The following is a 144,179-nucleotide window of genomic DNA, read 5'->3' on the forward strand; positions in this document are numbered from 1 at the left end:
GGGGTTGGATGGGGTAGGGGTGGGGATTGGGGTGGGGATGGGTGTAGGGATTGGGGTGTGGGTGGGGATTGGGGTGGGGGTAGATTGGGGTGAGGGTGGGGATTGGGATGGGTGTAGGGATTGGGGTGGGGGTGGGGATTGGGGTAGATTGGGGTGGGGATGGGGGTGGATTGGGGTTGGGGTGGATTGGGTTGGGGGTGGGGATTGGGGTGGGGGTAGATTGGGTGAGGGTGGGGATTGGGATGGGGTTGGGAAGAGGATGATGGGAATGAAGAGCCTGGTCATGATGAAGGAAGGTGGTGTAGGTCTCAGTCAGGGAACTGGGGTTTCTGGGTGACAGGGGAGAACATGATGAGGCCACATCAGACCAGCCATGACCTTACTGAACAGAATGGGCTGAGAGGACCGAATAGTCTCCTTCTGGTTCTAAATCCTTTGATCTCAAAATGATGGTAGCTGAAGGTGAACTCAATACACCTTGGATGTTTAGATATTTTCTAATTGACCGGTTTGTGCTATCATGACACACCCTCTGGAGCAGATGGGATTTGAACTCAGTCCTCCTAATCCAGATGCAAGGACACTACCACCATGCTACAAGAGCCCTAGAGCATGCAATTTCATCATAAGCAATTCCTACATTAATATTCAATTCTGACAATGTGTGACAGTGCACCTTATAGAGGTTTATAAAATCACGAGGGGCATGGATAGGATAAATAGACAAAGTCTTTTCCCTGGGGTGGGGCAGAACTAGAGGGCATAGGTTTAGATTGAGAGGGGAAAGATATAAAAGAGCCCTAAGGGGCAACTTTTTCACACAGAGGGTGGTACGGGTATGGAATGAGCTGCCAGAGGGAGTGGTGGAGGCTGGTACAATTGCAACATTTAAGAGGCATTAGGATGGGTATATGAATAGGAAGGGTTTGGAGGGATATGGGCCGGGTGCTGGCAGGTAGGACTAGATTAACTTGAGAAATGTGGTTGATGTGGGCGAGTTGGCTGGAAGGGCCTGCTTCCGGGTTGTATGACGATCTTCGCTGAGCTGTCGGCCTTACCCCTGGACACATCCATCAGGGAAGCTGGGGCAGGGGACGGGGGGACGGGGGAGGGGGTTGAGGGGGTGGTATTGGAGCAAAACTTCAGCGGCGAGCCTTGCTGCGTCTCCTGGGCAGGGAGTCACGGCGTGAGCTGTGGGGGGCCCATTCGGAGGGTGGGAGAGGTAGTGGGCTGCTCGCAAGCCGGGAGCCCATGTATCGCACCCCGATTGTGTCAGCACCCTCCCGCACCGAGCTGTCCGACTGTGAGGCTTTCGGGCTGTGGCTTCTCCTAGCCTGCACCAGGTCCTGTAGCCGGGCGTGGATCCTCTCCTCCGGAACTGACAAGCTGCTTGTGTTGAATCCCAGAGCTCTCGCCACAGCCTCACGGAAATCCACCAACTGCAAGGACAAATGGTGACATCAGCATGGGTCAAAATCCTGGAATCCCCTCCCTGAAGGTGGGGGGGTCGACCCACAGGACATGGGACTGCAGCAATTCCAGAAGGCAGCACAGCCCCACCTTCTCAAGGGGCACCTCCTGTGCAGCTGTAACTCTGTACACCTCACTCTGTCTAAGCACTCTGTGATCTGTCTGTCCTTGTTTGCTGTCATCTGCCTGTACTGCTCACAAAACAAAACTTCTCACTGTACTCAGGTACATGGGACACTGAGAATAACCTAACTCTCAATGCCAGCAAAACCAAGGAACTCATTATTGACTTTCGGTGGGGTGTTACTCATGCTCCCCCCCCCCCCCCCCCCCATACATTAACAGCACAGAGGTGGAACGAGTGGAGAGTGTCAAGCTCCTGGGAGTGGTCATCTACGACAAGCTTTCTTGGACTCTTCATGTGGACACACTGGTTACAAAGGCCCAACAACGTCTCTTCTTCTTCAGGCAGCTGAGGAAATTTGGCATGACGGTGAATACCCTTGCCAACTTTTATAGGTGCGCCATTGAGAGCATTCTGTCTGGATGTATCACTACCTGGTATGGCAACTGGACCATTCAAGATCGGAGACGGTTACAGAGAGCGGTGAACTCGGCCCGGACAATCACGAAGGCCAACCTCCCGTCTATAGAATCCATCTACCAGGCCCACTGTCAAGGAAAGGCCACCAGCATTCTCAAAGATCCATCCCACCCTGGCAATGTTTTTCCACAACCTCTACCATCGGGGAGAAGGTACAGAAGCCTGAACACACACACCAGCCGGTTTCGGAACAGTTTCTACCCCACTGTTGTTAGATACTGAATGGACTCACAAACTCTTAACATTCTCCTGTCCCTGTGTTTTTGTTTTTGCAGTTGTTTACCTATTATTTACTATCTATGTTACTTAACTCTGGGATCTGCCTGGATTGCTCTCAAGACAAAGCTTCTCACTGTGCCTCGACACATGGGACAATACATTCTACTCAATTCAATTCATTCAATAAATCAAATCAAATCAAATCAATGAGGGATGGGTGATAAACATTGGCCCAGCCAGTGATGCCCACATCCCAGGAGTCAATAAGAAAAAATGTGACACTCTGCCAACCCAAACAAATCCACCACCAAACAATCCCCCGTGAGGGGATTTTGGGAAAAGGAGCTGTAAGGGGTCAGGGAGCACCTTAAAGGGGGAAGTGGGGATGGAGAGGCAGAGGGAGACAAGGGAGGGGCTTAAAATCGAGGGGTAGGATTTTAAAACAGTGGCCTTTCTCAGTGAGGGAGGAGTGCCCAGGTAAATGAGAGGTGCTGCATGTCCAGACACAGACAGGACAGCTCTGAGCGAGGGTCACTCGAGCTGAGATGCCAAGCTGCCCTTTGTTGAGGGTGGTGAATGTTTGTACTCTGACTGGCTCTCCTGTGCTCAATTCTGGCAATGGTTCGGTCATCTTGTCAAAAGAAATTTGACTTTTAACTGTTCCATCTTGGCTTTCATTCAGTGCTGCTAATAATTCTTTTTTTTTATAAACCCCCACACTCCCGCCTAACTGCGGTCGTGCTTATTTTTTCCCCAGCACCCATGGTGTGTGTGTGTGTGTGTGTGTGTGTGTGTGTGTGTGTGTGTGTGTGTAGGTGTGTGTGCGTGCACGCGCAGGTGTGAGACACAGTGAGAGACTGCTAATAATTCTGGTTTCGCCAGCTTGTTTGCTATTGGATGAGTAGTTTGGACGCACTGATTTCTCTCCACAGATACTGCCAGACCTGCTGAGTTTCTCCAGCATTTCCTGCTTTTGTTGCAGTGGAGTTTTGGATGATTTGGAGTTTCTGGTGGGAATGAGATTGCCCATGGCAGCATTACACAGAAGCTCCCCCCCCCCCCTCCCTCCCATGTTGCTGTCTCACCTGTCTCTCTCTCTGTGCGACCTCGTGTAGTACTCTCTTTGTGGAGCGCAGTTCATTGCTCAGAGCTGTAAGTGTGTTCTGGGTCTGCTCTTTCTTCTCCCACGCTCCGTGTTCCACCTGATCCAACTCCGACTTCAGGCTCACCACCTTCTGAGCTGCTTTCTCCTTGATCGTCTCCATTTTCTCCAGGGATTGACTCAACCACTCGATCGTCTGACCCTGTTCTCTGGTCTTTGCCTATGGGAAGATTACCAGTTGAAATTATTAATTTGAATATTCCACCTCACCCCCTCCCAACTTTGGGACACGGAGTTAACCGCATGTGTGCGAGCGTGTGTGTGAGTGTGTGTGTATGTGAGTGTGTCAGAGTGTGTCTCTGTGTGTGGGTGTGTGTCTGTGTGTATGTGAGTGTGTGTGTCAGTATGTGTGTATCAGTGTGTGTGTGGGTGTGTGTGTGTGTGAGTGTGTGTGAGTCTGTGTGTAAGCGCGTGTGTGTGTGTGTGTGTAAGTGTGTGTGTGTGAGCGTGTGTGTCAATGTGTGTCAGTGTATGTGTGGGGGACGTGTGTGAAAGAGAGTGTGTGTGTGCGTGTCTGTGTGTGCGTGGGGGTGTGTGTGTGTGCGTGTGAGAGAGTGTGTGTAAGTGTGTGTGTCAGTGTGTGTGTCAGTTTGTCTCTGTGTGTGTGTGAGTATGAGTGTGTGTCTGTGTGTACGTGAGTGTGTGTGTCTGTGTATGTGGGGTGTGTGTGGGGGTGTAAGTATGTGATTAGGTGTGTGTGTGTGTCAGTATGTGTCTCTGTGTGTGTCTGTGTGCGTGTGGGGGGTGTGTAAGTGTGTGTGGGGGGTATGTGTCAGTGTGTGTGTGTGTCAGTGTGTGTCAGTGTGTGTGGGAGGGATGTGTGTGAAAGAGAGTGTGTGTAAGTGCGTGTGTTTATGTCTGTGTGTGTGTCTGTGTGTGTGCGTGTGTGTGAGAGAGTGTGTGTAAGTGTGTGTGTGTCTGTGTGTGTCAGTGTGTCTCTGTGTTTGTGTCTCTGTGTGTGTGAGTATGAGTGTGTGTGTGTGTACGTGAGTGTGTGTATCTGTGTGTGTATGTGGGGTGTGTGTGGGGGGTGTAAGTGTGTGATTAGGTATGTGTGTGTGTCAGTGTGTGTCTCTGTATGTGTCTGTGTGTGGGGAGTGTGTAAGCATGTGTGTGTTTGTGTGTGAGTGTGTGTATGTGTGTGTCAATGTGTGTGTGGGGGGATTTGTGTAAGTGTGGATGTCGGTGTGTGTGTGTGTTTGTGTTTGAGTGTGTGTCTGTGTGTGAGTATATGTGTGCGTGTGTGTGTGTGAGTGTGTGTGTATGTGTATGTGTGTCTGTGTGTGTATGTGTGTCTGTCTGTGTGTGTGCCTGTGAGTGTGTATGGGTGTGTGAGTGTATGTGAGTGTGAGTGTGTGAGTCAGTGTGTGTGCGTGTGTCAGTGTATGTATGTGTGTGTGTGTATGTGTGTCTGTGTGTAAGTGTCTGTGTGTGTGAGTATGTATGTGTGTGAGTGTGTGTGTGTATGTGTATGTGTGTGTGTATGTGTCTGTGTGCGCGCATGTATGTGTCTATGTGTGTGTCTGTGTGTATGTCTGTGTGTATGTGTGTGTCTGTGTCTGTGTGTATGTCTGTGTGTGTGTTTGTGTTTATGTGTGTGTGTGTGTCTGTGTGTGTGAGTGTGTGTGTGTCTGTGTGTGAGTGTATGTGTGTGTGTGACTGTGTGTATATGTGTGTGTGTGTCTGTGTGTGTGTTTGTGTGTGTGTGTCTGTGTGTGTGTCTGTGTGTCTGTGTGAGTGTGTGTCAGTGTGTGTGTATGTGAGTGTGTTTGTGTGTCAGTGTGTGTGAGAGTGTGTCTGTGTGTGTCTGTGTGTGTGTATGTGAGTGTGTTTGTGTGTCAGTGTGTGTGAGAGTGTGTCTGTGTGTGTCTGTGTGTGTGTGTGCCTGTGTGCGTGTGTGTGTATGTGAGTGTGTTTGTGTGTCAGTGTGTGTGTGTGTCTGTGTCTGTGTGTGTGAGAGAGTGTGTCTGTGTGTGTGTGTGTCTGTGTGTGTGTGTGAGAGTGTGTCTGTGTGTGTGTGTCTTTGTGTGTGTGTGTGTGTGTGTGAGAGTGTGTCTGTGTGTGTGTGTGTGTGTGTATGTGAGTGTGTGTGTGTGTGTGTGTGTGTGTGTGTGAGAGTGTGTCTGTGTGTGTGTTTCTGTGTCTGTGTGTGTGTGAGTGAGTGGAGCTGCCTGTTACTGTGATGGAGTATCTTCCACTGGATAAGATTGAGGTAACAGCTGCTCTAATCAGGTGCGAAGTCAACTTTGGTTGAGAGTGGTGAACGCTTATACTCTGGCTGGTTCTCTACTGCCCAACTCTGGCAATGGTTTGGTCATCTTGTCAAAATGAAATTGGACTTTTGGCTGTTGCACCTTGATTTTCATTCAGACACCGAGTGTTAGTTCCACAGCTTGCTCAATATTTGATGAGTAGTGTGGTCACAGTGTGACATTACCTTTGTACTTGACCATTCTCCACACCTGCCGTAGGTATGTTTCCCCACTTGAGGATTACCTGTATACAGCTGTGATGGATTCATCCGATTTCTTTATGATTCATAGAATAGAATCCTGACAGCATGAAACCAGGCCATTAGGTCCGTCAGATCCATACCAACTCTCCAAAGATCATCCCACCCAGACTCACCTATCCCTCTAATCTACATTTCCCATGACCAATTGACCTACACTGCACATCCCTGAACATTATGGCCAATTTCTCATGGCTAACCCACTCTAACCTGCGTATCCCTGAATACCAATGGCAATTTCCCATGGCCAATTCACCTATGGTGCACATCTTTGGACTGTGGGGGGAAGCCCACGCAGACACGGGGAGAATGTGCAAACTCCACACAGACAGTTGCCTGAAGCTGGAATCGAACCCGGGCCCCTGGTGCTGCTGTGTGACAGTGCTAACCATTGAGCCATTTTGGTGGTTTTCACTGTCATTTCATCTTTCCCATTTGACTGGGGATAATGATGTGAGGTGTTGAATTGCCCAATTCTCTTCACTGGTGAATTGCTGCCTATCACAATGTCAGAAATTCTGCAGAAGCTGATCTGTGCCTTTAGATATTTGACAATGTCAGTGGGTTGTTGCTGTACACGCTGGTGCCCCTCCCATGGTCAGACTCATAAAACTTCAGCAAACTCAAATTGCAGCTTCATCCATGACTGTGTCCACCATATTGTGTCTCTCGAGCTTGTTCAGCTTGGCCTTTATGACAGGCCTAATTCCATCCATTCTAGATTCACCTGTTGCTTCCCTATGTCTTTGAAGCAACATCCTTTCCACTGTTTCTTGGTGTCATCAGCCGTGTCTGTTCTGTCCTTATCTGAATGACTGATGAAAATTACAGAAAGTTGAGGATCCACTATAGACTCCAATGAGTCTCCATGCATCACATCCTGCCAAACCCATAAAGACCCAGTTACACACACACACTCTGTTTTCAAACAGCTGGCCAATCTTCTATCCATGTGATTACATTACTCCTTAATGCATGTGTTTTGTATTTTCCATTATAACCTTTGACTGAATCAAATCCTTCTGGCTATCTGAGTTTTGTAGATGTACAGAGTTCCCTTCAGAACACTATTCATTAAAGGAAGACCATTACATTTGTTAAATACGATTTCCCTGTGACAAAGTCATGCTGACCCTTTCTGACTACGCTGAGCTTTTCAAAGTGCCCAGCTATAACTATTTTATTAAAGATTTTCCTGATGACACACAGTAAGCTAACTGGCCTGTAGTTTTGATTTGGAGATTCCGGTGTTGGACTGGGGTGGACAAAGTTAAAAATCACACGACACCAGGTTATAGTCCAACAGGTTTAATTGGAAGCACACTAGCTCCTTCTTTAGGTGATAGTCCACCTGATGAAGGAGCGTCGCTCCGAAAGCTAGCGCACTTCCAATTAGGCCTATAGTTTGTTTTGATTTCTAACCTCCTGGACTGAGAGTTATATTCACTATCTTCCAGTCCGATGGAACCTTTCCTGAATCTGGAAAGTTTTGTAAAATTAACACCAATGCATCTCCCACCTGTTTGGCTGGTTTTAAGACCCAAGGATGGGGTCTCCCTGGACCCAGAAACCTGTCAGGTCCCAGCTCCATCAGTTTGCTCACTCCCACTTCCCTGGTGATTGTAATTCCTCTGAGTTCCTCTTTGCCTCCTCCAGCTCCTGATTTACAGCTATTACTGAAATGGTTTGTGTCTTCCCACAGTGAAGAGAGAAGCAAACTATTGGTTCATTTCATTCCCCATTTCCTTATTATCTGATATTAAGCACCAGCTCTCCCTCTCTAGAGGACCAACACCCACCTTACTTACACTTTTGCTTTTTAAATACCTGTAGAAATTCTATCTGTTTTTAAATGCTTCTAGCCAGCTTTCTCTCATACTCCCATTTTCTCCTCCTGGTTAACCTTGCAATCATTCTTTGCCATTCGTTATATTCTGACTAATTATCTGACCTGCCACTCTCCTTGCACAGTATTGTCCTTTTGCCTTATACTTATTGACTTCTGTAGTTAATCACAGATTGTGGTTGAAAGGTCCTTCAGAACCTTTTTTTATAGTATTCTGAAATATTCCTTGAGGTATCAGCTGCAGTGTATCTATTGATCCATCCCCCAGCCTAATGTGTCTGCCCACTGCAGCTCCCTCAGCTTTCATTACCCCCTGTAGCCCTTATTTAGATGGAAAACACTTGTCAGAGACCCAATCTTCTCCCTTTCAAAATGAGTATAAAATTCAAACACATTGTGATCACTGCTACCCAGCGGTGGTGCCTTTATACTCTTACCCTCTTAAATTGCACTGTACCTGGTCTGCTCACTCATTTATATCATCACCATCACCATCTTCAGCTATATCATCATCTTCATCACCAACATCACCATCTTCATCACCAACACCATCATCACCAACACCATCATCACCAACACCATCATCACCAACACCATCATCACCATCATCATCACCAACACCATCATCACCATCATCACCAACACCATCATCACCAACACCATCATCACCATCATCATCACCAACACCATCATCACCAACACCATCATCACCAACACCATCATCACCATCATCATCACCAACACCATCATCACCAACACCATCATCACCATCATCACCAACACCATCATCAACACCATCATCACCAACACCATCATCACCATCATCATCATCACCATCATCATCATCACCAACACCATCATCACCAACACCATCATCACCAACACCATCATCACCATCATCATCACCAACACCATCATCACCAACACCATCATCACCAACACCATCATCACCAACACCATCATCACCATCATCATCACCAACACCATCATCACCAACACCATCATCACCAACACCATCATCACCAACACCAACATCACCATCTTCATCACCACCACCATCATCACCAACACCATCATCACCAACACCATCATCACCAACACCATCATCACCAACACCAACATCACCATCTTCATCACCACCACCATCATCACCAACACCATCATCACCAACACCATCATCACCAACACCATCATCACCAACACCAACATCACCATCTTCATCACCACCACCATCATCATCAACACCATCATCACCAACACCATCATCACCAACACCATCATCACCAACACCATCATAACCATCATCATCACCAACACCATCATCACCAACACCATCATCACCAACACCATCATCACCAACACCATCATCACCAACACCATCATCACCAACACCATCTTCAGCTATATCATCATCATCATCACCAACATCACCATCTTCATCACCAACACCATCATCACCAACACCATCATCACCAACACCATCATCACCAACACCATCATCACCAACACCACCATCATCAACATCAGCACCACTATCTTCATCACCATCATCATTGTCACCATCAGCATCATCTCCATCTACATATCCATTATTATCAGCATCATCATTACCACATTAATCATCACCAACATCAGCACCATCATCATCATCACCATCACCATTATCACCACCATCATGAGAGCCATCATCATCGTCGTCACCATCATCATCTGCACCCTCATTATAACATCATAAGCACCGTCATCATCACCAGCATCATCATCACCATCACCATTATCACCACCATCAGCATAATCATTATCACACTCATCATCACTATCATCATCATCACAATGATTATCATCACCATCAGCAATAGCACCATCATTACCATCATCAGCACCATCATCAGCACCATCATCATCACCATTATTATCAGCACCGACATTATCATCAGCACCATCATCATCACCACCATCATCACCACCACCATCATCATCATTATCACCATCACCATCACCACCATTATCATCACCATCATCAGCACCACCATCTACACCACCATCTTCATCACCATCATCACCATCATCAGCACCATTATCATCACCATCAACATTACCATCATCTGCACCACCATCATCACCATCATCATCAGCACCATCATCAGCACCACCATCATCAGAACCATCATCATCACCATCATCACCATCTTTACCACCATCATTACCACCATCATCACCACCATCATCATCACCACCATCCTCATCAACATCATCACCACCACCATCACCATCATCTCGACCAACATCACCATCATCTCGACCAACATCACCATCATCTCGACCAACATCACCATCATCTCGACCATCATCATCACCACCATCCTCATCAACATCATCAGCACCACCATCATTACCATCATCACCACCATCATCACCATCACCATCATCACCACCACCATCACCATCATCACCATCATCACCACCATCATCAACACCATTAGCAACACCATCATCAACATCATCACGAACATCATCACCATCATCTCGACCAACATCACCATCATCTCGACCATCATCATCACCACCATCATCATCAACATCATCAGCACCACCATCATTACCATCATCACCACCAACATCACCATCATCACCATCACCATCACCATCATCACCACCATCATCACCACCAACATCACCATCATCTCGACCATCATCATCACCACCATCACCATCACCATCATCACCACCATCATCATCACCATCATCACCATCATCTCAACCATCATCACCATCATCACCACCATCATAATCACCACCGTCATCACCGTCATCATTACCATCATCTCAACCATCATCACCATCATCTTGATCATCACCACCGCCATCATTACCATCAGTAGCAGCACCATCATCACCATCATCATCAACATCATCACCATCATCTTGACCATCACCATCACCACCACCATCAACGTCACCATCATCATCACCATCATCATCAACATCATCACCATCATCTTGACCATCACCATCACCACCACCATCAACGTCACCATCATCATCACCATCATCATCAACATCATCACCATCATCTTGACCATCACCATCACCACCACCATCATCTCGACCATCATCATCACCACCAACATCATCAACATCATCAGCACCACCATCATTACCATCATCACCACCACCATCACCATCATCACCACCATCATCACCATCATCACCATCACCATCATCACCACCATCAGCACCACCATCATCACCATCACCATCATCACCACCATCAGCACCACCATCATCACCATCATCTCGACAATCATCATCACCACCATCATCATCAACATCATCAGCACCACCATCATTACCATCGTCACCACCACCATCACCATCATCACCACCATCATCACCATCATCACCATCACCATCATCACCACCATCAGCACCACCATCATCACCATCACCATCATCACCACCATCAGCACCACCATCATCACCATCATCTCGACAATCATCATCACCACCATCATCATCAACATCATCAGCACCACCATCATTACCATCATCACCAACACCATCACCATCATCACCATCATCATCACCATCATCACCATCATCATCACCATCATCTCAACCATCATCACCATCATCACCACCATCATAATCACCACTGTCATCACCGTCATCATTACCTTCATCTAAACCATCATCACCATCATCTTGATCATCACCACCATCAGCAGCAGCACCATCATCACCATCATCATCAACATCATCACCATCATCTTGACCATCACCATCACCACCACCATCAACGCCACCATCATCATCACCATCATCATCAACATCATCACAACCACCATTATCATCATCATCACCACCATCATCACCATCATCACGAACATCATCACCATCATCTCGACCAACATCACCATCATCTCGACCATCATCATCACCACCAACATCATCAACATCATCAGCACCACCATCATTACCATCATCACCACAACCATCACCATCATCACCACCATCATCAACACCATTAGCAACATCATCATCACCATCATCATCACCAACATCACGACCATCATAAACATCATCTCGACCATCATCACCACCACCATCATCATCTTCACCACCATCATCACCATCAACAGCATCACTGTCATCACCATCATTATCACCATCATCACCACCATCATCAGCGCCACCATCATCACCATCATCAACACCATTACTGCCAACACCATCATCACCATCATCTCGACCATCATCACCACCATCATCACCACCAACATCGCCACCATCATCAGCACCATCATCAACACCAACATCGCCACCATCATCAGCGCCACCATCACCACCATCATCACCACCAACATCGCCACCATCATCAGCACCACCATCACCACCATCATCACCACCAACATCGCCACTATCATCAGCACCATCATCATCACCATCATCAGCACCACCATCAGCACCACCATCACCATCATCATCACCAACATCATCACCACCATCAGCACCATAATCACCACTGTCATCACCGTCATCATTACCATCATCACAACCATCATCACCATCATCACCATCAACAGCACCACCATTATCACCATCATCTTGATCATCACCATCACCACCACCATCAACATCACCATCATCATCAGTACCATCATCAGTACCATCATCATCACCATCGTCACCAACATCATCACCACCATTAGCACCATCATCAGTACAATCATCAGCACCATCATCACCACCATCATCACCAACATCATCACCACCATCAACATCATCATCAGTATCATCATCACCACCATCATCAACATCGTTAACACCACCATCACCACCATCGTCAACACCATCATCATCACTACCATCATCAACAGCACCACCATCATCACCATCATTATCACCATCACCACCACCATCATCATCACCATCATCACCACCACCATCATCACCATCACCACCACCATCATCATCACCACCATCATCACCCCCATCAGCACCATCAGCACCACCACCATAATCACCATAATTACCACTATCATCACCACCATCGTCACCATCATCATCATCACAATCATCACCACCATCAGCACCACCATCATCACCATCATCAACACCATTACCAACACCAAATTCATCACCATCATCACGAACATCATCACCACCACCAGAATCACCACCATTCACACCATCATCACCATCACCATCAACAGCATCACTGACATCACTATCATTATCACCATCATCACCACCATCATCATCACGATCATCAGCACCACCATCAGCACCGTCATCAGCACCAGCACCATAATCACCATCATCACCACTATCATCACCACCACCATCATCACCACCATCAGCACCGTCATCAGCACCATCATCATCACCAACATCATCACCACCATCACCATCAGCACCACCACCATAATCACCATCATCACCACCATCATCACCACCATCATTATCACCACCATCATCACCACCATCATCATCACCATCATCAACACCATTAGCACCACCATCATCACCACCGTCATCACCGTCATCATCACCATCATCACGACCATCATCACCATCATCTCGATCATCACCACCGCCATCATCACCATCATTACCACCATAATCATCACCACCATCATCACCATCAACAGCACCACCATCATCACCATCACCATCATCACCATCATCATCATCACCATCATCAACATCATCATCATCATCACCACCACCATCACCATCATCATCATCATCACCACCATCATCACGAACATTATCACCATCATCTCGACCAACATCACCATCACCACCACCATCAACATCATCACCATCATCACCACCATCATCATCACCATCATCATCACCATCATCACGAACATCATCACCATCATCTCGACCATCATCATCACCACCACCATCATCAACATCATTAGCACCACCATCATTACCATCGTCACCACCACCATCACCATCATCACCATCATATCAACCATCATCACCATCATCACCACCATCATCATCACCACCATCAGCACCATCATCAACACCATTAGCACCACCATCATCACCATAATCACCACCATCATCACCGTCATAATTACCATCATCACAACCATCATCACCATCATCTTGATCATCACCACCATCATCATCAGCACCATCATCACCATCAACAGCACCACCATCATCACCATCATCATCACCACCACCATCAACGTCACCATCATCATCACCATCATCATCAACATGATCACAATCACCATCATCACCATCATCACGAACATCATCACCATCATCTCGACCAACATCACCATAATCTCGACCATCATCATCAACCTCATCAGCACCACCATCATTACCATCATCACCACCACCATCACCATCATCACCACCAACATCACCATCATCTCGACCAACATCACCATCATCTCGACCGTCATCAGCACCACCATCATCATCAACATCATCAGCACCACCATCATTATCATCATCACCACTACCATCGCCATCATCACCACCATCATCATCACCATCATCACGAACATCATCACCATCATCTCGACCATCATCATCTTCACCACCATCATCACCATCAACAGCATCACTGTCATCACCATCATTATCTCCATCATCACCACCATCATCAGCGCCACCATCATCACCATCATCAACACCATTACTGCCAACACCATCATCACCATCATTATCACCATCATCACCACCATCATCACCATCATCACCACCATCATCACCACCAACATCAGCACCACCATCACCACCATCATCACCACCAACATCGCCACTATCATCATCACCATCATCACCACCATCATCACCACCAACATCGCCACCAACATCAGCACCGTCATCAGCACCGTCATCAGCACCGTCATCATCACCATCATCACCAACATCATCACCACCATCACCATCAGCACCACCACCATAATCACCATCATCACCACCATCATCACCACCATCATGATCACCACCATCATCACCACCATCATCAACACCATTAGCATCACCACCGTCATCACCGTCATCATCACCATCATCACGACCATCATCACCATCATCTCGATCATCACCACCACCATCATCACCATCATCACCACCATCATCATCACCACCATCATGATCACCACCATCATCACCACCATCATTATCACCACCATCAGCACCATCATCAACACCATTAGCACCACCACCATCACCACCACCATCACCATCATCAGCACCATTATCACCATCATCACCATCATCACGAACATCATCACCATCATCTCGACCAACATCACCATCACCACCACCATCAACATCATCATCATCATCACCATCATCATCAACATCATCACCACCACCATCATCACCATCATCTCAACCATCATCACCATCATCACCACCACCATCATCACCATCATCTCAACCATCATCACCATCATCACCACCATCATCATCACCACCATCAGCACCATCAACACCATTAGCACCACCATCATCACCATAATCACCACTGTCATCACCGTCATCATTACCATCATCACCACCATCATCAGCAGCACCATCATCACCATCAACAGCACCACCATCATCTTGATCATCACCATCACCACCACCATCAACATCACCATCATCATCAGTACCATCATCAGTACCATCATCATCACCATCGTCACCAACATCATCACCACCATCAGCACCATCATCACCATCATCATAATCACCACCATCATCACCGTCATCATTACCATCATCTCAACCATCATCACCATCATCTTGATCATCACCACCATCATCAGCAGCACCATCATCACCATCAACAGCACCACCATCATCTTGATCATCACCATCACCACCACCATCAACATCACCATCATCATCAGTACCATCATCAGTACCATCATCATCACCATCGTCACCAACATCATCACCACCATCAGCACCATCATCACCATCATCATAATCACCACCATCATCACCGTCATCATTACCATCATCTCAACCATCATCACCATCATCTTGATCATCACCACCATCAGCAGCAGCACCATCATCACCATCATCTCAACCATCATCACCATCATCTTGATCATCACCACCATCAACGTCACCATCATCATCACCATCATCATCAACATCATCACCATCATCATCAACATCATCACCATCATCATCACCATCATCACGAACATCATCACCATCATCTTGATCATCACCACCATCAACGTCACCATCATCATCACCATCATCATCAACATCATCACCATCATCATCACCATCATCACGAACATCATCACCATCATCTCGACCAACATCACCATCATCTCGACCATCATCATCACCACCAACATCATCAACATCATCAGCACCACCATCATTACCATCATCACCACCACCATCACCATCATCAGCACCATCATCACCACCAACATCACCATCATCTCGACCAACATCACCATCATCTCGACCATCATCATCACCACCATCATCATCAACATCATCAGCACCACCATCATTACCATCATCACCACCACCATCACCATCATCACCACCATCATAAACATCATCTCGACCATCTTCACCACCATCATCACCATCATCAGCGCCACCATCATCACCATCATCAACACCATCATCACTACCATCATCACCACCAACATCGCCACCATCATCAGCACCACCATCACCACCATCATCACCACCAACATCGCCACCATCATCAGCACCACCATCAACACCATCATCACCACCAACATCGCCACTATCATCAGCACCATCATCATCACCAACATCATCACCGCCATCACCATCAGCACCACCACCATAATCACCATCATCACCACCATCATCACCACCATCATTATCACCACCATCAGCACCATCATCAACACCATTAGCACCACCACCATCACCACCGTCATCACCGTCATCATCACCATCATCACGACCATCATCACTATCATCTCGATCATCACCACCACCATCATCACCATCATTACCACCACCATCATCACCACCATCATTAGCACCACCATCATCAACACCATTAGCACCACCACCATCACCACCACCATCACCATCATCAGCACCATTATCACCATCATCACCACCATCAGCACCACCATCAGCACCATCATCACGAACATCATCACCACCATCAGCACCACCAACATCACCATCATCTCGACCATCATCATCACCACCACCATCATCAACATCATTAGCACCATCATCACCATCATCATCACGAACATCATCACCATCATATCAACCATCATCACCATCATCACCACCATCAGCACCATCATCAACACCATTAGCACCACCATCATCACTATAATCACCACCGTCATCACCGTCATAATTACCATCATCACAACCATCATCACCATCATCTTGATCATCACCACCATCATCATCAGCACCATCATCACCACCATTATCATCAGCACCATCATCACCATCATCACCACCATCATCATCAGCACCATCATCACCATCAACAGCACCACCATCATCACCATCATCACCACCATCATCATCAGCACCATCATCACCATCAACAGCACCACCATCATCACCATCATCTTGTCCATCACCATCACCACCACCATCAACGTCACCATCATCATCACCATCATCATCATCATCATCACCATCATCATCACCATCATCACGAACATCATCACCATCATCTCGACCAACATCACCATCACCACCACCATCAACATCACCATCATCATCAACATCATCACCACCACCATCACCATCATCACGAACATCATCCCCATAATCTCGACCAACATCACCATCACCACCACCATCAACATCACCATCATCATCAACATCATCACCACCACCATCATCACGAACATCATCACCATCATCTCGACCAACATCACCATCATCTCGACCTTCATCATCACCACCATCCTCATCAACATCATCAGCACCACCATCATTACCATCATCACCACCAACATCACCATCATCTCGACCAACATCACCATCATCTCGACCATCATCATCACCACCATCATCATCAACATCATCAGCACCACCATCATTACCATCATCACCACCAACATCAACACCATTAGCAACACCATCATCATCACCAACATCACGACCATCATAAACATCATCTCGACCATCATCACCACCACCATCATCACCATCATCACCACCATCATCATCTTCACCACCATCATCACCTTCATCACCATCATCACCATCAACAGCATCACTGTCATCACCATCATTATCACCATCATCACCACCATCATCAGCGCCACCATCATCACCATCATCAACACCATCATCACGACCATCATCACCATCATCTCAACCATCATCACCACCAACATCAGCACCACCATCAGCACCACCATCACCATCATCATCACCAACATCATCACCACCATCAGCACAGTCATCAGCACCAGCACCATAATCACCATCATCACCACCATCATCATCACCAACATCATCACCATCATCAACACCATTAGCATCACCATCCTCACGACCATCATCACCATCATCTCAATCATCACCACCGCCAAAATCACCATCATTACCACCATCATCATCACCACCATCATCACCATCATCATCATCACCATCATCAACATCATCACTGTCATCATCACCATCATCGATATCATCACAAACATCATCACCATCATCTCAACCATCATCACCACCATCAGCACCATCATCAACACCATTAGCACCACCATCATCACCATAATCACCACCGCCATCACCGTCATCATTACCATCATCACAACCATCATCATCACCGCCATCATTACCATCATCACCACCATCATCAGCAGCACAATCATCACCATCAACAGCACCACCATCATCGTCCATCATCTTGATCATCACCATCACCACCACCATCAACATCACCATCATCATCACCATCATCACCACCATCATCACCATCATCATCACCATCATCACGAACATCATCACCATCATCTCGACCAACATCACCATCATCTCGACCATTATCATCAGCACCATCATCATCAACATCATCAGCACCACCATCATTACCATCATCACCACAACCATCACCATCATCACCATCACCATCAACACCATTAGCAACACCATCATCACCATCATCATCACCATCATCATCACCAACATCACGACCATCATAAACATCATCGCGACCATCATCACCACCACCATCATCACCATCATCACCACCATCATCATCCCCACCATCATTACCAACATCATCACCACCATCACCATCAGCACCACCACCATAATCACCATCATCACCACCATCATCACCACCATCACCACCATCAGCACCATCATCAACACCATTAGCACCACCATCATCATCATAATCACCATCATCACCACCGTCATCACCGTCATCATCACCATCATCACGACCATCATTACCACCATCATCATCACCACCATCATCACCATCAACAGCACCACCATCATCACCATCATCTTGACCATCACCATCATCACCATCATCATCATCACCATCATCAACATCATCACCACCACCATCACCATCATCAGCACCATCATCACCATCATCGCCATCATCACGAACATCATCACCATCATCTCAACCATCATCACCACCATCAGCACCATCATCAACACCATTAGAACCACCATCATCACCATAATCACCACCGTCATCACCGTCATCATTACCATCATCACAACCATCATCACCATCATCTCGATCATCACCACCGCCATCATTACCATCATCACCACCATCATCACCATCACCATCACCACCACCATCAACATCACCACCATCACCACCACCATCATCACCATCATCACCACCATCATCACCATCATCACCATCATCACCACCATCATCACGAACATCATCACCATCATCTCGACCAACATCACCATCACCACCACCATCAACATCACCATCATCATCACCACCACCATCAACATCACCATCATCATCACCATCATCATCAACATCATCACCACCACCATCATCACCATCATCATCACCATCATCATCAACATCATCACCACCACCATCATCACCATCATCACCACTATCATCACCATCATCATCACCATCATCACGAACATCATCACCATTATCTCGACCAACATCACCATCATCTCGACCAACATCACCATCATCTCGACCATCATCATCACCACCATCATCATCAACATCATCAGCACCACCATCATTACCATCATCACCACCACCATCACCAACATCACGACCATCATAAACATCATCTCGACCATCATCGCCACCAACATCACCATCATCTCGACCATCATCACCATCAGCACCACCATTACCACTATCATCATCATCACCACCATCATCACCACCATCATCACCATCATCAGCACCATCATCAACACCATCATCACCAACGTCATCACCACCATCATCACCATCATCACCACCACCATCACCATCATCAGCACCATCACCATCACCACCATCAGCACCACCACCATCATCATCACTATCATTACCACCATCATCACCACCATCACCACCAGCATCATCACCATAATCAACACCATTACCACCACGACCATCATCACCATTATCAGCACCATCACCACCATCATCAACACCACCATCACCATCATCAGCACCATCAGCACCACCATTATCGCCATAACCATCATCACCATCATCACCACCGTCATCACCACCATCACCACCATCAGCACCATCAACACCATTAACACCACCATCATTACCATAATCACCACCATCATCACCGTCATCATTACCATCATCACAACCATCATCACCATCATCTCGATCATCACCACCGCCTTCATTGCCATCACCACCACCATCAGCACCATCATCACCACCATCATCACCACCACCATCACCATCATCACCATCATCAACATCACGACCATCATAAACATCATCTTTACCAACATCACCACCACCATCATCACCATCATCACCACCATCATCACCATCATCTCGACCATCATCACCATGAGCACCACCATCATCAGCACCACCATTACCACCATCATCACCATCATCACCAACATCACCATCAACATCATCACCATCACCATCATCATCACCATCTTCATCACCATCATCATCACCACCACCATCACCACCATCAGCACCACCACCATCATCAACACCATTACCACCACCATCATCATCACCATCATCATCACCACCATCATCACCATCAACAGCACCACCATCATCACCACTATCACCACCAGCATCATCACCATAATCAACACCATTACCACCACGGCCATCATCACTACCATCATCACCATTATCAGCACCATCACCACCACCATCAGCACCACCATCATCATCACCATCAGCATCGTCATCAGCAAAATCATCAACACCATCATCACCATCAGCATCACTGCCATCATCACCACCATCACCACCATCATCACTATCATCACCATCATCACCATCATCATCGCCATCACCAGCACCACCATCGTCACCAACATCAGCACCATCACCTCCACCATCATCAGCACCATCATCTCCATCATCAACACCATCATCACCATTATCACCACCACCATCGTCACCATCATCATCATCAACACTATTACCACCATTACCACCATTATCATCACCATCATCACCACCACCATCACAACCATCAACATCACCATCATCATGACCATCATCACCATCATCATCCCATTCATCACCACCATCATCATCACCACCAACAACATCACCATCATCATCACCATCATCATCACCAACATCATCACCACCATCAGCACCGTCATCAGCACCATCATCATCACCACCATCATCACCATCAACAGCACCACCATCACGAACATCATCACCATCATCTCGACCATCACCATCATCACCATCATCATCACCATCATCACCAACATCAGCACCATCATCAACACCATCACCATCATCACCACCACCATCACCATCACCACCATAATCAACACCATCACCATCACCACCATCATCACCACCAGTACCACCATCATCATCACCAACATCACCACCAACATCATCGCCATTATCACCATGATCAGCACCACCATCACCACCATCATCATTACCATCATCACCACCATCAGCACCATCATTACCACCATCACCATCACCGTCATCACCACCATCATCAACACCATTAGCACCACCATCATCACCAACATCACGACCATCATCAACATCGTCTCGACCATCATCAGCACCATCATCATCACCATCATCATCACCATCATAACCACCACCATCATCATGACCACCATCACCATCATCATCACTACCATTATCATCAGCAGCACCATCATCACCACCAACATCACCACCACCATCAACACCATCATCATTACATCATCACCATCATCATCAATATCATCAGCCCCATCATCAGCACCATCACATCACCATCAACACCTTCATAACTACCACCATCATCATCACCACCATCAGCACCATCATCACCACCATCATCATCACCACCATCAGCACCATCATCATCACCATCATCATCACCATCATCAGCACCACCATCATCACCACCACCATTGTCACCATCACCATCATCAACACCATTACCACCATTACCATCACCATCTTCACCACCACCACCATCAACATCACCATCATCACCATCATCATCAGCACCATCACCTCCACCATCATCAGCACCACCATCATCACCACCACCATTGTCACCATCACCATCATCAACACCATTACCACCATTACCATCACCATCTTCACCACCACCACCATCAACATCACCATCATCACCATCATCATCAGCACCATCACCTCCACCATCATCAGCACCACCATCATCACCACCACCATTGTCACCATCACCATCATCAACACCATTACCACCATTACCATCACCATCTTCACCACCACCACCATCAACATCACCATCATCACCATCATCATCAGCACCATCATCACCACCATCATCAGCACCACCATCGTCACCAACATCAGCACCGTCACCTCCACCATCACCTCCACCATCATCAGCACCATCATCTCCATCATCAACACCATCATCACCAGCACTATCGTCACCATCATCATCATCAACACCATTACCACCATTACCACCATCACAACCATCAACATCACCATCATCATGACCATCATCACCATCATCATCCCGATCATCACCACCGTCATCATCACCACCAACAACATCACCATTTTCATCACCTCACCACCATCATCATCACCACCATCATCATCACCATCATCACCACCATCATCCTCACCATCATCACCATCATCACCATCAGCTGCACTATCATCATCACCATCATCAGTACCACCATCGTCACCAACATCAGCACCATCACCTCCACCATCATCATCACCACCATCATCACCACCATCACCATCAACATCACCATAATCATCAGCACCATCATCACCACCATCATCAGCACCACCATCATCACCAACATCATCACCATCAGCATCACTGCCATCATCATCACCATCAGCATCACTGCCATCATCACCACCATCATCACCATCATCACCACCATCAGCACCACCATCATCAACACCGTTAACACCACCATCATCATTACCATCATCACCACCATCAGCACCACCATCAGCACCATCACCACCACCATCATCACCACCACCATCACCACCATCATCACCACCATCATCACCATCATCACCACCATCATCAGCACCATCACCACCATCATCACCACCATCATCATCACCACCATCATCACCATCATCAGCACCACCATCATCACCATCATCATCACGAACATCATCACCATCATCACCACCACCATCACCACAATCATCATTACCATCAACACCATCACCACCACCACCACCATCACCACCATCAGCACCACCATCACCACCATCATCATTACCATCATCACCACCATCAGCACCGTTATCGCCACCATCACCACCATCATCACCAGCACCATCATCACCATCATCATCACCATCATCATCTCCATTATCACCACCAACATCAAAACCTTCATCACCACCACCATCATCAGCACCATCACCATCATCACGAACATCATCACCATCATCTCGACCATCATCACCATCATCACCACAATCATCATCACCATCATCAACACCACTATCATCACCATCATCAACACCATCAACACCAACATTAGCACCATCATCAACACCACTATCATCACCATCATCAACACCATCACCACCACCATCACCACCACTACCACCACCACCATAATCAACACCATCACCATCATCACCACCAATACCACCATCATCATCACCAACATCACCACCATTATCATCATCATCACCACCATCATCACCAACATCAGCACCATCATCAACACCATCACCACCACCATCATCACCACCACCACCATCATAATCAACACCATCACCACCATCATCACCACCAATACCACCATCATCATCACCATCACCACTATTATCACCATCCTCACCACCACCATCACCACCATCACCACCATCATCATCACCATCATCATCTCCATTATCACCACCAACATCAAAACCATCATCACCACCACCATCATCAGCACCATCACGAACATCAACACCATCATCTCGACCATCATCACCAACATCACCATCATAATCAACACCATCACCACCATCATCACCACCAATACCACCATCATCATCACCATCACCACTATTATCACCATCCTCACCACCACCATCACCACCATCACCACCATCATCATCACCATCATCATCTCCATTATCACCACCAACATCAAAACCATCATCACCACCATCATCACCATCATCATCACCACCATCATCACCACCATCATCACCATCATCACCACCATCATCACTATCATCATCACCACCATCAGCACCACCATCATCACCATCATCGCCACCATCATCACCATCATCACCACCATCATCACCATCATCATCACCACCATCAGCACCACCATCATCAACACCATTAACACCACCATCATCATTACCATCATCACCACCATCAGCACCACCATCAGCACCACCATCATCACCACCATCATCAGCACCATCACCACCACCACCACCACCATCATCATCATCACCATCAGCACCACCATCATCACCATCATCACTATCATCATCACCATCATCAGCACCATCATCATCACCATCATCATCACGAACATCATCACCATCATCACCACCACCATCACCACAATCATCATTACCATCAACACCATCACCACCACCACCACCATCACCACCATCATCACCGCCAATACCACCATCATCATCCATATCACCACCATTATCACCATCATCATCACCACCATCATCACCATCATCACCACCATCATCACTATCATCACCACCATCATCATTACCATCATCACCACCATCAGCACCGTCATCGCCACCATCACCACCATCATCATCTCCATTATCACCACCAACATCAAAACCTTCATCACCACCACCATCATCAGCACCATCACCATCATCACGAACATCATCACCATCATCTCGACCATCATCACCATCATCACCACCACCATCACCACAATCATCATCACCATCATCAACACCACTATCATCACAATCATCATCACCATCATCAACACCACTATCATCACCATCATCAGCACCATCATCACCAACATTAGCACCATCATCAACACCATCACCACCACCATCACCACCACTACCACCACCACCATAATCAACACCATCACCATCATCACCATCATCACCACCAATACCACCATCATCACTAACATCACCACCATCATCACCAACATCAGCACCATCATCAACACCATCACCACCACCATCATCACCACCACCACCATCATAATCAACACCATCACCACCATCATCACCACCAATACCACCATCATCATCACCATCACCACTATTATCACCACCCTCACCACCACCATCACCACCATCACCACCATCATCATCACCATCATCATCACCATTATCACCACCAACATCAAAACCATCATCACCACCACCATCATCAGCACCATCACCATCAACATCACCATCATCTCGACCATCATCACCATCATCACCACCACCATCACCACAATCATCATCACCATCATCAACACCATCATCAACACCATCACCACCACCATCATCACCACCACCATCACCACCATAATCAACACCATCACCATCACCACCATCATCACCACCAATACCACCATCATCATCACCAACATCACCACCAACATCATCACCTTTATCACCATCATCAGCACCACCATCATCACCATGATCATCACCATCACCATCACCACAACCATCACCATCATCAACACCAACATCTTCATCACCATCATCACCATCATCAGCACCATCATCACCACCATCATCAGCACCACCAACACCATCATTACCATCATCACAATCATCACCACCATCATCACCACCATCTTCATCACCATCATTACCATCATCAGCACCATCATCATGACCATCATCACCACCATCATCAGCATCACCACCACCATCATCACCATTATTAACACCAACATCATGACCATCATTGCCACCATCATCACCACCATCAGTACCGTCATCATGACCATCATCACCACCATCATCACCACCATCACCACCATCATCATCACCATCATCATCTCCATTATCACCACCAACATCAAAACCATCATCACCATCATCAGCACCACCACCATCAACCACAATCATCATCACCATCATCAACACCACTATCATCACCATCATCAGCACCATCATCACCAACATCAGCACCATTATCACCATCATCAGCACCACCATCACCACCATCATCATTACCATCATCACCAACATCAGCACCATCATCAACACCATCACCACCACCATCATCACCACCACCATAATCAACACCATCACCACCACCATTATCACCATCATCAGCACCATCATCAACACCATCACCACCACCATCATCACCACCACCATAATCAACACCATCACCACCATCATCACCACCACCATTATCACCATCATCAGCACCACCATCACCACCATCATCATTACCATCATCATCTCCATTATCACCACCAACATCAAAACCATCATCACCAACACCATCATCAGCACCATCACCATCAACATCACCATCATCACCATCAACATCACCATCATCACGAACAGCAACACCATCATCTCGACCATCATCACCATCATCACCACCACCATCACCACAATCATCATCACCATCATCAACACCATCACCACCACCAGCATCACCACCACCATCACCACCATAATCAACACCATCACCATCACCACCATCATCACCACCATCATCACCACCAATACCACCATCATCATCACCAACATCATCACCATTATCACCATCATCAGCACCACCATCATCACCATCATCACCACCAACATCTTCATCACCATCATCAGCACCACCAACACCATCACCATCATTATCACCATCTTCATCACCATCATCATTACCATCATCACCACCATCATCAGCATCATCACCACCATCAACACCATCACCACCACCATCATCACTATTATTAACACCAACATCATGACCATCATTGTCACCATCATCACCACCATCAGTACCGTCATCATCACCACCATCACCACCATCATCATCATCACCATCATCACCACCATCATCATCATCACCATCCTCACCACCACCATCATCGCCACCATCACCACCATCATCATCACCATCATCATCACCATCCTCACCACCACCATCATCACCATCATCATCACCATCATCAGCACCATCATCATCACCATCATCATCACCATCATCACCACCATCATCATCATCACCATCCTCACCACCACCATCATCACCATCATCATCACCATCATCACCATCATCACCACCATCATCATCATCACCATCCTCACCACCATCATCATCACCATCATCATCACCATCATCGCCACCATCACCACCATCACCACCATCATCATCACCACCATCACCATCATCATGAACATCATCACCATCATCTCGACCATTATCACCATCATCACCACCACCATCACCACAATCATCATCACCATCATCAACACCACTATCATCACCATCATCAGCACCATCAACACCAACATCAGCACCATCACCACCACCATCATCACCATCACCATCACCAACACCATTACCACCACCATTACTATCACCATTTTCACCATCATTACCATCTTCACAACCACCATAACCACCATCAACATCACCATCATCATCATCACCACCACCATCACCATCATCATCAGCACCATCAGCACCACCATCATCAACACCGTTAACACCTCCATCATCACCATCATCAACACCATCATCATCACTACCATCATCACCATCATCACTACCATCATCGTCACCATCATCAGCACCATCAACACCACAATCACCACCACCATCATCACCACCATCATCACCACCATCGTCACCATCATCATCATCACCATCATCAGCACCATCAGCACCACCATCATCACCATTACCAACACCACCATCATCACCATCATCATCACTATCATCACGAACATCATCACCATTATCACCACCACCATAATCACCATCATCCCCACCATCATCATCATCACCACCATCATCACCATCAACAGCATCACTGTCATCACCATCATTATCACCATCACCACCACCATCATCATCACCATCATCAGCATCATCACCACCAACATCACCACCATCATCAGCACCATCATCTTCACCATCAATAGCTCCACCATCATCACCATCACCACCACCATCATCATCACCATCATCACCACCATCATCACCACCAACATCGCCACCATCATCAGCACCATCATCTTCACCATCAATAGCTCCACCATCATCACCATCATCACCACCATCAACACCACCAACATCATCATCACCATCAGCACCATCATCACCACCATAATCACCACCATCATCACAACTATCATCATCACCATCATTGCCACCATCATCACCACCATCATCACCATCATCGCCACCATCATCGCCACCATCAGAACCATCAGCAGCAGCACCACGATCATCACCGCCATCACCACCATCATCATCACCATCATCACCAACATCATCATCACCATCATCACCACCATCAGCACCATCGGCACCACCACCATAATCACCACCATCATCACCATCATCACCACCATCATCATCACCATCATCACCATAATCACCACTAACATCTCCTCCATCATCACCATCAACACCATCACCATCATTGCCACCATCATCACCATCATCATCACCATCATCACCATTTTGACCATCACCACCATCATCATCACCACCATCAGCACCACCATCATCAACACCGTTAACACCACCATCATCACCACCATCATCACCACCATCACCACCACCATCACCACCATCACCACCACCATCACCATCATCATCACCATCACCATCATCATCACCAGGATACTAATTAGGAATGATCAGCCATGATGATATTGAATGGCGGTGCAGGCTCGAAGGGCAGAATGGCTTACTCCTGCATCTATTGTCTATTGTCTATTGTCTATCATCACCATCATCATCACCATCATCAGCACCATCATCATCACCATCATCATCACGAACATCATCACCACCACCATCACCACCACCATCACCACAATCATCATTACCATCATCACCAACATCAGCACCATCATCAACACCATCACCACCACCACCACCATCACCACCATCACCACCACCAATACCACCATCATCATCACCATCACCACCATTATCACCATCATCAGCACCACCATCACCACCATCATCAACACCATCATCACCATCATCACCACCATCATCATCATCACCATCATCAACACCATCATCACCATCATCATCACCATCATCATCTCCATTATCACCACCAACATCAAAACCATCATCACCACCACCATCATCAGCACCATCACCATCATCACGAACATCATCACCATCATCACCACCACCATCACCACAATCATCATCACCATCATCAACACCACTATCATCACCATCATCAGCACCATCATCACCAACATTAGCACCATCATCAACACCATCACCACCACCATCACCACCACTACCACCACCACCATAATCAACACCATCACCATCATCACCACCAATACCACCATCATCATCACCAACATCACCACCATTATCACCATCATCACCACCATCATCATTACCATCATCACCAACATCAGCACCATCATCAACACCATCACCACCACCATCATCACCACCACCACCATCATAATCAACACCATCACCACCGTCATCACCACCAATACCACCATCATCATCACCATCACCACTATTATCACCATCCTCACCACCATCACCACCATCATCATCACCATCAACATCACCATCATCACGGACATCATCACCATCATCTCGACCATCATCACCACCACCATCACCACAATCATCATCACCATCATCAACACCATCACCACCACCATCATCACCACCACCATCACCACCATAATCAACACCATCACCATCACCACCATCATCACCACCAATACCACCATCATCATCACCAACATCACCACCAACATCATCACCATTATCACCATCATCAGCAGCACCATCATCATTTTCACCATCACCACAATCATCACCATCATCATCACCAACATCTTCATCACCATCATCAGGCACCATCATCACCACCATCATCAGCACCACCAACACCATCATCATCACCATCATTATCACCATCATCACCACCATCTTCATCACCATCATGACCATCATCACCACCATCAACACCATCACCACCACCATCATCACCATTATTAACACCAACATCATGACCATCATTGCCACCATCATCACCAACATCAGTACCGTCATCATCACTACCATCACCACCATCATCATCATCATCATCACCATCATCATCACCATCATCATCTCCATTATCACCACCAACATCAAAACCATCATCACCATCATCAGCACCACCACCATCAACCACAATCATCATCACCATCATCAACAACACTATCATCACTATCATCAGCACCATCATCACCAACATCAGCACCATCATCAACACCATCACCACCACCATCATCACCACCACCATAATCAACACCATCACCATCGCCACAATCATCACCACCAATACCACCATAATCATCACCAACATCACCACCATTATCACCATCATCAGCACCACCATCACCACCATCATCATTACCATCATCACCAACATCAGCACCATCATCAACACCATCCTCACCACCACCATCATCACCATCATCATCACCATCATCGCCACCATCACCACCATCATCATCACCATTATCATCACCATCATCATCACCATCATCGCCACCATCACCACCATCATCATCACCATTATCACCACCAACATCAAAGCCATCATCACCACCACCATCATCACCATCATCACCACCATCACCATCATCACGAACATCATCACCATCATCTCGACCATTATCACCATCATCACCACCACCATCACCACAATCATCATCACCATCATCAACACCACTATCATCACCATCATCAGCACCATCAACACCAACATCAGCACCATCACCACCACCATCATCACCATCATCAACACCATTACCACCACCATTACTATCACCATTGTCACCATCATCACCATCTTCACAACCACCATAACCACCATCAGCACCACCATCAGCACCATCACCACCACCATCACCATCATCATCAGCACCATCATCAACACCATCATCACCACCATCACCACCATCACCATCACCACCATCAGCATCACCACCATCATCACCACCATCATCACCACCATCTTCATCACCATCATTACCATCATCACCACCATCATCAGCATCATCACCACCATCAACACCATCACCACCACCATCATCACTATTATTAACACCAACATCATGACCATCATTGTCACCATCATCACCACCATCAGTACCGTCATCATCACCACCATCACCACCATCAGTACCGTCATCATCACCACCATCACCACCATCATCATCATCACCATCATCACCGCCATCATCATCATCACCACCAACATCAAAACCATCATCACCATCATCAGCACCACCACCATCAACCACAATCATCATCACCATCATCAACAACACTATCATCACTATCATCAGCACCATCATCACCAACATCAGCACCATCATCAACACCATCACCACCACCATCATCACCACCACCATAATCAACACCATCACCATCGCCACAATCATCACCACCAATACCACCATAATCATCACCAACATCACCACCATTATCACCATCATCAGCACCACCATCACCACCATCATCATTACCATCATCACCAACATCAGCACCATCATCAACACCATCACCACCACCATCATCACCACCACCATAATCAACACCATCACCACCATCATCATCACCATCATCACCATCACCACCATTATCACCATCATCAGCACCACCATCACCACCATCATCAACACCATCATCACCATCATCATTACCATCATCATCACCACCACCATCATCAGCACCATCATCACCATCAACATCACCATCATCACCATCATCTCGACCATCATCACCATCATCACCACCACCATCACCACAATCATCATCACCATCATCAACACCATCACCACCACCATCATCACCACTACCATCACCACCATAATCAACACCATCACCATCACCACCATCATCATCACCAATACCACCATCATCATCACCAACATCACCACCAACATCATCACCATTATCACCATCATCAGCACCACCATCATCACCATCATGACCATCATCACCACCATCAACACCATCACCACCACCATCATCACCATTATTAACACCAACATCATGACCATCATTGCCACCATCATCACCAACATCAGTACCGTCATCATCACCACCATCACCACCATCATCATCATCATCATCACCATCATCATCACCATCATCATCTCCATTATCACCACCAACATCAAAACCATCATCACCATCATCAGCACCACCACCATCAACCACAATCATCATCACCATCATCAACAACACTATCATCACTATCATCAGCACCATCATCACCAACATCAGCACCATCATCAACACCATCACCACCACCATCATCACCACCACCATAATCAACACCATCACCATCGCCACAATCATCACCACCAATACCACCATAATCATCACCAACATCACCACCATTATCACCATCATCAGCACCACCATCACCACCATCATCATTACCATCATCACCAACATCAGCACCATCATCAACACCATCACCACCACCATCATCACCACCACCATAATCAACACCATCACCACCATCATCATCACCATCACCACCATTATCACCATCATCAGCACCACCATCACCACCATCATCAACACCATCATCACCATCATCATTACCATCATCATCACCACCACCATCATCAGCACCATCATCACCATCAACATCACCATCATCACCATCATCTCGACCATCATCACCATCATCACCACCACCATCACCACAATCATCATCACCATCATCAACACCATCACCACCACCATCATCACCACTACCATCACCACCATAATCAACACCATCACCATCACCACCATCATCATCACCAATACCACCATCATCATCACCAACATCACCACCAACATCATCACCATTATCACCATCATCAGCACCACCATCATCACCATCATTATCACCATCACCATCACCACTATCATCACCATCATCATCACCAACATCATCACCATTATCACCATCATCAGCACCACCATCATCACCATCATTATCACCATCATCATCACCAACATCTTCATCACCATCATCACCATCATCAGCACCACCAACACCATCATCATCACCATCATTATCACCATCATCACCATCACCACCACCATCACCACCATTATCACCATCATCACCACCACCATCACCACAATCATCATCACCATCATCAACACCACTATCATCACCATCATTAGCACCATCAACACCAACATCAGCACCATCACCACCACCATCATCACCATCATCAACACCATTACCACCACCATTACTATCACCATTGTCACCATCATCACCATCTTCACAACCACCATAACCACCATCAGCACCACCATCAGCACCATCACCACCACCATCACCATCATCATCAGCACCATCATCAACACCATCATCACCACCGTCACCACCATCACCATCACCACCATCAGCATCACCACCATCATCACCACCATCATCACCACCATCTTCATCACCATCATTACCATCATCACCACCATCATCAGCATCATCACCACCATCAACACCATCACCACCACCATCATCACTATTATTAACACCAACATCATGACCATCATTGTCACCATCATCACCACCATCAGTACCGTCATCATCACCACCATCACCACCATCATCATCATCACCATCCTCACCACCACCATCATCACCATCCTCACCACCACCATCATCACCATCATCATCACCATCATCGCCACCATCACCACCATCATCATCACCATTATCATCACCATCATCATCACCATCATCGCCACCATCACCACCATCATCATCACCATTATCACCACCAACATCAAAGCCATCATCACCACCACCATCATCACCATCATCACCACCATCACCATCATCACGAACATCATCACCATCATCTCGACCATTATCACCATCATCACCACCACCATCACCACAATCATCATCACCATCATCAACACCACTATCATCACCATCATCAGCACCATCAACTCCAACATCAGCACCATCACCACCACCATCATCACCATCATCAACACCATTACCACCACCATTACTATCACCATTGTCACCATCATCACCATCTTCACAACCACCATAACCACCATCAGCACCACCATCAGCACCATCACCACCACCATCACCATCATCATCAGCACCATCATCAACACCATCATCACCACCGTCACCACCATCACCATCACCACCATCAGCATCACCACCATCATCACCACCATCATCACCACCATCTTCATCACCATCATTACCATCATCACCACCATCATCAGCATCATCACCACCATCAACACCATCACCACCACCATCATCACTATTATTAACACCAACATCATGACCATCATTGTCACCATCATCACCACCATCAGTACCGTCATCATCACCACCATCACCACCATCATCATCATCACCATCCTCACCACCACCATCATCACCATCCTCACCACCACCATCATCACCATCATCATCACCATCATCGCCACCATCACCACCATCATCATCACCATTATCATCACCATCATCATCACCATCATCGCCACCATCACCACCATCATCATCACCATTATCACCACCAACATCAAAGCCATCATCACCACCACCATCATCACCATCATCACCACCATCACCATCATCACGAACATCATCACCATCATCTCGACCATTATCACCATCATCACCACCACCATCACCACAATCATCATCACCATCATCAACACCACTATCATCACCATCATCAGCACCATCAACACCAACATCAGCACCATCACCACCACCATCATCACCATCATCAACACCATTACCACCACCATTACTATCACCATTGTCACCATCATCACCATCTTCACAACCACCATAACCACCATCAGCACCACCATCAGCACCATCACCACCACCATCACCATCATCATCAGCACCATCATCAACACCATCATCACCACCATCACCACCATCACCATCACCACCATCAGCATCACCACCATCATCACCACCATCATCACCACCATCTTCATCACCATCATTACCATCATCACCACCATCATCAGCATCATCACCACCATCAACACCATCACCACCACCATCATCACTATTATTAACACCAACATCATGACCATCATTGTCACCATCATCACCACCATCAGTACCGTCATCATCACCACCATCACCACCATCAGTACCGTCATCATCACCACCATCACCACCATCATCATCATCACCATCATCACCGCCATCATCATCATCACCACCAACATCAAAACCATCATCACCATCATCAGCACCACCACCATCAACCACAATCATCATCACCATCATCAACAACACTATCATCACTATCATCAGCACCATCATCACCAACATCAGCACCATCATCAACACCATCACCACCACCATCATCACCACCACCATAATCAACACCATCACCATCGCCACAATCATCACCACCAATACCACCATAATCATCACCAACATCACCACCATTATCACCATCATCAGCACCACCATCACCACCATCATCATTACCATCATCACCAACATCAGCACCATCATCAACACCATCACCACCACCATCATCACCACCACCATAATCAACACCATCACCACCATCATCATCACCATCACCACCATTATCACCATCATCAGCACCACCATCACCACCATCATCAACACCATCATCACCATCATCATTACCATCATCATCACCACCACCATCATCAGCACCATCATCACCATCAACATCACCATCATCACCATCATCTCGACCATCATCACCATCATCACCACCACCATCACCACAATCATCATCACCATCATCAACACCATCACCACCACCATCATCACCACTACCATCACCACCATAATCAACACCATCACCATCACCACCATCATCATCACCAATACCACCATCATCACCACCAACATCACCACCAACATCATCACCATTATCACCATCATCAGCACCACCATCATCACCATCATTATCACCATCACCATCACCACTATCATCACCATCATCATCACCAACATCATCACCATTATCACCATCATCAGCACCACCATCATCACCATCATTATCACCATCATCATCACCAACATCTTCATCACCATCATCACCATCATCAGCACCACCAACACCATCATCATCACCATCATTATCACCATCATCACCATCACCACCACCATCACCACCATTATCACCATCATCACCACCACCATCACCACAATCATCATCACCATCATCAACACCACTATCATCACCATCATTAGCACCATCAACACCAACATCAGCACCATCACCACCACCATCATCACCATCATCAACACCATTACCACCACCATTACTATCACCATTGTCACCATCATCACCATCTTCACAACCACCATAACCACCATCAGCACCACCATCAGCACCATCACCACCACCATCACCATCATCATCAGCACCATCATCAACACCATCATCACCACCGTCACCACCATCACCATCACCACCATCAGCATCACCACCATCATCACCACCATCATCACCACCATCTTCATCACCATCATTACCATCATCACCACCATCATCAGCATCATCACCACCATCAACACCATCACCACCACCATCATCACTATTATTAACACCAACATCATGACCATCATTGTCACCATCATCACCACCATCAGTACCGTCATCATCACCATCCTCACCACCACCATCATCACCATCCTCACCACCACCATCATCACCATCATCATCACCATCATCGCCACCATCACCACCATCATCATCACCATTATCATCACCATCATCATCACCATCATCGCCACCATCACCACCATCATCATCACCATTATCACCACCAACATCAAAGCCATCATCACCACCACCATCATCACCATCATCACCACCATCACCATCATCACGAACATCATCACCATCATCTCGACCATTATCACCATCATCACCACCACCATCACCACAATCATCATCACCATCATCAACACCACTATCATCACCATCATCAGCACCATCAACACCAACATCAGCACCATCACCACCACCATCATCACCATCATCAACACCATTACCACCACCATTACTATCACCATTGTCACCATCATCACCATCTTCACAACCACCATAACCATCATCAGCACCATCATCATCACCATCATCGCCACCATCACCACCATCATCATCACCACCATCACCATCACCACCATCATCATCATCACCACCATCATCATCATCACCATCATCACCACCATCATCATCACCATCATCATCACCATCATCATCGCCACCATCACCACCATCATCATCACCATTATCATCACCATCAACATCACCATCATCACGAACATCATCACCATCATCTCGACCATTATCACCATCATCACCACCACCATCACCACAATTATCATCACCATCATCAACACCACTATCATCACCATCATCAGCACCATCAACACCAACATCAGCACCATCACCACCACCATCATCACCATCATCAACACCATTACCACCACCATTACTATCACCATTACTATCACCATTGTCACCATCATCACCATCTTCACAACCACCATCAACATCACCATCATCACCATCACCACCACCATCACCATCATCATCAGCACCATCATCAGCACCACCATCATCACCATCATCATCACCACCATCAGCACCGTCATCAGCACAATCATCAACACCATCATCACCACCATCATCACCATCAGCATCACCACCATCATAACCAACATCATCACCACTATCACCACCATCATCAGTATCATTCACCACCATCAGCACTACCATCATCAACACCGTTAACACCACCATCGCCACCATCATCACCATCATCAACACCATCATCATCACTACCATCATCACCATCAACAGCACCACCATCATCACTATCATTATCACCATCATCACTACCATCATCATCACCATCATCAGCACCATCAACACCACCACAATCACCACCACCATCATGATCACCATCAGCACCACCACCATAATCACCATCATTACCACCATCAACACCACCACAATCACCACCACCATCATGATCACCATCATCACCACCACCATCATCACCCCCATCATCACCATCAGCACCACCCCCATCATCACCATCATTACCACCATCACCACCACCATAATCACCATCATCCCCACCATCATCATCATCATCACCACCATCATCACCATCAACAGCATCACTGTCATCACCATCATTATCACCATCATTATCACCATCATCACCACCATCATCAGCACCATCATCGCCACCATCATCGCCACCAACATCGCCACCATCAGCACCACCATCATCATCACCACCATCAGCACCATCATCACCACCATCATCTCGACCATCATCACCACCACCATCACCACAATCATCATCACCATCATCAACACCATCACCACCACCATCATCACCACCACCATCACCACCATAATCAACACCATCACCATCACCACCATCATCACCACCAATACCACCATCATCATCACCAACATCACCACCAACATCATCACCATTATCACCATCATCAGCAGCACCATCATCATTTTCACCATCACCACAATCATCACCATCATCATCACCAACATCTTCATCACCATCATCAGGCACCATCATCACCACCATCATCAGCACCACCAACACCATCATCATCACCATCATTATCACCATCATCACCACCATCTTCATCACCATCATGACCATCATCACCACCATCAACACCATCACCACCACCATCATCACCATTATTAACACCAACATCATGACCATCATTGCCACCATCATCACCAACATCAGTACCGTCATCATCACCACCATCACCACCATCATCATCATCATCATCACCATCATCATCACCATCATCATCTCCATTATCACCACCAACATCAAAACCATCATCACCATCATCAGCACCACCACCATCAACCACAATCATCATCACCATCATCAACAACACTATCATCACTATCATCAGCACCATCATCACCAACATCAGCACCATCATCAACACCATCACCACCACCATCATCACCACCACCATAATCAACACCATCACCATCGCCACAATCATCACCACCAATACCACCATAATCATCACCAACATCACCACCATTATCACCATCATCAGCACCACCATCACCACCATCATCATTACCATCATCACCAACATCAGCACCATCATCAACACCATCACCACCACCATCATCACCACCACCATAATCAACACCATCACCACCATCATCATCACCATCACCACCATTATCACCATCATCAGCACCACCATCACCACCATCATCAACACCATCATCACCATCATCATTACCATCATCATCACCACCACCATCATCAGCACCATCATCACCATCAACATCACCATCATCACCATCATCTCGACCATCATCACCATCATCACCACCACCATCACCACAATCATCATCACCATCATCAACACCATCACCACCACCATCATCACCACTACCATCACCACCATAATCAACACCATCACCATCACCACCATCATCATCACCAATACCACCATCATCATCACCAACATCACCACCAACATCATCACCATTATCACCATCATCAGCACCACCATCATCACCATCATTATCACCATCACCATCACCACTATCATCACCATCATCATCACCAACATCATCACCATTATCACCATCATCAGCACCACCATCATCACCATCATTATCACCATCATCATCACCAACATCTTCATCACCATCATCACCATCATCAGCACCACCAACACCATCATCATCACCATCATTATCACCATCATCACCATCACCACCACCATCACCACCATTATCACCATCATCACCACCACCATCACCACAATCATCATCACCATCATCAACACCACTATCATCACCATCATCAGCACCATCAACACCAACATCAGCACCATCACCACCACCATCATCACCATCATCAACACCATTACCACCACCATTACTATCACCATTGTCACCATCATCACCATCTTCACAACCACCATAACCACCATCAGCACCACCATCAGCACCATCACCACCACCATCACCATCATCATCAGCACCATCATCAACACCATCATCACCACCATCACCACCATCACCATCACCACCATCAGCATCACCACCATCATCACCACCATCATCACCACCATCTTCATCAGCATCATTACCATCATCACCACCATCATCAGCATCATCACCACCATCAACACCATCACCACCACCATCATCACTATTATTAACACCAACATCATGACCATCATTGTCACCATCATCACCACCATCAGTACCGTCATCATCACCACCATCACCACCATCATCATCATCACCATCCTCACCACCACCATCATCACCATCCTCACCACCACCATCATCACCATCATCATCACCATCATCGCCACCATCACCACCATCATCATCACCATTATCATCACCATCATCATCACCATCATCGCCACCATCACCACCATCATCATCACCATTATCACCACCAACATCAAAGCCATCATCACCACCACCATCATCACCATCATCACCACCATCACCATCATCACGAACATCATCACCATCATCTCGACCATTATCACCATCATCACCACCACCATCACCACAATCATCATCACCATCATCAACACCACTATCATCACCATCATCAGCACCATCAACACCAACATCAGCACCATCACCACCACCATCACCATCATCAACACCATTACCACCACCATTACTATCACCATTGTCACCATCATCACCATCTTCACAACCACCATAACCACCATCAGCACCACCATCAGCACCATCACCACCACCATCACCATCATCATCAGCACCATCATCAACACCATCATCACCACCATCACCACCATCACCATCACCACCATCAGCATCACCACCATCATCACCACCATCATCACCACCATCTTCATCACCATCATTACCATCATCACCACCATCATCAGCATCATCACCACCATCAACACCATCACCACCACCATCATCACTATTATTAACACCAACATCATGACCATCATTGTCACCATCATCACCACCATCAGTACCGTCATCATCACCACCATCACCACCATCAGTACCGTCATCATCACCACCATCACCACCATCATCATCATCACCATCATCACCGCCATCATCATCATCACCATCCTCACCACCACCATCATCACCATCATCATCACCATCATCAGCACCATCATCATCACCATCATCATCACCATCCTCACCACCACCATCATCGCCACCATCATCACCATCATCATCACCATCATCACCACCATCTTCATCACCATCATTACCATCATCACCACCATCATCAGCATCATCACCACCATCAACACCATCACCACCACCATCATCACTATTATTAACACCAACATCATGACCATCATTGTCACCATCATCACCACCATCAGTACCGTCATCATCACCACCATCACCACCATCATCATCATCACCATCATCACCACCATCATCATCATCACCATCCTCACCACCACCATCATCACCATCATCATCACCATCATCAGCACCATCATCATCACCATCATCATCACCATCCTCACCACCACCATCATCGCCACCATCACCACCATCATCATCACCACCATCACCATCACCACCACCATCATCACCACCATCACCACCATCATCATCATCACCATCATCACCACCATCATCATCACCATCATCATCACCATCATCAGCACCATCATCATCACCATCATCGCCACCATCACCACCATCATCATCACCACCATCACCATCACCACCATCATCATCATCACCACCATCACCACCATCATCATCATCACCATCATCACCACCATCATCATCACCATCATCATCACCATCATCATCGCCACCATCACCACCATCATCATCACCATTATCATCACCATCAACATCACCATCATCACGAACATCATCACCATCATCTCGACCATTATCACCATCATCACCACCACCATCACCACAATCATCATCACCATCATCAACACCACTATCATCACCATCATCAGCACCATCAACACCAACATCAGCACCATCACCACCACCATCATCACCATCATCAACACCATTACCACCACCATTACTATCACCATTGTCACCATCATCACCATCTTCACAACCACCATAACCACCATCAGCATCACCATCAGCACCATCACCACCACCATCACCATCATCATCAGCACCATCATCACCATCAACATCACCATCATCACCATCATCACCATCATCACCATCATCTCGACCATCATCACCATCATCACCACCACCATCACCACAATCATCATCACCATCATCAACACCATCACCACCACCATCATCACCACTACCATCACCACCATAATCAACACCATCACCATCACCACCATCATCATCACCAATACCACCAACATCACCACCAACATCATCACCATTATCACCATCATCAGCACCACCATCATCACCATCATTATCACCATCACCATCACCACTATCATCACCATCATCATCACCAACATCATCACCATTATCACCATCATCAGCACCACCATCATCACCATCATTATCACCATCATCATCACCAACATCTTCATCACCATCATCACCATCATCAGCACCACCAACACCATCATCATCACCATCATTATCACCATCATCACCATCACCACCACCATCACCACCATCATCACCACCATCATCACCACCATCTTCATCACCATCATTACCATCATCACCACCATCATCACCATCAACACCATCACCACCACCATCATCACTATTATTAACACCAACATCATGACCATCATTGTCACCATCATCACCACCATCAGTACCGTCATCATCACCACCATCACCACCATCATCATCATCACCATCCTCACCACCACCATCATCACCATCATCATCACCATCATCGCCACCATCACCACCATCATCATCACCATTATCATCACCATCATCATCACCATCATCGCCACCATCACCACCATCATCATCACCATTATCACCACCAACATCAAAGCCATCATCACCACCACCATCATCACCATCATCACCACCATCACCATCATCACGAACATCATCACCATCATCTCGACCATTATCACCATCATCACCACCACCATCACCACAATCATCATCACCATCATCAACACCACTATCATCACCATCATCAGCACCATCAACACCAACATCAGCACCATCACCACCACCATCATCACCATCATCAACACCATTACCACCACCATTACTATCACCATTGTCACCATCATCACCATCTTCACAACCACCATAACCACCATCAGCACCACCATCAGCACCATCACCACCACCATCACCATCATCATCAGCACCATCATCAACACCATCATCACCACCATCACCACCATCAGCATCACCACCATCATCACCACCATCATCACCACCATCTTCATCACCATTATTACCATCATCACCACCATCATCAGCATCATCACCACCATCAACACCATCACCACCACCATCATCACTATTATTACCACCAACATCATGACCATCATTGTCACCATCATCACCACCATCAGTACCGTCATCATCACCACCATCACCACCATCATCATCATCACCATCATCACCACCATCATCATCATCACCATCCTCACCACCACCATCATCACCATCATCATCACCATCATCAGCACCATCATCATCACCACCATCATCATCACCACCATCACCACCATCAGCATCATCACCACCATCAACACCATCACCACCACCATCATCACTATTATTAACACCAACATCATGACCATCATTGTCACCATCATCACCACCATCAGTACCGTCATCATCACCACCATCACCACCATCATCATCATCACCATCATCACCACCATCATCATCATCACCATCCTCACCACCACCATCATCACCATCATCATCACCATCATCAGCACCATCATCATCACCACCATCATCATCACCACCATCACCACCATCATCATCATCACCATCCTCACCACCATCATCATCACCATCATCATCACCATCATCATCACCATCATCAGCACCATCATCATCACCATCATCGCCACCATCACCACCATCATCATCACCATTATCATCACCATCATCAGCACCATCATCATCACCATCATCGCCACCATCACCACCATCATCATCACCATTATCACCACCAACATCAAAGCCATCATCACCACCACCATCATCACCATCATCACCACCATCACCATCATCACCACCAATACCACCATCATCATCACCAACATCACCACCATTATCACCATCATCACCTACATCATCATTACCATCATCAACAACATCAGCACCATCATCAACACCATCACTACCACCATCATCACCACCACCACCATCATAGTCAACACCATCACCACCGTCATCACCACCAATACCACCATCATCATCACCATCACCACTATTATCACCATCATCAGCACCACCATCACCACCATCATCATCACCATCATCAACACCACTATCATCACCATCATCAGCACCATCACCACAATCATCATCACCATCATCAACACCACTATCATCACCATCATCAGCACCATCAACACCAACATCAGCACCATCACCACCACCATCATCACCATCACCATCATCAACACCATTACCACCACCATTACTATCACCATTGTCACCATCATCACCATCTTCACAACCACCATAACCACCATCAGCACCACCATCAGCACCATCACCACCACCATCACCATCATCATCAGCACCATCATCAGCACCATCATCAACACCATCATCACCACCATCATCACCATCAGCATCACCACCATCATCACCAACATCATCACCACCATCAGCACCACAATCATCAACACCGTTAACACCTCCATCATCACCATCATCAACACCATCATCATCACCATCATCAGCACCATCATCACCATCAACAGCACTGCCATCATCACCATCATTATCACCATCATCACTACCATCATCGTCACCATCATCAGCACCATCAACAACACCACCATCATCACCATCAGCACCCCCACCATAAGCACCATCATCACCACCATCATCACCACCATCGTCACCATCATCATCATCACCATCATCAGCACCATCAGCACCACCATCATCACCATTACCAACACCACCATCATCACCATCATTATCACCATCATCACTACCATCATCGTCACCATCATCAGCACCATCAACAACACCACCATCATCACCATCAGCACCCCCACCATAATCACCATCATCCCCACCATCATCATCATCATCACCACCACCATCATCACCATCAACAGCACCACTGTCATCACCATCATTATCACCATCATCACCACCATCATCATCACCATCACCACCACCATCTTCATCACCATCATCAGCATCATCACCACCAACATCGCCACCATCATCAGCACCATCATCTTCACCATCAATAGCTCCACCATCATCACCATCATCACCACCATCAACACCACCAACATCATCACCACCATCATCACCACCATCATCACAACTATCATCATCACCATCATCGCCACCATCAGAACCATCAGCAGCAGCACCACCATCATCATCACCATCATCACCAACATCATCATCACCATCATCACCACCATCAGCACCATCGGCACCACTACCATAATCACCACCACCATCACCATCATCACCACCATCATCACCATCATCTCAACCATCATCAGCATCATCACCACCATCAGCAGCAGCACCATCATCACCACCATCATCACCACCATCATCACCATAATCACCACTAACATCTCCTCCATCATCACCATCAACACCATCACCATCATTGCCACCATCATCACCATCGTCACCATCACCATCACCACCATCATCAACACCATTACCACCACCATCACCATCACCACAAGCATTGCCATCATCACCACCATCATCACCATCATCATCACCATCATCACCATTTCGACCATCACCACCATCATCATCACCACCAACATCACCATCAACAGCACCATCATCATCACCATCATTATCACCATCATCATCACCATCATCACTATCAGCATCACCACCATCAGCACCACCATCATCAATACCGTTAACATCATCAGCACCACCATCATCACCAACATCATCACCATCATCTCCATCATCATCACCATCATCACCACCATCACCACCACCATCGTCACCATCACCATCATCAACACCATTACCACCACCATTACTATCACCATTACTATCACCATTGTCACCATCATCACCATCTTCACAACCACCATCAACATCACCATCATCACCATCACCACCACCATCACCATCATCATCAGCACCATCATCAGCACCACCATCATCACCATCATCATCACCACCATCAGCACCGTCATCAGCACAATCATCAACACCATCATCACCACCATCATCACCATCAGCATCACCACCATCATAACCAACATCATCACCACTATCACCACCATCATCAGTATCATTCACCACCATCAGCACTACCACCATCAACACCGTTAACACCACCATCGCCACCATCATCACCATCATCAACACCATCATCATCACTACCATCATCACCATCAACAGCACCACCATCATCACTATCATTATCACCATCATCACTACCATCATCATCACCATCATCAGCACCATCAACACCACCACAATCACCACCACCATCATGATCACCATCAGCACCACCACCATAATCACCATCATTACCACCATCAACACCACCACAATCACCACCACCATCATGATCACCATCATCACCACCACCATCATCACCCCCATCATCACCATCAGCACCACCCCCATCATCACCATCATTACCACCATCACCACCACCATAATCACCATCATCCCCACCATCATCATCATCATCACCACCATCATCACCATCAACAGCATCACTGTCATCACCATCATTATCACCATCATTATCACCATCATCACCACCATCATCAGCACCATCATCAGCACCATCATCGCCACCATCATCGCCACCAACATCGCCACCATCAGCACCACCATCATCATCACCACCATCAGCACCATCATCACCACCATCATCTCGACCATCATCACCACCACCATCACCACAATCATCATCACCATCATCAACACCATCACCACCACCATCATCACCACCACCATCACCACCATAATCAACACCATCACCATCACCACCATCATCACCACCAATACCACCATCATCATCACCAACATCACCACCAACATCATCACCATTATCACCATCATCAGCAGCACCATCATCATTTTCACCATCACCACAATCATCACCATCATCATCACCAACATCTTCATCACCATCATCAGGCACCATCATCACCACCATCATCAGCACCACCAACACCATCATCATCACCATCATTATCACCATCATCACCACCATCTTCATCACCATCATGACCATCATCACCACCATCAACACCATCACCACCACCATCATCACCATTATTAACACCAACATCATGACCATCATTGCCACCATCATCACCAACATCAGTACCGTCATCATCACCACCATCACCACCATCATCATCATCATCATCACCATCATCATCACCATCATCATCTCCATTATCACCACCAACATCAAAACCATCATCACCATCATCAGCACCACCACCATCAACCACAATCATCATCACCATCATCAACAACACTATCATCACTATCATCAGCACCATCATCACCAACATCAGCACCATCATCAACACCATCACCACCACCATCATCACCACCACCATAATCAACACCATCACCATCGCCACAATCATCACCACCAATACCACCATAATCATCACCAACATCACCACCATTATCACCATCATCAGCACCACCATCACCACCATCATCATTACCATCATCACCAACATCAGCACCATCATCAACACCATCACCACCACCATCATCACCACCACCATAATCAACACCATCACCACCATCATCATCACCATCACCACCATTATCACCATCATCAGCACCACCATCACCACCATCATCAACACCATCATCACCATCATCATTACCATCATCATCACCACCACCATCATCAGCACCATCATCACCATCAACATCACCATCATCACCATCATCTCGACCATCATCACCATCATCACCACCACCATCACCACAATCATCATCACCATCATCAACACCATCACCACCACCATCATCACCACTACCATCACCACCATAATCAACACCATCACCATCACCACCATCATCATCACCAATACCACCATCATCATCACCAACATCACCACCAACATCATCACCATTATCACCATCATCAGCACCACCATCATCACCATCATTATCACCATCACCATCACCACTATCATCACCATCATCATCACCAACATCATCACCATTATCACCATCATCAGCACCACCATCATCACCATCATTATCACCATCATCATCACCAACATCTTCATCACCATCATCAGCACCACCAACACCATCATCATCACCATCATTATCACCATCATCACCATCACCACCACCATCACCACCATTATCACCATCATCACCACCACCATCACCACAATCATCATCACCATCATCAACACCACTATCATCACCATCATCAGCACCATCAACACCAACATCAGCACCATCACCACCACCATCATCACCATCATCAACACCATTACCACCACCATTACTATCACCATTGTCACCATCATCACCATCTTCACAACCACCATAACCACCATCAGTACCACCATCAGCACCATCACCACCACCATCACCATCATCATCAGCACCATCATCAACACCATCATCACCACCATCACCACCATCACCATCACCACCATCAGCATCACCACCATCATCACCACCATCATCACCACCATCTTCATCACCATCATTACCATCATCACCACCATCATCAGCATCATCACCACCATCAACACCATCACCACCACCATCATCACTATTATTAACACCAACATCATGACCATCATTGTCACCATCATCACCACCATCAGTACCGTCATCATCACCACCATCACCACCATCATCATCATCACCATCCTCACCACCACCATCATCACCATCCTCACCACCACCATCATCACCATCATCATCACCATCATCGCCACCATCACCACCATCATCATCACCATTATCATCACCATCATCATCACCATCATCGCCACCATCACCACCATCATCATCACCATTATCACCACCAACATCAAAGCCATCATCACCACCACCATCATCACCATCATCACCACCATCACCATCATCACGAACATCATCACCATCATCTCGACCATTATCACCATCATCACCACCACCATCACCACAATCATCATCACCATCATCAACACCACTATCATCACCATCATCAGCACCATCAACACCAACATCAGCACCATCACCACCACCATCACCATCATCAACACCATTACCACCACCATTACTATCACCATTGTCACCATCATCACCATCTTCACAACCACCATAACCACCATCAGCACCACCATCAGCACCATCACCACCACCATCACCATCATCATCAGCACCATCATCAACACCATCATCATCAGCACCATCATCAACACCATCATCACCACCATCACCACCATCACCATCACCACCATCAGCATCACCACCATCATCACCACCATCATCACCACCATCTTCTTCACCATCATTACCATCATCACCACCATCATCAGCATCATCACCACCATCAACACCATCACCACCACCATCATCACTATTATTAACACCAACATCATGACCATCATTGTCACCATCATCACCACCATCAGTACCGTCATCATCACCACCATCACCACCATCAGTACCGTCATCATCACCACCATCACCACCATCATCATCATCACCATCATCACCGCCATCATCATCATCACCATCCTCACCACCACCATCATCACCATCATCATCACCATCATCAGCACCATCATCATCACCATCATCATCACCATCCTCACCACCACCATCATCGCCACCATCATCACCATCATCATCACCATCATCACCACCATCTTCATCACCATCATTACCATCATCACCACCATCATCAGCATCATCACCACCATCAACACCATCACCACCACCATCATCACTATTATTAACACCAACATCATGACCATCATTGTCACCATCATCACCACCATCAGTACCGTCATCATCACCACCATCACCACCATCATCATCATCACCATCATCACCACCATCATCATCATCACCATCCTCACCACCACCATCATCACCATCATCATCACCATCATCAGCACCATCATCATCACCATCATCATCACCATCCTCACCACCACCATCATCGCCACCATCACCACCATCATCATCACCACCATCACCATCACCACCACCATCATCACCACCATCACCACCATCATCATCATCACCATCATCACCACCATCATCATCACCATCATCATCACCATCATCAGCACCATCATCATCACCATCATCGCCACCATCACCACCATCATCATCACCACCATCACCATCACCACCATCATCATCATCACCACCATCACCACCATCATCATCATCACCATCATCACCACCATCATCATCACCATCATCATCACCATCATCATCGCCACCATCACCACCATCATCATCACCATTATCATCACCATCAACATCACCATCATCACGAACATCATCACCATCATCTCGACCATTATCACCATCATCACCACCACCATCACCACAATCATCATCACCATCATCAACACCACTATCATCACCATCATCAGCACCATCAACACCAACATCAGCACCATCACCACCACCATCATCACCATCATCAACACCATTACCACCACCATTACTATCACCATTGTCACCATCATCACCATCTTCACAACCACCATAACCACCATCAGCATCACCATCAGCACCATCACCACCACCATCACCATCATCATCAGCACCATCATCACCATCATCATTACCATCATCATCACCACCACCATCATCAGCACCATCATCACCATCAACATCACCATCATCACCATCATCACCATCATCTCGACCATCATCACCATCATCACCACCACCATCACCACAATCATCATCACCATCATCAACACCATCACCACCACCATCATCACCACTACCATCACCACCATAATCAACACCATCACCATCACCACCATCATCATCACCAATACCACCATCATCATCACCAACATCACCACCAACATCATCACCATTATCACCATCATCAGCACCACCATCATCACCATCATTATCACCATCACCATCACCACTATCATCACCATCATCATCACCAACATCATCACCATTATCACCATCATCAGCACCACCATCATCACCATCATTATCACCATCATCATCACCAACATCTTCATCACCATCATCACCATCATCAGCACCACCAACACCATCATCATCACCATCATTATCACCATCATCACCATCACCACCACCATCACCACCATCATCACCACCATCATCACCACCATCTTCATCACCATCATTACCATCATCACCACCATCATCACCATCAACACCATCACCACCACCATCATCACTATTATTAACACCAACATCATGACCATCATTGTCACCATCATCACCACCATCAGTACCGTCATCATCACCACCATCACCACCATCATCATCATCACCATCCTCACCACCACCATCATCACCATCATCATCACCATCATCGCCACCATCACCACCATCATCATCACCATTATCATCACCATCATCATCACCATCATCGCCACCATCACCACCATCATCATCACCATTATCACCACCAACATCAAAGCCATCATCACCACCACCATCATCACCATCATCACCACCATCACCATCATCACGAACATCATCACCATCATCTCGACCATTATCACCATCATCACCACCACCATCACCACAATCATCATCACCATCATCAACACCACTATCATCACCATCATCAGCACCATCAACACCAACATCAGCACCATCACCACCACCATCATCACCATCATCAACACCATTACCACCACCATTACTATCACCATTGTCACCATCATCACCATCTTCACAACCACCATAACCACCATCAGCACCACCATCAGCACCATCACCACCACCATCACCATCATCATCAGCACCATCATCAACACCATCATCACCACCATCACCACCATCAGCATCACCACCATCATCACCACCATCATCACCACCATCTTCATCACCATCATTACCATCATCACCACCATCATCAGCATCATCACCACCATCAACACCATCACCACCACCATCATCACTATTATTAACACCAACATCATGACCATCATTGTCACCATCATCACCACCATCAGTACCGTCATCATCACCACCATCACCACCATCATCATCATCACCATCATCACCACCATCCTCACCACCACCATCATCACCATCATCATCACCATCATCAGCACCATCATCATCACCACCATCATCATCACCACCATCACCACCATCAGCATCATCACCACCATCAACACCATCACCACCACCATCATCACTATTATTAACACCAACATCATGACCATCATTGTCACCATCATCACCACCATCAGTACCGTCATCATCACCACCATCACCACCATCATCATCATCACCATCATCACCACCATCATCATCATCACCATCCTCACCACCACCATCATCACCATCATCATCACCATCATCAGCACCATCATCATCACCACCATCACCACCATCATCATCATCACCATCCTCACCACCATCATCATCACCATCATCATCACCATCATCATCACCATCATCAGCACCATCATCATCACCATCATCGCCACCATCACCACCATCATCATCACCATTATCATCACCATCATCAGCACCATCATCATCACCATCATCGCCACCATCACCACCATCATCATCACCATTATCACCACCAACATCAAAGCCATCATCACCACCACCATCATCACCATCATCACCACCATCACCATCATCACCACCAATACCACCATCATCATCACCAACATCACCACCATTATCACCATCATCACCTACATCATCATTACCATCATCAACAACATCAGCACCATCATCAACACCATCACTACCACCATCATCACCACCACCACCATCATAATCAACACCATCACCACCGTCATCACCACCAATACCACCATCATCATCACCATCACCACTATTATCACCATCATCAGCACCACCATCACCACCATCATCATCACCATCATCAACACCACTATCATCACCATCATCAGCACCATCACCACAATCATCATCACCATCATCAACACCACTATCATCACCATCATCAGCACCATCAACACCAACATCAGCACCATCACCACCACCATCATCACCATCACCATCATCAACACCATTACCACCACCATTACTATCACCATTGTCACCATCATCACCATCTTCACAACCACCATAACCACCATCAGCACCACCATCAGCACCATCACCACCACCATCACCATCATCATCAGCACCATCATCAGCACCATCATCAACACCATCATCACCACCATCATCACCATCAGCATCACCACCATCATCACCAACATCATCACCACCATCAGCACCACAATCATCAACACCGTTAACACCTCCATCATCACCATCATCAACACCATCATCATCACCATCATCAGCACCATCATCACCATCAACAGCACTGCCATCATCACCATCATTATCACCATCATCACTACCATCATCGTCACCATCATCAGCACCATCAACAACACCACCATCATCACCATCAGCACCCCCACCATAAGCACCATCATCACCACCATCATCACCACCATCGTCACCATCATCATCATCACCATCATCAGCACCATCAGCACCACCATCATCACCATTACCAACACCACCATCATCACCATCATTATCACCATCATCACTACCATCATCGTCACCATCATCAGCACCATCAACAACACCACCATCATCACCATCAGCACCCCCACCATAATCACCATCATCCCCACCATCATCATCATCATCACCACCACCATCATCACCATCAACAGCACCACTGTCATCACCATCATTATCACCATCATCACCACCATCATCATCACCATCACCACCACCATCTTCATCACCATCATCAGCATCATCACCACCAACATCGCCACCATCATCAGCACCATCATCTTCACCATCAATAGCTCCACCATCATCACCATCATCACCACCATCAACACCACCAACATCATCACCACCATCATCACCACCATCATCACAACTATCATCATCACCATCATCGCCACCATCAGAACCATCAGCAGCAGCACCACCATCATCATCACCATCATCACCAACATCATCATCACCATCATCACCACCATCAGCACCATCGGCACCACCACCATAATCACCACCACCATCACCATCATCACCACCATCATCACCATCATCTCAACCATCATCAGCATCATCACCACCATCAGCAGCAGCACCATCATCACCACCATCATCACCACCATCATCACCATAATCACCACTAACATCTCCTCCATCATCACCATCAACACCATCACCATCATTGCCACCATCATCACCATCGTCACCATCACCATCACCACCATCATCAACACCATTACCACCACCATCACCATCACCACAAGCATTGCCATCATCACCACCATCATCACCATCATCATCACCATCATCACCATTTCGACCATCACCACCATCATCATCACCACCAACATCACCATCAACAGCACCATCATCATCACCATCATTATCACCATCATCATCACCATCATCACTATCAGCATCACCACCATCAGCACCACCATCATCAATACCGTTAACATCATCAGCACCACCATCATCACCAACATCATCACCATCATCTCCATCATCATCACCATCATCACCACCATCACCACCACCATCGTCACCATCACCATCATCAACACCATTACCACCACCATTACTATCACCATTACTATCACCATTGTCACCATCATCACCATCTTCACAACCACCATCAACATCACCATCATCACCATCACCACCACCATCACCATCATCATCAGCACCATCATCAGCACCACCATCATCACCATCATCATCACCACCATCAGCACCGTCATCAGCACAATCATCAACACCATCATCACCACCATCATCACCATCAGCATCACCACCATCATAACCAACATCATCACCACTATCACCACCATCATCAGTATCATTCACCACCATCAGCACTACCATCATCAACACCGTTAACACCACCATCGCCACCATCATCACCATCATCAACACCATCATCATCACTACCATCATCACCATCAACAGCACCACCATCATCACTATCATTATCACCATCATCACTACCATCATCATCACCATCATCAGCACCATCAACACCACCACAATCACCACCACCATCATGATCACCATCAGCACCACCACCATAATCACCATCATTACCACCATCAACACCACCACAATCACCACCACCATCATGATCACCATCATCACCACCACCATCATCACCCCCATCATCACCATCAGCACCACCCCCATCATCACCATCATTACCACCATCACCACCACCATAATCACCATCATCCCCACCATCATCATCATCATCACCACCATCATCACCATCAACAGCATCACTGTCATCATCATCATTATCACCATCATTATCACCATCATCACCACCATCATCAGCACCATCATCACCACCATCATCGCCACCATCATCGCCACCAACATCGCCACCATCAGCACCACCATCATCATCACCACCATCAGCACCATCATCACCACCATCATCGCGACCATTATCGCCACCATCATCAGCACCATCATCATCACCATCATCATCACCACCATCAGCACCATCATCACCACCATAATCACCACCATCATCACCACCATCATCACAACCATCATCATCACCATCATTGCCACCATCATCACCACCATCAGCACCATCACCATCATCATCACCATCAACACCAACATCATCACCATCATCAGCACCGCCATCAGCACCATCATCATCAACATCATCACCACCATCATCACCATCAGCACCACCACCATAATCACCACTATAATCACCATCATGACCAGCACCATCAGCATCACCATCATCACCACCACCATCATCACCATCGTCATCATCCTCACGCTCATTGTCACCATCATCACCACCATCAACACCATCATCGCCACCATCAGCACCATCATCATCAGCACCACGATCATCACCGCCATCACCTCCATCATCATCACCATCAACACCAACATCATCACCATCATCAGCAACGCCATCAGCACCATCATCACCCCCATCATCACCATCAGCACCACCACCATAATCACCATCATTACCAACATCATCACCACCATCATCACCATCATCGCGAACATCATCACCATCATCACCACCACCATCATCATCATCACCACCATCATCACCATCAACAGCATCACTGTCATCACCACCATCATCACCATCATCACGAACATCATCACCATCATCACCACCACCATCATCATCATCACCACCATCATCACCATCAACAGCATCACTGTCATCACCATCATTATCACCATCATCACCACCATCCTCAGCACCATCATCACCACCATCATCGCCACCAACATTGCCACCATTATCGCGACCATTATCGCCACCATCATCAGCACCATCATCATCACCATCATCAGCACCACCATCATCGCCACCATCAGCACCACGATCATCACCGCCATCACCTCCATCATCATCACCATCATCACCATCAACACCAACATCATCACCATCATCAGCACCACCATCACCATCATCATCACCATCATCACCAACATCATCACCACCATCATCACCATCAGCACCACCACCATAATCACCATCATCACCACCATCATGACCAGCACCATCAGCATCATCACAACCATCATTGCCACCATCATCGCCACCATCAGCATCATCATCATCACCACCATCAGCACCATCATCGTCAGCACCACCATCATCAACACCATTACCACCACCATCACCATCACACCATCATCACCATCAACATCACTATCATCAGGACCATCATCACCGTCATCACCACCACCATTATCACCACCATCATCACCACCACCATCACCACCATTATCAGCACCACCACCATCACCATCATCAGCAGCATCACCACCACCATCATCAGCACCACCATCATCATCATAATCATCACCACTATCATCACCGTCATCACCATCATCACCACCATCAGCACCTTCATCACCACCACCATCATCACCATCATCGCAACCATCATCAGCATTATCACCACCATCATCAGCACCACCATCTTCACCACCATCATCAGCACCACCATCAGCATCACCATCATCACGATCATCACCACCATCATCTTAAACATCATCACCACCATCATCACCATCAACAGCATCACTGTCATCACCATCATCATCACCATCATCACCACCATCATCGTCACCATCATCACCACCACCATCATTGCCATCATCAGCACCATCATCGTAACCATCACCACCATCATCACTACCATCATCACTATCATCACCACGATCATCACCATCATTACCACCATCATCATCACCATTGTCACCACCATCATCACCATCATCAGCATCATCACCACCATCATCATCACCATCATCATCACCATCATCAGCATCATCACCACCATCATCATCACCATCACTATCATCACCATCGTCACCACCACCACCATCATCACCACCATCACCACCATCATCATCACCATCACTATCATCACCATCGTCACCACCACCACCATCATCACCACCATCACCACCATCATCATCACCATCACTATCATCACCACCATCATCACCAGCACCATCATCACCACCATCACCACCATCATTGTCACCATCATCGCCACCATCAGCACCATCATCATCACCATCATCACCAACATCATCACCACCATCAGCACCGCCATCAGCACCATCATCATCACCATCATCACCATCAGCACCACCACCATAATCACCACCATAATCGCCACCATCATCACCATCATCACAACCACCATCATCATCACCATCATTGCCACCATCATCGCAACCATCAGCACCACCATCATCAACACCATTACCACCAGCATCACCATCACCACCATTATCAGCACCACCACCATCACCATCATCAGCACCATCACCACCACCATCATCATCACCACCATCATCACCGTCATCATCACCTTCAGCACCTTCATCACCACCATCATCACCACCATCATCAGCACCAACCATCTGCATCACCATCATCACAATCATCACCACCATCATCTTAAACATCATCACCGTCATCACCACAATCATCATCACCATCATCACCACAACCATCATCACCATGATCACCACCATCATCCCGACCATCATCACCATTATCACCACCAACACCATCACCATCATTGCCATCATCAGCACCATCATCAGCACCATCATCGTAACAATCACCACCATTATCACCACCATCATTGCCACCATCACCACCATCATCACCATCATCAACACCATTACCACCACCATCGCCATCATCATCACCATCATCACCATCTCGACCATCACCATCACCACCATTATCACCATCAACAGCACCACCATTATCACCACCATCATCATCACCATCATCACCACCATCACCACCATCATCACCACCACCATCATCACCACCATCATCATCAGCACCACGATCATCACCTCCATCACCTCCATCATCACCTCCATCATCATCACCATCATCACCAACAACATCACCACCATCAGCACCGCCATCAGCACCATCATCATCACCATCATCACCAACATCATCACCGCCATCAGCACCATCATCACCACCATCAGTACCACCACCATAATCAACACCACAATCATCATCATCACCACCATCATCACCACCACCATCATCACCATCATCACAACCATCATCATCACCATTATTGCCACCATCATCGCCACCATCAGCACCATCATCATCACCATCATCGTCAGCACCACCATCATCAACACCATTACCACCACCAGCACCATCACCACCATTATCACCATCAACATCACTATCATCACGACCATCATCACCATCATCACCACCACCATTATCACCGTCATCACCATCATCATGAGGGGGAGACAGAGCAAGGGGGGGGTGGGGGAGAGATGGGGGGGCAGAGTGAGAGAGAGAGAGAAGAGAGAGACAGAGAGGGGGGGAGACAGAGAGAGAGAGAGAGGGGAGGCAGATACAGACAGGGGGGGAGACAGAGAGAGAGAGGGGGGGAGACAGAGAGAGAGGAGAGAGAGTGAGAGAGAGGGAGGGAGAGATGGCGGGGCAGAGATGGAGGGGTGGAGAGAGGGAGAGACAAATACAGAGAGAGAGGGAGTGACAGAGAGAGAGGGAGTGACAGAGGGGGGTAAGAGGGAGAGATGGGGGGGTGAAGAGAGAGAGAGAGAGAGCGAGAGCGAGAGCGTGATGGTTGCCCTTCAGAAGCCGGATGGTTGAAACACAGAGTCATTTGCCCAGGGACCAATCAAAAAGTTGTTCCTATGCTGAGCTCTCCTGAATGCACATGGTTGGTTCTGGTTAAATAAAACAATCAGAGGTCTGTCATTGGGGAAAACTGTCCTGGAAACACAGCCAACGAGTGGAGGGATGTGCTCTTGAAGAGGGCCACCTTGCAGAGAAAACGCAATGTATTCTGGGAACTCACTACAACATCTTCTTCCACAGTCACTTGTTTAAACCAATAACCTTTCTACAGCATACAGTGCAAGAAATCAAAGTGGTCTTTCCAGCCTTTTGATATGGTCTCTTCCCAGTCGAGTTATGAGTGGAGCTACGTACAGCTGCTCCAGCCTGTTAACTGGATCTGACACAATTGGGGAACTTTACCGTTAGATGGGCAGAAATGCCAGCTCTGCTTCAAACCATCTTTCATTGTGACCAGAGCTAGGAGATCACAATTTGTAGCGTTTGAATCTCAGCCAGAAACAAACTTCTGCACAGCAAGATCCCACACCTGATTCGATCAGCTGTTTGCAGTGGTGATGACAGGGGAGTAAAGATGAGCCAAGGCACCAGGGAACTCTGCAGCGAGCTGGGAATCATGGGAGGACTGTTCATATCCAAACGAGGAGGTGGGGACTCTCTACTCACACTCTCGCTGGGACGACAGCATCTCCAACAATGCAGCACTCCCTCCCTCCGGCCCAGCCTGGCCAGGATGGGGGGGGGGGGGGGGGGGGGGGCGAGGGGACACTGGGGCTGCCTGCAGCCAGAACACTGGGCTGGGGGGGGGAGGTGTGTGGGACCATGAAATCAGATCCACATTGCATCAGGATGTCTACACACACAAGATCCCCTCCCCTTGCTGGATTCTGTCTCCCTGCAGAATCCCCTCCCCCCACAGGAACCCTACTCCCTGCAGGATCTCCTCTCCCGCAGCATTCCCTCTCCCCGCAGCATTCCCTTTCCCTGCTGGATCTCCTCTCCCTGCAGGATCCCCTCTCCCTGCAGGACCCCACTCCCTGCTGGGTCTCCACTCTCTGCTGGATCTCCTCTCCCTGCAGGATCCCCTCTCCCTGCAGGACCCCACTCCCTGCTGGGTCTCCACTCTCTGCTGGATCTCCTTTCCCTGCTGGATCCCTCTCCCTGCTGGATCCTCTCTCCCTGCTGGATTCCGTCTCCCTGCTGGATCTCCTCTCCCTGCTGGATCCCCACTCCCTGCTGGATCCCCACTCCCTGCTGGATCCCTTCCCCCGGCATGATCCCCACTCCCTGCTGGATCTCCTCTCCCTGCTGGATCTCCTCTCCCTGCTGGATCCCCACTCCCTGCTGGATTCCATCTCCCTGCTGGATCCCCTCTCCCTGCAGGATCCCATCCCCCTGCTGGATCCCCTCTCCCTGCAGCATTCCCTCTCCTTGCAACATTCCCTCTCCCTGCAGGATCCCATCCCCCTGCTGGATCCCCTCTCCCTGCAGCATTCCCTCTCCTTGCAACATTCCCTCTCCCTGCAGGATCCCCTCTCCCAGCTGGATCCCATTCCCTGCAGGATCCCCTGGCCTATTCCGATGACACTCACTTTCAGAGCAGTGATATCGGCACACTCCATCCTCAGGCTGTGGTTCCTGATCCTGCTCTCTGCCAGTTCCTCCTGCAACCTCTGCACCTTCTGCTGCAGTTTGGAAAGCTCCTTGCCCATTTCCCCATGGCCGGTCGCTGTTGTGACCAAGCCTGGAGCCCTGGCCTCCTGCTGCTCCAGTTTCAGGGTCAGGAGCTCCACCTGCCGCTTGCTGCTGGTTAGCTTCTCCTTCTGTGCTGTGACCTGTCAGATGGAGAGTGGATGTTAGGACTGAGCCAGGATTCACAAGTCACTGCACACACCCTGAGTATTCATCACAACCTGGACATGACGGTCAGGAACATACCATTACCATCCCATTTGAAGGGAAGTCCACATTTGAGATGTGGGAGGCTTTCAAACATAGGTTAAAGATAGTGCAAGATAGGCATGTCCCTTTGAAAACAAGGGATAGGAAAGGCAAGATTTGTGAACCGTAAATGACAGGAGAAATTGCGCGACTAGCCAAGAGGAAAAGGGAAGCGTACATAATGTCCAGGTAGCTAAGAACAGACCGGGCCCTAGAGGAATATCAGGAGAGTAGGACCAATCTCAAATGAGGAATCAAGCAGGACAAAAGGGATCAAGAAATAGCTTAAGCGAGCAGAATTAAGGACCATCAGGTTTAGTCACTGATGGGATGTGGGTGTCACTGCTGGCCAGTATTTATTGCCCGTCCCTAGTTGCCCCTTGACAAGGTGCCTTCTGGAACCACTGCAGTTTGTGAATGAATGATCTTACTGTCCCGTGTATTTTACAGTGAACCCCAGTGAAAAGTTTCCCACACCATATGAATAGTTTAAGAATAATAACTTTTAAAAAGTGATTGCTTAAAGAGAGTGGATAATCCCCTCCACACCATTGCACCACCACCAGTGCCAGACCCACCCAGCGTCAGTGGGCCTCTCCCTCAGGTACCATTGCGATTTAGGAACCACCACAGTGCTGTTTGTGCACACACCAGCCGGTTTCAAAACAGGTTCTACCCGACTGTTGTTAGACTCACAAACTCTCAACATTCGCCTGTCCCTGTGTTTTTGTTTTTGCCACTGTTTGCCTATTATTTACTTATCTATACTACCTAACTCTGTGATCAGCCTGGATTGCTCTCAAGACAAAGCTTTTCACTGAGCCTCGGTACATGGGACAATACGTTCAATTCAATTTAATTCATTCATCCTAGAAGGCAGCAATGAGATGGAACACCAGCAACAACACAATTAAACTGTATTATTGCGTCAGCTCAGCTGGTGACTTGATATGTCTGAGCATTACAGACTCAGGAAGGAGATAGCTTTATCAGTGATATCTATCCTCGACACTCCACTCACTTGGTAAATGCAATGATATTTTCCCTCTTTGGTCAATAATATATTAAATGTCACACCTGCAGCTGTCACACCGAATATGACCCTTTTCGAGTGGAATAATACAGCCCCCGCTCTCGACAGCGATGCTAGACCAGACTGACAAAGAAGAGTCAGCTCAGACCAGAAATTGTCCTACTCAAACTATACAGGAAGAGCTGAAAACGAGACACAGCATTAAGGTGGATGGAGGAGGGAAGTTATTATTTTCAAAAGTACTCAATGTTCTTGTCAAATGAAGCAGTTGGCAAGGAGAAAATTGAATCTTATTAGGGGCTACAGCATCTTTTACAGAATGGGTTATCATTTGTGAGGCTGCTGTCTGTTAGAAAATGAGTAAATTGGTCCACAGCATTTCATGCCGTACATGGTCGGCCAGCTGCAGCCAGCTCAGGGCTAATGGCAGTGATTAGGACTGCTTGCCTCACAGCGCCAGGGACCCAGGTTCGATTCCAGCCTCAGGCGACTGTCTGGGTGGAGTTTGTACATTCTCCCCCTGTCTGCATGGGTCACTCCCCACAGTCCAAAGATGTGCAGGCTGGGGTGGATTGGCCAAAGGAAATTGCCCATAGTGTTCAGGGATGTGCGGGCTTGGTGGGTTAACCATGGGAAATGCAGGGTTAGAGGGACTGGGTGGGATGCTCTTCAGAGGATTGGAACGTGATGGGCTCAAGGGTGTGCTCCTGCAAGATAGGGATTATGTGTGCCAGCTGGGATCTTATTTTGTTTCAAGTTGGATTTTCCTGGTGAAACTACTGCTCAAGAACTTTATGTTGCATATTGGCCAGGGAGGCAGATCATAAACTACACTGGGAGGTGTATTCTTTGGGAATAGTGACCACAATTCTGTAAGTTTTAGAATACGTGCAGACAAAGATGAGAGTGGTGCTAAGGGAAGAGTACTAAACTGAGCCAAGGCCAATTACATCAAAATTAGGCAGGGGGCTGGGAAATGTGGATTGGTCACAGCTATTTGAAGGGAAGTCCACATTTGAGATGTGGGAGGCTTTCAAACATAGGTTAAAGATAGTGCAGGACAGGCAAGGGATAGGAAAGGCAAGATTTGTGAACCGTAAATGACAGGAGAAATCGCGCAACTAGCCAAGAGGAAAAGGGAAGCGTACATAAGGTCCAGGCAGCTAAGAACAGAACGGGCCCTAGAGGAATATCAGGAGAGTAGGACCAATCTTAAACGAGGAATCAAGCGGGACAAAAGGGATCATGAAATAACTTTAGTGAGCAGAATTAAGGAGCGTCCCAAGACCTTTTATTCTTATATAAGAAGCAACAGGGTAACTAGAGAAAGGATTGGTCCACTAAAGGATAAGGAAGGAAGGTTGTGTGTTGAACCTGAGAAAATGGGTGAGATTCTCAATGATTACTTTGCATCAGTGTTCACTGAGAGAGGGACCTGATGAAGGTTGAGATTAGAGATAGAGGTTTGTTTACTCTGGATATTAAGGTGGACAAATCCCCAGGACTGGGTGGGATCTACCCCAGGTTGCTGAGGGAGGCGAGAGAGGAAATAGCTGGGGCCATGATGGATATCTTTGTAGAATCCTCAAACACAAGTGAGGTGCCGGAGGACTGGAGAGTTGCTCATGTTGTCCCCCTGAACAAGAAGGGTAGTAGGGATATTCCAGGTAACTACAGACCAGTGAGCCTGACGTCAGGGGTGGGGAAGTTGCTGGAGAAGGTACTGAGGGATAGGATCTATTTATATTGGGAAAAGAATGGGCTTATCAGTGATAGGCAACATGGTTTTGTGCTGGGGAGATCATGCCTTACCAACTTAATAGAGCTCTTCGAGGAAGTGACCAAGTTGATAGATGAAAGAAGGGCTGTTGATGTCATATACATGGACTTTAGTAAGGCGTTTGATAAGGTTCCCCATTGTAGACTCATGGAGAAAGTGAAGTCACATGGTGTGCAGGGTGTTCTAGCTCGGTGAATAAAGAACTGGTTGAGCAACAGGAGACAGAGAGTAGTAGTTGAAGGGAGTTTCTCGAAATGGAGAAAGGTGCCCAGTGGTGTTCCACAGGGGTCAGTGTTGGGGGCCACTGTTATTTGTGATATACATAAATGATCTGGAAGAGGGCACTGTTGGTATGATCAGCAAGTTTGCAGATGACACAAAGATTGGTGGAGTAGCAGAAAGCATAAGGGACTGTCAGAGAATACAGGAGGATGTAGATAGACTGGAGAGTTGGGCGGAAAAGTGGCAGATGGAGTTCAATCCAGACAACTGTGAGGTGATGCATTTAGGCAAGTCTACTTCTAGAGCGAATTATACAGTGAATGGAAGAGCCTTGGGAAATGTTGATGGGCAGAGAGATCAGGGAGTGCAGGTCCATTGTATCCTGAAGGTTGCTGCACAGGTGGATAGAGTGGTCAAGAAGGCATGTGATATGCTTGCCTTCATTGGACGGGGTATTGTGTATAAGAGCTGGCAGATCATGTTAAAATTGTACAGGACATTGGTTCGGCCGCATTTAGAATACTGTATACAGTTCTGGTCGCCACATTACCAAAAGGATGTGGACGCTTTGGAGAGGGTGCAGAGAAGGTTTACGAGGATGTTGCCTGGTATGGAAGGTGCTAGCTATGAAGAGAGGTTGAGTAGGGTAGGTTTGTTTTCATTAGAAAAAAGGAGATTGAGGGGGGACCTGATTGAGGTTTATAAATCATGAAGGGTACAGACAGGGTGGATCGAGATAAGCTTTTTCCCAGGGTGAAGGATTCAATAACGAGAGGTCAAGCTTTCAAGGTGAGAGGCAAAACGTTTAAGAGGGATACACGCGGCAAGTACTTCATACAGAGGATGGTGGGCGTTTGGAATGCATTGCCAGCAGAGGTGGTAGATTCATTTAATTCATTGTGTTGTGGGCGGCACGGTGGCACAGTGTTTAGCACTGCTGCCTCACAGCGCCAGAGACCCGGGTTCAATTCCCACCTCAGGCGACTGACTGTGTGGAGTTTGCACATTCTCCCCGTGTCTGGGTTTCCTCCGGGTGCTTTGGTGTCCTCCCACAAACCAAAAATGTGCAGGTTAGGTGAATTGGTCATGCTAAATTGCCTGTAGTATGAGGTGAAGGGGTAAAGGTAGTGGAATGGGTCTGGGTAGGTGCACTTCGGCGGGTCGGTGTGGACTTGTTGGGCCGAAGGGCCTGTTTCCACACTGTAATCTAATCTAATCTTAAGGTGCGTCTGGACAGATGCATGAGTACGTGAGGAGCAGAGGAATACAGATGCTTAGGAATTGGGTTGAGACAGTCGACTTGGATCGGCTCAGGATTAGAGGGCGGAAGGGCCTGTTCATGGGCTGTAAATTATTTTTCTTCTTTGTTCTATATACCAGGATCAGGGAGATGGATGGTATTCTGTATAGCTGACAACATCAGTAGGAAAATTCTTCTTCTCATTTCGACAAACACTCACAGGGACAGGGACAGCACAGGGTTAGATACAGAGTAAAGCTTCCTCTACACTGTCCCCCATCAAACACTCCCAGGACAGGGACAGTACGGGGTTAGATACAGAGTAAAGCTTCCTCTACACTGTCCCCCATCAAACACTCCCAGGACAGGGACAGTACGGCGTTAGGTACAGAGTAAAGCTCCCTCCACACTGACCTGATCAAAAACTCCCAGGAAAGGGACAGCATGGGGTTAGATACAGAGTGAAGCTCCCTCCACACTGTCCCCCATCAAACACGCCCAGGGACAGGGAAAGCACAGGGTTAGATACAGAGTAAAGCTCCCTCTACACTGAACACATCAAATACTCCCAGGGACAGGAACTGCATGGGGTTAGATACAGAGTAAAGCTCCCTCTACACTGAACACATCAAATACTCCCAGGGACAGGAACAGCATGGGGTTAGGTAAAGAGCAAAGTTCCCTCTACACTGACACCATCAAACACTCCCAGGGACAGGGACAGCACGGAGTTAGATACAGAGTAAAGCTCCCTCTACACTGTCCCCCATCAAACACTCCCAGGGACAGGGATAGCACGGGGTCAGATAAGAGTAAAGCTCCCTCTACACTGACCACATTAAACACTCCCAGGACAGGGACAGCACAGGGTTAGATACAGAGTAAAGGTCCCTCTACACTGACCCCATCAAATATTCCCAGGAACAGGGACAGCACGGGGTTAGATACAGAGTAAAGCTCCCTCTACTCTGTCCCCATCAAACACTCCCAGGGACTGGGACAGCGCGGGGTTAGATACAGAGTAAAGCTTCCTCTACATTGTACCCATCAAACACTCCCAGGTACAGGGACGGCACAGGATTAGATACAGCGTAAAGCTCTCTCTACACTGTCCCCATCAAACACTCCCAGGATAGGGACAGCACGGGATTAGATACAGAGTAGGGCTTGCTCTCCTATGTCCCCGATCAAACACTCCCAGGACAGGGACGGCACGGGGTTAGATACAGAGTAAAGCTGATTCTACACTGTCCCCAACAAACACTCCCAGGGACAGGGACAGCACGGGGTTAGATACAGATTACAACTCCCTCTGCACAGTCCCCATCAAACACTCCCAGCACAGTACGGGGTTAGATACAGAGTAAAGCTTGCTCTACAGTGTCCCCAACAAACCGTCCCAGGGACAGAGACAGCACAGGGTTAGATACAGAGTAAAGCGCCTTCTACACTGTACCCCATCAAACACTCCCAGGAAAAGGTCAGTACGGGATGGGATACTGAGTACAGCTCCCTCGACTCTGTCCCCATCAAACACTCCCAGGGATAGAGACAGCACGTGGTCCGATACAGAGTAAAGCTTTCTCTACACAATTCCCATCAAACACTCCCAGGACAGGGACAGCACAGGGTTAGATACAGAGTATAACTCTCTCTCTGCACAGTCCCCAACAAACACTCCCAGAACAGCACGGGATTAGATATAGAGTAAAGTTACCTCTACACTGTCCCCCAAACAAACACTCCCAGGACCGGGACAGCACAGGGTTAGATACGGAGTAAAGTTCCCTCGACTCTGTCCCCCAATCAAATACTCCCAGGGACAGGGTCAGCACGGGGTTAGATACAGAGTAAAGCACCTTCTACACTGTCCCCCAATCAAACACTCCCAGGACAGGGACAGCACGGGGTTAGATACAGAGTAAAGCTCCCTCTAAACTATTCCCATCAAACACTTCCAGGATAGGGACAGCACGGGATTAGATACAGAGTAAAGTTCCCTCGACTCTGTCCCCCAATCAGATAGTCCCAGGGACAGGGTCAGCATGGGGTTAGATACAGAGTATAAATCTCTCTCAACACAGTCCCCAACAAACACTCCCAGAACAGAGACAGCATGGGGTTAGAGGCAGAGTGACACTCTCTCTACTCTGTCCCCCAATCAAACACAGCCAGGGACAGGGACAGCACGGGGTTAGTTACAGAGTAAAGCTCCCTCTACACTGACCCCCTCAAAGACTCCCAGGACAGGGACAGCACGGGCTTAGATACAGAGTAAAGCTCCCTCTACACTGTCCCCATCAAACACACCCAGCACAGTACGGGTTTAGATACAGAGTAAAGCTTGCTCTACAGTGTCCCCATCAAACACTCCCATGGACAGGGACAGCACGGGACTAGATACAGAGTAAAGCTTCGTCTACTCTCTCCCCCATGAAACACTCCCAGGACAGAGACAGCACGGGGTTAGATGCAGAGTAAAGCTGTCTCTACTCTGTCCCCCAATCAAACACAGCCAGGGACAGGGACAGCACGGGGTTAGTTACAGAGTAAAGCTTCCTCTACACTGTCCCCCTCAAAGACTCCCGGACAGGGACAGCACGGGCTTAGATACAGAGTAAAGCTCCCTCTACACTGTCCTCATCAAACACACCCAGCACAGTACGGGGTTAGATACAGAGTAAAGCTTGCTCTACAGTGTCCCCAACAAACCCTCCCAGGGACAGAGACAGCACAGGGTTAGATACAGAGTAAAGCGCCTTCTACACTGTACCCCATCAAACACTCCCAGGACAAGGACAGTACGGGATGGGATACTGAGTACAGCTCCCTCGACTCTACACAATTCCCATCAAACACTCCCAGGACATGGACAGCACAGGGTTAGATACAGAGTAAAGCTACCTCTACACTGTCCCCCAAACAAGCACTCCCAGGACAGGGACAGCACGGGGTTAGATACAGAGTAAAGCTACCTCTACACTGTCCCCCAAACAAGCACTCCCAGGACAGGGACAGCACGGGGTTAGATACAGAGTAAAGCACCCTCTACACTGTCCCCATCAAACACTCCCAGGATAGGGACAGCACGGGGTTAGATACAGAGTAAAGCTCTCTCTACTCTGTCCCCATCAAACAAACCCAGGACAGGGACGGCACGGGGCTAGATACAAACTAAAGCTTGCTCTACAGTGTCCCCAACAAACCCTCCCAGGGACAGAGACAGCACAGGGTTAGATACAGAGTAAAGCGCCTTCTACACTGTACCCCATCAAACACTCCCAGGACAGGGACAGTACGGGATGGGATACTGAGTACAGCTCCCTCTACTCTGTCCGCCAATCAAACACTGCCAGGGACAGGGACAGCACAGGGTTAGATACAGAGTAAAGCTCCCACGAGAGTATCCCCCCTCAAACACTCCCAGGACAGGGTCAGCACAGGGTTAGATACAGAGTATAACTCTCTCTCTGCACAGTCCCCAACAAACACTCCCAGAACAGCACGGGATTAGATACAGAGTAAAGTTCCCTCGACTCTGTCCCCCAATCAGATAGTCCCAGGGACAGGGTCAGCATGGGGTTAGATACAGAGTATAAATCTCTCTCAACACAGTCCCCAACAAACACTCCCAGAACAGAGACAGCATGGGGTTAGAGGCAGAGTGACACTCTCTCTACTCTGTCCCCCAATCAAACACAGCCAGGGACAGGGACAGCACGGGGTTAGTTACAGAGTAAAGCTCCCTCTACACTGACCCCCTCAAAGACTCCCAGGACAGGGACAGCACGGGCTTAGATACAGAGTAAAGCTCCCTCTACACTGTCCCCATCAAACACACCCAGCACAGTACGGGTTTAGATACAGAGTAAAGCTTGCTCTACAGTGTCCCCATCAAACACTCCCATGGACAGGGACAGCACGGGACTAGATACAGAGTAAAGCTTCGTCTACTCTCTCCCCCATGAAACACTCCCAGGACAGAGACAGCACGGGGTTAGATGCAGAGTAAAGCTGTCTCTACTCTGTCCCCCAATCAAACACAGCCAGGGACAGGGACAGCACGGGGTTAGTTACAGAGTAAAGCTTCCTCTACACTGTCCCCCTCAAAGACTCCCAGGACAGGGACAGCACGGGCTTAGATACAGAGTAAAGCTCCCTCTACACTGTCCTCATCAAACACACCCAGCACAGTACGGGGTTAGATACAGAGTAAAGCTTGCTCTACAGTGTCCCCAACAAACCCTCCCAGGGACAGAGACAGCACAGGGTTAGATACAGAGTAAAGCGCCTTCTACACTGTACCCCATCAAACACTCCCAGGACAAGGACAGTACGGGATGGGATACTGAGTACAGCTCCCTCGACTCTACACAATTCCCATCAAACACTCCCAGGACATGGACAGCACAGGGTTAGATACAGAGTAAAGCTACCTCTACACTGTCCCCCAAACAAGCACTCCCAGGACAGGGACAGCACGGGGTTAGATACAGAGTAAAGCTACCTCTACACTGTCCCCCAAACAAGCACTCCCAGGACAGGGACAGCACGGGGTTAGATACAGAGTAAAGCACCCTCTACACTGTCCCCATCAAACACTCCCAGGATAGGGACAGCACGGGGTTAGATACAGAGTAAAGCTCTCTCTACTCTGTCCCCATCAAACAAACCCAGGACAGGGACGGCACGGGGCTAGATACAAACTAAAGCTTGCTCTACAGTGTCCCCAACAAACCCTCCCAGGGACAGAGACAGCACAGGGTTAGATACAGAGTAAAGCGCCTTCTACACTGTACCCCATCAAACACTCCCAGGACAGGGACAGTACGGGATGGGATACTGAGTACAGCTCCCTCTACTCTGTCCGCCAATCAAACACTGCCAGGGACAGGGACAGCACAGGGTTAGATACAGAGTAAAGCTCCCACGAGAGTATCCCCCCTCAAACACTCCCAGGACAGGGTCAGCACAGGGTTAGATACAGAGTATAACTCTCTCTCTGCACAGTCCCCATCAAACACTCCCAGGACCGGAACAGCACGGGGTTAGATACAGAGTAAAGCTCCCTTTACTCTGTCCCCCAATCAAACACTGCCAGGGACAGGGTCAGCACAGGGTTAGATACAGAGTATAACTCTCTCTCTGCACAGTCCCCAACAAATACTCCCAGAACAGCACGGGATTAGATACAGAGTAAAGCTCCCTTTACTCTGTCCCCATCAAACACTCCCAGGATAGGGACAGCACGGGATTAGATACAAAGTAAAGCTCTCTCTACTCTGTCCCCATCAAACACTCCCAGGGACTGGGACAGCGCTGGGTTAGATACAGAGTAAAGATCCCTCTACATTGTACCCATCAAACACTCCCAGGGACAGGGACGGCACAGGATTAGATACAGCGTAAAGCTCTCTCTACACTGACCCCATCAAACACTCCCAGGATACGGAGAGCACGGGATTAGATACAGAGTAAGGCTTGCTCTACACTGTCCCCTTCAAACAATCCCAGGACAGGGACGGCACGGGGTTAGATACAGAGTAAAGCTTATTCTACACTGTCCCCATCAAACACTCCCAGGATAGAGACAGCACGGGGTTAGATGCAGAGTGAAGCTGCCTCTACTCTGTCCCCCAATCAAACACGGACAGGGACAGGGACAGCACGGGGTTAGATGCAGAGTGAAGCTGCCTCTACTCTGTCCCCCAATCAAACACTCCCAGGGACAGGGACAGCACAGGGCTAGATACAGAGTAAAGCTGCCTCTACACTGTCCCCATCAAACACTCCCAGGATAGAGACAGCACGGGGTTAGATGCAGAGTGAAGCTGCCTCTACTCTGTCCCCCAATCAAACACGGACAGGGACAGGGACAGCACGGGGTTAGATGCAGAGTAAAGCTCCCTCTACTCTGTCCCCATCAAACACTCCCAGGATAGGGACAGCATGGGGTTAGAATCAGAGTAAAGCTCCCTCTACACTGTCCCCATCAAACACTCCCAGGACAGTCCGGGGTTAGATATAGAGTAAAGCTTGCTCTACAATGTCCCCAACAAACCCTCCCAGGGATAGAGACAGCACAGGGTTAGATACAGAGTAAAGCGCCATCGACACTGTACCCCATCAAACACTCCCAGGACAAGGTCAGTACGGGATGGGATACTGAGTACAGCTCCCTCTACCCGGTCCCCATCAAACACTCCCAGGACAGAGACAGCACGTGGTCCGATACAGAGTAAAGCTTACTCTACACAATTCCCATCAAACACTCCCAGGACAGGGACAGCACAGGGTTAGATACGGAGTAAAGTTCCCTCGACTCTGTCCCCCAATCAAATACTCCCAGGGACAGGGTCAGCACGGGGTTAGATACAGAGTAAAGCTCCCTCTACACTATTCCCATCAAACACTTCCAGGATAGGGACAGCATGGGGTTAGATACAGAGTAAAGTTCCCTCGACTCTGTCCCCCAATCAGATAGTCCCAGGGACAGGGTCAGCATGGGGTTAGATCCAGAGTAAAGCACCTTCTACACTGTCCCCCATCAAACACTCCCAGGATCGGGACAGCACGGGATTAGATACAGAGTAAAGCTCTCTCTAAACTGTCTCCATCAAAGACTCCCAGGACAGGGTCAGCCCGGGGTTAGATACAGAGTATAAATCTCTCTCAACACAGTCCCCAACAAACACTCCCAGAACAGAGACAAAATGGGGTTAGATGCAGAGTGACGCTCTCTCTACTCTGTCCCCCAATCAAACACAGCCAGGGACAGGGACAGCACGGGGTTAGTTACAGAGTAAAGCTCCCTCTACACTGACCCCCTCAAAGACTCCCAGGACAGTGACAGCACGGGCTTAGATACAGAGTAAAGCTCCCTCTACACTGTCCCCATCAAACACACCCAGCACAGTACGGGGTTAGATACAGAGTAAAGCTTGCTCTACAGTGTCCCCATCAAACACTCCCAGGGACAGGGACAGCACGGGGCTAGATACAGAGTAAAGCTTCGTCTACTCTCTCCCCCATGAAACACTCCCAGGACAGAGACAGCACGGGGTTAGATGCAGAGTAAAGCTCTCTCTACTCTGTCCCCCAATCAAACACAGCCAGGGACAGGGACAGCACGGGGTTAGTTACAGAGTAAAGCTCTCTCTACACTGTCCCCCTCAAAGACTCCCAGGACAGGGACAGCACGGGCTTAGATACAGAGTAAAGCTCCCTCTACACTGTCCCCATCAAACACACCCAGGACAGGGACAGCACGGGGTTAGATACAGAGAACAACTCCCTCTGCACAGTCCCCATCAAACACTCCCAGCACAGTACGGGGTTAGATACAGAGTAAAGCTTGCTCTACAGTGTCCCCAACAAACCCTCCCAGGGACAGAGACAGCACAGGGTTAGACACAGAGTAAAGCGCCTTCTACACTGTTCCCCATCAAACACTCCCAGGACAAGGACAGTACGGGATGGGATACTGAGTACAGCTCCCTCGACTCTGTCCCCATCAAACACTCCCAGGACACGGACAGCATGTGGTCCGATACAGAGTAAAGCTCACTCTACACAATTCCCATCAAACACTCCCAGGACATGGACAGCACAGGGTTAGATACAGAGTAAAGCTCCCTCTAGAGTGTCCCCCCTCAAACACTCCCAGGACAGGGTCAGCACAGGGTTAGATACAGAGTATAACTCTCTCTCTGCACAGTCCCCAACAAACACTCCCAGAACAGCACGGGATTAGATACAGAGTAAAGCTACCTCTACACTGTCCCCCAAACAAGCACTCCCAGGACCGGGACAGCACGGGGTTAGATACAGAGTAAATTTCCCTCGACTCTGTCCCCCAATCAAAACTCCCAGGGACAGGGTCAGCACGGGGTTAGATACAGAGTAAAGCTCCTTCTACACTGTCCCCATCAAACACTCCCAGGACAGGGACAGCACAGGGTTAGATACAGAGTAAAGCACCCTCTACACTGTCCCCATCAAACACTCCCAGGATAGGGACAGCACGGGGTTGGATACATAGTAAAGCTCTCTCTACTCTGTTCCCATCAAACACTCCCAGGATACGGACAGCACGGGATTAGATACAGAGTAGGGTTTGCTCTACTCTGTCCCCAACAAACACTCCCAGAACAGCACGGGATTAGATACAGAGTAAAGCACCTTCTACACTGTCCCCCATCAAACACTCCCAGGATAGGGACAGCACGGGATTAGATACAGAGTAAAGCTCCTTCTACACTATTCCCATCAAACACTTCCAGGATAGGGACAGCACGGGGTTAGATACAGAGTAAAGCTCTCTCTAAACTGTCCCCATCAAAGACTCCCAGGACAGGGTCAGCCCGGGGTTAGATACAGAATACAACTCCCTCTGCACAGAACCCATCAAACACTCCCAGGGACAGGTAAAGCACAAGGTTAGATACAGAGTGAAGCCTTAAAATTCTATCCCCATCAAACACCCGCAGGGACAGGGACAGCACGGGGTTATATACAGAGTAGGGCTTGCTCTACTCTGTCCCCATCAAACAATCCCAGGACAGGGACGGCACTGAGTTAGATACAGAGTAAAGCTCATTCTACATTGTCCCCAACAAAACCTCTCAGGGACAGGGACAGCAGGGGTTTAGATACAGAGTAAAGCTTCCTCTACTCTCTCCCCCATCAAACACTCCCAGGACAGAGACAGCACAGGGTTAGATGCAGAGTGAAGCTCCCTCTACTCTGTCCCCCAATCAAACACTCCCAGGGACAGGGACAGCACGGGGTTAGATGCAGAGTAAAGCTCGCTCTACTCTGTCCCCCTCAAAGACTCCCAGGACAGGGACAGCATGGGGTTAGAATCAGAGTAAAGCTCCCCCTACACTGTCCCCATCAAACACTCCCAGGACAGTCCGGGGTTAGATACAGAGTAAAGCTGGCTCTACAAAGTCCCCAACAAACCCTCCCAGGGACAGAGACAGCACAGGGTTAGATACAGAGTAAAGCGCCTTCTACACTGTAAACCATCAAACACTCCCAGGACAAGGTCAGTACGGGATGGGATACTGAGTACAGCTCCCTCTACTCTGTCCCCATCAAACACTCCCAGGACAGAGACAGCACGTGGCCTGATACAGAGTAAAGCTTACTCTACACAATTCCCATCAAACACTCCCAGGACATGGACAGCACAGGGTTAGATACAGAGTATAAATCTCTCTCTGCACAGTCCCCAACAAACACTCCCAGAACAGCACGGGATTAGATACAGAGTAAAGTTACCTCTACTCTGTCCCCCAATCAAATACTCCCAGGGACAGGGTCAGCACGGGGTTAGATACAGAGTAAAGCACCTTCTACACTGTCCCCCAATCAAACACTCCCAGGACAAGGACAGCACGGGGTTAGATACAGAGTAAAGCCTCCTCTACATTATTCCCATCAAACACTTCCAGGATAGGGACAGCACGGGGTTAGATACAGAGTAGGGCTTGCTCTACTCTGTCCCCATCCAACAATCCCAGGACAGGGACGGCACTGAGTTAGATACAGAGTAAAGCTCATTCTACACTGTCCCCATCAAACACTCCCAGGGACAGGGACTGCAGGGGTTTAGATACTGAGTAAAGCTTCCTTTACTCTGTCCCCCAATCAAACACTGCCAGGGACAGGGACAGCACGGGGTTAGATACAGAGTAAAGCTCCCTCTATAGTGTCCTCCCTCAAACATGCCCAGAACAGGATCAGCACAGGGTTAGATACAGAACACATCTCCCTCTGCACAGTCCCCATCAAACACTCCCAGGACAGTACAGGGTTAGTTACAGAGTAAAGCGCCTTCTACACTGTACCCCATCAAACACTCCCAGGACAAGGTCAGTACAGGATGGGATACTGAGTACAGCTCCCTCTACTCTGTCCGCCAATCAAACACTGCCAGGGACAGGGACAGCACAGGGTTAGATACAGAGTAAAGCTCCCACGAGAGTGTCCCCCCTCAAACACTCCCAGGACAGGGTCAGCACAGGGTTAGATACAGAGTATAACTCTCTCTCTGCACAGTCCCCAACAAACACTCCCAGAACAGCACGGGATTAGATACAGAGTAAAGCTCTCTCTACACTGTCCCCCAATCAAATACTCCCAGGGACAGGTACAGCACGGTGTTAGATACAGAGTAAAGCTCCCTCTACACTATTCCCATCAAACACTCCCAGGATAGGGACAGCACGGGATTAGATACAGAGTAAAGCTCTCTCTACTCTGTCCCCATCAAACACTCCCAGGGACTGGGACAGCGCTGGGTTAGATATAGAGTAAAGACTCTCTACATTGTACCCATCAAACACTCCCAGGGACAGGGACGGCACAGGATTAGATACAGCGTAAAGCTCTCTCTACACTGACCCCATCAAACACTCCCAGGATACGGAGAGCACGGGATTAGATACAGAGTAGGGCTTGCTCTACTCTGTACCCTTCAAACAATCCCAGGACAGGGACGGCACAGGGTTAGATACAGAGTAAAGCGCCTTCTACACTGTACCCCATCAAACACTCCCAGGACAAGGTCAGTACGGGATGGGATACTGAGTACAGCTCCCTCTACTCTGTCCCCATCAAACACTCCCAGGACAGAGACATCACGTGTTCCGATGCAGAGTAAAGCTTTCTCTACACAATTCCCATCAAACACTCTCAGGACAGGGACAGCACAGGGTTAGATACAGAGTAAAGCTCCCTCTAGAGTGTCCCCCCTCAAACACTCCCAGGACAGGGTCAGCACAGGGTTAGATACAGAGTATAACTCTCTCTCTGCACAGTCCCCAACAAACACTCCCAGAACAGCACGGGATTAGATACAGAGTAAAGTTACCTCGACTCCGTCCCCCAATCAAATACTCCCAGGATAGGGACAGCACAGGGTTAGATACAGAGTAAAGCTCCTTCTACTCTGTCCCCCATCAAACACTCCCAGGGACAGGGACAGCACAGGGTTAGATACAGAGTAAAGCTCCCTCTACACTATTCCCATCAAACACTCCCAGGATAGGAACAGCACGGGGTTAGATACAGAGTAAAGCTCTCTCTACACTGTCCCCATCAAACACTCCCAGGGACTGGGACAGTGCAGGGTTAGATACAGAGTAAAGATCCCTCTACATTGTACCCATCAAACACTCCCAGGGACAGGGACAACACGGGGCTAGATACAGAGTAAAGCCCACTCTACTCTGTCCCCATCAAAACCTCCCAGGGACAGGGACAGCAGGGGTTTAGATACAGAGTAAAGCTTCCTCTACTCTCTCCCCCATCAAACACTCCCAGGGACAGGGACAGCACAGGGTTCGATACAGAGTAAAGCTTCCTCTACTCTCTCCCCCATCAAACACTCCCAGGACAGAGACAGCACGGGGTTAGACGCAGAGTAAAGCTTCCTCTACTCTGTCCCCCAATCAAACACTGCCAGGGACAGGGACAGCACGGGGTTAGATACAGAGTAAAGCTTACTCTACACTGTCCCCATCAAACACTCCCAGGATAGGGACAGCATGGGATTAGATACAGAGTAGGACTTGCTCTACTCTGGCCCCATCAAACAATCCCAGGACAGGGACGGCACGGGGTTAGATGCAGAGTAAAGCTCATTCTACACTGTCCCCATCAAAACCTCCCAGGGACAGGGACAGCAGGGGTTTAGATACAGAATAAAGCTTCCTCTACTCTCTCCCCCATCAAACACTCCCAGGACAGAGACAGCACGGGGTTAGATGCAGAGTAAAGCTTCCTCTACTCTGTCCCCATCAAACACTCCCAGGACAGGGACAGCATGGGGTTAGATACAGAGTAAAGCTCTCACTACACTGTCCCCATCAAACACTCCCAGCACAGTACGGGGTTAGGTACAGAGTACAGCTTGCTCTACAGTGTCCCCAACAAACCCTCCCAGGGACAGAGACAGCACAGGGTTAGATACAGAGTAAAGCGCCTTCTACACTGTACCCCATCAAACACTCCCAGGACAAGGACAGTACGGGATGGGATACTGAGTACAGCTCCCTCGACTCTACACAATTCCCAACAAACACTCCCAGGACATGGACAGCACAGGGTTAGATACAGAGTAAAGCTCCCTCTAGAGTGTCCCCCCTCAAACACTCCCAGGACAGGGTCAGCACAGGGTTAGATACAGAGTATAACTCTCTCTCTGCACAGTCCCCAACAAACACTCCCAGAACAGCACGGGATTAGATACAGAGTAAAGCTACCTCTACACTGTCCCCCAATCAAATACTCCCAGGGACAGGGTCAGCACGGGGTTAGATACAGAGTAAAGCACCTTCTACACTGTCCCCATCAAATACTCCCAGGGACAGGGTCAGCACGGGGTTAGATACAGAGTAAAGCTACCTCTACACTGTCCCCCAAACAAACACTCCCAGGACCGGGACAGCACGGGGTTAGATACGGAGTAAAGTTCCCTCGACTCTGTCCCCCAATCAAATACTCCCAGGGACAGGGTCAGCACGGGGTTAGATACAGAGTAAAGCACCTTCTACACTGTCCCCATCAAATACTCCCAGGGACAGGGTCAGCACGGGGTTAGATACAGAGTAAAGCACCTTCTACACTGTCCTCATCAAACACTCCCAGGACCGGGACAGCATGGGGTTAGATACAGAGTAAAGTCTCTCTACTCTGTCCCCAAGAAACACTCCCAGGACAGGGACAGCACGGGGTTAGATACAGAGTAAAGCTCTCTCTACTCTGTCCCCAAGAAACACTCCCAGGACCGGGACAGCATGGGGTTAGATACAGTGTAAAGCTCCTTCTACACTGTCCCCAACAAACACTCCCAGGACAGGGACAGCACGGGATTAGATACAGAGTAAGGCTTCCTCTACTCAGTCCCCATCAAACACTCCCAGGACCGCACGGGGTTAGATACAGAGTAAAGCTCCTTCTACACTGTCCCCAACAAACCATCCCAGGGACAGAGACAGCACAGGGTTAGGTACAGAGTAAAGCGCCTTCTACACTGTACACCATCAAACACTCCCAGGACAGGGACAGCACGGGGTTAGATACAGAGTAAAGCTCCCTCTTCCCTGTCCCCATCAAACACTCCCAGGACAGGGACAGCACGGGGTTAGATACAGAGTAAAGCTTCCCTCTACACTGTCCCCCATCAAACAATCCCAGGATAGGGACAGCACGGGATTAGATACAGAGTAAAGCTGCCTCTACACTGTCCTTAACAAACACTCCCAGGGACAGGGACTTCACAGGGTTAGATACAGAGAAAGGCTTTCTCTACTCTGTCCCCATCAAACACTCCCAGGGACTGGGACAGCGCTGGGTTAGATACAGAGTAAAGCTTCCTCTCCTATGTCCCGATCAAACACTCCCAGGAAAGGGACAGCATGGGGTTAGATACAGAGTAAAGCTTCCTCTACTCTGTAAAGCTTTCTCTACTCTGTCCACATCAAAACCTCCCAGGTACAGGGACAGCACGGGGTTCGATACAGAGTAAATCTCCCTCTACTCTGACCCCCATCAATCACTTCCAGGACAGGGACAGCACCAGGTTAGATATAGAGTAAAGCTCCCTCTACACTGTCCCCATCAAACACTCCCAGGGACAGGGACAGCACAGGGTTAGATACAGAGTAAAGCTCCCTCTATAGTGGCCCCCCTCAAACACTCCCAGGACAGGATCAGCACAGGGTTAGATACGGAGTAAAATTCCCTCGACTCTGTCCCCCAATCAAATACTCCCAGGAACAGGGTCAGCACGGGGTTAGATACAGAGTAAAGCACCTTCTACACTGTCTCCCAATCAAACACTCCCAGGACAGGGACAGCACGGGGTTAGATACAGAGTAAAGCTTCCCTCTACACTGTCCCCCATCAAACACTCCCAGGATAGGGACAGCATGGGATAAGATACAGAGTAAAGGTGCCTCTACACTGTCCCCATCAAACACTCCCAGGGCCAGGGACAGCACGGGGTTAGATACAGAGTAAAGCTTCCCTCTACTCTGTCCCCATCAAAACACTGCCAGGACAGGGACAGCACGGAGTTAGATACAGAGTAAAGCTCTCTATTCCCTATCCCGATGAAACATTCCCAGGACTGGGACAGCATGGGGTTAGTTACAGAGTAAATCTCCTTCGACACTGTCCCCATCAAACACTCCCAGGACAGGGACAGCACCGGGTTAGATACAGAGTAAAGCTGCATCTACATTGTCCGCATCAAAAACTCCCAGGGATAGGGACAGCACGGGGTTAGATACAGAGTAAAGCACCATCTACACTGTTCCCATTAAACACTCCCTGGACAGGGACAGCACGGGGTTAGATACAGAGTAAAGCTGCCTCTACTCTGTCCCCATCAAACACTCCTAGGACAGGGTCAGCACGGGGTTAGATACAGAGTAAAGCTCTCTCTACTCTGTCGCCATCAAACACTCCCAGGGACTGGGACAGCGCGGGGTTAGATACAGAGTAAAGCTCTCTCTACTCTGTCCCCCTCAAAGACTCCCAGGACAGGGACAGCCCGGGGTTAGATATAGAGTGAAGCTCCCTCTATAGTGTCCCCCTTCAAACACTCCCAGGACAGGGTCAGCACAGCGTTACATAAAGAGTACAGCTCCCTCTGCACAGTCCCCATCAAACACTCCCAGTACAGCACGGGGTTAGATACAGAGTAAAGCTTCCTCTACACTGTCCCCAACAAACCCTCCCAGGGACAGGGAAAGCACGGGATTAGATACATAGTAGGGCTTGCTCTACTCTGTCCCCATCAAACACTCCCAGGACAAGGAAAGCAAAGTGTCAGATACAGAGTAAGGCTGCCTCTACACTGTCCCCAACAAATACTCCCAGGGACAGGGACAGCACGGGGTTAGATACAGAGTAAAGCTTCCTCTACTCTGTCCCCATCAAACACTCCCAGGGACAGGGACAGCACAGGGTTAGATACACAGTAAAGCTCCCCCTACTCTGTCCCCATCAAACACTCCCAGGACAGGAACAGCCCAGGGTTAGATACAGAATAAAGCTCTCTCTACTCTGTCCCCCATCAAACACTCCCAGGGAAAGAGAGAGGGACAGCACGGGGTTAGATACAGAGTAAAGTACCTTCTACACTGCCCCCATCAAACACTCCCAGGACAGAGTCAGCACGAGCTGAGTAAAGCTCGCTCTACACTGTCCCCATCAAACACTCCCAGGATATGGACAGCACGGGATTAGATACAGAGTAAAGCTTCCTCTGCACTGTCCCCATCAAACACTCCCAGGACAGGGTCAGCACGGGGTTAGATACAGAGTAAAGCTTCCTCTACACTGTCCCCAACAAACCCTCCCAGGACAAGGACAGCGCGTGGTTCGATACAGAGTAAAGCTCCCTCTACACTGTCCCCCAATCAAACACTCCCAGGACAAGGACAGCACAGGGTTAGATATAGAGTAAAGCTTCCTCTACTCTGTACCCCATCAAATACTCCTAGGGACAGGGACAGCACGGGGTCGGATACAGAGTAAAGCTTCCTCTACTCTGTACCCCATCAAACACTCCCAGGGAGAGGGACAGCACGGGGTTAGATACAGAGTAAAGCTCTCTATTCCCTGTCGCGATCAAACACTCGCAGGACAGGGACAGTATGGGGTTAGATACAGAGTAAATCTCTCTCTACTCTGTCCCCATCAAACACTCCCAGGATTGGGACAGCACGGGGTTAGATACAGAGCAAAGCTCTCTAGTCCCTGTCCCGATCAAACATTCCAGGACCGGGACAGCAAAGTGTTAGATACAGAGTAAAGTTGCCTCTACTCTGTCCCCAACAAACATTCCCAGGGATAGGGACTGCACAGGGTTAAATACAGAGTAAATCTCTCTCTACACTGTCCCCATCAAACACTCCCAGGACAGGGTCAGCACAGGGTTAGGTACAGAGTAAAGCTCCCTCTTCCTTGTCCCCATCAAACACTCCCAGGATAGGGACAGCACGGGGTTAGATACAGAGTAAAGCTTCCTCTCCTATGTCCCCCATCAAACACTCCCAGGACAGGGATAGCACGGGTTTAGATACAAAGTAAAGCTCCCTCTACTCTGTCCCCATCAAACACTCCCAGGGACAGGGATAGCACGGGTTTAGATACAAAGTAAAGCTTCCTCTACTCTGTCCCCATCAAACAATCCCAGGGACAGTGACAGCACGGGGATAGATACAGAGTAAAGCTTCCTCTACTCTGTCCCCATCAAACACTCCCAGGACAGGGACAGCACCGGGTTAGATACAGAGTGAAAGTCTGCCTAAATTGATGACTGAACAGTATTTCTGATTTTAGATTTGATGCTCATTGGATTGGAAGACAGTTGTTACAAGTCAATATCTTCAGCAGTTTCCGTGGCTTGTTCAATTCTCCCATTTTTCGAATGCTATCTGAAGTTTCAGTTTCCAGTGAACTGTCAGGCTGTGTCCAGTCCTCATCACTGACCTTTCTCTGGAGGGTGTGCAGTAACTGTTGGCCCTCACTGTGTTGGTGCATGAGCTGACGAGCTCTGGCGAGTAACTGCTGGCTTTTGCTCTCCCAGTCTCCTGCTGCCACATCCTGCTCTATGTTCATTCGGTCTGCCAGCTCCCGCAGGAACTTTGTGAGCTGCAACAACACAGAGGGACACAGAAAGAGGAATATGTTGGAATTGAGCATCAGAACAGATAGCAGCAGAGGAGGGAGAGAGAAACAGAGAGAGAACAAAGGGTTAATGTAGCATCAGTTTGTGTTTGTCCTTTAGATTTCCAGCATCTGTAGCATTTGAGAAATAATAGACTGTGTGAGTGAGAGTCCTGATTAATAAACAGTGAGGTTAGTTGACAGTCTACCAGAAGCACAAGGTAACACTTCAAACTGTTTACAGCATGCAAAAAGGTCATTCAACAGCAAAGTACATGTCAATGTGTCATCTTACCCCATCACTGTGTGTCCTTATCTGCCTTTTCCCCCAAATGTGTTTGTCTGGCTTCCTCTTGAACACATCAATGCAGTTCACTGTTCTGTGGTAACAACTCCCACTGCTTTACCCATACCTTGGATGAAAATTACCCCGAATCTCCTGTTGCATTTCATTCCGACTTTGAAGTTCCAATCATTTGCACAAACATTCTGCGTCTGTCTCCCTGATCAAACCATTTCATAAACGTACAGACTCCTATCAGTCAGCCCTCAGAGCTGCCTTCAGGAAAAGACTGCCAGTGAGTGGCCAAGTGTGTGGCTGACTCAGAGAGAGTTGGGAAGGTGGGCAGTGAGGGTGACACAGAGAGTCTGCTGGCAGGTTAAGGGAGTGGGCAAAAACTTAGCCAATGGAATGCAATGCTGGCAAATGGGAAGTTATGCACCCCAGAGAAACTGAGCCTTACTTAATTGGAGAATGACAGTGGGGAACTACAAAACAGAGAGATTTAGGAATCCTCATCCATGAATAACAAAATAATAGCATCCAAGAACTGCAGACCGGTGAGCCTGGCATCAGTGATGGATGAAGTTGTTGGATGGGATTCTGAGAGACTGAATCTCCATGCATTTGGAAAGGCAAGAGTAGTTAATATAGAAAAACATAGAAAATAGGAGCAGAAGTAGACCATTCGTCCCTTTAAACCTGCACCACCGTTCAATTTGATCCTGGCTGATCATGCAATCTCAGTATCCCATTCCCGCTTTCTCCCCGTCCCCTTTGATCCCTTTAGTCCTAAGGGCCACGTCCAGCTCCCGCTTGGAAATATCGAATGAACTGGACCCAACAGCTTCCTGTGGGAGAGAATTCCACAGGTTCACAACTCTCTGAGTGAATACATTCTTCCTCATCCCTCAGGCCTGAATGACTTATCCTTTATTCTTTGGGATAATTAGCATGGCTTTGTGCACGTTAAATCATGCCTCAAAAATTTGACTGAGGTTTTTGAAGAGGTGGCCAAGGGATAGATGAAGACAGAACGGTATACATTGTCAACATGGACTTTAGAATCATACAAACCCTACAATATGGAAACAGGCCATTTGGCCCAACAAGACCACCCTGACCCACCAAAGGGTAACTCATCCAGACCTATTCCCCTACATGTTACCCCTGACTAATGCACCTAAACTACACATCCCTGAACACTATGGGCAATTACCAATTTACATGACCTGCACATCTTATGACAGTGGGAGGAAACCGGAGCACCCGGAGGAAACCCACGTAGACACGGGGGGGCCATGTGTAAAGTCCACACAGACAGTTGCCCGAGGCTGATTTGAAACCCGGGTCCCTGGCGCTGTGAGGTAGCAGTGCTAACCACTGAAACACCATGCCACCCCAGCTAGGCTTCAACAAGGTTCCACACGATAGACTAATTAATAATGCGTTCCTTTATTAGTCAGAGTATTGAGTACAGCAGTTGTGAGGCCATGTTGCGGCTGTACAGGACATCGGTTAGGCCACTGTTGGAATATTGCGTGCGATTCTGGTCTCCTTCCTATTGGAAAGGTTTTGTGAAACTTGAAAGGGTTCAGAAAAGATTTACAAGGATGTTGCCAGGGTTGGAGGATCTGAGCTGCAGGGAGAGGCTGAACAGGCTGGGGCTGTTTTCCCTGGAGCGTCGGAGGCTGAGGGGTGACCTTATAGAGGTTTATAAAATTATGAGGGGCGTGGATAGGGTAAACAGGCAAAGTCTTTTCCCTGGTGTCGGAGAGTCCAGAACTGGAGGGCATAGGTTTAGGGTTTGAGGAGAAAGATATGAAAGAGACCTAAGGGGCAATTTTTTCATCCAGAGGGTGGTACATGTATGGAATGAGCTGCCAGAGGAAGTGGTGGAGGCTGGTACAATTGCAACATTTAAGAGGCATTTGGATGGGTATATGAATAGGAAGGGTTTGGAGGGATATGGGCCAGGTGCTGGCAGATGGTTCTAGATTGGGTTGGGATATCTGGTCAGCATGGACGGGTTGGACCGAAGGGTCTGTTTCCATGCAGTACATCTCTATGACTCTACAACATGGGATCCACGGTAACTTTTCTAATTAGATACATAACAGACTTGACCTTCATTTAGGTCTAACTGAGGTCAATGAGCTGACTATAATTGATCAGTTTCTCAGGTCCCCAGCTCTGGAGATGATCTCCTTTTCCTGAGAGTCCCAGAACACAGATTTTGAGACAGGTCAGCAATGATTACTCACCCAACCCACACCTTCCTTTCTCTCATTCCCAGTTTTTACAACAGACTCAAAGAAACATGTTTACATTTAGTTTTACACATTCGTTCTGTCCCAACTTGACCATTGAATGACTTTACGAGGACCATTTCAGACAGCAGTTAAGAGCCAATCACATTGGCTGTGGGTCTGGAGTTACATGTAGGCCAGACCAGGTAAGGATGGCAGTCTCCTTCCCTTAGGCCAGGATCCAGGTGGAATTTTACAACAATCGACAGTAATCATTGTTATGCAAACTTCTTAACCAGGATCTTTCTTGAATTCAATTTTCAGAAGCCACATAAGTATTCAGCCCCTTGTCTCCAGAACATCACTCGAGGAATAATTGGATTCCTAACCCACTAACATTCCCAATGCATCACCATCGGCCGTCATTTACATGGTGGTATCAGGGAACCTGGGAATCTCCTTAGCAATGGCCTAAGGACTGTAACTCCAGGATCCTAGAGAGGTTGAGGGAGATAGGGCTTTTCTCATTGGAGTGAAGAAGGATGGGAGGTGACTTGATCGAGGTGTACAAGATATTGAGAGGCATAGATTGAGTGGATAGCCAGAGACATTTTCTCAGGGTGGAAATGTCTATCACAAGGGGACATAATTTTTAAGTAATTGGAGGAAGGTTTAGGGGAGATGTCAGAGGTAGGTTCTTTACACAGAGAGTGATGGGTGTGTGGAATGTACTGCCAGCGGTGGGAGTAGAGTCAGAGACATTAGGGACATAAAGTGACTCTTGGATAGGCACATGGATGATAGTAAAATGAAGGGTATGTGGGTTAGTCTGATCTTAGAGTAGGATAAAAGGCTGGCACAACATCGAGGGCCGAAGGGCCTGTACTGTCCTATGTTCTATGGTCTGGGTTCAAATCCTGCCACACCAGACGATGGACTTTGAATTCAACAAAATAAGAATCTGGAATTAAGAGTCTAATGATGACCATAAAACATTGTCGATTGTTGGAAAAACCCATCATGGTCACTAATGTGCTTGAGAGAAGGAAACTGCCACCCTTCCCTGGGTCTGGCCGACATGTGACTCCAGACCCACAGCAATGTGGGCAACTCCTAACTGCCCCCTGGGTAATTAGGGATGGACCATAAACGCTGGCCTGGTCAGTGACACCATCATCCTGTGGTTGCATTAAAGAAGTAGTAGTTTGAAAAGATGAAATGTTAAACACAAAAAATAGAGAGATTTTATCACAAAATTGCTCAGGTGAAAGAATACTGACGGTTGCACAGCTTTGCCAAACAAAAGAATGAAATGCACCATCAGTTAGCGCCTGCAGTTTGATTTCAACAAGTTACTGGGAGGCATCAGTCTATATTATATATCTGTAAAAGATTGAACTATTGGCTGTCTTTTGAAGCTGTTTTGTTGCAAAGAAATGTGAGTTATTTCACAGAGTGGAAGATTCTGATATTCTTCTATAATACTCTGTGGAATATTTTGGTAAATAGATGGATTAACCTTTGAATTTAATTAGAAGAATGTTGACATATATAAATATTGACGAAGAAGGGGAAATAGTATTTTCAAAAGCTGTTGCACAGGCATCTACATTTTCTTGGGTTTTCTTCGTATTGGTGTTTGAGAAACATTCCTGCAGCTCAGACACTGGTACCTGTGTATAAAGTCCTCTGGAAGGGTGGTCACTTACAGTCAAAGAATCCTAGATTGATCAAGCACAGGTAAATACCATATGCCTTCGACAAATTTAGGGTGATTTTCATTTATCAATCTATTCTATCTACAAAAGGCACCGCAGAAATTCACCAAAGATCCTCAGACAGCACCTTCTAAACCCATGACCACTTCCATCTAGAAGGACAAGGGCAGCAGATACATGGAAACACCACCCCCTGCACATTCCCCTCCAAGCCCCTCACCATCCTGACTTGGAAATATATCACCGTTTCTTCAGTGTCGCTGGGTCAGAATCCTGGAATTCCCTCCCTAAGGACATTGTGGGTCAACCCACAGCACATGGACTGCAGCGGGTCAAGAAGGCAGCTCACCCCCACCTTCTCAAAGATCCATCCCACCCTGGCAATGTTTTTCCACAACCTCTACCATCGGGGAGAAGGTACAGAAGCTTGAACACACGCACCAGCCGGTTTCGGAACAGTTTCTACCCCACTGTTGTTAGATACTGAATGAACTCACAAACTCTTAACATTTGCCTGTCCCTGTGTTTTTGTTTTTTCCACTGTTTACCTATTATTTACTTATCTATGCAATTTAACTCTGTGATCTGCCTGTATTGCTCACAAGACAAAGCTTTTCACTGAGCCTCGGTACATGTGACAATAAATTCAATTCATTTCAATTCAATTCAATTCAATTCAAGGGCACCTAGGGACGGGTAATTAATGCTGGGCCCAGACAGTGACACACATGTCGAGCAGGTGAATACAAAAAAACTCCAAAACTAAACTTCCACAGCCCTCTGTAGAACAGAATTCCAAAGATTCATAACCCTCTGAGTAAAGGCAATTCTCACCTCGGACCAAAGCACTTCCCCCTTATTTTTAAATTGTGCCCCTGGTTCTAGACTCTCCAACCCGGGGAAACACCGTACCTGCATCTAATCTGTCTATCCCTTTCAGTATTTTGTAGGTTTCAATGAAATTATTTTTCATTCTATAGAAAATGCCCAGTTTGTCCAATCTCTCTCCAGAGGAATGTCCCGCCATCCCAGGAGCAAGTCCAGTGAACCTGTATTGCACTCCCCCCCGTGGTGATAACATCTTTCCCAAGATAAGGAAATCAAAACTGCACACAATGCTCCAAGTGTGGTCTAATCAAGCTTCTATACAATTGAAGCAAGACTTCATTACTCTTGTACTCAAATCCTCTCGTGATAAAGGCTAACATTCCATTAGCCTTCTGAATAACTTGCTAAACCTGCATGTTGGTCTTCAGTGATTTATCGACACAAACACCTTCCACCCTTTGTCCATCTGAGTTAATCCCTAAAATGGGGGATTTCAAGACCATGGGGCACAATTTTAAAGTGTGAAGAGAGAGATTTAAAAAAGACACGAGGGGAGAATTTTTAACACCGAGGGTGGTTCATGTGTGGAATGAATGTCCTGAGGAAGTGGTGGATGTGGGTACAATTACAATGTTTAAAAGAGATTTGGATAAATACATGAATAAGGAAGGTTTGGAGGGATGTGGGCCAAGAGCAGGCAACTGGGACTAGTTTAGTGTGGAATTCTGTTCGGCACAAACTGGTGGGCCGAAGGGTCTGTTTCCGTGCTGTGTGACTCTATGACTGTACACACTCCAACTGTGTTACTCTGGCCAAAGGGGATAACTTCACATTTTTCCACATTGTATTTCGTCGGTCATGTTCTTACCCACTCATTCAGTCTGTCCAATCCTCCTGATGCTTCCTTCCACCTTCCTCACAACATACTTTCCTACTTCCCCTATCAAACACTCCCAGGACAGGGACAGCATGGGGTTAGATACAAAGTAAAGCTCCCTCTACATTGTCCCCCATCAAACACTCCCAGGACAGGGACAGCATGGGGTTAGATACAGAGTAAAGCTCCCTGTACGCCTTCCCATGGTTAAGGTTAATGTGGCCTTTATCAACTTGAGTCACAGATGCCTACCGTTATGAACACCCTGAAATTGCTTTGGGAGCCCTGACCTGTATGGTTGGAGCTATATAAATGCAAGTTTTAATCTCACTGATTAACAAGTGCAGCAATGTTCAGAATCCTGTCCATCTCCAAGACCCTGGGTATAACTGCAGCTTGGGAGAGTCTTGCTGCAGACACTCTGAGTGCAGCCTCGGTCCCCACTAACTGCTGTGACCTTTCATATCCAGCTCTTACATTCAATCCTGCTTGTGACTTGTTTATTCTGAGAGCAATCAAAAGGTAGGAGGTTCACCGCGGTAAAAGAGCAAGTGGATTAGTTCATTTTAAAAACAGGATTTCAATATGATATTCCTGGAATTAATTTAAAAAGAAACAACACCACTTACTGTGTGTAGGTGGTCAATTAAGCTGTGTCTGAGAGGCAGGATTTCTCTGTTAAACATTGACAAGGATCAGACAGTGAATTGTGTTGGGATCAACCTCACAGTCTGCAGCAGAATAACGCTGTCCTGTCTCACCCGGCATTCATACAGCAGCTCAGAATGAGGCCATTCAATCCTCTCACTCTGTACTAGCTCTCTGGAAGACCTACCCTTGGACTTAACTATGTATGACTCCACTTTCACATTCCATCCGCCCCTGGTTAGTGGTTCCCAACCATGCCCAGACAAATGTTAACACCCAAGTTAGGGCAAGAAAACAAAGTGCTGTGGGGATAAACAGTGAGTTTATAAAATCGTGAGAGGTATAGATAGAGCTAATGGTCATTGTGTTTGGCCTGGGATGGGGGTTTTCGAGACCATGGGGCACATTGTTAAGGTGAGAGGAGAGAGATTTTAAAAAAAACATGAGGGGCAATTTTATTTACACCGAGGGTGGTTCGTGTGTGGAATGAACGTCCTGAGGAAGTGGTGGATGTGGGTACAATTACAATGTTTAAAAGAGATTTGGATAAGTCTATGATTAGGAAAGGCTTGGAGGGATATGAGCCAGGAGCAGGCAGGTGGGACGTTTTTAGTTGGGGTTAGGGTCAGCATGGACTGGTTGGAATGAAGGGTCTGTTTCTGTGCTGAATGACTCCATAATGCTGATTGATTACATTGCATTGTCCATGTTTGGAATGGTCATTTGAACAAACTATCATTGTGAACAAAGAACAAAGAACAAAGAAAATTTACAGCCCAGGAACAGGCCCTTCAGCCCTTCAAGCCTGAGCCGATCCAAATCTACTGTCTAAACCTGTCGCCCAATTCCTAACCATCTGTATCCCTCTGCTCCCCACCGACTCATGCATCTGTCCAGACGCAGCTTAAATGAATCTACCATGTCTGCCTCTACCACCTCTGCTGGCAACGTGTTCCAGGCAACTACCACCCTCTGTGTAAAGTACTTGCCGCGTATATCCCCCTTAAACTTTTCGCCTCTCACCTTGAAAGTGTGACCTCTCATTATTGAATCCCTCACCCTGGGAAAAAGCTTGTCTCCATCCACCCTGTCTGTACCCTTCATGATTTTGTAAACCTCAATCAGGTCCCCCCCTCAATGTCCTTTTTTCTAGTGAAAATAAACCTACCCTACTCAACCTCTCTTCATAGCTAGCACCTTCCATACCAGGCAACGTCCTCGTAAACTTTCTCTGCACCCTCTCCAAAGCGTCCACATCCTTTTGATAATGTGGCGACCAGAACTGTACACAGTATTCTAAATGTAGCAGAACCAATGTCTTGTATAATTTAAATTTGACTTGCCAACTCTTTTACTCAATACACCATCCGATGAAGGCAAGCATACTATATGCCTTTGTGACCACTCTATCCACCTGTGCAGCAACCTTCAGGGTACAATGGACCTGCATCCCAGATCTCTCTCTGCCCATCAACTTTTCCCAAGGCTCTTCCATTCACTGTATAATTTGCTCTAGAATTAGTCTTCCCAAAATGCATCACCTCACATTTGTCTGGATTGAACTCCATCTGCCACTTTTCCGCCCAACTCTCCAGTCTATCTATATCCTCCTGTATTCTCTGACAGTCCCTTATGCTTTCTGCTTCTCCACCAATCTTTGTGTCATCTGCAAACTTGCTGATCAGACCAACAGTGCCCTCTTCCAGATCATTTATGTATGTTACAAACAACAGTGGCCCCAACACTGACCCCTGTGGAACACCACTGGGCACCTTTCTCCATTTCGAGAAACTCCCTTCAACTACTACTCTCTGTCTCCTGTTGCTCAACCAGTTCTTTATCCACCTAGCTAGAACACCCTGCACATCATGTGACTGCACTTTCTCCATGAGTCTACAATGGGGAACCTTATCAAACACCTTACTAAAGTCCATGTATATGACATTAACAGCCCCTCCTTCATCTATCAACTTGGTCACTTCCTCGAAGAACTCTATTAAGCTGGTAAGGCACAATCTCCCCCAGACAAAACCATGTTGCCCATCGCTGATAAGCTCATTCTTTTCTAAATATAAATAGATCCTACCCCTCAGTACCTTCTCCAGCAACTTTCCCACCACCGACATCAGGCTCACTGGTCTATACAGGGGGATCCTTCTTGTACAGGGGGACAACATGAGCAACCTTCCAGTCCTCCGGCATCTCACCTGTATCTACAAAGATATCTGACAGGGCCCCAGCTATTTCCTCTCGCCTCCCTCAGCAACATGGGATAGATCCCATCTGGTCCTGGGGATTTGTCCACCTTAATAACCTCTAGCATACCCAACACATCTTCCCTACTTATGCCAATGTGATCCAGATGAATCAAACGTCTATCTCTAATCTCAAGATTCATCATGTTCCTCTCCTCAGTGAACACTGATGCAAAGTAATCATTCAGAATCTCACCCATTCTCTCAGGTTCAGCACACAGCCTTCCTTCATTATCTTTTAGTGGACCAATCCTTTCTCTAGTTACCTGCTTGCTTCTTATATAAGAATAAAATACTTTGGGATTTTCCTTAATTCTGCTCGCTAAAGCTATTTCATAACCCCTTTTCGCCCGCTTGCTTCCTTGTTTAAGACTTGTCCTACTCTCCCGATATTCCTCCAGGGCCCGTTCTGTTCTTAACTGCCTAGACCTTACGTACGCTTCCCTTTTCCTCTTGGCTGGTCATACAATTTCTCCTGTCATCCACGGTTCACGAATCTTGCCCTTCCTATCCTTTGCCTTCAACAGGATATGCCTATCCTGCATTGCTGTTAACCTATCTGTGAAAGCCTCCCACATCTCAAATATGGACTTCCCTTCAAATAGCTGTCCAGTCCACATTTCCCAGCTCCTGCCTAGTTTTGATATAATTGGCTTTGGCCCAGTTTAGTACTCTTCCCTGAGGACCACTCTCTTCTTTATCTATGAGTATTCTAAAACTTATAGAATTGTGGTCACTGTTCCCAAAGAGATCCCCCACTGCAGCTTCTATCACCTGTTCTGGCTCGTTCCCCAGTACCAGGTCCAATATGGCCCCTTCCCTCATCGGACTATTGACATACTGCTCTAGAAAACTCTCCTGGACGCTTCGTACAAATTCTACTCCATCCAGATCTCTGACGCTCAGTGTATCCCAGTCGATGTTGGGAAAATTAAAATCTCCCATTACCTGTACCCTATTGCCTCTTCATCTATTCATAATCTGTTTACCTATTTGTTCTTCTACCTCACGCTCACTGTTGGGAGGTCTGTAATACAGCCCCAACAATGTAACTGCACCCTTATTATTTCTCAGCTCCACCCATAATGCCTCACTACCCAAGCCCTCCATAGTGTCCTCCTTTAGCGCAACCGTGATATCGTCCCTGACCAGCAATGCAACTCCACCCCCCCTTTTACTTCCCTCCCTGTCCTGTCTGAAGCATCTATATCCTGGAACATTTAGTTGCCAATCATAATGCCCTTCCTTCAACCAAGTCTCTGTGATGGCAATAATGTCATACTCCCAAGGACCAATCCAAGCCCTAAAAAAAACCCAGCTCAAGGGGTGCACCCAGTCTGTGGTTCAATGGGTTGTGAGCTCACATATTACAGTTTCTAATACATTGGAGACATGAGTACTGCTGAAAAAAAAGACACATTTTATTTAACCAGAAAAAACCCAAAAAACTGCAGATACTGGAAATCAGAAACGACAAAAAACAGGAAAACTAACTGGAGAAACTCAGCAGGTCTAGCAGCATCTGCGCAGAGAGAAACAGAGTTAAAGTTTCGGGTCCGGTGATCCTTCCTCAGAACTGGACCTGAAATGTTAACTCTGTTTCTCCCTGCACAGATATTGCCAGACCTGCTGACTTTCTCCAGCTATTGATGTAGTGCTGGAAAAGCACAGCAGGTCAGACAGCATCCGAACAGCAGGAAAATCAGGACATAGGATTTCAGCTCAAAATGTTGACTTTCCGGCTCCTCAGATGCTGTCTGACCTGCTGTGTTTTTCCAGCTTCACATCTATTGAGTCTGGCCTCCAGCATCTGCAGACCTTACTGTCTCCGTTCTCCAGAAATTTCTGCTTTTCCTTCACACTTTATTGAAGCCTCCTGGTCCAGAGGTAAGGAGCACGTGGTAGCATTTAAGGTTCTCAGCCCCTGTAGCTGTGCAGCAGTGATCAGGGTCATGCAAGTTGTACAGATGAGAGTGGGGACTGATCACAGCACCATGGGACTAGGAGCCAAGCCAGTGGTGGGGTAGGGGGGAGGATATAGAAATGCTGTCGGGGTAGGGAACAGTATAACTGAGGGCAATAAATGGCATTGTCTGCAGATGTGAGCAGGAATCCCAAAAGCTGTGTTGCCTGTCCAGTTAAAAATCACACAACACCAGGTTATAGGCAAAAGTGAGGACTGCAGATTTTGGAAACCAGAGTTTAGATCAGAGTGGTGCTGGAAAAACACAGCAGGTCAGGCAGCATCCGAGGAGCAGGAGAATCGATGTTTCGGGCAAAAGCCCTTTATCAGGAATAGAGGCAGGAAGCCTTCAGGGTGGAGAGATGGTTATAGAACCACCTGATGAAGGAGCAGCGCTCCGAAAGCTAGTGCTTCCAAATAAACCTGTTGGACTATAACCTGGTGAGGTGTGATTTTTAACTTTGTACACCCCAGTCCAACACCGGCAAATCCAAATCTTGCCTGTCTGGTGGCAGCGTTAAGGACATCTCCTCAGGGTTGGAGAGGGACCTGGTGAAGGAGGCGAGAGATTCATCTCTGTCCACCTTGGTACCAATGATGTTGAAAGGAAGTTCTGCTGAAAGATTTTCAACAAAGCAATACCTCTGGATTATTTCCTAAACCTCCAGCAAACTGGCATTGGGTAAGTAAAGTAAGGGAGTTAAATGCGTGACTGAGATTGATGAGGGGAAAAATGGGTTTCAGTTTGTGGAGCACTGGGGTAAGGAGGTGCTGTTCTGCTGGGATAGGCTTCACTTGAATCTTGCTGGGACCAGACTAACCCGAGGACTGACTAACCCGGGCAGCAGAAATGGTGTCAGACTTTACAGAGCCGAGGGGAGGATTTGAGAGGATATGAAATGGCTAAATTAATGGCTCTTTATTTATACACACATAGTATTCAGAACAAAATTAAATAATTTCTGAGGAAGGTCATTGGACCTGAAAAGTTAACTTTGACTTCTCTCCAAGGATGCTGCCAGACCTGCTGAACCTTTCCAGCAATTCTGTTTTTATTTCTGATTGACAACATCCGCAGTTCTTTCGGTTTATAAAACAAAATAATTACTGGCACAAAAACAGCTTAATGGGTATATTTGTACAGCCATTGCGGAGACATGGTGAGAAGGGATATGTGACTTTTCGAAAGAGTGGGTAGGAATGAGAGGGTGATGGGATAGCTTGTTAGTGTGAGCTGGAATAAGCACAATAGCAAGGAATGACCTTGGACCAAGTGATATACAATCCAGATGGGTGCCATTAGGAAATCACAAGGGAAGGCAAACACTGGTGGAAATAGTCTATAGATTCACCACCTCCCCTGTCCCTCCCAACATTACCTTTATGGTAGGACAGAGAATAAAGCAGAGAGTAATGAGGGTGTGTAACAAAGGCAGCACATTCATAATGGGTAACTTTGGGTAATAATGGGTTTCTTTGTGTAGATTGAGATAGTTAGATTGGCAGAGAGAGAGCCATAGGGAGGAATTCATAGAGTGTATTCAGGACTTGCAGATGCCGGTGTTGGACTGGGGTGGACAAAGTTAAAAACCATACAACACCAGGTTATAGTCCAACAGGTTTATTTTGAAGCACACTAGCTTTCGGAGCGCCCTCCTTCATCACAATGTGTCCTCTACAATCACCTGATGAAGGAGCAGTGCTCCGAAAACTAGTGCTTCCAAATAAACCTGTTGGACTATAACCTGGTGTTGTATGATTTTTAACTCTGTATTCAGGACAGTTTCTTAGAACAATTGGTTGAGGATCCCCCAACCAGGGATCAGGCTATTTTGGATCAGGAAATTTGTAATGAGGTAGATTTAGTAAATGATCTCAGAGTGAAAGATCTCCCTGGGAGTGATGATAACATGGAGGAATTTAGCATTCAGTTTGAGAGTGAGAAACATGGATCAGTTACAGCTGTGCTAAACTTAAATAAGTGTAATGACATAGGGCAGAGCAGGCTTGCAGAACTTGGAAAGGGGTTTAGCAGCAAAGATAGTTGAGGGGCAATGGCAGTTATTTAAGAAACTAGTCCATGACTCACTTCGAACATATATCCCACTGTGGAGAAAGAATTTTAAGAGCAACCATTGTAAACTTAACTGGGAAGATAGGGATGGTACCAAAGTGAAGGAAAAACATACAATGTGGCAGAGTAAACTAGAGAATTGGGCAAGTTTTAAAAGCCAACAGAAGAGGTCCAAACTAATCAAGAGGGAGAAAATAAACTTTGACAGTAAACTAGCTGGCAATATCAAGGCAGACAGTAAGAGCTTCTGTGTACATATAAAAATGAAGAGAGTGGTGACAATAAACGTTGGTCCCTTAGAGAATGAGGCTGGGGAAATAATAATGACAGGGAACGAGGAAATGGCAGAGGAGTTAAATGAACATTTTGCATCAGTCTTCATTGTAGCTAAAGATTTCCAAAAATATTAAATAATCAAGTGGGAAAAGGGAGAAAATTTTTAAAAAGTGCCAGGGAAATTAATGGGGCAAAAGGCCAGGAAGACTAATGAACCTGACGGGACACATTGTCAGATATTAACACTCATGTTCAAAAAAAAGGATAAAAATATCAAGTTAACTTGTCTCTAGTTACCGACGATTTGTCATTGAGAAAGTGTTGGAGAATGCAATAGCAGAGTATGTAGAAATGCAGGATCTAATCAAAAAGAGTAAGTACGGCTTCATGAAAGGGAAATCACGTCTGAGAAATTTATTACAGTACTTTAAGGAGGTAACAAACATGATAGATCAAGGGGAAAATAGTGGATGCAATCCACTTAGATTTTCAGAAGATGTTTGAGAAAATACCACACATTAGATTACTTAAAAGGTAAGAGCCCATGCACTGGTGTTGACATGGACTGAGGATTGGCTAACTATTAGACAACAGAGAGTTGGGATAAAGGGGGTGTTTTCATGATGGCAACCTGTGGGGTGCCACAGGGGTCAGTGCTGGGCCCACAATATATATTCCAAACTTGAATGGAGGAAAGTCAATGCACTATTCCACATTTCTGGACGATATGAAAATAATGGGGAAGGCAAGTGGTGAGGGTAACAGAGTTTACAGAGAGATACAGTCAGGTTAGACAACTGGGCAAAAGCTTGGTAGGTATAGTACATGAAGGGGAAATGTGAGGTCATACTCCCATTGGCAGGAGATCTGTGTGAAGCGACCAAAGAAGGAATTGATTTGGACCCCACTGGAAGACCGCTGCCCTGGGGTTGACATGTTAGCTCAAACCATCAGAGAATGTGTGAATGCCAGATTTATCAGCCACACCCACAGGGTGGAGCAAAACATCACCCAATCACAACGCAATGCCATCCATGCTCTCAAAACCAATTGTGACATTATCATCAAACCGGCCGATAAAGGAGGAGCCATCGTCATTCAGAATAGAACGGACTAATGCAAGGAAGGGTTCCGACAACTGAACAACCAGGAACACTACAGGCAATTACTGGCCGATCCGACCAAAGAACACACCCATGAAATAAACACATTGATTAAGACTTTTGATCCAGTCCTTCAGATTCCCACACACTCTCATCCCACGTATAGAACATAGAACATAGAAGAATACAGCGCAGTACAGGCCCTTCGGCCCTCGATGTTGCGCCGATCCAAGCCCACCTAACCTACACTAACCCACTATCCTCCATATACCTATCCAATGCCCGCTTAAATACCCATAAAGACGGAGAGTCCACTACTGCTACTGGCAGGGCATTCCATGAACTTACGACTCGCTGAGTGAAGAACCTACCCCTAACATCAGTCCTATATCTACCCCCCCTTAATTTAAAGCTATGCCCCCTTGTAATAGCTGACTCCATACGTGGAAAAAGGTTCTCACTCTCAACCCTATCTAACCCCCTAATCATCTTGTACACCTCTATCAAGTCACCCCTAAACCTTCTTTTCTCCAATGAAAACAACTCCAAGTGCCTCAGCCTTTCCTCATAGGATCTTCCTACCATACTAGGCAACATCCTGGTAAACTTCCTCTGCACCCGTTCCAGTGCCTCCACATCCTTCCTATAGTATGGCGACCAAAACTGCACACAATATTCCAGATGCGGCCACACCAGAGTCTTATACAACTGCAGCATGACCTCAGGACTCCGGAACTCAATTCCTCTACCAATAAAAGCCAGTACGCCATATGCCTTCTTCACCGCACTATTTACCTGGGTGGCAACTTCCAGAGATCTGTGTACATGGACACCAAGATCCCTCTGCTCTTCCACACTACCAAGTATCCGACCATTAGCCCAGTACCCCATCTTTGTACTTCGCACATAGGGGACTTCTACTGCCTTCCAAAAATATACAAAGCCAACACACCAGGACGTCCTGTCATATCAGGCAATGGAACTCTGTGTGCGAACGTTCCTTGCTATGTTGAAGGCATCTTGAAACCCATTGTAGAGGGGACCCCCCCAGGTTCTGTCATAATGCTACAGATTTCTTACAGAAACTCAGCACCCACAGACCAGTCGAACCAGGAACATTCCTCATTACAATTGATGTTTTAGCACTCTACGTTAGCATCCCCCACAATGACGGCATTGCGGCAACAGCCTCAGTACTGAATACCAACAACTGCCAATCTCCAAGCACCATCCCACAACTCATTCGCTTCATCCTTGACCACAACATTTTCACCCTTGACAACTAGTTCTTCATCCAGACACTCGGAACAGCCATGGGGACCAAATTTGTACCCCAATATGCCAAGATTTTCATGCACAAGTTTGAACAAGACTTCTTTCCTCCAACCAACACTATACACCAGATGTAGTGACAACATTTTCTTCCTCTGGACCCATGGCGAGGAATCACTGAAATAACTACACAGTGATATCAATGAGTTTAATCCCACCATCAAACTCACCATAGACTAGTACTGTCTAGTATCTGTCTCAATGTCAAGCGCATGCATCTCCATCAAGGAATGGCACCTCAGTACCTCGGTCTACTGCAAACCCCTGGATAACCTCACGATGCCGCACTTCTCCAGCTTCCACCCGAAACATATTAAAACAGCCATCCCCTACGGACAAGCGCTACGCAAACACAGGATCTGTTCAGATGAGGAAGAAAGTGATGGACACCTGAAGGTGCTCAAGGATGCCCTCATAAGAACAGGGTGCAACGCACAACTCATTGGTTACCAGTTCCAATGTGCCACAGCAAGGAACCATAGTGACCTTCCCACAAGACAGATACGGGTTGCACCGTAGGGTACCTTTTGTGGTCCAGTACTTCCTGGTGGTCGAAAAACTACATCATCTCCCTCGCAGCCTTCAACACATTATCGATGAGGATGAGCACTTCGCCATGACCTTCCCTATGCCTCTACTTCTCACCCTTAAACTACCGCTAAGACTCAAACAGATCATTGTTGGCAGAAAACTGCCCAGCCTTCAGGACAACATCGATCACAACACTGTACAACCCTGTCATGGCAACCACTGCAAGACGTGTCAGAGTGCTGACATGGATACCACCCTTACCCATGGATACCACCCTTACCCATGGGGACACCACCCACCGTGTAGTTGGCAGGTACTCATCACTCAGCCAATACTGTCTAGCTCACACGTTGCAGGCAAGGATGCCCTAATGCATGATACATTGGTGAAACCGAGCAGATGCTATAACAACAGATAAATGGACACCGCACAACAATCAACAGAGAGGAGTGTTCTCTCCCAGTCGGAGAACACTTCAGCAGTCCGGGATATTTGACCTTGGACCTTCAGGTGACTGTCCTCCAAGGTGGACTTCAGGACAGGCAACAACGCAAAGTGGCCGAGCAGAGGCTGATAGCCAAGTTCGGTACCCATAGGGATGGCCTCAACCGGGACCTTGGGTCCATGTCACACTACAGGTGACCCCATTGTACTATACACACACACATGCACACACAAGCACGCACACGTGTACACACACACACACAAGCACACACACGTGTACACACACACACAAGCACACACATGGACGCATATACACACACACTCTCATTTACAAACTCCCACAAACACTCGATACAGACCCTCTCTCATACGCTCACTCTCCCTCACAAATCACACGCAGGCACACTCAAACACACATATACACCCTCACAAGCACATACACACACCCTCTCACCGTGTCTCTCACACACACACACACACACACACACACACACACACATATACACACACACACACACACACACCAAACAACCTTACAGCACAGGAACAGACCCTTTGGCCCACCAAGCCTGCACCAATCCAGATCCTCTATCTAAACCTGTTGTTTATTTTCTAAGAATCTGTCTCCCCCACTCCCTGCCCATTCATGTTTCTGTCTAGATACATCTCAAGTGAGACTATCGTGCCAGCCTCTACCACCGCCACTGGCAATGCATTCCAGGCCCCCACCACCCTCTACGTAAATAACTTAACACATATATCTCCCTTAACCCTTTCTCCTGTCACCTTGAACTCGTGACCCCTAGTAATTGAGCCCCCCACTCTGGGATAAAGCTTTCTGCTACCACCTTGTCTATACTTCTCATGGTTTTGTAGACCTGAATCAGGTCCCCCCTCAATCTCTGCCTTTCTAATGAAAATAATCCTAAACTACTCAACTTCTCTTCATAGCTAGTGCCCTCCATACCAGGCAACATCCTGGTGAACCTCCTCTGCACCCTCTCCAAAGCATCCACATCCTTTTGGTAATGTGGCGACCAGAACTATACGTAGTATTCCAAATGTGGCCGAACCAAAGTCCTCTACAACTGTAACATGACCTGCCAACTCTTGTACTCAATACCCCATCCAATGAAGGAAAGCATGCCATATGCCTTCTTGACCACTCTACGGACTTGCGTTACCACCTTCAGGGAACAATGGACCTGAAAACCCAGATCTCTGTACATCAATTTTCCCCAGGGCTTTTCCATTCACTGTATAGTTCGCTCTTGAGTTTGATCCTCCAAAATGCATCACCTCGCATTTGCCCGGATTAAACTCCATCTGCCATTTCTCTGCCCATCTCTCCAATCTATCTATATTCTGCTGTATTCTCTGACAGTCCCCTTCACTATCTGCTACTCCACCAATCTTAATGTCATCTACAAACCTACTAATCAGACCACCTATACCTTCCTCCAGATCATTTATATATATCACAAACAGCAGAGGTCCCAGCACGGATCCCTGTGGAACACCACTGGTCACAAGTCTCAATTTTGAGAAACTCCCTTACACTACTACTCTCTGTCTCCTGTTGCCCAGCCAGTTCTCCATCCATCTAGCTAGTACACCCTGGACCCCATGCAACTTCACTTTGTCCATCAGCCTACCATGGGGAACCTTATCAAACGCCTTACTAAAGTCCATGTATATGACATCTACAGCCCTTTCCTCATCAATCAACTTTGTCACTTCCTCAAAGAATTCTATTAACTTGATAAGACATAACCTTCCCTGCACAATACAATACTGCCTATCTCTGATAAGCCCATTTTCTTCCAAATGTAAATGGATCCTATCCCTTAGTATCTTCTCCAGCAGCTTCCCGACCACTGACGTCAGGCTCACCGGTCTGTAATTACCTGGATTATCCATGTTACCCTTCTTAAACAAGGGGATAACATTACCAATTCTCCAGTCCTCTGGGATATCCCCCGTGTTCAAGGATGCTGCAAAGATATCTGTTAAAGCCCCAGCTATTTCCTCTCTCAATCCCCTCAGTAACCTGGGGTAGATCTCATCCGGACCTGGAGACTTGTCCACCTTAATGCCTTTTAGAATATCCAACACTTCCTCCCTCCTTATGCCGACTTGACCTAGAGTACTCAAAGATCTATCCCTAACCTCAACATCCATCATGTCCCTCTCCTCGGTGAACACCGATGCAAAGTACTCATTCAGAATCTCACCCATTTTCTCTGACTCCACACAGAACTTTCCTCCTTTGTCCTTGAGTGGGCCAACCCTTTCCCTAGTTACCCTCTTGCTCCTTATATGTGAACAAAAGGCTTTGGGATTTTGCTTAACCCTGCTCACTAAGGATATCTCATGACCCCTTTTGGCCCTCATTTCAGATTGGTCCTACATTCCCAATATTTTCCCAAAACTTCATCTGTCTTCAGTCACCTAGACCTTTTTTATGCTTCCTTTTCCCTCTTAGTTAGTCTCACAATTTCACCTGTTATCCATGATTCCCTAATCTTGTTATTCCTATCCCTCATTTTCATAGGAACATGTCTGTCCTGCACTTTAATCAACCTCTCTTTAAAAGCCTCCCACATATCGAATGTGGATTTACCTTCAAACAGCTGCACCCAATCTACATTCCCCAGCTCCCGCCAAATTTTGCTGTCATTGGCGATCCCCCATTCCTGAAGAAGGGCTTATGCCCGAAACGTCAATTCTCCTGTTCCTTGGATGCTGCCTGACCTGCTGCGCTTTTCCAGCAACACATTTTCAGATCCCCCAATTTAGCACTCTTCCTTCAGGATCACTTTCGTCTTTGTCCACGAGTATTCTAAAACTTACGGAATTGTGATCGCTATTCCCAAAGTAATCCCCTGTTGAACCTTCACCCACCGGGCCGGGCTCATTCCCCAACATCCAATATGGCCCCTTCCCGAGTTGGACTATTTACAAACTGCTCTAGAAAACCCTCCTGGATGCTCCTTACAAATTCTGCTCCATCTCGACCTCTAACACGAAGTGAATCCCAGTCAATGTTGGGAAAATTATAATCTCCCATCACCATCACCCTGTTACACCTACGTCTTTCCATGATCTGTTTACATATTTGTACCTCTGTCTCACACTCACTGTTGGGAGGCCTGTAGTACAGCCCCAACATTGTTACCTCACCCTTCTTATTTCTGAGCTCTGCTCATATTACCTCACTGCTCGAGTCCTCCATTGGGCCATCCTTCAGCATGGTGGTCATATCCTCTCTGACCAGTGACTCCTCCACCCCTCTTACCTTCCTTTCTAGCCTGCCTGAAGGATCGATATCCTGGGATATTTAGTTACCAGTCATGCCCTTCCCCCAACCAAGTCTCAGTAATAGCAATAACATCATACTCCCCGGTACTAATCCAAGCCCTAAGTTCACCAGCCTTACCTACTACACTTCTCACATTAAAACAAATGCACCTCAGACCACTAGTCCCTCTGCGTTCATCCTCTACTCACTGCCTACTCCTCCCCTTAGTCACGCTGACTTCATTATCTATTTCCTTACAGGCTTTAGTTACTACCTTCTGACTATCCACAAACCTCCCCATTTGGTTCCCATCCCCCTGCCACATTAGTTTAAACCCTCCCCAACAGTGTTATCAAAAGCACCCCCAAGGACATTGGTTCCAGTCCGGCCCAGATGTAGACTGTCCAATTTTTAAAAGTCCCACCTCCCCCAGAATCAGTCTCAATGTCCCAAAAATCGGAACCCCTCCCTCCTGCATCATTTCTGTAGCCACACATTCATCCTGCCTCTTCTTTCATTTCCACTCTGACCATCACTGAGATTGCTGCCAGTCTGTGGTAAGTCTATGGGGGTGAAATTGTACTTACAGATTTGTGTTTGCAGATACATTCTATTTTGCTCAAAAAACACATAATCTGTCGGCAGTCAGTCCATGTGGTATTTTATAAATTCCTGCTTTGGAAACGAAACCAGTCTGACTCCAGGTTGAGGCACAGAGAGACTTGAAACAAGGTCTCACACCTAAAATTATCTGACCTAAGATATCGCCTTTATTCTGATAAAACCTTACGTTATCTCAGGGCAGTGACTTGAAAGAAATTCTGGAATTTACATATTAATCAATCAAAACCTGCACCCCCATTCTAACTGATTAAAGACTGAATAGCCATCTCGATTTGTTTAATACATTCATATCAATTCTATACCCCTTTGATCTTTTACTATAAATGCTGTGTATGATGTGTTCTCTCTTGCTAGCTGCCTGAGGGGGCGGTTTTAAGTAAACTGGTTGGACTATAACCCAGCATCATACGATTTTTGACTTTGGCAGGAAGAATAGAGGAGTCGAATATTACTTATCTGAAGAAAGCTGCAGAAAGTTCCAGAACAGAGGACTTTGAGGGTCCTCATGCATAAATTACAAAATCTAGCATCCAAGTTCAATTGGAAGGGGACTAACATACTGGCAGGGAGATTTGATAGAGCTTTTCAGGAGGATTTCTAGAGTCATGGAAATGTACAGCACCGAAACAGACCCTTGGGTCCAACCTGTCCACGCCGACTAGATATCCCAACCCAATCCAGTCCCATTTGCCAGCACCTGGCCCATATCCCTCTAGCTTTTAAATGTTGCAATTAAAAATATGGAATGCTTCATGAATTTGCATATCATCCTTCTAAATATTTTCTGCACTCTTTCCAGTTTAATAACATCTCTCCTATAGCAGGGCAATCAAAACTGCATGCACTATTCCAAAAGTGGCCTCTCCAATGTCCTATGCAGCCACGACATGACGTTCCGACTCCTATACTTAATGCTCTGACGGATGAAGGCAATCGTGCTAAACGCCTTCTTTACCACCTTGTTTACCTAAGACATGATTTCAAGGAACGATGCACCTGCACCCCTCGGTCCCTCTGTTTAACAACACTTCCCAGGGCCCTACCATTAACTGTCTAAGTCCTGACCTGGTTTGTCTTACCTTAATGCAACACTGCGCATTTATGTCAATTAAATTCCATTTGTCACTCCTTGGCCCACTGGCCCAACTGATCAAGATCCTGTTGTACTCTTAGATCACCTTCTTCACTGCCCACTATCCCACCAATTTTGGCGTCATCTGAAAACTTACTAACCATGCCTCCTATATTCTCAGCCATTTAAATAAATTACAAATAACAGTGGGTCCAGCTCTGACCCTTGAGGAATTCGGCTGGTCATAGATCTCCAGACCAAAAACAACTCACTACCCACAACCATCTGTCTCCGACTGTCAAGTCAATTTTGTCTTCAATTGGCTAGCTCCCCCTGGATCCCATGTAATTTAACCTTACTAAACAGTCAACCATGCAGAACCTTGTCAAAGACCTTGCTAGCACACTTAGACAAAGTATATTGTCCGTCCTCATCCGTCTTGTTGGTCACATCCTCAAAGAACTCCGTCCAATTTGTAAGACACAATTTCCCAAGCACAAAGCCATGTTGACTATCCCTAAGCAGTCCTTGCCTCTCCAAGTGCATGTAAATCCTATCCCTCAGAATTCCCTCCAACAACATACCCATCATTGATGTCAGACTCACTGATCTATAGTCGCTGCCTTTCTTTAATAATGGCACAATACTGGCCACCTCATCTGTAGCTGTCAATGATACAAATACCTTTGCTAGGGGCCCTACAATTTCTTCCCTAGCTTCTCACAATGTCCTGGGACACACTTGATCAGATCCTGGGGATTTACTACCTTTATGCATTTAGACCTCCAGCACTTCCTCTTCTGTAATAAGGGCTCTTTTCAAGACATCACTATTTATTTCCCTCAGTTTCCCTAGTTTCCATGTCTTTCTCCACAGTAAATACCAATGCAAAATATTTACTTAGTATCTCTCCCATCTCCTGTGGTTCCACAAATAGATGGCTTCATTGATCTTGAATGGTCCTTATTCTCTCCCTAGTAACACTTTTAATATACTTGAAAATTCTCTTTAGATTCTCCATTGCCTTATCGACCAAAGTAATCTGTTATCCCATTTTTGCCTCTTGATTTCCCTCTTTAGTGTACTTGTACTCCTCTTATATTCCTCAAGGGTTTCACTTGATCCCAGGTATCTATACCTGACATATATCTGTTCCTTTTGTTGACCACAGCCCCATTATCTCTAGTCATCTAGTGTACCCTACTCCTGGATGTAGGTTTGCTCGCTGAGCTGGAAGGTTCACTTTCAGACGTTTCGTCACCATACTAGGTAACATCATCAGTGAGCCTCCAGATGAAGCACTGGTGGTATGGCCCACTTTTTATTTAGGTGTTTGGGTTTCCTTGGGTTGGCGATGCCATTTCCCATGGTGACATTATTTCCTGTGGTGATGCCATTTCCTGTTCCTTTTCTCAGGGGGTGGTAGATGGGGTCTAACTCGATGTGTTTGTTGATAGAGTTCTGGTTGGAATGCCATGCTTTTAGGAATTCTCGTGCATCTCTCTGTTTGTGTTGTCCCAATCGAAGTGGTGTCCTTCCTCATCCGTATGTGAGGATATTAGTGAGAGAGGGTCATGTCTTTTTGTGGCTAGTTGGTGTTCATGTATCCTGGTGGTTAGTTTTCTGCCTGTTTGTCCAATGTAGTGTTTGTTACAGTCCTTGCACGGTATTTTGTAAATGACATTAGTTTTGCTTGTTGTCTGTATAGGGTCTTTCAAGTTTATTAGCTGCTGTTTTAGTGTGTTGGCGGGTTTGTGGGCTACCATGATGCCAAGAGGTCTGAGTAGTCTGGCAATGATGCCAGGAAATGAACCCTCCAGCTCAGCAAGCAAGCCCACATCCAGAACCTCAACCTGAGCTACAAATCTTCTCAAAACTTGTTCCCTTCTCCTATCATCTTTGTCCTTCACTTTAACAGGAACATGCAGTCTCAAAACGTTTGTTATCTCACTTTTGAAACCCTACCGCTCACCAGTCATTCCTTGACCTCCGAACAGCCTCCCCAATTAACTTCTGAATGTTGCTGTCTGATACCATCAAATTGGACTTGTTTAACCAATAGGTACCGACGACAGAAGGAGCAAAACCTGGCCTTCAGTTTACAAGGCTTGTCCTTTTCCATAACTATTGTAAAAGTAATCGGATTATGGTCACTGGTCCCAAAGTGCTTCCTCACTAATACTTCAGCCACCTGCTCTGCCTTATTTCCCAAGAGATGGTCAAGTGTTGCTCCTTCTCTAGGAGATACATATTGATAAAGAAAATTTTCTTGAACACATTTAAGAAATTTCTCCCCATCCAAGCCCTTAACACTGGCAGTCTCACTCTAAAGTTGAAAGCTTCTACTATCACAACCCTCATTATTGTGACCATAAGTGAGTAGGCAATGGTCTGGTAGATGGAATACAATGTTAATAAATGTAAAGTCATCCATTCCGGTAGGAGTAACAGTTAAAAAGGACTGTTACTTGAATGGTAAGAGGTTGCAGCATGCTGCTATGCAGAGGGACCTGGGTGTCCTTGTGCATGAATCACAGAAGGTTGGTCTGCAGGTACAACTGGTAATTACAACTGGAGGCTGATACAGTTAGAGCATTTAAATGGCATATGGATGGCTCTTTGAATAGGAAGGGTTTGGAGGGAATATGGGCCAAATGGGACTAGATTAGGTTTAGGATATCTGGTCAGCATGGACGAGTTGGACCGAAGGGCTCTGTTTCTATGCTGTACATCTCCATGATTCTATGCAGTAACAGGGAAGACAAATGAAGTTATTTTACATTTCAAAAAAAAAGGAGTATAAAAATAGGAAAGTTTTGCTAAAACTACGCAAGGTACTAGTCAGCTGGAATACTGGTCCCTTGCCTAAGGAAAGATAGATTGGCTTTGGAGGAACATCCAGAGAAGGTATGAGGAGAGATTGAGTGGATTGGGCCTGTACTCATTGGGGTTGTGGAGAATGAGAGGAGACCTTATTGAAACAGACAAGGTTTTTAGGGGATATGACAGGGGGAGATGTGGAGAGATTGTTTTTCTTGGCGTGGACCAGAGGGTATCATCTCAGAATAGAGAGTCACACATCTCAGACAAAGATGAGGAGAGATTTCTTCTCTCTGAGGGGAGTGAATCTGTGGAGTTCTTTCCCACAGAGGGTTGTCGAGACTGGGGCACTCAGGATATTCAAGGCTGAGAGAGAGAGAGGTTTAATCAGTAACAGAATTGAGAGTTATGGGGAAAGGGCAGGAAAATGGAATTAAGGTTTATTAAATAAACCATAGAGTCATAGAGTCATAGAGATGTACTGCATGGAAACAGACCCTTTGGCCCAACCCGTCCATGCTGACCAGATATCCCAACCAAATCTAGTCCCACCTGTCACCACCCAGCCCATATCCCTCCAAACCCTTCCTATTCATATACCCATCCAAATGCCTCTTAAATGTAGCAATTGTACCAGCCTCCACCACATCCTCTGGCAGCTCATTCCATACACGTACCAGCCTCTGTGTGAAAAAGTTGCCCCTTAGGGCTCTTTTATACCTTTGACCTCTCACCCTGAACCTATGCCCTCTAGTTCTGGACTCTCCAACCCCAGGGAAAAGACTTTGCCTATTTACCCTATCCATGCCCCTTATAATTTTGTAAACCTCTATAAGGTCACCCCTCAGCCTCCGACGCTCCAGGGAAAACAGCCCCAGCCTGTTCAGCCTCTCCCTGTAGCTCAAACCCTCCAACCCTGGCACATCCTTGTAAATCTTTTCTGAACCCTTTCAAGTTTCACAACATCTTTCTGATAGGAAGGAGACCAGAATGATCTCATTGAGTGATAGAGCAGACTCCACCGGCTGAATATTTCGGCTCCTACATCTTTTGGCCTCCTGTTTTGCACATGACCACTTGCCCCTGAGTCAGTCTGAGCCAATAACAAATGGTCACCAATTTTCAAAAAGCAGATCCTTTGAATTTTTGCAAACAATTTGGACAGGTAGATGATTTTGATGTTTTCCATGTGGTCAATAGCGTGAAACGTGTTTTCATTACTTCCATCTCAGACAACACGCTGTTAGATTCTGCTTTTATTTATTAATTCATGGGACGCTATTGCCCGTCCCTTTGCCCTGGAGAAAATGGGGGTGAACTGCCTTCTTAAACCATTGCAGGCAATGTGATATAAATACCGTGTAATGCCCTTGGGGAGGGAATTCCAGGATTCTGACCCAGTGACACTGAAGGAAGGGCGATGTATTTCCAAGTTGGGATGGTGAGTGGCTTGGGGGCAACTTGCATGGGGTTGTGTTCCCATGTCCTTGTCCTTCTAGGTGGAAGTGGCCATGGGTTTGGAAGGTGCTGTTGGAGGATAATTGGTGAATTTCTGCTGTGAGTCTTGTAAATAGTACACATTGCTGCTACTGTGCATCAGTGTTAGAGGGAGGGCATGTTTGTGAGTGTGGGGCCAATCAAATGGCTGCTTTGCCCTGGATGGTGTCAAGCTCCTTGAGTGTTGTTGGAGCTGCCCCCATCCAGGGCAAGTGGGGAATATTCCATCACACTCCTGACTTGTGCCTTGTAGATGGTGGACTGGCTTTGGGGAGTCAGGAGGTGAGTTACTCGCTACAGGATTCCTAACCTCTGACCTGCTCTTGTAGGCACGGTGTTTATTTAACTATTCCAGTTCAGTTTCTGGTCAATCCTTCACACTAAAGTAAAACAAAGAATTACAAATGCTGGGAATCTGAAACAAAATTGCTGGAGAAACTCAGCAGGTCTGGCAGTATTTGTGGGGAGGAAGCAGAGTTAACATTTCAAGTTCAGTGACCCTTCTTCAGAACTCAGTAAGTGCTTCCACAAGTATCTGAAAAGAGAAGGCTGTGTTTGCAGCACCTCCCACCCCCACTCTCACTCACCCCCTCCCTACCAAACCCCATGATTCACTCTCCCCTCCCCCCAATCCGATTCTCTGCTCTCCCTCAGAGTCCCACCGCCCACATCCTAATTCCCTGCCACCAAATCCCATTGCAGTGCAGTGTTTATGTGTGCTGCCTCATGTGTGTTCTATGTGCTAATGTAATGTCTGGAACATGCATGTTGGTGTTTCCGGGTTAGCACGCGTGAATAGTTGCCCAAAGTTGATGGTTGCCAGCAAACGTTGCCAAAATAAACAAGAAACTAAAGTGAATGCTGGTTCTCCAGGGACTGAGAATGCAGTATTAAGGAAATGGCAGATGCAATGAATAAATATTTTGCATTTTGTCTTCACCATAGAGGATACAAATCACTAATATCTGAAAATCTGGAGGGTTGAAGGAAGAAGGGAAACTCGGTGAAATTGAAATCACCAGGGAATTGGTGGGGGCTGACAATTTTTCAGGTCCAGGTGGAGTTTACCTGAGGGGTCTGGGTTGAGCGGGCAACTGAGGAGGATTCTGGGAGAAGTTGGCTCATTCACCATGACTGAGGGGGATTATGGGTATAGGCTTGGTTGCTCAGGAACCAGATTTGCAGACTGAGTACCTGGAGTGGGATAAAGTGCTGACTTTCTGTGGGCGTAGTCTGCTTAGAATACACAGCGGGAGTGAGAGGCCAGAGTTTGGTGACAAGTGGGAAAGGGCGTGTAATCAGTTCCTCGAGGGCTGTCCGTCATCAGTAAGGATCATGGAGAACCCAACCCTATGGGACTACTCCTCCTGCACCGTGTGGGAAAACAGGGACACTCCCAGTCTCCATGGTGACTCCGTAAGCAGGAAGTGTGTTCAGCTGCAGCTCCTGATTTGCTGTATGGAGCGCCTGAAGTTGCTGATGAACTCATTATGGAGCATCCATGAGGCTGAGTGTGTGATGGCTATCACATTTAGTGAGCTGGTCACACCACTAGGAAGGAGCTACACAGAGAGAAGAGAGCTGGGTGACCACCAGGAAGACTGGTAAGTGGGTCAGGCAGGCCAGGGGTCCCCTGTGGCCATCCCCCTCTCAAATAGGGATATCATTTTGGATACTGATGGGGAGGGGGAATGGCCCCTGGGGAAAGCAGCAGCAGCCAAGTCAGTGGCACCGTGATTGGCGCTGCGGGGAGGGTTGAAGTGTGGGTGAGCAGCAGTGATAGGAGTCTCTATCATCAGGGGCACAGGGAGGTGTTTCTGTGACCGTGAGCGAGATTCCAAGATGGTGTATTGTCTTCCCACTGTCAGGGTCAAGGATGTCTCTGAGCGGGGACAGGATATTCTGAAGGAGGAGGATGAGCAGCTAGTGGTGATTCTCCAGATTGGTACCAACAAAACAGACAGAAAGAGCGATCAGGGAGTTAGAGAGGAAGTTGAAAATCAGAACATCAAGGGTTGTCATCCCTGGGTTACTTCCTGCACTACGATCCAGTGAAGTTAGGAATCAGAAAGCAGTCAGTAAAATACATGGCCGAAGAGCTGGTGTAGGAGGGAGGGCTTGAAGTCTGTGGATCATTGGGATGTTTTCTGGGGCAGGTGAGACCTGGACAAGAAGGATGGGCTGCACCTGAACTGGAGGGGCACCAATACCCTGGCAGTGCCACTGGCAGGGTTTAAACTAGTGTGGCGAGGGAGCGGGAACCAGAGCAGTGAGCAAGTGAAATAACCGAGGAGGAGTCAGAAATGAAGGTCAGTACGGCTGAGTGGAAAAACAGACAGGAAGAGATTAATAAACATGAGCCATCTGAGGTGTGTTTGTTTTCATGTGAGGACTATGACAGGTCAGGCGGATGAGCGTAAAGCTTGGGTTAATACATATAGCTATGATGTTGTGGATATTACACAGACTTGGTTGTGAGAGGGAGAAGACTGACAGCCAAGCCTTTCCAAGATGGCGGTGACGGAGTAGGCAGCGTCCAGGCTGCTGAGGCTGGGAATCGTCCCCTCTGTCTGCTTTCCTTCTTCTTTTCTCATTTTCTTTTTCCTTTTTTGTTAGTTTTTGCTTCTGAGGAGAGCTCAGTAGGAAGGTGTCTTCGATGGGATCCAGAGCAGCAGCAGCTTCAAAGGTGGTTTTAGGGGCGGTGGTGGTGTAGGCCCGAGTCCTGGAGGTAAAGTAGCTACCGAGTCAGCCGCCTGGTGAAGTATGGAGGGGGACTCTGGCAGCAGCAGTGAGGAGGCAGCTTTTTCACGGTGGTGGAAAACTGGACTCTCTTTTAAGTTCTTTTTTAATTTTTAAGTTACTCAAAATGCTTGGCAACAGTTTAAACTTGTCGCTGTATTTTATATTAAATATATGTGACAACAAATGATTCAAATTCAAATTCAAAATAATGTAGGGTATGCAATGTTTCAGGCGAGATAGAGAGGGACGTAGGTGAGGTGCGGTACTGATGAGGGAGAATGTCAGAGCTGTACTGAGGGAGGACATTTTGGAGGGCTCGTCCAGTAAGGCATCATGGATAGAGCTCAGTAATCGGATGGCTGCAATCACTTTGATGGGGCTGTACAACAGGCCTCCCAACAGCCAGTGGGAAATGGAGGAACAGATCTGTGGAAAAAAATGGAGAAAGAGAGGACTGCAGATGTTGGAGAGTCAGAGTCGAGAGTGTGGTGCTGGAAAAGCACAGCAGGTCAGGCAGCATCCGAGGAGCAGGAGAATGGACGTTTCGGGCAGAACCCCTTCATCAGGAATGTTGGGATAGAGAAGGGGGCTGAGAGATAAATAGGAGGGTGGAAGTGGGGCTGGGGCAGGTAGCTGGGAAGGCAATAGGTAGATGAAGGTGGGGGGGGATGATTGTGATAGGTCAGAGAGGAGGGTGGAGTGGAAGGTGGGAAGGAAGATGGGCAGGTGAGACAACTCAAGAGAGCGGTGCCAAGTTGGAGGGTTGGGTCTGGGATGAAGTGGGGGAAGGAGAGATGAGGAAACTGGTGAAGGTGATGGTGATGCAGTGTGGTTGGAGGATAATGGAAAACTGGAAAGACAGTAGGGTTGATGCGGAGGGGGATTTTAACTTCCCCAATATTTAAATAAGACTCACATGGTGCCTCAGACGGGGCAGAATTTGTAATATGTCCAGGATAGTTTTCTTAAAACAACATGCAAATAGTCCAACCAGGAAAGAGGCCAGACTAGAGCCCAGCCAGGTGATCAAAGTTTCAGTGGGGGATCAGTAATCATAATTCTGTAAGTTTTAAGTTACTTATGGTTATGGTAAAGAGTAGTCCTCAGGTGAAAGTATTAAATTGGGGCAAGGCTAAATACAACAATATTAGGCAGAAATTGGGGAATGTGGATTGGGGGAGGGGGAGGAGCAGCTGTTTGAGGGTAAATTCAAATCTGTCATGTGGGAATCTTTTAAAGGCCAGTTGATTAGAGTTCAGAACCAGCATGTTCCTGCGAAAATTAAGGATATGTTCTATGTTCTGTAAGGGTGGCAAGATCCAGGAATCTTGGATGACAAGAAGTTGAGAGCTCAGTCAGTAGGGTTTCAGAAACTGAGGGCAGACAGGGTCCTTAAAGAAGAAAGAAAGCAGGAATTAACTCAAACAAAGAATTAGGAAGGTAAAAAGCGGCCGTGAAATGCTTTTGGCTAACAGGATTTAGGAAAAACGTCATGGTGTTTTGGACATATATAAGGAGCAAGAGGGTAGGAGAACACAGATTTAGTTGACTAATTTAACAAAACTATCATGGTGCTCTCAATAAATAGGTTTGGCAGTGATCCAGGAACACTGTGTTATATCTCCATCTACACTGTCCCAATCGTTTACCCCAGGGACAGCTCGAGGGTTCCAGACAGAGGAAAGCTCCCTCTACATTTTCATAAAATTAAAGTCATGCTTTCTCAACAGTGCCATCACCAAATACTTCAAGGACAAGAGGCTGAGGTAAAGGAAAGGTTCCTCAACACATTTAAACTGAAAGTAAAGCATCCTCTACTCTTATAGTCTGCAAGCAGTGCTCCCACTACACTGTTCCCAACAAACACAATCAAGATGGGTATAGGATGGGATTAGATACAGTATGAAGCTCCCTCTACTCTTTTAACCTGAAAGTGTAGCTCTCTCTACACTGTCCCCATCAAACACTCCCAGGACAGGGACAGCACTAGGTTAGACACAGAGTAAAGCTCCCTCTACACTCTCCCCATCAAACACTCCCAGGACAGGGACAGCACAGGGTTAGATACAGAGTAAAGCTCCTTCTAAGGTTAATGTGGCCTTTATCAACTTGAGTCACTGATGCCTACCGTTATGAACACCCTGAAATTGCTTTGGGAGCCCTGACCTGTATGGTTGGAGCTATATAAATGCAGGTTTTAATCTCACTGATTAACAAGTGCAGCAATGTTCAGAATCCTGTCCATCTCCAAGACCCATTCGTTTGGCCGAACTGGTCCTCCCCCTTAACAATTTCTCCTTTGAATCCTCCCACTTCCTCCAGACCAAAGGCGTAGCCATGGGCACACGTATGGGCCCCAGCTATGCCTGTCTCTTTGTTGGCTATGTAGAGCAGTTGATCTTCCGTAATTACACCGGCACCACTGCCCACCTCTTCCTCCGCTACATTGATGACTGCATTGGCGCCACCTCGTGCTCCCGCAAGGAGGTTGAGCAATTCATCAACTTCAACCACACATTCCACCCCGACCTTAAATTTACCTGGACCATCTCTGACACCTCCCTCTCCTTCCTGGACCTCACCATCTCCAATAATGACGACCGACTTGACACTGACATTTTTTACAAACCCACTGACTCCCACAGCTACCTGGATTACACCTCTTCCCACCCTATCTCTTGCAAAAATGCCATCCCGTATTCCCAATTTCTCCGCCTCCGCCGTATCTGCTCCCAGGAGGACCAGTTCCACCATAGGACACACCAGATGGCCTCCTTCTTTAGAGACCGCAATTTCCCTTCCCACGTGGTTAAAGATGCCCTCCAACGCATCTCGTCCACATCCCGCACCTCCGCCCTCAGACCCCACCCCTCCAACCGTAACAAGGACAGAACGCCCCTGGTGCTCACCTTCCCCCCTACAAACCTTCGCATCAACCAAATCATCCGCCGACATTTCCGCCACCTCCAAAAAGACCCCACCACCAGGGATATATTTCCCTCCCCACCCCTTTCCGCCTTCCGCAAAGACAGTTCCCTCCGTGACTACCTGGTCAGGTCCACACCCCCCTACGACCCACCCTCCCATTCTGGCACTTTCCCCTGCCACCGCAGGAACTGTAAAACCTGTGCCCACACCTCCTCCCTCACCTCTATCCAAGGCCCTAAAGGAGCCTTCCACATCCATCAAAGTTTCACCTGCACATCCACCAATATCATTTATTGTATCCGTTGCTCCCGATGTGGTCTCCTCTACATTGGGGAGACTGGGCGCCTCCTAGCAGAGCGCTTTAGGGAACATCTCCGTGACACCTGCACCAATCAACCATACCGCCCCGTGGCCCAACATTTCAACTCCCCCTCCCACTCTGCCGAGGACATGGAGGTCCTGGGCCACCTTCACAGCCGCTCCCTCACCACCAGACGCCTGGAGGAAGAACGCCTCATCTTCCGCCTCGGAACACTTCAACCCCAGGGCATCAATGTGGACTTCAACAGCTTCCTCATTTCCCCTTCCCCCACCTCATCCTAGTTTCAAACTTCCAGCTCAGTAACTGTCTCCTTGACTTGGCCGACCTGCCTATCATCTTTTCCACCTATCCACTCCACCCTCTCCTCCTTGACCTATCACCTTCATCTCCTCCCCCACTCACCCATTGTACTCTATGCTACTCTCTCCCCACCCCCACCCTCCTCTAGCTTATCTCTCCATGCTTCAGGCTCACTGCCTTTATTCCTGATGAAGGGCTTTTGCCCGAAACGTCGATTTCGCTGCTCGTTGGATGCTGCCTGAACTGCTGTGCTCTTCCAGCACCACTAATCCAGTATTTGGTTTTCAGCATCTGCAGTCATTGTTTTTACCCTGAGTGCAGCCTCTGTCCCCACTAACTGCTGTGACCTTTCATATCCAGCTCTTACATTCAATCCTGCTTGTGACTTGTTTATTCTGAGAGCAATCAAAAGGTAGGAGGTTCACCGCGGTAAAAGAGCAAGTGGATTAGTTCATTTTAAAAACAGGATTTCAATATGATATTCCTGGAATTAATTTAAAAAGAAACAACACCACTTACTGTGTGTAGGTGGTCAATTAAGCTGTGTCTGAGAGGCAGGATTTCTCTGTTAAACCTTGATAAGGATCAGACAGTGAATTGTGTTGGGATCAACCTCACAGTCTGCAGCAGAATAACGCTGTCCTGTCTCACCCGGCATTCATACAGCAGCTCAGAATGAGGCCATTCAGTCCTCTCTCTCTGTACTAGCTCTCTGGAAGACCTTCCCTAGGGTTTGGCCCCCTGACCTCTCTGCCTTAATTAGTTTGTACAGTTTTGGATTACTTGTTACCTTGGCTAGACCCTTGGCATATGACTCTTATTCCCATCATCTTATTCCAGCCATTTAGTTTGTCTCCAGCACAACCTTATTTTCATTTCTTTTGTAATGATCTCTCTGCCTCAATTAATCAGAATATAGGTCACCCCTTCACCTGACATTCACCTCCAACCACACCAGTTGTTTGATCTTTTGATCTCTCTGATTATAAATTCTGTGAGGTGGAGATGCCAGTGTTGGACTGGGGTGGACAAAGTTAAAAATCACACGACACCAGGTTACAGTCCAACAGGTTTATTTGGAAGCACTAGCTTTCGGACCATCACTCCTTCATCAGGTGGCTAGTGCTTTAAAATAAATTGTTGGACTATAACGTGGTGTTGTGTGATTTTTAACTTTATAAATTCTGTGCCTATGTACCTCTCGTCACTTCACCTGATGAAGGAACAGCGCTCCGAAAGCTTGTGATTTCAAATAAACTTGTTGGACTGTAACCTGGTGTCGTGTGACTTCTGACCTTGGCTCCCTGTGACTCCACAGCCACATGTAGCTCCCAAACATTCCCAGAAAATTCACTCAACTCTGGAAAGTAGCAAATATCCAAAGGTATCTCTGAAAGGATGGATGTCGGTGACAAGAAACTAGAGGCTAATGTCACTGACATTTGTCATGTGGAGGTGCCCAAATCACTCAGCATTGGGGCTCTGGTTAGGCCTCAGTAAAACCAGAAGGGGTTGAATCTTGGGTTTTTTTTATAGAAGGCTGAGCTTTACTGGGTTTTTTGGAAGGATTTCTGTCATGAGGGCCAGAGAGTCGCCTTGCTGTATCTGACCAAGCTCACCTCAGTTAGTGGTGGCATGGTGGCTCAGTGGTTAGCACGGCTGCCTCACAGCACCAAGGGCCCAGGTTCAAGTCCAGCCTCGGTTGACTGACTGTGAGGAGTTTGCACATTCTCCCCGTGTCTGCGTGGGTTTCCTCCGAGTGCTCCGGTTTCCTCCCACCCTAAAGATGTGCGGATCAGGATGGATTGTCCATGCTAAATTGTCCCATAGTGTTCAGGAATGGGAAGGTCAGGTGGGATGGCCATGGGAAATGCAGGGTTGTGTGTTGGGGTGGGTGGGATCCTCTTCGGAGGGTTGGTGTGGGCTTGATGAGCTGAATTAGCTGCTTCTGCGCTGTCAGGATTCTATGATTAACCACTCATTCTGTTCCTCTGATGCTCCTCAAGTCTATTTGACGACATACTGTTGTCAGGATAACCTGCCACTCAGTAGATATCCCCCCCCCACCCCTTTAACTGGGTATCCCTTGGATGGCACACACCATCTTTAAAGTCTCATTGTGCACCCAGATGAGTAGAGTGAGTCTGCAGGCTCCTGATGTTCCACTCTGCGAGGGTGAGTGACACCATCTTCTCCCCGATACGTCACACTCACTCTATCTTGGTTACTGTCCTATCTCCCACCTGGGCCCGTGTCAATCTCACTATCACCTGAACACCTTCCCTCACTCGCTGTCACCCACCGGTGTGTGCCCTCTCTGCTGCCCACTCACTCACTCAGACACCTTACCCCTTGCACCAACTTTCATCTCCCATAAACACCTTGCCCTCTCTCTTATTCCAGTAGACAGACCACCCCCCCGCCCCTCTGCAATGGGGTAGAGGGTGGCACTGCCAGTGCTGAGCTCCCTAACATTCTGCTCCTCAGCCCCAGAATGGACCCCCTCCTGACCCTGACCATATCCAAGCCTCTGGACCGGTAGCAGAAGCTGCCCTTGTCTTGCTGCCTTGTGCTGCGATCCCCTGAGCCGGGGTGTCTGCACTAAATGGCTAGGCAGGGCAGAAGGAGAGTCAGCCTGGTATCATTGGCAAAGGGGGTGAAGCCTCAGGAGGAGGGGGTGGCTGTGAGAGTCAGAGTGAGTGAGCATTGTGACAGTGAGTGAGGAGATACAGCCCGGTCTAGCCCCTGAGGTGGGGGCTTGGGGAGTGGGGGAGTGGGGGGAGGTGGGGGTGTGGTGTTCTTGGGCACACACAGTCCTTGTCGCAGTGAGAGTTACCCAAGCAGCACTGAGGCCCAGCACTGAAGGGCAGAGTGTCCTCTAATTGGATCAGAGATGGGCCATGGGAGTTCCCAGAGGCTGACACATGTCATACACCAACGTCTCTGTATGTTGGGTGTGGGTAGGTGGTGCCTATGGACCCTGCCCTGAGACGTTGGTGCCCAGTGTCCAACACGGAGGGCGTTTAGAGGGAGCAGCGATCTGAATCCCCCAGGTGCCCGCAACATCGAGTCTGTTTGGTGAGTTTGGTAAGACAGGAAGCTGGAGGTTAATGAGGTGAGCTATGAGATTAACAGACAGGCTGGCAGGCAATAATCCCACAGCACCTGGGAAAAACATCAACGGTGAAACAAGATATTTCCAACATCGGGTTAGTCCTCGTTGGACTTCCGTGCGATTCCACCGGACACGGAGTCCATGAAGAATCTGCCGGAGGCAACTGACAGAATCAAAATGGTTTGGTGAGGGGGAACTAGTGTTGAACCAGTTATCTGTCTCTCTGTACTGGGGCAGCAGGCAGGCACTGGAGATCAAAGGGAACCAGCAGATGGATTTGGATTTCCAACTGGCACTCGGCACATCAAAGGTTATTGGGCAAAGTGAAAGCAAATGGTATGGGGCTAAGGTACCGAAGACTGACTGGCTCCTGGAAAACAGAGTGTATACACACCTGGGTCACTGTCTGACCGGCTGAACGTGATGAGTGCAGTCTCACAGGGGTCTGTGCTGGGAGCTTAGCTTTTTTAACCTGCTTCACACCGCTCACTGAGATGGGGGGGGGGGGGCGGGGGGAGTGAAGGCATGGTGACAAGTTCCAGGTCACAACTTGGGTTAAAAAAATTCCCCTTGTCATCCCTCCATCACATCCCTCCATCATGAGGTCAGAAATGGGGATGCTCACCGATGATTGCCCAATGTTCAGCACCATTCCTGACTCCTCAGATACTGAAGCAGTCCATGTTCAAATGCAGCAATACCTCGACAATCTCCAGGCTTGTGCTGACAAGTGGCAAGTAACACTCGCCCCACACAAATGTCAGGCTATGGCCATCTCCAGTAAGACACAATCCAACCACTGCCCCTTGACATTCAGTGGTGTTACCATCGCTGAATCCCCCATTGAACAGAAACTCAACTGGACTCACCACATAAACATAGTGGCTGCAAGAGCAGGTCAGAGGCTGGGAATACTGCAGGGAGTAACTCACCTCCTGACTCCCCAAAACCTGTCCACCATCTACAAGGCACAAGTCAGGAGTGTGATGGAATCCTCCCCACTTGCCCTGGATGGGGGCAGCTCCAACAACACTCAAGAAGCTTGACACCATCCAGGACAAAGCAGCCGCTTGATTGGCACCACATCCACAAACATCCACTCCCTCCCCCACCGACGCTCAGTAACAGCAGTGTGTACGATCTACAAGGTGCACTGCAAAAACTCACCAAAGACCCTCAGGCAGCACCTTCGAAACCCACAACCACTTCCATCTAGAAGGGCCAGGGCAGCAGATGCATGGGAACACCAGCCCCTACAAACTCCTGATCAAAATATAATTTAGGAGTAGAGACAGATGTCCACATGACTCAGAGCCACAGCAATGTTGGCTGCTAAAAGACTCATCGAGATTATTGAGCAAATCTTTCAGTTGTCAAAACAGTACAAAAAGGTGGTCACTCAGCAACTTCTCCAGTGCAAGTAGAGATGGCAATAAATTCTGGCCTTGTTTATAGAATCCCTACAGTGTGGAAGCAGGCCATTCAGCCTATACTGACCCTCTCTCGGGAATCCCAACCAGACACATCCCATCCCAGTGACCCTGTATTTCCCATGACCAATCCACCCCGACCTGCACATCTTTGGATTGTGGGAGGAAACTGGAGCACCCAGAGGAAACCCACATAGACACAGGGAAAATGTGCAAACTCCACACAGACAGTTGCCCGAGGGTGGAATCGAACCCGGGTCCCTGGCACCATGAGGCAGCAGTGCTAACCACCTAGCCACCCTATGTTACCATATACTGCTAACAATGCCCCAAGCCAGGAAAAAATTACAGACTCCCCCCAACAGAGCAAAATGGATTTCCCCATCTCTATTGTATCAAACCCCTGACCAATTTGAAACTATTTCAGTTCATGATTTGAAGGTGCTGGTGTTGGACTGGAGTGTACAAAGTTAAAAATCACACAACACCAGGTTATAGTCCAATAGGTTCATTTGGAAGCACTAGCTTTCAGAGCAGTGCTCCTTCATCGGGTGGTTATGGAGTATATGCGATGTAACTGAAATTATATATTGAAAAAGACCTGGATTGTTAATTAAGTCTCTCATCTTTTAGAATGACCATGTTGGTCTCAGTTCTTTCATATGTAAAGAGTTACATTTTCAAGTGAACTTTAACAATAGGTGCCACACTGGCCCAGATAATGCATTGAAGTTGTGAAGTGCCCTGTGTGAGGCTGTCTGTGCCCCAACGTTCAGACTGATTCTAATCTAAAAAAGGGATTTACAGAATCTTACATGAATTCACGCAGTTTTTGAGCAAAATAAAATATAACTCTGCAAGTATAAATTCACTTCACAAAATGTGTGAGTGTGTGGGGGCTGGGAGTGGGGGTTATGAGTGAGAGGGTGCATGTATGTGTGTGAGTGAGTGTGAGTGTAAAGGGGTGCAAGTCTGTGAGAGGCTCTATGTATGCTTGTCTGGGTTTGGGAGTGTATGTGTGAGCGTATGAGAGAGAGCTTGTGCTTGAGAGAGGGTCTGCGTGAGTGTATGGGTCTGTAGGAGAGTGTGTGTGTGTGTGTGTGTGTGTGTGTGTGTGTGTGTGTGTGTGTGTGTGTGTGTGTGTGTGTGTATAGTACAATGGTGATCACCTGTAGTATGACATGAACCCAAGATCCCGGTTGAGGCCCTCCCCATGGATACCGAACTTGGCTGTCAGCCTATTTACCACTTTGCGTTGTTGCCTGTCCCGAAGTCTGCCTTGGAGGACGGTCACCCGAAAGTCCAAGGTCGAATGTCCCAGACCGCTGAAATGTTCTCCGACTGGGAGGGAACACCCCTGCCTGGTGATTGTTGTGCGGTGCCCATTTGTCCGTTGCTGTAGCCTTTGCTCGGTCTCCCCAATGTACCATGGCTCAGGGCATCCTTGCCTGCAGCGCATGAGATAGACAACATTGGCCAAGTCACATGAGTACCTGCCAGACATGGTGGGAGGTGTCCCCACGTGTAATGGTGGTATCCGTGTCGACATTCTGACACGTCTTGCAGCATCGACCGTGACAGGGTTGTATGGTATTGTCCTGAAGGTCGGGCAGTTTGCTACGAACAATGATCTGTTTGAGGTTTGGTGGTTGTTTAAAAGTGAGCAGTGGAGGGGTGGGGGAAGGTCTTGATGAGGTGCTCACCCTCATTGATAATGCGCTGCAGGCCGCGAAGAACATGGCATCGTTTCTCAGCTCCTGGGAAGTACAGGACAACGAAGGGTACCCTGTCAGTTGCAGCACATGTCTGTCTCCTGAGGAGGTCATTACGGTTCCTCACTGTGGCACGTCAGAACTGGCGGGTGGTGAGTTGAACTCATGTGACTCAGCCAACATTGTTTATCTCATACGCTGCAGGCAAAGGTGCCCTGACGCATGGTACATTGGTGAGACCGAGCAGAGGCTACAGCAACAGATGAATGGGCACCACACAACAATCAACAGACAGGAGTGCTCCCTCCCAGTCAGAGAACACTTCAGCAGTCCGGGACATTTGATCTTGGACCTTCGGGTGACTGTCCTCCAAGGTGGACTTCAGGACAGGCAACAATGCAAAGTGGCCGAGCAGAGGCTGATAGCCAAGTTCGGTATCCATGGGGATGGCCTCAACCAGGACCTTGGGTCCATGTCACATTACAGGTGACCACCATTGTACGAGACACACACACACATGCACACACATGTGCACTCTCCTACAGACACACACACTCATGCAGACCTTCTCTCACACATACACTCCTACAATCACACATGCACCCTCTCACAAAATTGTACCCCTTTTTATATATATACACGCACGCACATGAGCACACACACTCACTCACACACACATACACACACACTCACACTCACACACTCACACACACACTCACACACACCCACACACATACACACACACCCACACATATACACACACACACACACTCACACTCATACACACACACACCCACACACACACACGCACACACTCACACACACATACACACACACACACCCACACACACGCATACACACACACCCACACACACACATACACACACACCCACACACACACACTCACACACACACACACCCACACACACTCACACACACACACACACACACGCGCGCCCACACTCTCACACACACACACACACACACAATTCCTATTTGCAGAATTACATTTTACTTTGCCCAAAAGCTGCATGAATCCATGTAAGATTCTGTAAATCCATTTTTTAGATTAGAATCAGTCTGGTCATTGGGGCACAGACAGTCTCACACAGGACAGCTCACACCTTCAATACATTATCTGGGCTGATATGACCCCAATTGTTAATGTTCACTTGAGAATGTAACTTTTAAAAATTTCTGGGATTTACATTTGGAAGAACTTAAACCAAGGTGCCCATTCTAAAAGATAAGAGACTTGACAAACAATCCAGGTCTTTTTCAATATATAATTTCAGTTACATCACACTGTAAACATTTGCTATAAATTCTGTGTCTTACGATCTTATTCTCCACAACCACCCGATGAAAGAGCAGCACTCCGAAAGCCAGTGTGCTTCCAATTAAACCTGTTGGACTATAACCTGGTGTGGTGTGGTTTTTAGCTTATTTCGGTTCAATTGCACTTTAACCTGACTGTAGGGCTGATGACATTGTAATGAACTGATGCTCCTCCAAGGCCAATACCTGAGGTGCAAGGTTCAGAATCGAGAAATTACTGGAGAAACTCAGCAGGTCTGGCCACATCTGTGGTTTCAGGTCCGGTGACCCTTCTCCAGGAGTGTTTATAGCTGGGAAAAGGCTGAAGACAAGGGGTGGGGGGGGTTGGGAATGGGTGGGGGGGGGTTGGGAAATGAAAAAATGACTCTGAGCTTCCACTTGCCTGCCACTTTAACACCCCTCCCTGTTCCCTGACCAATGTCTCTGTCTCAGGCTTGCTGCAGTGCTCCAGTGAAGCTCAGTGTGAGTTGGAAGAACAGCACTGCATTTCTGCTTGGAAATCCTTCAGGACTCAACATTGAGTTCAATAACCTGAGGGCCTCTGCACCTTTCTCCATGTCCTTTACCCCAAGTCCCCCACTGGTTGCATACCTGACACATTCTCAATAACCTGAGGGCCTCTGCACCTTTCTCCATGTCCTTTACCCCAAGTCCCCCACTGGTTGCATACCTGACACATTCTCAATAACCTGAGGGCCTCTGCACCTTTCTCCATGTCCTTTACCCCAAGTCCCCCACTGGTTGCATACCTGACACATTCTCAATAACCTGAGGGCCTCTGCACCTTTCTCCATGTCCTTTACCCCAAGTCCCCCACTGGTTGCATACCTGACACATTCTCAATAACCTGAGGGCCTCTGCACCTTTCTCCATGTCCTTTACCCCAAGTCCCCCACTGGTTGCATACCTGACACATTCTCAATAACCTGAGGGCCTCTGCACCTTTCTCCATGTCCTTTACCCCAAGTCCCCCACTGGTTGCATACCTGACACATTCTCAATAACCTGAGGGCCTCTGCACCTTTCTCCATGTCCTTTACCCCAAGTCCCCCACTGGTTACATACCTGACACATTCTCAATAACCTGAGGGCCTCTGCACCTTTCTCCATGTCCTTTACCCCAAGTCCCCCACTGGTTGCATACCTGACACATTCTCAATAACCTGAGGGCCTCTGCACCTTTCTCCATGTCCTTTACCCCAAGTCCCCCACTGGTTGCATACCTGACACATTCTCAATAACCTGAGGGCCTCTGCACCTTTCTCCATGTCCTTTACCCCAAGTCCCCCACTGGTTGCATACCTGACACATTCTCAATAACCTGAGGGCCTCTGCACCTTTCTCCATGTCCTTTACCCCAAGTCCCCCACTGGTTGCATACCTGACACATTCTCAATAACCTGAGGGCCTCTGCACCTTTCTCCATGTCCTTTACCCCAAGTCCCCCACTGGTTGCATACCTGACACATTCTCAATAACCTGAGGGCCTCTGCACCTTTCTCCATGTCCTTTACCCCAAGTCCCCCACTGGTTACATACCTGACACATTCTCAATAACCTGAGGGCCTCTGCACCTTTCTCCATGTCCTTTACCCCAAGTCCCCCACTGGTTGCATACCTGACACATTCTCAATAACCTGAGGGCCTCTGCACCTTTCTCCATGTCCTTTACCCCAAGTCCCCCACTGGTTGCATACCTGACACATTCTCAATAACCTGAGGGCCTCTGCACCTTTCTCCATGTCCTTTACCCCAAGTCCCCCACTGGTTGCATACCTGACACATTCTCAATAACCTGAGGGCCTCTGCACCTTTCTCCATGTCCTTTACCCCAAGTCCCCCACTGGTTGCATACCTGACACATTCTCAATAACCTGAGGGCCTCTGCACCTTTCTCCATGTCCTATACCCCAAGTCCCCCACTGGTTACATACCTGACACATTCTCAATAACCTGAGGGCCTCTGCACCTTTCTCCATGTCCTTTACCCCAAGTCCCCCACTGGTTACATACCTGACACATTCTCAATAACCTGAGGGCCTCTGCACCTTTCTCCATGTCCTTTACCCCAAGTCCCCCACTGGTTACATACCTGACACATTCTCAATAACCTGAGGGCCTCTGCACCTTTCTCCATGTCCTTTACCCCAAGTCCCCCACTGGTTACATACCTGACACATTCTCAATAACCTGAGGGCCTCTGCACCTTTCTCCATGTCCTTTACCCCAAGTCCCCCACTGGTTACATACCTGACACATTCTCAATAACCTGAGGGCCTCTGCACCTTTCTCCATGTCCTTTACCCCAAGTCCCCCACTGGTTACATACCTGACACATTCTCAATAACCTGAGGGCCTCTGCACCTTTCTCCATGTCCTTTACCCCAAGTCCCCCACTGGTTGCATACCTGACACATTCTCAATAACCTGAGGGCCTCTGCACCTTTCTCCATGTCCTTTACCCCAAGTCCCCCACTGGTTGCATACCTGACACATTCTCAATAACCTGAGGGCCTCTGCACCTTTCTCCATGTCCTTTACCCCAAGTCCCCCACTGGTTGCATACCTGACACATTCTCAATAACCTGAGGGCCTCTGCACCTTTCTCCATGTCCTTTACCCCAAGTCCCCCACTGGTTGCATACCTGACACATTCTCAATAACCTGAGGGCCTCTGCACCTTTCTCCATGTCCTTTACCCCAAGTCCCCCACTGGTTACATACCTGACACATTCTCAATAACCTGAGGGCCTCTGCACCTTTCTCCATGTCCTTTACCCCAAGTCCCCCACTGGTTACATACCTGACACATTCTCAATAACCTGAGGGCCTCTGCACCTTTCTCCATGTCCTTTACCCCAAGTCCCCCACTGGTTGCATACCTGACACATTCTCAATAACCTGAGGGCCTCTGCACCTTTCTCCATGTCCTTTACCCCAAGTCCCCCACTGGTTACATACCTGACACATTCTCAATAACCTGAGGGCCTCTGCACCTTTCTCCATGTCCTTTACCCCAAGTCCCCCACTGGTTACATACCTGACACATTCTCACCCACTCATCGCCCCCATTCCTGGCTTTACAACTGGCCGTCCCCTTGTCTCAAGAGCGTACTCCTGCTCTGGGCCCCAGCTTCAGCTATCCAGTCAGCACCACCCTGCGGCCCCCAATACCTCACCCCCTTCTATCTGCTATCAGTTCAAAAGAAGGGTGAACACAAAACGTTCACTCTGTTTCTCTCTTCACAGATGCTGCCAGACTTGTTGAGCTCTTACAGATGTCCAGCAGCTGCAGTTCTTGAATTTATTTTAATACAGCCTTACCTTCTGTCGTTCAAACTGGCGAGCATCCTTCAGTAAGCCCTCAGCAGCGAGCTGTCCTTCCAGGTGCCTGAGTGTCTCCTCCCTTTGGGTTAATGTCTCCTCTGCCCTTTCAGCACGGCCCAGGACCTGGTGGTAGATGTCATTCAGATGTTCCAGCTGTTTGGTCACATTCATCACCTGCTCCTCCATTTCCTTCACTTTCTTTCAACAAAAGAAAACACAACTTGCATTTGGATAGCACCCTTAACATAATAAAAACATCACGAGGGAGCTGACAGGAGCCCTCTCTCGGATTAAAGTCGACACCGAGTTGTGTCAGTTGGATAGTCCGACTGCTGACCAGTGGCTTGGTCAAGATCAGAGATTGTCCAACTGTCAAAAGTGGGGAAACTCAGGCAGAGAGCTTTACAGAGGGACCCTTGGAGGTTAGTGTGCAGGGGGCTCACACAGAGACCAGTGATGGACAAGTTCACAGGGCAATGGCACAAAGGGCCAGTCCCAGCGGGACACAAGTATCTCACAGGATTCTACAGGACAAGGGGGATACAGAGACAGGGCAGGGCAACACCACACAGCCAGTCATTGTGAAAAAGAACAATTCCACTGCTCAATGCTGGAAAACTAGAGGAAAAGATAAATCAGCTGTGTTAGGAAAACAGGATAAAAACAGCAGCTAAAGAAAAATCCCCAAATCAGCAGTTAGGTAACTGGAGTCTGTAACTCCCTCCCAGGTATCTGTTATTCTGTATGTAAACTACCCTGAACCCCTCGATTAGATTCCAGTCTGTAACTCCCTCCTGGGTATCTGTTATTCTGTATATAAACTACCCTGAACCCCTCGATTAGATTCCAGTCTGCAACTCACTCCCGGGTATCTGTTATTTTACATATAAACCACATCGATCCCCTCAATTAGATTCCAGTCTGTAACTTGCGAAACAGTGAAGGTATTAGCTTGGTTTTTATTCCCACATTATCATTGTGTGACTGATGTTAGACTCAGGGAAAGGATGAGTCATTCTATTTGAAATGTACTGAAGCTAAGCATTGTTGAATAGAGGCCAGAAGGTCAAACTTTTCATTTCGTGTTCATCCGAAGCAGGAAGCAAGGATCAGCTTTGAGGAAAGAATCACCATCATCATTATATGAATGCTTTGGATGCGAGCATAACAGGTACAGTTAGTAAGTTTGCAGAATGCACCAAAATTGGAGGTGTAGTGGACAGCGAAGAGGGTTACCTCAGATTACAACAGGATCTGGACCAGATGGGCCAATGGGCTGAGAAGTGGCAGATGAAGTTTAATTCAGATAAATGCGAGGTGCTGCATTTTGGGAAAGCAAATCTTAGCAGGACTTATACACTTAATGGTAAGGTCCTTGGGAGTGTTGCTGAACAAAGAGATCTTGGAGTGCAGGTTCATTGTTCCTTGAAAGTGGAGTCGCAGGTAGCTAGGATAGTGAAGAAGGTGTTTGGTATGCTTTCCTTTATTGGTCAGAGTATTGAGTACAGGAGTTGGGAGGTCATGTTGCAACTGTACAGGATATTTTTTAGACCACTGTTGGAATATTGCGTGCAATTCTGGTCTCCTTCTTATCGGAAGGATGTTGTGAAACGTGAAAGGGTTCAGAAAAGATTTACAAGGATGTTTGGTCAGCATGGGCAAGTTGGACTGAAGGGTGTGTTCCTGTGCTGTAGAGCTCCATGACTCTATCTGGGACTGGCCGAGTGAACCTTCTCTGGACTGCCTCTACAGCCAGTCCACCTTTCTGTAGATAAGGAACCCAAAATGTTCCACAGCTGTGGTCTGACCAGAGCCTTGTGTAACCTATTATAAACCCCCCCCCCCCCCCATCCCACTCCCCCACCCTCCCACTGCTGTGGTTATATGTTCCACTCTCTTTGAAATGAATGGCCTGTACTGCTGCTACCCCTCCGCTCTCCCAGTGCGGATCCTGGGAAAATGTTACATCAATCCCTTGGTACTCACAGCTACGTGGCTCCGGTCATTCCCGCGAATTTCCTTCACTTTGTCCTTGATGGCTTCCTCCGTGGCGGGAACGCTAGCAAATCCATCGCTTAGCAACGCAGCCAGCTGGTCGAGGAAAGTCTGGTGCAGCAGGTTGGCAGCTCTGGTTCGGTAGGTGCTGCTGTGCAAACGGTCATCCAGCTCACTCACCTGTTTGGCATTGAGGGCCTGTGCATGGCACGCAGTGCCCAGAGCTCGCTGGCACTCTGCCAGCCTCTCTCGGAGCCCACTGTTCTCCTGCTCAATGGTCTTCCTCAGAAGCAAACCTTCATCCAACTCCTAAAGTACAGGAGGTAATGAGTAAGACCCCGCCAGAGCTCAACGGGAGTGTTTGATTTGTCATGGGGGGTGGGGTATATAACAGAGGGGCAATTGGACAGACAGGGAGAGCTAACTGCCACCTGAAGGGGTGAGAGCAAAGAGCCATCTGAGAAAGAAATACCGGCCTCTCGCAAGAAATCTTCACGCACTTTAAAAAAGCACATTTATCTGTGAAGGTACACGGCATGCTGAAGTAACAGAAGAAAATGAGGACATTCCTGATGAAGGGCTTATGCCCCAAACGTCGATTCTCCTGCCCCTCGGATGCTGTCTGACCTGCTGTGCTTTTCCAGCACCACACTCTGGGCTCTGATCTCCAGCATCTGCAGGCCTGACTTTCTCCCACCATGGTAAATTGCCCCAGAGTGTCCAGGGATGTTCAGGCTAGGTGGGCTAGCCACAGGACATGCAGGGTTACAGGGATAAGGTAGGGGGATGGGTCTGGGTGGGATGGTCTTCGGAGTGTTGGTATGGACCTGTTGGGCTGAATGGCCTGTTTCCACACTGTAGGGATTCAATGACAGCAAGGAACCTTTCCCCTTGATGGAGGGATCAGTGGCCAAGGTAGATAGATTTAAGGCAAGGGCCAGGAGGTTATAGGAGAGGTGGTGAAAAGCTGTGTCAGCCAGAGGGTGGTGGGGAATCTGGAATTCGCTGCCTGTGAAGGTGGGAGAGACAGGCAACCCCAGAACATTGAAGAAGGATTTCGATGTGCATTTGTGATGTCAGGTTTTCCAGGGCTGGGGGCCAAGTCCTGGGAAATGGGATCAGAATCATTACAGAGTTGTTTTTGATCAGCGCAGAGACAATGGGGTGAAGGTTTCTTTTCTCGACAACAATCCTGTGCGGTTGTGAAAAGTGCGACATGAGGGGAAGCCTTTCATCATTATCAAGACACAATCAACAGCAACATGACCAAATGGGAAGCTGGAAGAACTCTGAGTGCACATGCAGAAGAGAAAGCAGATCATCAAACCGAACAAGATCACAGGGACAGAGAATGGGGGAGCAGTGACACAGAGGGACAGGGAATGGGGGAGCGATGTCAGAGAGGGACAGGGAATGGGTGAGCAGTGACAGAGAGGGACAGGGAATGGGGGAGCGATGTCAGAGAGGGACAGGGAATGGGGGATCAGTGACACAGAGGGACAGGGAATGGGCGAGCGGTGACAGAGAGGGACAGGGAATGGGTGAGCAGTGACAGAGACAGACTGGGAATGGGCGAGTGTCGACACAGAGGGACAGGGAATGGGCGAGCATTGACAGAGAGGGACAGAGAATGGGGGAGCGGTGACAGAGAGGGACAGAGAATGGGGGAGCGGTGACAGAAACAGAATCCGTAATGGGTTTTCAAAAGGAACTGGGAAAATGTTTGAGAAACAAGAATGTGGAAGAGAGTGGGACTAATTGCATAGCTCATTCTGAAATGAGGCCCAGCTATTAATGCTCAGAGCTCACACTGCGCTGTGATCATACCCAGGCAGGTTGGGTAATTCATTAAGAAGCAGGGGACTCCGTGACATTGTTCGTGTGTTTGGAGAGAATTCTCAGCTCTCTTTGAGTTAGGAAGTCAGTTCGACAATCTTCAAGACAAGGAATAAGTCAGCTCGCATACTAATAAACCCTGACCGTTCCTTTATCAATTCCTGTGCATTGGTAAGAAACTCAACCACAGGATCAAAGCGACTGACAAAAAGTTAGTTTAATAGCCCAAGATTAATGATATAGAGGGAAATGGGGACAGTGCAGGAAAGTGCAGCAGAGATGTAACTGCTGCAGGACAATCTCAATGGCCTGCTCCTGTTAAATGCGATGATTTCTGTCATGCTGATTTCAGTCATTTTGGGGTTGGAAAGGGTTTTTATTGTAAACATGTGATTATTCCATCTTGCTCAGTTAGTATTTATTGAATGAATGTCTTACAGTGGTTTTCAACCAGTCTCTGAACAGGCAATACCTCTGCTCACTCTCCAAACAGATGAAAATTCAGACGAAGGCTGTCAGTCCCTTCAGCCCATCGAGCGTACACTAACAACAATCTACCTCAATCAACACTCGCCCCACATTACCGCACACGGCCCATAACCTTCAATGTTATGATATTTCAAATGCTCATCCAAGTGCATTGTTAAAGGTTGTGAGGTTTCCCACCTCAACTCTCCTCCCAGGCAGTGCTTTCCAGACACACACACACACGCATATACACACACACATACACACACACGCATACACACATACACACACACATACACACACACACATACACACACACACATACACACACGCATACACACACACATACACACACACACTTACACACACACATACACACACACACATACACACACACACTTACACACACACACTTACACACACACATACATACACACACATACACACTCTTACACACACATACATACACACACATACACGCCCACATACACACACACTTACACACACTTACACACATACTTACATACACACATGCATACAGAAACACACTTACAGACACACATGCATACACACACACACTTACAGACACACACATACACACACACGCACACACACTTACACACACACCTCCACACACACACAGACACACACATACACACACACACCCACGCACGCACACACCCACGCGCGCACACACACATACACACGCACACACACACGCTCGCATATGCACAGATACACACACATACACACGCATACACACACACACGCATGCACACACACACACACACACTTACACACACATACACACACACACACACGCGCACATACCCACACACACGCACAGACACACACACACCAACACACACGCACACACACATACACACGCATACACACTCAAACTCTCACATACATACTCTCTCTCACACACACATATACTCTCACACACACACACACTCACAGACACGCATACACATTATCTCTATCACACACCCAAACTCTCACACACTCTCTCACACACACTCTCACATTCAAACTCTCACATACACACAGACTCTCTCTCACGCATACACACATGCTCTCTCACACTGTCTCACACTCACACACACAATCTCTCTCACACTCACACTCTCACATTCTCACATACACACAAACTCTCTCACACACAAACACTTGTTTCTGATCCTTTGACAAAGGGAAACAGCTGCTTTACATTCACCCTGTCCCTACCGCTCATAATCTTACATACACACCTCTGTCAGGTCACCCTCAACCTTCTCTACTCCAAAAAAAATTATTCGAGCATTTTCAGCCTCTCTTCATAGCCAAAGGTCAGAGGCTGGGAATACTGAGGCGACTAACTCACCTCCTGACTCCCCAAACCACAATGGAATCCTCCCCACTTGCCCTGGATGGGTGCAGCTCCAACAACACTCAAGAAGCTTGACACCATCCAGGACAAAGCAGCCACTTGATTGGCACCACATCCACAAACATCCACTCCCTCCACCACCGACACTCAGTAACAGCAGTGTGTACTATCTACAAGATGCACTGCAGAAACTCACCAAAGATCCTCAGGCAGCACCTTCCAAACCCACGGCCACTTCCATCTAGAAGGACAACGGCAGCAGATACATGGGAACACCACCCCCTTCAAGTTCCCCTCTGAGTCACCCACTATCCTCACTTGGAAATATATCACCGTTCCTTCACTGTCACTGGGTCAAAATCCTGGAATTTCCTCCCTAAGGGTATTGTGGGTCAACCCACAGCACATGGACTGCAGCGGTTCAAGAAGGCAGCTCACCCCCACCTTCTCAAGGGGGCAACTAGGGACAGGTAATAAATACTGGGCCCAGCCAGTGACACCCACATCCCACAAAATGAATTTTTAAAAACTGCTCCATCCCAGGCACCATCCCGGTGAATCCCCTCTGACCCCCTCCAGTGTAATCCCATCCTTCCTATAGTGTGGGGACCAGAACAGCCCACAATGCTCCAGCTGTGAGCTAACCAAAGTGCTGTACAGCTCCAACACCACCTCCTTGCTCTTACCATCTATACCTCAACAGATAAAGGCAAGTATTCTGTGTATCCTCTTTAATACATAAGAACCTCAATTATCCAAATGACATGGGTGGGGAGTATTTTGTTTGGATAATCAAATACACAGTTTAGCCAGGCACCGAGACCTGATGATCTTGTTCGGCGAATCAAGGTTCCTCTGTACCCTATGATAGTAGAAGCTAAAAATAATGAGCAGAGATGGTTTATTGTTCTTCGTGGCAGGTGTTGTAGGAATTAGATCTCAAGGTTAGTGTATATCCCCACAAATGTAAAGCCAGGACACTACTTCACAATCAGGCAAAGTGAGTTTGAGAGAAAGCATGACACCTGGGAGTTGAAACGCCCGGGAGCAGTGGAGTGGAGGGATATATACTTTACAGCATCATAGCAGGAGGAGGCCATTCTGCTCTGCAATCCCACTCCCCTTCAACAAGATCATGGCTGATCAAAACCAGTTTCTCTGCATTCTCCCCACATCCTTTTTTGTTAACAACATGTAGAAATCTAGCCATGGGCGGCATGGTGGCACAGTGGTTAGCACTGCTGCCTCACAGCACCAGGTACCCGGGTTCAATTCCCGCCTCAGGCAACTGTCTGTGTGGAGTTTGCACGTTCTCCCCGTGTCTGCGTGGGTTTCCTCCGGGTGCTCCGGTTTCCTCCCACAGTCCAAAGATGTGCAGGTCAGGTGGATTGGCCATGGGAAATTGCCCATAGTGTTAGGTGAAGGGGTAAATGTAAGGGAATGGGTCTGGGTGGGTTGTTCTTCGGAGGGTCGGTGTGGACTTGTGAGGCCGAAGGGCCTGTTTCCACATTGTAAGTAATCTAATCTAATCTTAATGTCTTGAACATACACAAGTACTGAGCCTCCCATTGCAGAGACCCACCAACACTCTAGCTGAAGAAATTCCTCCTCATCTCAAGGGGTCTTTAAAGTTATTCCGGCGCTTCACTGGCTGGGTCAGAATTTACTGCCCATCCCTCATCGCCCCCTTGGCCTGGATGGCTATCCCAGAGGGTGGTTCGAAGTCAATCACATTGCTGCAGGAAACAAAAACAGAAGTTGCTGGAAAAGCTCAGCAGGTCTGACAGCATCCGTGGAGAGAAATCAGAGTTAACATTTTGGGTCAAGGGACTCTTCCTCAGAACTCACAGATGCTGCCAGATCTGCTGGAAAAGATATTGCTGGAAAAGTTCAACAGATCTGGTAGGGTCCCTCGACCAGAAATGTTAACTCTGATTTCTCTCCACAGATACTGCCAGACTTGCTGAGTTTTTCCAGCAATTTCTGTATTGGTTCCTGATTTCCAGCACCTGCAGATCTTGCAGTTCAGCCTAGAGTCGCATGTAGGCCAGACCAGGTGAGCTTGGCAGATTTCCTTCCCTGAATGACATTAGTGACCCAGATGGGCTTTTACAACAATCGACAGTGGTTATGATTAGATTGCTTACGGTGTGGAAACAGGCCCTTCGGCCCAACAAGTCCACACCGACCCGCCAAAGCACAACCCACCCAGACCCATTCCCCTACATTTACCCATTCACCTAACACTACGGGCAATTTCCCATGGCCAATTCACCTAATCTGTACATATTTGGATTGTGGGAGGAAACCCACATAGACACTGGGGGATTGTGCAAACCCCACACAGAGAGTTGCCTGAGGCAGGAATTGAACCCGGGTCTCTGGCGCTGTGAGGCAGCAGTGCTAACCACTGTGCCACCGTGCCACCCCATTATGTGGCCATTCTTATTGAATTTGAGTTCCATCATCCAATCGTGTGGCCAGAATATTAGCCTGCAGTTCTGGATTAACAATCCAGGTACATCACCAGTATGTCAGCTTCACTCCCAGTGCTGATGGTTACAGGTATGGGGGGGAGATTGTGTAGGTGATAGTGTTGTAGTGAAAAAGGGAGCGCCAGAAACACAGAAATATAGAAAATAGGTGCATGAGTGGGCCATTCAGCCCTTCAAGCCTGCTCTACCATTCCATATGATCACGGCTGATCATCCAACCCTCTTCCCACTTTCTCCCCATATCCTTTGATCCCTATTATGCTAAGAGTTATATTCTAACTCCTTCTTGAAGCATCCAATGTTTTGGCCTGAACCACTTTCTGAGGCAGAGAATTCCCCAGGCTCCCCACGCTCTGGGTGAAGACATTTCCCCACCCTGTATCTTTAGACTGTGACCCCCTGGCTCTGGAATCTCCCTAGTCATCAGGAACATCCATCCTGCATTTACCTTCTCCAGTCCAAGGATACGTTAATCCATGAGAGACAGCACCAATATGGGAAAGACAAGTGGTGCTTGACAGAATGAACACTGAAACAGCAGCCGATCAGATGTATATAAGTTGAGGCAATAGATGTTTGTGTGTGTGTGTGTGTGTGTGTGTGTGTGTGTGTGTGTGTCTCTGTGTTGGCGTGTGTGAATGTGTGTGCATGCATGTGTACATGTGTATGTGCACGTGTGTCTGTGTGCGCGTATATGTGTGTGCATGCGTGTCTGTGTGTACGTGCATTTGTGCGTGCGTGCATGTGTGTGTGTGCATGCATATTTGTGCGTGTGTGCGTGCATGTGTGTGCATGCGTGTGTGTGTGCATGCGTGTGTGCGTGCATGTGTGTGCACGAATGTGTGTGTGCATACGTGTGTGCATGTGTGTGTATGTGCATGTGTGTTTGTGTGCACGCGTGTGTGTGTGTGCATGTGTGTGCACGTGTGTGTGCATGTGCATGCATGTGTGTGTGTGTGTGCATGCGTGTGTGTGTGTGCATGCGTGTGTGTATGTGTACATGGTCAGAAAATATTCAACAAGAGTCTTTGGAGAGGTCGACCGAGGTCTTGGCTAATACAATAAAGGAGAAAAAATAAAGAAAGTACTCAATCCCCACCTTTGTGAGTTTTTTTATATAAAAATAAGTACAGTAGATAAATGACCAAAATCAAGAAATCTCTAACATGTCAATATACTAGTTGCATTATAATATGTCTAATGGCATTTGGAATAAAATTAGGAAAAGTAAGTATTGCTAATGCAAAACAAAATACTGCAGGTGTTGGAAATAGGATTAAAACATCAGAAAATGCTGGAAAAGAAGCAGGTCAGGCAGTACATGTGAAGATCAAAACAGAGTTAATGTTGCAGTCTCATCAGAATTGGGAAAGATTTTTGCTGTAACAGATTCTAAGTCAGTTGAAAGACTGAAAGAAAGAATGGAAAAGAGAAAAGCAAGAACTTTTGTCAGAGAGAAGAGCAGAACGTCTTCAAGATGAGCATTCTGGGAAGAGGAGCATTAGTGAATTAAATATGAATATAAAAGCTTCTGTACTTGCTCAGTAGGTGTGATTGTGGATCAGTGATGGTAAACACTTAAGGAAATATTTCAAATAACTTAAAAATGTACGTTTCAATTAAAAAGTTCACAAGAAAGTGTTCTGTATGTAGATAACTAAAGAACTTAAAATATTATTAGAAAAGAGCTTTATAATATTGCCAAGAAGTCTTCAACTGGAAAAGACAGAGTAGGTAAAGACACTGTTTCCGCAGTTTGGGATTTCTGGATGTAGGGGGCATGGTCTGAGAATCAGGGCCAGACTGTTCAGGAGAGATGTTAGGAAGCACTTCTATAAACAAAGGGTGGAAGATGTTTGGAACTTTTTCCACAAATGGCAGTGGATGCTGAATCAGTCGTCAATTTTAAATCTGAGTTAGATCCCTTTTGTAAAGAAACAGGATTAAGGGATATAGGCCAAAGTCAGGTATATGGAATTAGGCGACGGTTCAGCCATGGTCTCACTGATTGGTGGAACAGACACAAGGTGCTTAAAGGTCTAATTGTGTTTCAGTGTTTCTCATGGTAAGCTTGAGGACTAGGATAGTTTTATAAATTAGCAAATAAAGACCAAATAATTAATATTATAGAACATAGAACAAAGACCATTACAGTGCAGTACAGGCCCTTCGGCCTTCGATGTTGCGCCGACCTGTCATACCAATCTGAAGCCCATCGAACCTACACTATTCCATGTACGTCCATATGCCTGTCCAATGACAACTTAAATGTACTTAAAGTTGTCGAATCTACTACCGTCACAGGCAAAGCATTCCATACCCTTACTACTCTCTGAGTAAAGAAACTACCTCTGACGTCTGTCTTATACCTATCTCCCCTCACTTTAAAGTTGTGTTCCCTCGTGTTTGCCGTCCCCATACTTGGAAAAAGGCTCTCCCTGTCCACTCTATCTAACCCCCTGATTATCTTATATGTCTCTATTAAGTCACAATGAAAAAGTATAACATTCATTTATTCATTGTAAATATGAAAATAGATTATAAGATTTTGTAGAGGTAGGAAAGAAATGAAAACCTTTAGAGCTTAAAAGGAGAAATTATGACAAGGAGCAAGAAAATGACTCAGGTGTCAATATTTTGTGTTGGCCTTCATAGTTGACAACTGAAAACATTGAGAATTGAGTTAAGAGTATGGAGTTAAGGCATGTGAGAGAGGGAAGGCATTGTTGTGTCTTGTTCTGACTATTTTTGAGAGGAGCTGCTGGTTAGATCTGAGAGTGGACCAGGGTGAATACTGGGCCTTGTTGAGGAGGGTGAACAACAATAAGGTAACATTTGCACCCTATCCCCAACCCCACTACCCCACACCCCCCCCAACCCACCCCCCACTGCCAAGTGTACTAGTGGTTAAAGGGGCAGTGATGGCAGTGAGTGGAGTGATATGTTCCTCCTGTCAGATATGGGAGCAGTTGAGTTTCCTTGGTGACAATGTCTGCATGAAGTGTGTCAGGCTACAGCTCCTCTCAGAGCACATGGATTGGTTGGAGTGGCAGTAGGAAGCACTGAGGAGTATATAGGAAGCAGAGAGACACACACACTCCTACACACACACACACACACACAAACACACACTCACAAACACACACACGCGCGCACACAAACACACACTCAAACACACACACACACACACACACACGTGTGTGTATTAAGGGCAAAAGAGTAATTAATGAGATAATAGGGCCCCTTAAAGATCAACAGATCAACAAGGCCATCTGTGTGTGGAATGACAGGAGATGGGTGAGATCCTAAATGAATATTTTGTTTCAGAATTTGCCATCTTGAAATACATGGAAGTTCAGGAACTCGGGGAAATAAATAGTGATGTTTTGAAGAGAGTACTCTTTTCAGCAGAGGAGGTGCTGGAGGTCTTAAAACTCATAAAGGTAGTTAAATCCCCAAGACCTGGTCAATTAGATGGAAAAGGATAGATCAGAACTAAAAGTTGAAATTCTAAATTGGAGGAAGGTTAATTTTAACAGTATCAGGAAAGAACTTTCAAAAGCTGATTGGAGGCAGATGTTCACGTCAATATTAAACTGAAGAAGAAGGACTAGTCTCGAAACGTTAACTCTGTCTCTCTCTCTCTCTCTCTCTCTCTCTCTCTCTCTCTCCACAGATACTGCCAGACCTGCAGAGTTTCTGCAGCAACTTTGATATTTCTTTCAGCAATTATCTTCCTTCACTGAAACTTCAGACACTGAGGTGAATGAATCTCAAAATGTGACTTCAAATCCACTCAAGGCAGCTTGAGGACTTCCGAATGTGGAAGGGAAGGGCTGGCACCAGCAGAAGGGTCATGAGCTGTCAGATTGTTGGAAAACATTAAGCCAATGCACTAATGCCCTTTAAAGTTGGAAACTTGTCAACCCTGGGTCGATAAAGGAGTCCAATTCCACATCAAACAGGTTGTTAATTTCCCTCTGAAGTGGCTGAACAAGTCACTTAGTAATATCACAATGAGGAAGAGCATGCAGGTACAGCAGGTAGTGAAGAAGGCTAATAGCATGTTGGCCTTCATAACAAGAGGGATTGAGTATAGGAGCAAAGAGGTTCTTCTGCAGCTGTACAGGGCCCTGGTGAGACCACACCTGGAGTACTGTGTGCAGTTCTGGTCTCCAAATTTGAGGAAGGACATTCTGGCTATTGAAGGAGTGCAGCGTAGGTTCACGAGGTCAATTCCCAAAATGGCAGGACTATCATATGTTGAAATAGTGGAGCAACTGGGCTTGTATACCCTTGAATTTAGAAGACTGAGAGGGGATCTGATGGAGACGTATAAGATTATTAAAGGATTGGACACTCTTGGGGCAGGAAGCATGTTTCCGCTGATGGGTGAGTGCCGAACCAGAGGACACAGTTTAAAAATAAGGGATAGGCCACTTAGAACAGAGTTGAGGAGAAACTTCTTCACCCAGAGAGTGGTGGGTGTGTGGAATGCTCTGCCCCAGAGGGCAGTGGAGGCCCAGTCTCTGGATTCATTTAAGAAAGTGTTGGATAGAGCTCTTAAGGATAGTGGAATCAAGGGTTATGGGGATAAGGCAGGAACAGGATACTGATTGAGGATGATCAGTCATGACCATAATGAATGGTGGTGCTGGCTCGAAGGGCAGAATGGCCTACTCCTGCACCTCTTGTCTATTGTTTATTGAAACATTGAAAATGAATCAAAGCACATTAATACCAATCTACGAATCAGGGGTAGGCCATTCGGCCCCTGTTTCTCCATTCAAAAAGATTATATTTGTGTTTCCAATTTAACTTTGCTATATACCTCCTGATCACCTTTAATTCCCTGCTTACTGAGAGTCAATCCAACTCCACCTTAACAATAAAAGACTATAAGACGTAGAAGCAGAATTCAGACCATTCAGCCCATCATGTCTGTTCTGCCATTCAACCATGGCTGATAAGTTTCTCCCCCTTTCTCCCGTAACCCTTGATCCCCTTGATACTCAAGAACCTATCTGTTCAGTGGTTAGCACTGCTGCCTCACAGCGCCAGAAACCCGGGTTCAACTCCAGCCTCAGGCGACTGTCTGTGTGGAGTTTGCACATTCTCCCCGTGTCTGCGTGGGTTTCCTCCGGGTGCTCCGGTTTCCTCCCACAGTCCAAAGATGTGCAGGTTAGGTGAATTGGCCATGCTAAATTGCCCATAGTGTTCAGGGATGCGTAGGTTAGATGCATTAGTCAGGGTTAAATTGAGGGAAATGGGTCTGGGTGGGTTACTCTTTGGAGGGTCGGTATGGAATTGTTGGGCTGAAGGGCCTGTTTCCACACTGTCGGGAATCTATGAAAAATACACTCAATGACTTTTTCTCCACAGCCTTCTGTGGTAATAAATTCCATAGATGCCCCAATCTCTGGCTGGAGAAGATTCTCCTTATCTCCATTCTAAAAATATTCATGTTTGAGGCAAAAAAAATGTCAAAGGTACACAACCCTCTGAGACAAAATATTTCTCCACATCTTTGTCCTGAAAGGGTGACCTCAATTTTAGAATGTGCCCTCTCTAGTTCTGAACCAATCCACAAGAGGAAACATTATTCCACGTTCACTTTGTTAGAACTATTCAGGAAGTTATACAGTTCAATCAAGTCAACTCTCACTCTTCTGAAATTCGGTGTAAGCAAGCTCCGTCTGTCCTAAGAGAACCCATTCATTTCAGGTATTGATCCAGTAAACCTCCTTTGAACCATTTCCAATGCATTTTCATCCTTCTGTAAATAAGGAGAGTGAAACTGCACACAGTACAGGTATTTGAGATATGTTGTCTCCAATGCCCTGTGAATGAAGCATAACAAACTTACTTTCATGTTCAATTACTTCTGTAATAAAGGATAAGATCCCAGAGCTGCCTTCATTATGTGCTGGGCCTACATCCTAACTTTTTATATCTTGTGCACCAGAACACCAAAATCCCAACTTCCGTAGCCGTTCTCTGTATAATTAATACTGTACTCTGCTTTTTAAAAAATTCTTTCTGCCAAAGTGAACAATTTCACATTTTCCCATATTATCATATTCACATTGAAGTCACTGATGTAGAATGTAATAATCACAGACCGCTGTGAAACTCAACACACCACATCGTATCATTCAACAAAGAGCCATTTACTCAGACTCTCGGTTTTCTGACAGCCAACCAATCTTCTCTACGTGCCATCATTACCCTGTAAACCATGAGTTCCTAATTTCTGTAATCACCCGACATGTAACATCTTATCAAAGTGATACAACAAGGTTTCCCTTTGCTGAAACCGTGCTGGTGCTTTCCGACTCCATGAGGTTTTCTACCTTATGGCTGTAATCCCTTTAACGATCTATTCCAACACCTTCCCCGTGACTGATGTCAGGTCAACTAGCCTGAAGTTTCTTTTTTCCTCCATCCCTCTTTTTTTTTTGAAAGGGAGAAGTTATATTCCCTACTTTCCAATCTGCTGAAGTTTTTCCAGAATCGTTGGAGAATTATCACCAATGCGTCTCCTACCTGCTGAGCCGCCTCTTTTAAGACCCAAGGATGATGATCAGGACTGGACCCTTGTCAGATCCCAGCTCCAATAGTTTGCCCAGCCCCACTTCCCCATTTAGTATCTCCCCCTTCTCCTGCGGCTCCACACAAAGGCCACCTTGCTGATCTTTGAGGGGCCCTATTCTCTCCCCAGTTACCCTTTTGTCCTTAATGTATTTGTAATCTCATAGAACATAGAACATAGAAAAATACAGCGCAGTACAGGCCCTTCGGCCCTCGATGTTGCACCGACCGAAGCCTACCTAAACTACACTAGCCCAATAACCTCCATACGCTTGTCCAATGCCCGCATGAATGATCATAAAGAGGGAGAGTCCACCACTGCTACTGGCAGGGCATTCCATGAACTCACAACCCGCTGAGTAAAAAATCTACCCCTAACAATTGTCCTATACCTACCACCCCTTAATTTAAAGCTGTGTCCCCTAGTAACAGCTGACTCCATACGCGGAAAAAGGTTCTCACTGTCAACCCTATCTAAACCCCTAATCATCTTGTACACCTCTATCAAATCTCCCCAAACCTTCTTTTCTCCAATGAGAAAAGTCCCAAGTGCCTCAGCCTTTCCTCATACGATCTCCCTACCATACCAGGCAACATCCTGGTAAACCTCCTCTGCACCCGTTCCAGTGCCTCCACATCCTTCCTGTAGTATGGCGACCAAAACTGCACACAATACTCCAGATGAGGCCACACCAGAGTCTTATACAACTGCAACATGACCTCAGGACTCCAGAACTCAATTCCTCTACCAATAAAGCCCAGTACACCATATGCCTTCTTCACAGCACTATTTACCTGGGTGGCAACTTTCAAAGATCTGTGTACATGGACACCAAGATCCCTCTGCTCATCCACACTACCAAGTAGTCGACCATTAGCCCAGTAATCCATCTTCTTGTTACTCCTACCAAAGTGAATGACTTCACACTTAGTTACATTGAATTCCATTTGCCACCTTACTGCCCAGCTCTGCAACTTATCTATATCGCGCTGTAACCTGCCACATCCTTCTTCGCTATCCACAACTCCACCGACTTTCGTGTCATCCGCAAACCTGCTCACCCAGCCTTCAAGCCCCTCCTCCAGGTCATTTATAAAAATGACAAACAGCAATGGTCCCAAAACAGATCCTTGTGGAACACCGCTAGTAACTGCGCTCCAAGATGAACCTATACCATCAACTACTACCCTCTGTCTCCTTCCAGCCAGCCAATTCCTAATCCAAACCTCTAATGCACCCTCAATACCATACCTCCGTAGTTTTTGCATTAGCCTGCCATGGGGTACCTTATCGAACGCCTTGCTAAAATCCATATACACCACATCTACTGCATTACCCTCGTCCACTTCCTTGGTCACCTTCTCAAAGAATGCAATAAGGTTTGTGAGGCACGACCTGCCCTTCGCAAAACCATGCTGACTATCCTTGATCACATTATTGCTATCCAGATATTCATAAATCCTATCCCTTACAATTCTCTCTAAGACTTTGCCCACAACAGAAGTGAGACTGACTGGCCTATAGTAACTCGGGCTATCCCTGCTCCCCTTCTTGAACAAGGGGACCACATTCGCTATCTTCCAGTTTTCTGGCACTGTCCCCGAAGACAACGACGACCTAAAAATCAAGGCCAATGGCTCCGCTATCTCCTCCCTAGCTTCCCAGAGGATCCTAGTATAAATGCCATCAGGCCCAGGGGTCTTATCTATTTTCATCCTTTCCAGTATTCCCCAGACCTCTTCCCTACGTACCTCAAGGCCATCCATTCTAATCACTTGTGACTCAATATTCACATCAGCAACAGTGTCCTGTTCCTGAGTGAATACTGACGAAAAGTATTGATTTAGTATCTCACCAATCTTCTCCGCCTCCACACACAACTTCCCACTACTATCCTTGACTGAGTTCACTGAGTTCCTCTCTCCTTTTCCAGCTCCTGATTTATAGCCATTACTGGGATGGTTTGGGTATCCTCTATGGCGGAAACTATTAGTTTACTTCATCCACTATTTCCTTATTATCTACTATTAAATACCAGTTCTCCCTCTCTAGAGAACCAACACCCTCCTTACTTACTCCTTTCCTTTATAAATATTTGTTCCTACATTTCTAGCTAGCTTCCTCTCACAATGTAATGTCTTTCTCCTGATTAATGTTTTTAGTCATTCCCTGATGTTCTTTATATTCTGACCAATCATCTGACCTGCCACTGATATGGTTTTTTTTTCCTTAAGTTTGATATTTGAATTATGCTTCCGAGATGGTGGAACAGGCTTTGGGGAGTCAGGAGGTGAATACCTCATCGCAAGATTCCCAACCTCTGACCTGCTCTTGTAGCTGCAGTATTTATGTGGCTACTCCTGTTAATTTTCTGGTCAATGGTAACCCCCAGGATGTTAATAGTGGGGAGTCCAGCAACGCTAATACATTTGGAAAAATGGTTAGAGAAGGTGCAAAAAAGATAGACAGGAAGGATGCTGGTTTTGAAAGGTCATATCTTTCAGAGAAAGTTCATTCGAGTTGGTTTTATCACTCTGGAGGTTATAGAATGAAGTGTGGCATAGTAAGATGTCTTTAAGATGATAAAAGCATCTGACAAGGTAGATGGAGTAAAGTTTTTCCTCTTGTACAAGGCAGATTTTAAAATGTATGACTGTCAGTAATAAGTGAATAAGGAACTCTGAGAAGTCTTTATCCATAGTGTGGTGAGATTGGGACCCTTGGAGAATTTCTGTGCTGATTGAACGACCTGGAAAGGGAGAATGGATACATGATGAAGAGGCCAGTAGAAGGCGATGTTGAGGGAGTGTATTGTAATGGGTTGATGGAGACTGGATGTGTGTAGGCCTGTTTGCTGAGTGGCCTGTTTCTGTTGCTTTACCTTTCTCATAGCCTTCACATCCTGACTGCTCAAGGCTGCCTCCTGCTGGGCCTTGCCGGCATCAGACACCAGCTTCATCAGGGTCTGGCGACTGGCCCTGAACTCCAGCTCCTGATTGGTCAGGGTTTCCTCCAGTGTCACTATCCTGGTCTCCCATTGGGCATGTTCCTGAACCAGCTCCGAAACCTGGTGGTAAAATACATCGACTCACCGTCCAATTGAAATAAGGAAC

General features: G+C 47.3%; 1 protein-coding gene and 2 pseudogenes across 1 annotated transcript; 2 read left to right on the forward strand and 1 right to left on the reverse strand.

Moving 5' to 3' along the window:
- Positions 1–1,142: 1,142 nt before the first annotated feature.
- On the reverse strand, positions 1,143–62,244 carry LOC140475902 (coiled-coil domain-containing protein 170-like). Its single transcript, XM_072567830.1, has 4 exons — positions 62,236–62,244; positions 61,890–62,132; positions 3,379–3,615; positions 1,143–1,439 (listed from the first exon to the last, which is right to left on the reverse strand). The coding sequence occupies exons 1-4, from the start codon at positions 62,242–62,244 to the stop codon at positions 1,143–1,145; spliced, it is 786 nt and encodes a 261-aa protein (XP_072423931.1).
- Positions 9,647–18,569, forward strand: LOC140475889 (uncharacterized; annotated as a pseudogene).
- Positions 18,706–28,993, forward strand: LOC140475890 (uncharacterized; annotated as a pseudogene).
- Positions 62,245–144,179: the final 81,935 nt, after the last annotated feature.

The sequence above is a fragment of the Chiloscyllium punctatum genome, chromosome 4 (genome assembly GCF_047496795.1).
Source record: "Chiloscyllium punctatum isolate Juve2018m chromosome 4, sChiPun1.3, whole genome shotgun sequence".
NCBI classification, from domain to species: domain Eukaryota; kingdom Metazoa; phylum Chordata; class Chondrichthyes; order Orectolobiformes; family Hemiscylliidae; genus Chiloscyllium; species Chiloscyllium punctatum.

Coding starts and splice junctions, on each gene's coding strand:
- LOC140475902 (XM_072567830.1), bottom strand. Junction 3,616..61,889: donor CCGATATCACTGCTCTGAAA/GTGAGTGTCATC, acceptor ATCTTCCCATAG/GCAAAGACCAGAGAACAGGG. Junction 1,440..3,378: donor TCGCACAGAGAGAGAGACAG/GTGAGACAGCAA, acceptor TTGTCCTTGCAG/TTGGTGGATTTCCGTGAGGC.